The following is a 144,179-nucleotide window of genomic DNA, read 5'->3' as shown; positions in this document are numbered from 1 at the left end:
GATCAGGCACTGCTGGAGCTGAGCATGCTTTTGTTCAATTCACTGACCTGGCTTTTCCTAAATGTACTGTGATTGCTTTTATTAACAAGGATTGTATTCTCTCCACTTAACTTCAGACATAGAATTAAAACATCTAATTTAGCTGATTAGTCTCCTTAAACTCCCTGTGTAGACAGTGAAGGAAGAATCACAACCCAAGTGTGGTTCAGCCCACATGTGTCATGGACCAACTTCCTAAAGTGCCTGTCCATCTTCCTTTAGCTGCACAGGAGACCATATAGAGGCAGCCATACTGTTTAGCAGATATCAGAGCCAAAGTCTGGTGTCAGATCAGTTCTTCCTCTCATTCCTACAGCTTACAATGCTAAGACATTTAATCTGATTATCTCCAAACTGGTACTTGCATGTAGCCCACCCACAGTGATAAAGATACAATGCTCACAAGCTGCTGCATCTTCAGATCTATAAAAGTTTCTAATTGTTCAGGTGCATCTATATAGAAATGTCCTGTTATATGTAAAATCAGCTAACAATCATTTAGTGACATGTCTAGAACAAGAATATGCTGTAAAGAAGAAAGTGCTGAGGAGAAAGGCACAGCTGTGATGCATTCCCTGCCATTCAGAGGGACATTCCGCATGATAGCAATAGTCATTACTACACAACTCTAAAAATAAGGGACACCAATGTCAAAAAGAGAATAGTAATGAGAGAAGTGTTTTTCTTTCTTTCTTTCTTTCTTTCTTTTTCTTTTTTTTCTGCACATTTTAAAAAATATATATTTCCTACTTCTGCTTGAACATGTGGTCTGAGCATTATGTCCAGCATCAATTGCTGACACTGTTTTTACCCACAGCTACTATTTCCCCTTTTATTAATAAATATTAGTTTGGGACCGGAAGTTGAAAAGCAGCAACTAGAAGTTGGTTCAAGCTGTATAGAAAGCCAGAGCCAAAATCACTCTTCAGAAATAACATTCAAAGTAAGTTGTCAGTCGCCAGATTTCTGTGACATCACAATGGGGATTGTGCTTTTTTGAAATATATATGAATATTGCAGTACCATTTCTGTACTATTTTTTTTTCTTTAAACAAAACAAAACAAAAAATATGTCCAAGTCATTACTACAGCTATGCTGATACTGGTGGACAGTCCACTGAGCTTTTATACTTCTAATGAGCTATTAGGTTTCATTGAGGCATCTAAGGACAAAAATTCAGTGAAGCTTTATTTGGCTATCTCAACTAGCTGAAACTTATTGTGCAACTAAGGATTCAGGCAGAAACTTCATTAGAGCTTTCAAGTTCATGTTCAGAAGAATTTACAGAGCTATCTGTCACACACCCCAAGCCTATTAGTGATTAGGAATGAGGCATTCTTTACACCTAAATAGTTGAGAGAACCCATCTGCTAAACATGCCCACCTGTTTTACTCCTTTTGCATTCGGATGTGAAGAAAGGTGCTGGATCTCCATTCAACCCAGAAACAAGAAATCTAATATATGTTGTTACCTGCAGGTGCTGGCACCCCAAAAACCTCTGTTCTAGGAGACTTCCTAGCCACCATATGAGGACCCGAGGAGAGTTTGGATGAGATATTGAAACAAAGCCAGAGGCCATCCAAAAAGAAAATTCACAACAGAAGCCAAAGGGAAAGTGAGTATGTAACCTAGTATGAAAGGAACTGAGATCCAAGACCTTTTCAAAGAATTTTTTTTGTGTCCCATGCATTAGACAATCACTAAAATGAACCAAGATAGAAATGACTCAGAGCAGACTCAGAGCAAAACCACAGCACTCTTCCCTCTGAACTGTATACCAAACCATGCTCTGGACTTTAAGCACAAGGAGTTTTAACTTCTCTTTGAAGTCTGAATCCTGTTTTGACTGACTCTACGATGGTTCTTATCTTATTATTATTTTTTTAAATGGGTTAGTGCACATGTTAAAATCTCGCCAGTATTCAGAATAAAATGTACAGCCATGTATATAATTTAGACATGTGGTAATTTTATAAAATATTTGTATCCTTATGTCATAAACCATGTCAGTAGGGATGTTGCACATTAATTATTTCTGGCAGAAGCCATGAGGCTGGATGTCTGGGGGAAAATGTTTAAGTGATGAAAGATATCAAGGTAGCAAACATCTATTGTAAAAGGTATAATCTCACTGTAAACTTTCAGCTGACACCTCTCACACAGAAATTTCAAATGTGGTGATAGTTATGTTTAAGTAATGACTCCAAGTTGGCCAAGTTAGGTGTCTTCAGACCAGGACGACTACTTTGAGAATCTCACCCAGTCTGAGGCAAGAGAAGGGATGCAGTTTCTCAGTTTAGCTATGGTAGTGGTAACTAATAGCATGCCCATTATTAAATTTTTAGGTACTTAATATTTTAGCTGGTATACCAGATCTTTATAACTTTTCATGTAGCTAACTGGGTGAGACTAGCTCTTTGTGGGCTGTTGTGGTAGAACTTAGGAACTATTGTAATATTTCAAATCCTTCCTTCTTGTCTTGTGGTATTTTTGCTATTTGCTTTTGCTATATGACAAAATACATGGAAAGTCACTCAGGTATTTCATTATTTTTAATCCACTGAAAATTTTATCTGTTGTGGAGATATCTCCACAGAAGTGTATGTAATGAGTTATAAACATCTGAGTAAAAGTAAGAGCTGTATTCAAAACTTTTCAGAAAGCAGACAATTTCCTACATTTGGATAAAGCTTCAAATAGTAAATTTAATTCCCTTACAAGCTTTGCTACTATCTTATTATACCTTAATTTTACAAATTTATAATTCTTTAAAAAGACTATATGGTGTGTTCCCCAAAGGTATTGCATATACTTTATAAAAGTGGATACTTTTAAGTCTCTTATTTAATCAGATACCTGGATCCAATAATAATATAAATATTCACTGATAATAATAACAAAAATTACTATGAAGGAAAGGAGCAAAACAGAAACTGATATTTATGCAGTTGTAATGGTCAGTTTCAGAAGATAAATCCAACATAAAATTTGTACATAACCTTACAGTGACCTGCTTTTGCAGTCCCTTTATCCTTCAGGACCTTGGTAACAGATCTATCTATTTATTTATTGTACTTTTTTTTTTTTTTTTTTTGGTCATTATCTGTGGTTGATACTGTTCTTCTTAAAGTCTTTATACAAATTTTCTTTCCAAGTGATGTGTTTCTAAGGTTTTCTCAGTAATAAATGCTCTTTGGCTGCAAAGCGTTGGCTAGGACTTCCGTATCTCACTAACCTAGAAACTTGGAAACCATAGATTTCATAGCCTAAATTTGATATATCTAATACATATCAATACATAACTTTGATTCAGGATTCAATACAATTCTCCTAGTTCCCATCTGCAAGCACTTTCCCCTTGCAAACTCTTTGCACTAAAAATGTGTTCCATGTACATATATTGTATATATTGAGAAGACTGAAAGAAATTAAATAGACATGCTGATGTTGACAGGCAGTGCTAGAGAACCTCTGATTTCCATTGTTAAGTATAACTTTTCCAAACCCTAAAGCTGATCTAAAATTTATGAGAAAAAGAGACACGGGCAGGTTTCATGTGGAAAAAATGCAAACAATCATTATCTCGATAAAATACGCTCAGATACCTGTTCACAAGCCAATGAAGTCTGTGTGTATATACATACACATAGACTTTATTTTTGTCATATATATTTCATAAGAAAAAAACTTTCAGAGTGTCAGAAATATAAAAGAAGTCATGAACCCAAAATCACTCTCACCTAACATTATTAACTTAAATCTTCAGAGCTCAACCTGAGACAGGTACCTAGGGTTCATCTAAAGTTAGATGACCAAGATAGATATCCTGAAAAAATTATTCATCCGTGTCTTGAAGGGTGGTGTTGAGTTGCAACACCTAATTTTAACCAGACAGAATGAGTGAGAGGAATCCTTCCCTAGGTCTTTCATTTTGCTGGTTGAACATCTTGTGATGGATTACAGGACCCACTGGGTAATATTCTGGAAAGGACATGACTGACATCACTTTAGTTCAATTCTTTGAGATACATAGGGGCCTCACTCCTCTGAAATAAACAGGAGCAACTCACAGAACTCATTTGAAGTCCTAACACTGGTATGTCTCCTAGACACTCTGAAAATCAGTTGGACATATGAGCTTGGTAAGTTTGCTATTCTGTTATGAGTTTAAAAATGTGTTAGGAAAAGTTTGCACTTCTGTGAGTCTAAAAATCTGTTATACAGAATGACTTACGTTTGCATGTCTTCAATTTAAAATCTTAAAATTTAGTTAACAATGACAGAAAATGTTATTTCAGTCTTTCTCCATTATTTTGGAAAGCTAAATACATGATTCAGAGATCTCTAAAACAAAATGCAAATCAGATGCTAAAGAGTTACTACATAGCAGTTGGAGCAAATGAAGGCTTGCTATTTTTCTGGGTCTCTGTGGTATTGCTCATCATTTAAACTATGCATAATAAAAAACTGAACTATGACCTTGCATAAATACTGAATTTTTTACATAGAGCTACACATAGGGACAAGACTTTTGCATCTTTATAGTAACAGGATCATAGGGAGGAAAGTTGTAACAGTGATCCAGAAATCAAATGTATTGTGTTTAAAATATGAGTGACAGCAATAATGTTTAGTGTCTGAAAGATCACTTTAAACACTGGCATGCAAGTTTATAAAAGCTGCCTGATCTGTACAACACTGACCACTCTGAATTCCCCTTTGGGTTTTGGGAAATTATGAATGTTTGGGCTTCTTTTGGGTGGTACATGGTAAAAGGAATGTAAGCAAGGAAAGATTTTGGCTAAAGATCTGGGAAAAAAAGGGCTCTCACAGGGAGGTCCATTCATCTGGAAAGTAACATTCCTTCCAACTGCTATGATGGATGACCTCCACTTGAAGAATTTTAAGAAGGCTGGCTAAAAATCTCAGCAATGGGAGAAAACCCTCCTCTGGAAAAGAAATTTACAAGACAAAATAAATACTTTTGTTCTCTTGTTCCGATTCTGTATTTCCCTAAATAAAGCAACCTGAGATAGGACCTGATGTATCTTGTTGGGTGTAATATTGATCATCTTGAATTTCCTTTTCAGCTGGAAGAGAACCACAGAAAACTTGCCTTATCTCTATCCTTCTCTAAGAAACTTAGGCCATACCATCCCTCAAGAAACTTGGGCCATACCATCCCTCAGTGTCAGAATCTCACAGTGAGAGCGCAGGATAGTAACACCTAGCATTCAATATATTACTGAGAAATCCATAGGATAGGGTTAATTTTCAAGAGGAAAGAAAAGCATAGGAACTCTTACTTAATCACTGTCTCTAAAACAAAGAAAGCACAAGCATATATTGACTAAAGGTGAAATTTTCATTGAGGAAAGCCCAGATGCATTAATACGTTTGATTCTGCATGTCACTGGGAAGCAGACCAAAGGCAAAATCATTCCTCTAGGCTGGAGTTCTTCATAGTCTTTCTAAGATTAGAAAATGTATTTCCCCTGAACTGTGAGGTTCTGATCTTAATGCAGATTGTGAGATGATTTTTATCTTTCCACTTCTTTTGGGACATATTCATTCTCAAGCGCTCTCTTTGTACTTTGATTTCAAGGCTACTACACAATGTTGATCTCACCTTGATGAAACACTCACCTTGATGAATCACTCAGAGGAACACATTTTCACGAATTATGTACTGTTATGTGAGTGACTACTAAAATACCATTTGTAAAAACAAAACAAAACAAACAACCCCCCCATTTATTTTTATTATTAAAATGAAATATTTTTCACTCTGTTACGAACGTCCTTTTCCCACTCAGTCCTGAATCACACAGTGCATAAATCACTTTCTCAGATGTTTTGTGCATGTTTAAGAAGCAGAGTGAGATTGGTATTTATTAAGCTTTTTAATAATGTAGAGAAATACAAGAATCTGGGAGGGGAAAAGAGCGTTAAACTCAACAAATTGAGTGATTTCCTTGTAGAGGCTCCACTGTCTCAGAGTACAACAGAATTTCAATAGTTTTTCTTCAGTAATCTCTCTTCTTGTTTTTCAATTCAAGTTATTTCCCTTTTCCTTTCCTACTTTCTTTTGCCCACTTTCCTAATAGAAATAGAAATCACTGGTATTTATAGACTGAAATAAATATGTGTTTAATATATTTATTATTATGAGAAATAACCTCAGGAAACAGCATTTCACACCTCATTTCATGGGGATTCCTGGATGTCCTATGTCAGCTGCCTCACAGGGACAGTCTCAAACACAATTTGTGGCAAAACAAGGAGATCAGGGGGAAGCTTTTCCTGCTCTCTTAAAGGTTACCACACACACACACACACACACACAAACCAGAAAATAATTTGTTCACATTTGTAGGCTGGAGAAACTATGAATGGACTACAGTGTGTTATTTGTACAGAGAACTGTTGATTAACAAATGGCAATAGCAACCTCATGAGTAGATTTGTATGATCAATGTTTTCAAGGACAACAAAAGTCATCAGTAGCCACTGCATTTATGCACTTTGGAAGAATAGAAAAAAAAAATAGTTATGATTACCTCTAATTGGTCAGACTGCTCATTTTCAACATAGACAAATGGGTGAGGCAGCTCTCCAAGTGACACATCATAGAACTCAGAATCATAAATTATAGTGTCAGTGATAGGTGCAGCTCCAACTGCCTCAAAGATAAAAAATCCCAGAAAAATATTTACAAAGGTTTTCATTCTGCTTTCTTTTCTGAAAGAGAAGAAAATGGACAAAATGTGGGTAAAGTGGTAATTGCAAGGAATCCATGAAAATTTATTCTTACACTTGCAGTGCTTCTATGCATGCAACGATGATTTTGATGTTCGTATTTATTCATGATAACTCAAATGTTTATTCTAGTTTGTTTCATGAAGAGTCCCTGGATAAGAGAATTTCTGCATTTTGATAACTGAGGAAGGACCTGTAGAATTTTGCTATATCAGAACAGCATAAAAATAAACTGGTCTCCGTGAGAAAGGATCTGAAAAGTTAAAAGGGTTATATATTGATCTTTTTCCCCTTTTATCTATCTTCAACTATTTCATATGCATGACTAGAAAAGACCTTTTGATAACCTAGCCAAAGTTTAGCTAGACATACTTTTTTTCCTCCCTGTCGCAATAAACCATCCTTTGAAATGTCCAATGTAATTTTGTCTTTCTCCTCTACCAAAATGTTAGAAGACATTAGGACGTCTTTCCTTGCTGCCTCTGGATGAGCATAATCAAAGTACGTTTTCACCCAATAGCTGTTCTGCCAGAATATCATTTTATGTGTTGAAAAGATGTGGCATATTTGGAACATGACCTCTGAAAAGGTTTGGGAAACAAAATCAAAAGTAGTCTCTGTTCTTCCCAGCCCTATAATTGACAGTAGCCTTCCTTCTTTCATTGAATCAACATAGTACAGTCACCTGTTCTCCTTGGAGGATAGAACTACAAAAATTAATTGTCACCCATTAAGATGCTCTGTATTTTAGTAAAATAGCAAAAATAAATATATAAATAAATAAATCACACTAGGCTTGAATATTAGTGTTCATGCATTCCCTCTTCCATATAAGTGATGTATATCATCTAAGCTGCCTGACACAAGGGTCTATTCAACATTCTTTACTTACACCTTGATTTATCCATTGCTTCCACTGATTTCACCAAAAGTGCAGACAATGATAATAAGCAGTGCATGTCTCATAAACTGTAGTCCTGTTGTGATGCCATTATACACATACCTAAATATTTCATTTTAAAACTCTAGCAACTTAAAAGAGATTAAGAAATGCATGAGACTTTTTTTTTTTGGAATGCGTGCTGAGCAAGAACCTGAATTTTAGCTTTGAGAAAAGAGGTCTTTATGAATCTGGTTTAGGCATGAGGATATGAAATTCCTCTGGGGATGGTCAGCAACACAAGACGTTCATTTTTCCCTCGTTTGCTTTATTCCAAAAGACTTTTCAGTTGGTGCTGGGAGTAGCTAGAATCACATTGGCTTGTCTTTGAGTAGACTTAGTTGAATTGCACCTTTCAGTATTAGCTTCTAAGATTATTAAAGGTTTTCTGTTTCCTTACAATAAAATAAAATAAAATACACCCAATCTCTGAAACATACTGAAGTATATATATATATATACTTCTCTAACTTTATATTTTCTTCTGCCTATTTTTGACAGGAATGTCTTGTTTCTTTTTTACGTGTCATTTAACCCAAACGATCCAACTATAAATGATATTAATTCCAAAATATAACAATAACGTATTCAGTGTAATTTTTCTCTGAACAAACCCCGAGTATAAAATTATTCATTATTCAAAATTATTTACATTTTACATTTCCTTGGAATAAAAGATTTTAAAGGGCACAGGGCTTTATAAGTATATAATTTTATAAATATAGACAAAATCAGCAAACATAATATTAATCTCTGTGAAAAATATTGTTATGTATGTACACCTGTAGTATCTGCATTAGCTTGAACAGTTTTAGTATCTCTCTACTTACTTTATGTGTAATATATTGGAACATTCTGTAATGATATTGGCATCTGCAGTAGCTGTAAGATCAAATATTTTGATGAAGATTGTGTTTCTTCCTCACAGGAAGGAACTAAGACATATTCAGGAAAAAACAAATAGTCTCCTCAGTCTGCAGCATTTGAATCTGTATTTTACATGATAAAATCAAACAAATACTATAAAATTATTTCCAGACTTAAAAATCCAATTAACTGTTCTAAGAAAGAAGTACAAAAACTTACCTTTTGCTTCCAATCTCTCAAATGACATGGAATTACTCAGAATGCAGAGCCAGAGGTATTAGACCCTGACCAATGACAGTGGCATTCTGGGGTTGTGGGAGGTGGTATAGCTTCTACCCTCAAGTGGGGACCTCAGCCCAGATAGTTTGTCAGGCTTTAAACACCTTTCTATTTAATTCTGCAGAATTGAATTTTAGTGAGGTCAAACAAAGATTTATTGTATACAAATAACATTTATTTCACATCACAGATTTTTACCTCTTCCACTAAAATTTCTCACTGCTCCTACCAGTATCTTCATAAACCTGACTAAAAAGAAGAAATATTTTTTGTTTGTTTGTTTTTATTTCATCCATTTTCATCCGTTACAGATTCTGTAATAACAGGAAGGATGAAGAACATATGTGCAATGTATGATCAACACTCAGAATAGATGGATGTTTTAATACATTAACAAGTTTGCAATAAAATGCTTAGACAAAGAAGAACTGTAGATATTTACAGTTAGTTTCTTTATTGCAGTCTCAGTATGCAGAGGGAAACAATAAGCACAGGATAAAACTGGCAGTAAAAAGGAATGTAACCAAGTGGTAAGAAAATCAATACAGAACTTTGAGACTTTGAGACAATTCTCAATTTAACTTTCATGAATATATGGTAGTTTCATCAAGGCTGACATTTAGCCTTTTGTTAACTAGCAGAAAAACACACTGTTACTTAAAATAGTAAAAATAACACTCTTAATTGCATTCCAGAAACAATCTTTTGGGTGTCCTGATCATCTAAAAATATATATTTTCCAACTTCCAAAATTAAGACTTGAACAAACTGAATCAAGCATGAAATATATATATATTTTTTATGACAGTTTTTTAAATATGATAGTTTAATGTATTTCCATATGCTGTTGGTAATATGTATTTAGAGGTATTTTTTTCTTTCTTTTTTTTCTTTCTTTCTTTCTTTCTTTTTCTTTCATTTTTTTTTTCTTTCTTTCTTTTCTAAGTATTTCTGAGGCAATACTTACATGATCTACTCTTTCCAGTATGTTTTTTATTCTGAAGGGAAAATAACACTTCCTTAATTGGTATGAACAGCTATAATATACTGCAAATAATAAGTATGTGTTGTAGTAGCATGCACTTTATTACACCAGGGTAGGCCTTACAATGTTAGCAGAAGTCAAGCTATCTATATCTTTTCTATATTGCTTGTATTTTATATATTATCTCTTACTGCTTGATTCTGTGCTTTCTTTTGTATTACTGTTAATTTGTACAACATACAACCATTCATCTGAAGTTTTTCATCATTCCTCCGTTTCTTCTTTTAAATGTACCTCCTAATGCTATCAATATCCTATACTAGCAGTTCAGAAAAGCCAGAAGACATTGCTTATCTATGGAGGAATGTAATGGTAATGTAAAAGATTCCAATGTACTAAGGAAACCTGATTGCCTTTGCTTTATATAATTTCCACCATATATACATATATATTTTTCAAATAAGAAGACCAACCTGAAAGCCCAAATTTGTATGAGGCACAGAAAACATGATTAAAATTTTAAGCCATTTCTCAATAATTTGAATGTCCAACATCAAACTTCTAATGCTAGTCTAGGCAATCTGAGACATGTGAAGGGTTTAGCAGATAGGTCAAAAAATCTGTAGAAGAGTAACACCTCTGTCAGCAGATAATTACAGAGGCTGTGATATTTTAGGCCATGTGAAATGGCACTAGGTATCGTTGTTTTGTCAATTGAGCCAAGTCTGCAGTACCTTATAATACTATGATTACTCCTGGATGACAGAAAGATTCATCATTACATGATTCTATAAAAAGTTGGGCCTCAAGTCATTAGATCAGATATTTTTCATTTCCTTCTTCACAATCTTTCCTGTAAGTATTTATATCTTTCCTGTAAGTATTTAAGTATTGCAGGAGCATCACACTACTGTGTCCTGTTGTTATTTTTCTTCATGTCAATAGCCTTGAACTACAGGTACTGTAGTTTACTCCTGAAGTTAATGACCAAGTTGCTTTCAAAGCTGATGTATATTCCTTTCTGGCAACAAAGTAAATAGTTATACCTTCTGCAGTAAAATGCATCATTTCACCTTCTTATGACTGGTAATTTTTATGCTTCTGCACATAGACAGGATATATTTTGTAAATGAGAAAGACATATTGAGATCCAGCATTTAGAAAGTAAATCTTTTAAATGACGAAGTACAGCAACAAATAAAATGCTAAAAGTGTAAAAATTTACTTTTTAAATGCTCACTTTCAATTTGTCTTTTTCATTTGCAAAATATATTAACTATATAGGCTGAGTGTTTATTGATTGCTCTTGTACAAAAGACTCCAATCTTACATTTTTTGCTGAAGAAAAATTACATTACCTAAAGCAACTTCAGGTCTATATTAATGTTTTTTTCTCCAACCCTTACACAGCAAAGTAGATTTTGACATAGGTTTCAGACCTAGGGCCCAAAACTTTTGCATCTTTTGGTCTGTAGCTTTATTATTATTATTATTATTATTATTATTATTATTAAAAACAATAGAGTTCAAACCACTTTGGCTCTGGATCTTAACTTAATCTTGATTTTCATGTCTTACTGTATTCCTATCACACTTCAATATGCTTTGCTGGTCTTGTTTTTTCTAGAAACGAGGATTCAAATAAGGAAATAAAATGAATTAAAGGCAAATGTTAACTTATAAATACTGTTATTGCTATTATTTTTTGTTAGAGTAATAGAAACACTTGAAAATGGTGACATTTTATACAAACCATATGCAAAGTTCTGAGCATGATGTCTTATGTGGCTAACAAATGTTGTAAATTGATATTTTGCAAATTTTTGCTTTTTTTTTTTTCAAATTTGGCAAATTAAAATAAAAGGATCAAAGAAAAAAAAAGTTTTATTTTGTTTTTCAGGAGGAACACATTTTATGATTTAAAGAACCAATATTTGAAGACTGAGTGGCATATCTATTGATTCAGATCACTGCCTGGTGATTTCTGATTCCTGTTGTCACAGAAGATAATGAAATTCCTGAGTCTGACTAAAGGACATTTGGGAGTGATCTTCACATGTCCTTTAATTAGTCGCTTCAGAGACGTATGTTTTTTCTCCAGATACTCTGACCTCATTGTGCAGTTTAAGTTACTGTCTTGGAAACTTACCCAATTGTCTCTAAATCTTTCTGTCTGACTTAGTAACTTGGGCTTAATTAAAAGCTCACTAAAGTTAATGGAGAGTTCCATTGCATTCAGTGGTTTTTGAAGCATGACTTGAGCTAGAAGCATATCCAGCTGTGGTCATTGCCTAACACATTCCTAGCTAAAATACATTCCCATTGTATAATTGCTGGCAATGCTAAATGAATTAATTTATTCCCTTGTTTTTTTGAGACTGCTTTGTTTCCATTTCATTTCTCCCAGCTCTTAGAGGTGCAATGACTTCTAACTGTATTCTTGAACTCAGTGCCTCAGGGTTGTCCTACTCTTGTTTTTCCAAAACCTTGATTATAAAGCACTGAGCCTTTGATTCAGACTGTCAGCATCCATTTAATAGATATGCATTTTTTTTTCTTTGTTTTGCTTTGGGCGTCACAGATTCATCCCCAGAAACTTGTGATAATGAAGAATGTGTGGGAAAAAATAATAGCTTTTCCATGGAATGAAAAATCCTATCTGTCCCTCTGAAACAGAGTTTATCTATGGTACTAAGATTCCCTATCATCATGTTTTCAGTCAGCCAGCCTAGACAGAAGTACAGATCTTTAGTCTGTTACTTCAATTCTGACAAAATCTTTTGCTGATTTTAAACAAGGAGTGAAAGATATTGTCCAGCTTTGGAAAGAGAGACACAAGAGTCCCAAAATGAGTCATTCATTTGATTGCTCCTACTTAGTACCTGACTAAAAGATACTTCTGGTATGAAACAATAGAGTAAGAGCAGTCAATGAAGATGTTTATGTACCTTCATATAAAACAATTGTATTAAATTGAAAGGCCACCTTATTTTGGGCCAGAGACTAGTCTACATACAGGAGGGGAATTACATGAGTGCTCATAATGACAGTAACTTCAACAGCATAGGATACACAGTCTCTTGAAAAGACATATTGGCTTTCCCTCACCTCTTCCATGATCATCTTCTGTGATCAGAAGAGCATCAGCCACATGAACAAATCTGGGTCACTTGCATTATGTGGTAAGTACATGCTTGGTTATGTCAAGGGAGACATTTGTGTTTTACTCATGTGTGGAAGGTCCATAGACATTAATTTCACAGGATATGCTATGTCAAGTGACCAAAAGGCAGGTAACATTAGCATGTTAACATTAGCACTAGATTGCTAACATTAGTATAAGGAAGGGACCGTATGGCCCTTACAAAAGAAAGCAGACAAAAAAAGAAAAAAAAAAGAAAAAAAAATCAAATTGAATTGATGTTAAGCACTGGGTCTATGACAAAGTCTATAGGGTAGCCAAGCAAAGGCAAGAGCAGTCTTTTCTGAATAAAGTTACAATTATGTCACCTCAGTGGATATGGAAAACATTAGTCTTAAACTTTAAAATTGATCTCTGGCAGATTCTTTGTATATTTAAACCTATTCAGTTTCTTAAAAAAAAAAAAAAAAAAAAAAAAACACCACAAGTTTGCATTATTTCCCTAAAAGTTCTGTCTAATATGTAGCTTATTTTTCATATACTAGAAGTAATGATTGAAGTAATAAAATATTACACAGTGTATCAATTTAGTTACTGATTTATATATTAAATTTTACTTTTGAACTTCTCATTCTTTTTAAAATGGCTGTAAACTGTTACATATTTATGTCAGGTTTCAGATTATTTGGTAGCACATAAAGGGTACCCTTTATTAATAAAATGCCCCCAGTGATTGCTTGTTCTCTTTAATTTCTTTATAGAGAAGAGATCATAAAGTTGGTGTCATTCCTTCTACATGCACTCCAGATTATTTGGAAAGACAGCTATTATTGTGAACTTAAAAAAATATATTTTAAAATTTATAATATGATTTCTCAACCAACGCCCTCTAACCTGCTTATATATACCTCAACAAAATCCAATTGGACAGGTTTTAATTCTCTAAATGAAAGTAGTATTTGGCACTACATTTTGTTTCCACCGAATGTTCGTGAAGAACTTTACTAAGGTGCATACTGTACTAGACAGTCTGCTTCATGTCCAAACAAATGTTTTCCTCAGCTTGTTCTTGGTATATGACATTTTTATTTACTGAATATTTGTTTGTTGTTTATTTTCCAATTCTAAATATGTGGTCAGAATTATATATATGAAAGGGAGACCACAGCATGAAATCCTGGAATCATTGAAGCTACCTGCAATCAAAGGCAGAGCTAAAATTCAGCCCAGTTTCTTTTTGAGTGTTCACTTCTGACATTTTGAACACCCTGTCTGTCCTTTTTGTTTGTTTGTTCCAAAGGCATAGGGGGAGGATGGAGAGGTAGGAAGGTGTTTTGACACATCCTTTGCCTGTCTCAGTATCACTTGAATTTCATGAATTGCTGGATTGTGGAACCTCATTCACCCTAGGACCCTGGGAAAAGGAGTGCATCATATGAACCTCACTGGGACTAGGGAACAAAAGCTGGAGCACAGAAAAACAAATGTCTCAGAGAGAAGTAGAAAGGAAGGAAATCATGTGTCTGCAGAAGGAATTAGCATTTCCATTTTGCTCATCAAAGTTAAACAGAGTACAAAAGAAGGATTTAGAGTGCTCCAACTGTTTCATCCCTTGTGGAAATCACCATAAACATGAGGGAAAATAGAGTTAAACATAAAATGTAAGATAGCTACAATTGTTTTTGCTAGTAAAGTCCTGTTTAGTTTTAATTATTTCTGCATAAACAGTGAATGCAGGAAAGTAAATAGCTTTTTAATGAGTCATAGATACAACTAAATACACATTACATATGTATCAACTTAAATGCATTATTTCTCACTTCAGTATTCCTGATCTTTGGTCAAAATTTGATTCAAATTTTCTTTCAACTTACATGCTCTATGGAAGTTGCTATTCTCTTCCTTTGAAGTTACTTTTATTGTCATCTCTTAATTCTGTCGTTGATGTAGGCAGATTAAAGTGTCAGATCATGTAGTATAAGACCTTCTTTCTGTCATTCAAACATTAATTTTCACTATTTTGTACAGCCTGTCCTGTTGTTTTTTCTTTCTTTTATTTTTTTGTTTTTATTTTTATTTTTTTTATTTCCCCCTTTTTACATAACTTCCATAAAAATAAAAATATCATGTCTATATAAAAGTTGTCACATGTATACCAGATATGGCTAGCATTGATTGTTACTAGTTGGATCTCTGAACATTTTCATGCAGTCTAGTCTGCCAAACTATGATGCTTTTCTAAATGAGAACCCAGAATATTGTTTTATTGCACATGTAAAGATCATATCTATTCAGACCTAGAATTTCCTAGTTATAAACAGGCTTTAACAGGGACTATGCACATTTACTGTAAAATTAAACACTAAATCCATAGTTACAATGACAGGAATGAATGGTTCACACTTTTCTTTTGGAAAGGATGATTTAGAACCTGCAATATCTAATTCTGAAATCATTAAATGTTCTTGCAAACTGTAAGCATGATCTAAAACCTATTAGTTTTAATCATCTTTAACCTGGCTTGCTTGCATTACTCTCCTGTAAAATTCAAAGATTGTCCTTAATTCCATTTCCAATTTTACCCTTTTGACATGTTTGTATAATTAGCCCATAAATTAAATCCATCACAATGTGCTATTCCATCTTTCTGTATGCTATAATTTTTCAAGGAGATGAAAAGCTTGTCAGATTATTACTGTATATCATATATGAATAAACCATATGATTAGCTTAGAAAAGCACTTAGAAATCAGAGAACTCTGATTATTCAAACTCAGCCAAAGCAGGTCTGAAATAACCTTTATGATAAATTACGTACCTTGCACTTCTTCCACTTATTTGACTCACAAGTCTCAAGAGAATATATGTTTTTTCAGAATATTTAATAATTTCAGTTTGGACACAACTGGCTAGTAATGCTGAAATGTAACCTATATTGAGATTGGTGCTTAAGATAATTTTCTTCTGTGCACCATGGAAACTTTGAGAAGAGAGGTGGAGAGATGCATTTTCTGAAGAATGCTGGAGAAATCATAATGGGTCTTTTTTTTTTTTTTTCTTTTTTTTTTACCTGTTACTAATCTCTTTGTGCTTTTGAAATTAATTAGAGAAACTAAGCACAACAAGCACTTTTGTCGTCACCTATCAGTTACATGTAAGCACACAGACATATGCAGGGTATACCGTAGTTCACTAATGAAAACAGTCTCAGGAATGCCTGCTGAGCCCAAAGGCTGGAGTCAGAGCTTCAGACTGACATACTTGGGTTATATTCCATTCACATTAGATAGGCTGCCATTCTTCTAAAACCAAATTTACAGTTTGCTCTTTAAGAGGTATAATTTTCATCAGTTTTGAGGAGGGGTTGGGAAAGGAATCTCTGTTCTTTCTTTAATCATAGTTGAACATAAGATAGCACTGCTGAGTATGCAAGCATGTGGTGTAGCAGAATGGTTTTTATTAACATCCAAGCTATTGTCTGCTATTCCAGCCCAGCCTGTGGACTGGTGGTGTTAGACCCTTTCAGGAAAAGTCTGTTCCTGGCCACAGAGATGGAAAACTTTAGAATGTTTTTGCTTGGCTAAACAAGTACAGTTCAGAGTTGGGTTATCATATTTATCACTAAAAGATGCATAATGTTTTGCTTGGGATGGAAAAATAAACCAGAAACAAGGCTCAATAAGAGAAAGATTTGGATTTCAGTAGAGAAGAGGCTTTGTATTATGTATTTGTATTATGTATTATATGTTGATTTACCATTTATTCAAAAGAAATGGCAAAAACTACCATACTGTACTTAAGTCATGTATAAAGATTGTAAAAGATTTTATGTAGCAGAATGGGTGTCATATTGTCCTCAATATCCTGAGCAAATTTGAAATTGAGAACATTGAATTAAAGTGTTTTCCCCTGATTAGCATAAATTTAACCCCTTTTCCTATGACATTTGAATATGAAATTGTAAATGTGCTTTTAAAATATTCAAAAAATGCTTGAAAGTAGAATAGAATGATTGTTTGCATTTGAATGCTGTTATGTAACTCTATGTTTGTAACATGAAAATAATCTCTGCTTTCACTGAGTTTGCTGGAAAATGCATAAGTATTAATTACTTGTAGTATCTCAAATTTTGCATCAGAACAGTTCACTAGCAAGTAAGTCCTGTCTGTAGTCATATAATAAAATATAATTACTCCAACATGCAAAACATAACTTAGGGATTAAAAAAGCAATGTATAAACCAGTCATGACTGTACTATGCTCAGGCACCAGTGTGTCAGCCATGCAGATGACGTCCATGTTATCATAATCTCAGCTGCATACTTCAATGGCATTTTGGCATTTTGTTTCCTTTTAATTGCTTCTTCTAGTAGTCACCTAGCTAGAGGCTCTGATGTTATCAATCTCAGGGGAAGCTCTACTGACATTAACATCCATTGCTCCAGTCTAGTATTTGGGAAATATATTAATTCACTTATTCTCTTACGGAAACAAGGGCTGAACATAAAACTGTCTTCCCTTGGAAGAAGAAAATGGTGGGAAAAAAAAAAAAAATGTTTATTATAGAGCTGGCACACAAAAATTAACACAGCTCCCTTTTTCTCCCCCAACTATCAGATATACACAAAAAATAAACAACAACAACAACAAAGATTTTAGTTTTAAAAGTTATTTAACAGAAAAAAAAAAAGTTATTCTAAAAGCCAGAAATAATATATGGATAATATTTTAGTATTTTTCATAGGATTTCATAAAATGTTAAAATTATGACCTTACTTGTAGACTTTTTAAAAACATGCAGGCCAGAATGACAGATTTTCTTTCTAATTAATTTGATAATTTAATTGAAGTTTATCTACCTTGTAAACTACAGTTGCAAGTGATAGCTGAAAGTGACTGTAGAAAAACAGACTTGTCACTATTTCCAGAGCTGAGCTGATTTTCATCAGTTTTGATTACTGCCAGTTGACTAACTGTCTACAATTTATTTTCTTTCCATTATTCTAACATTAAGGAAAGGATTTTGTTTGGTTGGTTCATTTTGAAATTACGTGTTTCCATGCAGTAGGTTTTTCAACTTTTTAGCAGGTGTCTTTTTTTTTCTTCTTCTTTCTTTTTCCTAACATGCTCCATTGTATGAGAAGTTTTCTTTCTGTTAACTAGCACTTTCTGACTTTGAAACGTTTTACTTTTAAAACCATGCCATGGTTCCCACAGTGGCAGGAATAACATTAGGAGTTTTAGGCAGTCTGTAGAGAAAGGGAAGAGTTGTCCCATCCCATGGTCCCTGGGATGACCCACAGCACCAGGAAGAGGGAACAGGGGAAGCAAGGGGATACACCAGCTTTAGTAGCCCTCCTTGCAGCTCTCCCTAGCAAATGACAGTATTCACAGGTTGGTTTGTGGACAGAGACAAGACCATCCTGATTGACAGATGCGTGCAGGTGGCTTGAGTGACACAATGGATATATCCACACCTGCATTACATCATTTGATGGGGGACTGACCAGGCTGTAACCAAAGATGTATTTCCTCATAGAGCTTCAGAAAAACCATGGGTCCTGCTTGATGATCCACTCAGACTATAGCAAAGAGTTGCAGGTTCTCATCTGCTTTTGGGTGCCTGGTCCCAGCTGACAGCAGCTAGGCGGCTGGGTTGAGAGGTACAGGAGGAGGCATGGCGGTGGTCAGTGGGGAGCATGGGAGGCGGATGCTGTGGCTGGGAGCTCAGGTCAGAAGCAACTGAGCCGACTGTGCAAAATGAGACAGACACAGCCGGGCTGTGATGTGGCTAGCCACAGCCTGACTCCAGGACCTCTGGCACTGCAAATGAGAGACATACCACCCTTCAGCCAATATTTCTGTTTATTTGTTTTTTAATTTCTGTTTTAAACTGTTTGTTTTCTGAGCAGACTTGGGAACATGTCCTGTGAGACACTAATGCACAAAGAATGTGAGAATTTAGTGTGTCACACAAGATTTTTCTCATAGACTCTAAGGAAAATATTAATTTTCTTTAGCTGTTAGAATTAGCATGGTGATTTATCAATTATCTGCAAAATAATGTAGCTGTAAACAAGGAGAAATATGTTAGTCAGACCTCTGTTTCTATTAATTAAATATTTGGAAAACATCTTAAAAATATATTAGTTTGCAGAAATATCAGCCCAGATAACAGTTCAGCAAAAGTGCAGATTTCTATTAGCATGGCAGTAAAAGAAACTAATATTGGTTGAAGAGTGACTTTTGAATTTCTCTATCATTTTAAAGGTCAGGTATTAGTCATACGTTTAAAGGCAAATATTCCTTCCATCCGGCCCTGCCCCCCCCCCCCCCCCAAATAAAAAAAAAACACACACTACATTAATATTTTTGGTTATTTTTTGGTTGAACAGATGTATGAAAACATTGCTTTTCACTTTCTATTTGAAATGTATGTCGCATTTTCCAAAAGTCTATTTTAATTTATGCACCACACAGAGACTCTTGCAGACTTACACATGCACATATGGGATCCCAGTAGCTTGACAGAACTTCAAGTTTGTGCAATCAAAAGTCCTGTAGAAGTTTGATTTACAGGATTGTCTTTTTAGGGGCTTTTGTTTGTTTGTTTTGCTTCATTGCATGCACAACGTGTCATTGACTCTCATTGCTTAAAATTAAACTTCAGTCGGTAGTTGCTCAGCACACCATCTGCAACAAGTTACCATGTGGTCTTAGCTGCATGAGCTCTGTCATCTCTGTGTTACCATTAACAGAAGCAGGATCCAGATTAACTGATGAATGACCTTTTATCTAGCATAACCAACACAGCTAAAATTCAGGAATTTTAGTACTGTCTTTTGTCCAAAAGAGACAAACCTGAACTTAAGCAACACATCTAAGCAAGTGTGCCAAGAGTTGGGAAAATGCACAAACTCTGGATTAGACATGGAAGGGGAAAGAAATAATTTAGGGTTCAAAGTAACTGCAGAGGTAGTGGGTCTCAGTGCTGTTTCAAGATAGTAATGTTCTGTTTTCACAAAAAGCTGTGCTGATGAATGCGTAAAGGAATCATTCATGGGGAAGTTTCAGCTTGTGCAAGTTTCCTGAAGTCAGGAAACCCAGATTAATCCAGATTCATCCAGCTTTAGACCGAGGGAATTATTCCAACTCTGGTGCAGAGGAAAATTCTCCATGCAAGCACAAGGGAAACTGTTAAATTTCATTGTACAAATTGTGCTTTCTTTCTGTTTCTGTCCTTTGATGAGCAATGTGGTGATTACAGTGCTGTTTGCCCAGATGCCCACAGCTATTTTGCTGATTCTTTTTGGTAGTCAGAGGATTCACTGTAAATAACTATGGAAAAAAAAAAAAAAAAAAAAAAAAAAGCTAGCACCACAGCAAATGAGCCTACATAAGCCATGTTTAAATTCAGGTGGAAACATTAAAGTTTTCTAACTGTAAGAGAAACAGGTTATGAAGGAACTGTCCAGTGAAAAACAAGATAATAATCTTTCCTAGTTTTTAGCATAGAATCACAGAAATATATGAATTCGATCATGTGATAGCAAGTAGCTGTGGCTTTTGGTTCAAATAAATTAGCCCTACCTGAAGATCAGAATCTTGAATTTTATCAACTAGGGAAAGGGAGTCAGTAAAAATAATCAAATATAGTGTGATGTGTTCAAAATGATAGGCAAGGAAGGTGATTTGAAACTCTAGATTTTTAGTGTATGAGGACATGCAAATGACCATGTGTGTCAAGAGGTAGAAGGGAGAAAAAAAAAATCTGTCAGGGAGACCAGAAGGAAGATATTCCAATAAGGAGCTTTACAAAGATCCTTACACAAATTATGCATAAGAGTAATAGTTCAAGAAACATAGGAAATAATATGGCATGCCAGAGTTCAAGAAGCATTTGGACAACACTCTCAGACACATGATATGATTTTTTGGGTGGTCCTTTGGGGACCCAGGAGTTGGACTTGATGATCCTTGTGGGTCCGTTCCAACTTGGATATTCTATGATTCTATGATTCCATGATATAGTGACAAAACAGATCACAGCAGGAGAAAGGAGGGGCCCTAAAAAAGAACTGGGGAGAAGTGAACAGCAGGAAGGAGCAAGTTTATATAGCACAGTGGAGAATTACAAAAGGAATATAAAAATTTCCATATTTTTCCATTTCAAATTGAGATTTCTTTAATGTAGCTTTCAGTAGAAGGTTGGGGAATCCTCACCACAGAGGTTAAAGACTTCTGTGTGAACAAATTGATTTATTTAATGAAAAAGAGCAATGGGAGATTAGCAGGACATAGAAGTGACTGAAAGAAGCACTAAAACCTGCTGAAGAATTATATGAGATGTAAGAGGAGTCCCAGGAATGGATGGAGTTGCTAAAGACCAGAAATGAGATGATGAGCCACCAGTTGTTCATTTTCTGTGAGCAACTAGAATTTTAAGTTACTATCTGTTATGTAGATATGTACATCTCATCTGTAATCTATAACATTCATAGTTTATGGCTTCTCCTTAGTAAAACCTGAAGGACACAGCTTTAGCTGGTGAAAGTCAACAGATTATCACATCAGAGTGCAGATTAAATGAGATTTGAGACTTGAACATTTTATGGCAGTTCAGTTATAATACCTAATAGACAAGAATCTTATACCAAAACTAAATATAAATTAAAACACAATGCCATGAGACTTGTAACACTCCAGCACTAAACCAAAGACAGCTTTGAGGTAAATCATTTAAAGACAGTGGTGAGTTTGGTCTGTTGGAGAAAGTCTTTGTTTTCATTTACACCTCTGAAAGACCATTAACAAAGGCAGATTTTGGCCCACATGCTACTTTAAACAGACCGTGAGAGTAGTAAAAAATCCAGACATTTCTGTCATTAAAAAGAGTCCTGCTGAGGGGGCTGGTCTGTTTAGATTGCTACTGTGCAGTGCCAGTGACTGTCACTATACCAGCTGCTTGTGAGAAAAGTTTGTTCCTGTAGGACTTTCTGTGACAGAGTTTGAACTGTTTTCATTTAAATAACTTTGGGTACTATGTCTGCAACTTTGAATAAAGATAATAAAAGGGAACAGAGGAGAAATCCATAATATATTATCTGAAAAGAAAAATAACCAAAAGCAAATAAAACCCCTTTCCCTTTGGCAGTGTTTTTTTTTTTTTTTTTTCTCTTTTACTCCATGAAACATGAGAACTTTTATTATATAAAACTGCTTTCTTGTGCTTTTTCCTTTAGGCTTGCCAACAAGGGATGATGATTTAATTCTTTCCAGATATTCAGTTGATTTAATATAATTTCTTTCATGTGGAACAGAACAGGGTAAATGGGCATTGGTCCTAGAATATTTATTCTTCTTCACAAATCCATAGGGGTACATTTAATAGAATCACAACATATTTTTGGCATTCAATTATTACACTAATTACATGGTGTTTGATTATAAGACTGTCTAGTGAAGATCATATAGTGTTTGTACTGTGTGCCTAACCCTGGATTTTTTCTTTGTTTTAATGGAGAGTGATGTATGGTTGAATTGAAAATGCTATTTAAAACAGACATATTTGAATAACAAGCCCCTTTGCCCAGGTTCTCGAAACACAGCTGTTACTATTGCAAACCCAGAAGCTTTCATGTACCTCATTTTCATTTCATTTCTCTTGGATTATTCCGGGAATAGCTTGAAGCTCTGACTATAGTTTAAAGCTTCTTTTTTTTTTTTTTTTTTTTCTCTAAGTAGAACCAGTTTGATGAAAACCTCCATTTCATAATATCTTTTACTCATTTTTGTTCCTTTTCCTCTACAGTTTTTCTTATATGTATGCAGTTTGTGTACTAGACATATAGTTAATTAGATAACAACATACTGAAATGAGCATATGCATATCTCAATTATGTGCTATTGACACAAAGAACAATCCTACCACTGTAGGATTCTGGCAGTAAGATTTGTAGATGGTAAGAGAGAATGCATGATCCAGAACATTTTTTTTCCCCTTAACTAGATTAAGTATTGAAATAAAAATGCTGTTGCATTAAGGCAGAGCCAAAAAGTAATACCGTGGGTAGAGAGAGGTTTGATATGAGATCTGATGAGTCCATTCCTCTCAATTTTTCACTCCTGTTTGACACTGAAATTCAGTAAAGTTGTAGATATTGCTAAAGGAGAAAGGGACCTAGGGAAATTCACATAATTTTCCTTTTACCCCTTTATTTTCCCTTCATGCTTTAATAAGAGCCCATAAGGTCATGCTCACTGTCTGGGAATGACTCCTTCACTGACTTCATAGTCCAGGGTGACAGAACAGATGACTTTTGTTGCTATTGCTGTTTTGGCCATTTCACAGCAGTGCTGTTCTCACTGTACATTTGTTGACTGAAATCTATTTGAGACCAAACTCCGTCTATCCATGTAACAAACAATTCACTTTTAGATTCCTGAAACCCTAAAAGATGTAAGAACATATGTTTATTGACTGTTAAGAAATAAATAAATAAATAAAGCCTGAAAAATGTTTATCAGGAAAGCTAACCAGTCCTCTAGTGAAAATAAATAAATAAATAAATAAATAAATATACAAATAAATAAATCTGCAAGAGAGATTTCTGATATTCTGCAATCTAGATTTCATTTTGAATTTGATCCATATTAATCAAGCTTAACTACCCAATTATTTGCTTTTCATGAATAAGATAAATTTACAAAGCTAACCCATTTACAAGAGTAGAGATGCCCCAAATTTTATCATTAACTAATGTTGCGACTGTACCTAGAACTTCTTTAGACATTTTTTCTGTAGCCATCCAACGTTGACTTTTCCCCTTCAACATGAAACTTTTTTTTTTTTTTTTGATATTCCTAGAAAAAAAATGAGGAGTTTTCCACTTCATGTTGTTAAGCAGAGACCAGCAAGAAGCAAAATGTTGCTTTAGAGCTTGTAGTACATCTGAGCCTTGATTTAGCACCTGAAAGCATTTAAAGGGCCAAAGCACTCCTGTAAAAAACAACGTTAAAGGGCCACTGAAAATTAGTAGACCGTGAATCTTGTATCAGCCAGTGTCTGAAACATAAGCTGATAAGATGAAGCACATGGAGAAGCATATGGTTTACAGGATAAGGGTTAAGCCTGAGAGCACTGCAGAGTTGATTTGCCAGCTGACATTACTTCCTCCTGTGGTTTCCAACAAATCTTTAGCAACATTCATAGTTGTGGCATATTACCATATTCCTTCTGGAATTCATTCTAAAAGGCAATTCCACATCAGCATGAAACAATACACAGAATATAGTAATGCATGATCTGAAGAAAGCTCAGGGGTGTCATTTTCAAATCGGCACAGTTTCTTTGTGTTTGGACAGGGCTCGAATGTTGGATTACATATTAATCACAGAACTTTAGACATTATTGCAAGCATGAGACACTGTTACTGAATGCTATTGCTCTCTTGCCAATTCCTAAAAGAAGTAAAGATAGACTACACTGAGACATCGTGAATCTCAGGTTTTAGGAAAGACCACGGAACCACTACAGAAGTCCTTGTGGAGAAGGAGATTCCAAGCTTCCAGGCTCTTGGTTGTCATTCCAGAAAGCATCTGAGCTCTTTGTGCCTCCTTCCCCCTTTTTTATTTTTATTTTTATGCAGAGTGGATGCCCAAGGAGGCATCTCTCAAGCTTCTTTCTGTTCCAAATAATCTTATTTTCCTTCTCACTCTGTTGTTCTCCTTCTCTCAAACACCCTCTCTTCTTTTCCTTCCTTAGTCATTTCTCTCATCCACTCTCATCTAGTATTTGACGTCTTTTTTTTTCCTTTTCTTTCAAGTTGTGGTTATATTCTTACATACATAACAAATACATTCGGCCATAACAAAAGCCTTTTCATATAACTGGGAGTACTGGTTATACTGCTACCAACTATGGTTGAAGTAACTGCACAGATTTTAGAGATTTCTAAGAATTATCCATAAACAGACAGCTTTTTTTTCCACTACAAATCTTTTCTTCTACCAAAAGATTTTCTTTTTGTCATATTCTGCCATAAAGCCATCAAAAATAACTCACTTAAAATATTTGGTTTTAGTTCCTACTTTAGAGGAAGGCTGCCTGTACCTTAATTTATTTCTGTAATATACTAAATTCAGAGTTACCTTTACTTTCTTTTTGGGGAACTTTCCCAAAATCAGTGTAGGAATTCTGTAGAGCAAATGTATGCTATAGAAATCCATTTGAATGAGCTTCATCGTCCAACATCACATACATTTCTACTGTCAGTTTATGAACTTTTTGGGAAAGTGATATGTCACTTTGTATTTCCTCTTTAACTTATTTTCATTTCCGAAAATGGTTTCAGCTTGCAAAACAATTCTGCAGCTCTTTGCTCTGTTCTTACCACTGAAAGGGGACAGACAGAACTTTTCTTATAAGAGATTTTGTTCAGAGGGCTTACTCTTTTGAAAGGCTAGGAATTTCCATTCCCAGCAAGCAAATAGACTGAGGTCACTAGTTCAGGTGATTCCCAGTTCATCATACATTTTGTTGAATTTCAAACCAGTCTTAAAATTAAAATATGTCTCTCTACACATACACAAAGCAGGGACATAAATTTTATGTGTTTTCATTTTAATGGGATGAAAATATTGAATGTGAAATGTTGCTTCTAACATATTCACAGACAAGATTCATCTAAAACATTTCAAATTGTTTGTTAATGATAAGATACACTTGCTCAAAGTTTATTTTCTTTTAAATAAGGCACATGAATTAACGAAAACTATTTTGGAAATTCTTTCTGAAATGATGAAAAAAGATAATGAAAACTGTAAAACTGTAAGAGCATTTGACATATTTCCCTTGAAAACAGTAACAGCTTTCAAAGAAGAGAATTTTTTATTTTACTTATTATTTATTTATTTATTTATTTATTTATTAACAAAGGGTGTTTACTTGAGCTTTCAGTGAGACTTATAATTGCTGGTCTGTGTCTGAGCTGTTATGTTTAAACAATTTCTGTAGACTTGGAAGAGTTGACTGATGATTATTTAGACCTGATCATAATGGTCAGTATGAAAAAAAAATGCTACAAACTCACCCCTGGCCCATGACACTTCAGGCCATCAAGGAAGAGATGCAATATACAGATGGGCATATAGATGCATCATTGAGGGGTGGGTTTGACCATGGACACTATTGAACAGGTTATCCATGATTGTGAAACATGTTGCAATCAAGCAAGACAAGCAGGTAAAACCTTGCTGGTTTGGAAGAGGATGGCTGAAATATCAATATGGTGAGGCCTGGCAGATTGATTATATTACACCCCCATAAACATGCCAAAGCAAGTGCCTTGTTCTTACAATGGCGGAAGCAACTGCCAGATGGCTAGAAACATATCCTGTGTCCCAAGCCACCACCCCAAACACTATCTGGCTCTTGAAAAACAAGTCTTATAGTGACATGGCACCCCATCAAGAAATAAGTCAGGCAGGGGGACTCATTTCCAAAACAACCTCATAGACATTTGGACCAAAGATCATAGCATCGAGTGGGTATATCACATCCCCCATCATACATCAGCCTCTGTGAAAATCAAACAATACAATGAGCTGTTAAAGACTACAATGAGAGCAATGGGTTCTGGGACATTCCAGCATTGGGATACACATTTGGCAAAGACCACCTGGTTAGTCAACGCTAGGGAATCTGCCATTTGAGCTAGCCCCAACAAATCAAAAACCCTACATACAGTAAAAGGTGGTAAGCCTGCATAGTGCACAAAAAGAACATGCTAGGAGAGACAGACTGGGTTACTCCTGTCTTGGAATCTGTGGGATTGCTTTTGCTTAAGGATCTGGATACACTTGCTGAGTACTGTGGAAGGATGGGGAATTGTGACGTGTACCTCAAGAGGATTTGATTTACTGGGTTAAACTACAATCTGGTTCAATCTGTGTGGGCAGCTCCTTGAAGGAAATATGAAACAGTGTGAGGCAATTACCTTAGAAGTATATTTGCTCTCCAAAGTGCATACAGCTTCCACCTAAATGTGACTGTTTGCTGATATTCATGTAGATGAGGTAGTGGAGTTGTCTACTAATTTCCTCTTCTTAACACATTAACATCTATTGTAAAAGATAATGTATTTCCGGGAACAGTTCTGTATAACTGCTAACAGAAAGCACAACAGATATACCAGGCTTTATTTCATTTTATTTTATTTTATTTTATTTTATTTTATTTATTTTTTATTTTATTTTTTATTTGATAGAGTAGTTATAGAGGTATAACGTGCCAAGCAGAATGTATCAGGTTGGCTTTTTAACTTTAGTATTAGGATCCTCCAAGCTCCTAGAGCTTGAAATAAATTATTACTATTATTATTATTATTTTCATCAGTGTTGATTCTCTGCTAGACAGAGCTAATTGTTGTGTCTGCTTGTTTTTCACCTATACAAGTAATTACATGTACTTGTAAGTCTGACAGTTTGACCCAATTACATCTTTGTCTCTATTTGTCTTCCACTAGATTATTTTCTGCTCTGAGTGTGATAAAAGAGACTTCATTTAACAACAGAACTAATTTCTTGCCTTGATACCTACCACTTGATTCAACTTATTCATAACCCTGAGCTGCTAGTCACCTTGGGCTCTTCAGACACAAGGCCAATAGGCTGACATTCCTCCATGAGCCCAGCTTGCCCATGTTAGACACAGCCCGGTAGCAACGGGACTTATTGTGCTCCATCCTTCATAATACCAGCACTGAGAAAAGTCTCAGTATAGAGATAATATTAAACTTGGAATAAGAGGCTACCAAGGCTTCAGGAGATAGGTGGAGGATCTCTGCTAAAGACAGTTATTATTCTTATCCATCACCTATGAAAAGAGCAAAAGTTGTAAAGGAGATCTGCTTGGAGGAGGTAGCGGGCAACTAACTTGTATGCCTGAAGAACAGAAGCCCTTCTTGTGGGTACAACAACAATGTGACAGCTCGAGTAAGAAAGGTATAAGGTAATGTTAGGAAAACAAGGTCTCTTCACATTATTCTTTGTAATGTTTATAATGGACAGTCCACAGCAAGGAAGAGAGGGTATTTAACAGAAGAATGAAGCAAGATATAGATACAGAAAAAACAGGCACCACAGGCATCCTTGAATCCTGGAAATACTCAGTTTCCAACACAGACATCTTGCACAAACATTGACATCAATGAAAGTTGAAACAGCACACAAAGGGGGATATGTATGCAGAGCTCATAAAAGTAGGAAAATATGGGCACGATTCTTATTAACGCCTTGAGGAGAATAAGAAGCATGCATAATATTGCTGCTAGAAATCATTCTCAATGTTCTTTAACACCTGAAAAGTCTTTTATGGGATCTCAGACAAAAAGAAAATGTTAAAAATAACAATGGAAGAAAAAAAGAAAGCACAGAAATTCTGTCTAGAGAACAGATTTTTTTTTCTTTCATTTGATTTGTTTGATGGTCAGACCAATAAATAATGTTTATTTGACTAAGAATTAAACTTTTTCATCTTTTTTTTTTTTCCTTGTTGAACTAAAAAATAAACCTCGCACCATGTTTTTATGTTGTACTTTAAAATCAGTGTTTAGGAACTTGCGTCAAATCAGATCAAATACAAAAATTACTAGCTTTTTAAAGGATTAAAAACACTTTCATTCTCAGATAAAAGCTTCGCCAACAGCTTTTACTTTTGGCCAGTAAGTCAAAGACAGGGGTTGTAGGGGTCCTGTGCCTGGCCCCTTTCTCAGACAAGGAATTTTAGGTGTATTCGAGCAGAGTAGCTCCTGCTTTTCATGCTGCTGGGCTGTGTCTAGAAGGGTTGCTATCATTCCTTTTCCATTGGTGTAGTTCCAGCTGTTAAAAGAAGCAAATGTTCAGATTCACAAAATAGTGAACCTCCTGTCTGGTGATCAAAACAGCCTCCTCAGAGAAAAAAATCTATACTCCAGTTCACTTTCTCCTGGATTTGAGCCTAGATCCTATAATACCATGAAGGCTATCCTCATTGCCAGTGTAGAGTTTCAGTTGATTATTTCAAGTCCTGAAACAAAGCAGAGAATCACAAGGAGATCACCCTTCTTGAGAATAAGCTTCCTAGTAGTAGGAGTAGAATTTCAGACAAAGTCCAGGGTTTCATTACCTGGAGAAGGGCACTAATGTGCTATTTTAGTGTCTCAGTAGAGGATTACTGAGAAGCATGAGCACTGTTATATTTTTTCCCTGTGGTTGAAACTATTCGTGTATTTTTTATGAATTCACTAATAATTCAGAAAAACTGATAGAGCATTTTCATGAATAAATGCTTTATTGGAAAAGCCTGTTTTCACTGAGCATTGCTGATTCCACATATGACTTTTATTGCCCCAGTCCCTAATTAGGAACAGATTTGTTTGTGGAAGATGTGATTCCAGTTTCTTCACAATTTTTCTGATAAAAGAAAAAGACTGGGGGGAACAAAAGCCTTGGAAATGACATTTCCAGATATACTCTCTCTGCATGACAGCATCAGCCTGGGTCCATGCACGTGTGTAGGAGGAGGTGTGAGTACTGTGAGCAGTAGGGCATGCTGCTCTGCAGTGGAACGTGAGCAGCAGTCAAGAAAGTGCTTCCCCTAGAGAAAAACAGATGTGACTGAGCTGCCAGGAACCAGGCAAAATCAGAACAGCCACTACTGCAGCATGCATAAACTTGTTTAACCTAAAAAAAACACTGAGGAAACAATACTGTATCTAGCTGATCAAGAGGCAGATGGGCTGATCAAATGTATATGCTACAGAAAGCAACACAAAAACAGCAAGAATATCCATGCTATTGGCAACAGTGCAAGGATGTGAGAAACAACTGCATTGATAAACTCTTAAAATTCATTGCAGTATAGATTTGTTTGAACTAGCACTGACAGAGCAAGCATAGAATATGCTTGCTTAGGATAGTAATGCTAACTGTACTAATAAGGAAGAAAGTAAATTAGCTAAGGCAGAATATTATGCAGATGGGGTTATATTGCTTCAGATGCTTGACCTGAAATGGCTAGCAATGCTCCTGTGTATTATTACTCACACAGTGTGTTGCCATGTAGACTTACCCTTCCTGTTTAAAAGCGTAAGTGATTCTGGGGAAAGCAAAAAAAAAAAAAAAAAAACCAACAAACAAACAAACAAACAAAAACTTATAGAGGAGACTTTCAGAGAAGAGGAAAATATTTACTCACTGACTTCAACAATGCCAGAGATTCTTTGTCACACATTGCAGAAATGGGATATTAGTTCAACACCCAACATAGCAATTTATGTTAGAGTAATAGAATTCCAGATAGATAATGTAACTAACTACAGTATAATATTAGGAAATATACTTTCTAGGCTGAAAAAATGAGAGCAAATATATGTGGCAAAAATTGGAAACCATTTGGGTGCAGCAAGGCACCCTGAATGCAGGGGTAACACTGGATATGTCTTGGAATTTGTAATCACAAACATGCAAATTAACTTGCTAGTCATCTTCAAAAAATTTACCTCTTATTGCTTGTATTTCTTCCTTCAAGCTTCATACAAGCTTCTGTGGTCACTGGGATCTCTGCAGATGATTGTTGTGGTGTTTTTCATTAAAAATGAAGAAGAAAGTAGTAGCAAACTGCTTGGAATAGCGAGAAAGAAACAGAAAATGCTAGAGAAATTTATGGAGCTGGTCAACTCATAGCTGTTTTATTTCATTTTGTTTTGTTTCGTTTTTTAACTGTGCTGGCAGCGTCTATAAAGGATTTTTATTTCTGCAGAGCCAGCTACATTAAAAAAAAACATACAGGCTTTTGATAAATTCATCATGCAAACTTCAATTAAGTTGGCAGATATGTCAGAAATATCTGGGTACTTTTCACTTCTTGAGCCTCTCACTTTTCTTTTATGCTTTTCTTTACAGTGCAACCATGCATACCCTGAGCTGAGGTGTTAGCACATCTGTGTTAACTGTCATCATTTCAAAATTAACTCATACCTAATATGCATTTCTGGCAAAACACTGGGTATTTGTGGCTTGGTTAGCTATTGACCACAGTTGCAGTGTCATTAAGGTGACTTGACTTATTATACTTTACGTACCTCTTCTAAACATAGATGCTTCTTTACATGATAATCCATTCAAATCAGTTTGTAATGCACTCTGGTAATTAAGTGAAACAAACGTCAACTTTATGACGGTAGTTGTGGATTCATACTGGATAGATGAGTGGTCTGCTCCTCCCTCCTTGCAGTGGAAGAGGCTGCATTTTTTCTGAACCATAAAATATCAGTGGTGAGAGTTAGAGGAACCATGGATTAGGAAGAATTAACATCAGATTTGCAAGCACAATGATGCTTTTTACATTGTTTTAGAGATCCTCTTCATAGGGAAAAGGACAGTGTGTTTTACAGTTTCATTTATAGTCTTCTGGCATGACAAATGAATTAGATGAGGTGTGGCTGAAAGCCTACATCATTTAGTTCCCCATTTCCTTTATATTGTTTGATTCATCTGTGATAGTAGAAAGATTTGAGCATGAATACAGTCATGTGATTCAAAAATGATGTGATTTAGGCCTGTTATTGTAATCTGAGAGGGAATTTCTCCAACTTTCCCAGAATATTTAGAACATCAAGACCATTGCAATAGAGTTATGAATGCAATAAAACTTCTCAACCCCCAACCAGGGTTGATTTATCTTATGAAGATCAGTGCAGTAACAAAGCTATTTTTCATTTTACATGGAATTATTTAATTCTATAGATATTTTTCATTCTGTGGTGCAATCAAGATGGGACAAATTAGCCTAAATGAGGATACTTGGGGTTTTCTTTTTGTTACACAGTTCCCAGATGTGAAGTCAGCTGGTTGTATCAAAGGTGTAAGACATAAAGCAGTTGGTTACAACAGCTCTTCAACCTAATAAATTTGTCCAAGGAAGTATCATGAACTTTTGTCTTCATTGAGATTAATTGGGATTTGCCAATTACAAGTCCTTAAGATCAATCCGCATATGTACAAAGATTGTTCCAAAGACAGACAAAGACCTGTGAAGAATTCATAAGGCTATCCACCCTACAGTCACATATCATCAATTGGAAAAAAATCTGTTTATATCAACCGGCTGAGGGAAAGCAACCATTAACAGCAATTTTATTATAGAAAACATAATGTCCCTACCAAGAAAACTCAGTACCTTCACATTCCATTGTCCCTGAATGTTTTTAGTTCTAATAGATTAAATTATCTATCTAATAGATAATCTTGACATCTCTTTGGAGAAGGTTAGTCTTGTTTGTTTGTTGGTTGGTTTTAAAAACAAATAGTGCCTAAAGTGTCATAATCTTTGGCTGGAACTTTAGGATGCTTTTCAATATTGTCCATTAGGACTGCTAATAATGTGCATATATACCTGTAAATATCCACACTGTAATATGTATATTTGTTCTTTGTTGTAAGTAGGAGTTAATTTCCAAGTACAAGCAGATGATCGTTATTATAATTTAATTAGTAACACTGTCACACAAAATTGTTTCTTTTTTCAAAAAATAAATTACTATGTTATTACTAAATTAAAGAGCATAGGTAAACATGCATATATACTGTAGAGACTTTTTAAATCTTCTGTATTTTTTCATATAGGTTGAACATAGAGGAACAGAAAATATTTTGCTAAAAGGGCAGAAGTTTCCCAGAAATCACATAAAATGAACTGCAATAATAAAGGTTTTCACAATAGGATTTCTGAAAAAGGGGTTATTTCTATGCTGGGTTTCTATACTGGATTATATACAGAAGTGCACTGGAGAAGAATAAGGCCTGAGGCCTCTGAAAGGCCTTTGGAAAAAAAAAATAAAACAAAACAGACAAAAAAAAAACTCTGAAAGTTGCAATTCTCAACACTTTTAAAGACCTACTTTTAAGAAAATGTTTTATCTTCAAAGAAAAAATATACCACATGCATAGTTTAAAATGTCTGTTACAGAGGCCAGTCCTGAAATGTTATAAATAGATGCATGATGTTGAAGAGCAACTAATTGCTTCTATCTACAAATACAAGAAGACTGAAATAATATGACTGATGGATAGTCTATTATGTTGGCTATCAGAAATAACAAAAATGTCATACTGTCCCAGTGAGGAGTTGAGTCAAATATTTCAGATATGTATCGAAATCCCAGTATATTATCTTAGGAAAAAAAAAAAAAACTAACAGAGAAGGAAAAAAAATCAAAGATGTTTGCTTATATCTCTCTTGTTAGTGAGTTGTGAATTTCCTGTGATCTAAATACCTGGACTTCTCTAAAATCCAGTGTTGTTATGTGCGTATATATGATAATTAAGTACTGCTCTGAGTTTGTTGTATTTGCTTAAACTGATACACATCCTATACAAATATTTGGCTAGTTCAGAAAGTAAGTTGTGAGTAGTTGGGGAAGGGGAGGTTTTCTCTTAATTTCTTAATTTTATATTTATTACTGTTATATTAATTTGACATTTTAACTTCTGTGAAGCACCTACTCTGTGATAGGTAATAATTACTGTTCTTGGTTTTATCTCTATGGAAACGAAATATAAACCGAATACTCAATGACAATCCTAAAACTGAAGAAAGAAATGATGTCACCATTAGAAATGGAATACAGAAGAATGAAACAGCAGAAAATTGTCACTTTGATAGAGTAAGATTTCATGTCATATTCCCTTGTCATGGATCTGAGTTGGACAGGTGTATTTCAGTTTTGAAATCACACACTGAATAAGTCATATAGAAATATATATTTGGTATATTGCTTTGGGACCTGAATCTCACACATTTCATGTCTTAAAATACCAATATCAGTCTTCCCATCTTCAAGTGATGAAAACAATTTATGAATTATTTACATGATAAGTGGCTGTTCCTTGTTAGACAGTGACTATCTTAAAGACTGACAGTTTTGATAACTAGTGTTCATGTAAAACATGATTTTTTCTATCATATTTAGCCAAGTGTATCCACATTCTTTATGCTAGTTACTAGGTAACAACTACATGGAGATATAATTTGTCTATATCAATGATGTTAATAGGTTAGATGTTGTGGGTTTTGACAAGACAGATAGAGTAGGTAAGAATTCTCTTTGGAATATTTGGGATATTACAACAGATGTTTTTCAACATATTTGCATTAGGAATTCTTAGGTAAAGTATTAAGCATGTCTTATGTAGACCCAAAATCTCTTCGAAAAGAAGAACAATCTTTTCAGCTGTTGAAAAGATGCAAGCAAAGAACAAATTAAAGTCAAAATAAAACTGTTACTTCTTGATTTATGAGCTAGAACAAGTTCCATTCCCGTAAAACTTGTATCTTAGAATTCTCACAGCACAAGACTGACACTGCAATATGTTTATATGACAACAGCTTGCAGTAGTCGGAAACATATCATGATGTCCAATGGAATTGGAGGCTGAATTTCATTTCCATCCAAGCGTAGATAGCGGAGGCGAGGTATGTTACCATAAAAACCGTAGTCTTCTGCTACAGTAATTGAGACTGGGCATATCTGAGTACCATTGACACCTGAAAATATAGATTAAACATGTTAGGTAATTTCCATAGGAAGGGTTCATGAAGATAAAATGTGTTTAGAAGACAAACATAACAGCCTTGTACCAGTATTTTTATGGGAGTCACTTGTTGTCAGAGTTGGAAAAACACAGAATTAACAATTAACTACTTCATTGTTAATGTAAGAAAACATGGTAAATAATGTAATCTAGAACAGTGAATCGCATATTTAATGTTCTGTAATTATGACTGAAAGGTACTAGATGCATAATTTTTTTCTTGGACAGAGATGAAACTAGCTTAGACAAGTTTCTGTATTTATTGGGGCATAACTCTTTGACCTCAGAGAGAGCAAAACAAGGCTAATGCTGAGGAATTCTGAAGATCTTACTGCAATGATAGTGCACAATTTTTAGCAGATATACTTCATTGAAGATCTCATGTTCAAAATGATAACAATATTGAATAAGAGGACCTGTTCATATAATGTCTGAAACTTTTAATATCTGTATTTTCCTGTTCTTTCAAATTCTTCATTACAGTTCTCTTTAATTGCAGTAATAAAACTTGTGCAATGGAATATACTTTCTCCTAATTCTTTATGAATCATACATATGTTAACATTCAGAAAAAAAATAATGAAACAATAATTTGAATTTGCTTATTTTCATATGGGTTATATAGATTGGATTCTTTACATTGTCTCTCCTAAATTATTTCTGCACTGTCACTCGACAAAAATGTTTTTCACATCTTGTCTTCAGTTATTGAATAGCACAGCTGACCTATTTCAGCCTTATTCTAGAAAATACTGGTGGTGTTTACTTATCAAAGATGTCAAATTCCTTGGACCAAATTACAGTCTTTAGTGATTAGTCTGACTGCATGAAGATCTTGTTGGCCCCAGACCACCTGCAAAAACTACTTGAATAGAGAATGTAACAGATTTTTTTTTTCTCTGAGTAGCCTAGAAATAGCAAAAGAAAAGCTTTTTGCCATTTTTCTCCCTTTATATTTAGCAATAATAATATACACATATCTTCTGATTGCAAACCCCAAAATTCATTTAAAATAAAACATGATTTTAATATTATTTTTTTATCAAAAGAAAAATAATATTTCTGAATAACACTGTCCAGATGTTTGCAATATCTTGGAAACAAACTTGATCTTTGTCATGGAAACTAGATAAATACATCTATTCAGGCAAGGACTGAACATTTTATCAGAAACATTATACCAAATCCTCTTTGCCTATGTTGTGAAATTTTATTAATTCATCTGATATTTTGGGAAGGCATTTGATATTCTTGGAAGAAACAAGGTGCAACTTTTTTTCATATGTGAAAATGAAGCAGGAAGCTTGAGACTGAGGTATCATTATGGAAATGATATAGGAAGTTTTACAAATGAATCAACATTACGTAGCAGAAAATATCTTTTCAGGTCAAAATGCTGTCCTTAGGAGACAAGATGGTTTCAAATGAATTCTAAACCTCTGTGTTCTCTGATCTAGAAAATATCTCAGTATAATAGTCTTCACTGGGTTAATTACTCCAACCTTAATGTGAGGAAGAAATTATGTAATAACAAGCAACCTGTGAAGTGATTTCTTGATGATGTGTGGTATGAAGAGGTTTGGTCTTTTATTGTTTCCCTCCTGTAAGTAGCAAATCCTGCCAAATTATCAGAAAAGTAAAAGTCTGTCTCTGTTCTCTTTCAGACTTGGGGTTCGTGGGTATATTGATGAATTTTGCCAGCAGTAGCAAGAGGGACAGGGCAATCCAGTTATATGGGTTGCATCCACCTAAACTGATCTATGCAGACAATAGTGTCAGCCTAAGCAAATCATTTGACTCTGTTTATAAACTTTGGAGAGAGATGGATACATCCAAAAGGTGATTCAGATCTCCCTAAGATGGATTGAATTTCCCTCTGGAATTGTGTATCTCTTTCCATTTTCTAAGTTGGAGGACTGTATGACTAATTCAAAATAGATACTAGAACCTGGGATGATTTATTCAAATAACATGAATCTATATGTGGTCAACAGTATTGATAAGTAGAATAATATTTAAAAATGAGGCTCTGGAGCTGCTATAGGAGAAAACTTCCTCATTACTGACTAATACTGTGTATCTGCTGAAGAACCAGAAAAAAATCTTATTTTGTTTTTCAGTAAAACTCAAAGCCTCTCAACATTTAGAAAATGAGTTTATAAAGAAGATGAATCTGTTATGACATATATGATCATGAGGATGTTTCTGGTATAATCTTGTAACCTACAGCTGCACCCATTGTGGTCTAACTCAAATAGTTGGACTCCCTTTCTCCTTTTTACGTATTAATTAACTACAGCAGCCAAGGATAAACATGGCAAATTGTATGTTTCTGGGTTCTTTCTGCAAAGAAGCCAGTAGCAGTTATAGCTCAGGGGTCTGACAATAGGTCAGAATCTAGAACTTGAACCATTTTACCATTTTCTTCCAAAAATCCTATAATGGATTCTGATAGACCAATATTGTTGCTTGGCCCAAAGACTTCTTTTTTTTTAAAAAAAAAAAAAAAAAGTTTATTTGACTATTTTATACATAGCTACTAAGAATAAATCCTTATTGGAAAAAAAAATAATAAAAACGAGAGCAACCTTTCAAAGTGATTAAGCAGTTAATGAATGTCCCATTTTGAAAAGTGGTAAAGACATTTAGTAATGTAAATCTTGTGGAAAATTATTGTGACTTAGGCTCATTGGAAAATGAGACTTGAGTTTTTAGATACTAGATGGGCGACTTTTCCTGGTTTTCTCATATTTTTAATCTTATTAAAGAAAATAAAATAATTTGGTAGCAGTTCAAAGGGTCTGTGTTACCTAGACACAAAACACATCTTAACTGGGCAAGTTACATTCCATTGATTTTAATTTAGTGTCCATTTAAAGAGACAGGAGATAAAGTCTACTCTTGAGGCCCTGCAGTGAAACAATTAAAATAAAACCCTTTGTAGCCAGGGGGCAATGAAACATGTTCAGTGACAACATATGTCATAAGCCCTAACTTTAATTAACTGTTAGGCTTTTTGCAGGCCAGTTAAATACGTTTGGGTTGTGCAAAATTGATTTGTCTGTATGAGGTTTCATACATTTGATTTGCTGCATTCAATTAATTAAATTATTAATAGTTTTCTTCTTCTGGTATGTTTTTCTTTGATAGAGCAGCCAAATTGTTATTTTTAGTGTCTTTGTGAACTATTGTAACACAACACAGAAGTAAGGAACCATTTATTCAATTAAATCAGTGTAACAAGATGAAAAATTTGGAGCGGTGAATATATTCTGTGCAGTGATAATTAGAAAGTGATAACTCTGATTTTGGCTTTTGGCATGAAACAGCCTACTCTACTGTCTAGCAAAAGGCAACCACAGATTAGTAAACTAAATGATTTAAGAACTTGGATCTTAAAGGATCTGCAGAACTTGTGAGCAGATGCTCTCTCTACCCTATATACCTAAATACCATGTTCTTGCTGTACTGGGATGAATGCCAGAAGCATTGCTAGAAGAAAAATTATGACATGACAGGCTTCTATTGCCTTGAGAATAAAGTCTTGTGTCATTTATAGAAAGAAGACATTTGAGGAGATAAGCATTAGTAGAATGAAGTTTCTGTAGTTAGTTAAAAGAATTTTTGGGAAGAAAGATTAAGTATAAATACCAGCATTTTTTACATAAAAAATAAAATATGGGTAGGATATTCAAGCTTGAAATATTCAATAGCCACAATGTAATTTGTTCTATTCAAAAAAGACTGTTTTGACTGCAGATAATATTTTATTCTAAGAGTCTCTCACATTAGGCTCCTTTTTTTAGATAACTTAGGTAGAAGAGGGATGTCCAAATCAGCTGAACCAACACTGATTCTGTTAGTTTAGTGAAGTTTCTAAGATGCTCATGAGCTTTGGAAAACTAGCAGTCATACAGTTGTGAATATCCTAACATGCTGCTTTCATTGTTGTTCCATATTGTTGTTTCTTGCTAGCTTATTCCTATCCTATCTGTGGGAAAATTTAATTTCTCCCAGAATGGTTAGTTGTATGTATATATCAAAATGTGAAGGGAAAAATTTTCCTTAAGCCACCTATATTTCTGATCTTCTGATCTGCTTGTATTTTATTTTATTTATTTTCAATATCTGAATTAACAAATCAAATGCGGTATTACTTACATAAATATATTTGGATGTCATATTTTAGAACTGACTTGAAAATTGGCCCATGGGAGGTTTTTTGCTTATCTCCCTATAGCAAGTGGCACATTTTTACTCTTTACTTTCAAAGAGTAATTTTTGAAGTTAAACAGTCGTTTTCAAAAGAATTATTGTTAATTGACAATACACACTTACTTTTGATTCTGTTGTGATCAAGGTGAAGGTGCTCAAGACGAGCATTGATAGGTGGAATTTTAGTGAGCTGGTTATGAGACAGCTGTAAGTCTAGAATAGATGAAACATTAAACCCATTTGGGGGAATACCATCATCAGATAGTTTATTGTAGTTCAGCCTAAGGAAAGTCACTTTGGGTATTGCACTGAAGTAGTTTTCTGGTATCACTTCAATGGAGTTGTTGTCTAAAAACAGCTGCAGTGTGTTAGCTGGAATGCTTAAAGGCATCTTTTTGAGTGAATTTTTTGCTATGTTGAGTTGCATAAGACTATTGAGTCCTTGGAAGGTGTCACTTTGAAGAGCGCTGTCCAACAAATTGTTCTGGTGCAGATCTAACATAGTAAGGTTTTCCAAGTTGCTGAAGACTCCTTCTGGGATTCTGGAGATTTTGTTCCTAGCCAGCCTTAGCTGTTCCAAGCCCACTGGTAATGGAGCAGGCACCTCTTCCAATTCATTATCTTCAAGGAACAAGTAAAGCAGCCTTTTCAGCTTGCTCAGCACACCACTCTCAATTCCACTGTTGGTGATTTTATTCTTGTTCAGATTTATCCACCTGAGATGAGTGGCATTCACAAAAGGTTTATCTGAAATTGTTTCAATTAGGTTGTTTTGAAGATAGAGGTACCAAATTCTTGCTGGGATTGCAGGTATTTCTTTAAGACCTTTGTTATCACAGTATAATGCATTGGGGAAACTAGGAGGACAAAAACATTCTTGTGGACACTCAAAAGTGTAGTGAGACCAATGTTCAGGATCCAGGTCATCATAAACTTGTCTCACAGTTCGAGTCCACACAGAATGAGCTAAGAATAATAGCAAAAGGCTTGGACAGACTTTTAGAGTCATCATTTGCCTTGGAAGGGGAGAAAAACAATTAGTTGTTTTAACACAATTCTCTAACAATATACCAGATTAACAAAACTGGTTAATTAACATTAATTAACATTGTAAATAATATTTCCTTTATGAACAGCCAAATTCTGTTACCTATAGCATTAATATAGCATGTTTAGGACAAAGTTAACAGTAATACAAGGTATAAACAGTTTAGTGTTAAATGTTAAACATTTTCCTGATTCAACTTAGTTTTCACATTGACTACCAATTTAACGGATGTTCTTTCAGATATCATTTCAAAGAATCTGAAAACATGGACAATTTCTCTGACAATAAATCATTACTTCTTATAAATTTATGTAAGTTTTCTTATACAGAGCTGTTTTGCATAAGCTAGTTAAGGAACTGTATCATTTTCAATAATGCTATCAATACTATGGTGATCTTTATACCTTTGCAGTCAGTGTTACTCCATTTAAAACTAATCATAAAATCTTTTTCTGTTTTTCCTCTGTCCTAAGTTATAATGGCGTCTGGATCAAATTTTCCAGGTCTTCTGTCATCACAGAAAAGTGGAAGATCAAAGAGTGTTTTAACAGCTGTTTGTTGGGCATGTTCTTAAAGAGCTTGGACGGAATATGGAGTAATCCATTCCCCTCCCTCCCTCCCTCACTCTTTCAAATCCAAAGTTATTAATTTTTTTCTCTAAAGCAAACAGCCAAAATAAACGCCTGATCTAAATTACATAAAAAGTAAGTCCTAAACAAAGTATATCATATACATTCATGCTTCTTGTATCAGTTTTACCTACTTAATTACTTGCTTTGTTTATACTCTTCTATCATTAAACAGTGAACAACATTTTCAATGATAATTTGCTCCAACAGGACACATCTGTGCAGCACAAAAGCTACAAAAGCTTCACAAACTCTGTTATTTATTTTATTTATTTATTTATTTTTTTGCAATGAAGAGGTAAGAGAGAGCTGAGATTTCTAGTCAAAATAAAAAAAATAGTTTTAGCAAAAATAAAATTTAAATACAGAGGGAATTCTCTCATATGGTTAATGAACTAGTAAGGTTAATAGCTCAGTTAATCTCTGCATACCATATGTAGTCATTTAATAGTTTTCATTTTTGTTATTACTAGTAACAAGTGCAGTATCCTACAAATCTTTCAGCCCCACATTCTGCTATCTGGAAATATTCCAAGTATTTGAAGAATAGCATATTTAATTTACACAGTGAAGTAGTACCTTCTCACTGTTTAAATATTCATAACCTTAATAACATTTTCAAAAAGAAATATAAAGTAATTTACCTTGTTAGTCAAGTTCTTGGAGCTATCTGAAGCCAGTTAGAAATCAGTGCAAATACACAGCCTTTGGCTGCTAACCACTGTGTTTGCTTCCTGTTCTTCTATGAATTAATAGCATATAAAACTTGAAATGCATGCTAGCATTCCCAGCTGCATTACCATACACACCTTATTAGCTATTGTTTCTAATTTGACATTGCTTCAGAATTTGGGCTTACCTCAGCTTTCTTGGATCTTCTTTTCTTTCTATTGGTCACTGTTGTTAGACTGTAATAGCCTGAGTCAGGCTACAAGCTGTGTTCTATGAATACAGCCTAATATATACGCATCGGTGACTACAGCTTTTAACCCCTAAAATAGCTAAGGCACCTCAGCACCTACGCAAGAAAAGACAGGAAATACTGGTTTTAATATCAAACAACCACAGAGCTGAAGTAGTTTGATTTTTATAGTTTAGCAGATGAAAGGAACTGGTCTAGATGAAACAGGTAACACAAAATGTACCTTTATTCAACATTTTTGTCAATTGATACTTTACACGCAAAGCTTGCTTGCATCATAATTCATTCTCATGATACCTGAACTGGCCGCAATGAATTAAAAACAGTGCCATCTGTTCCTACGGAAATCTTTTATTTGATTTTGATCAAATGCAGATGCTGCCATGCCATTTAAAGACATAATTCTTGATTAAGAGAAGAAGATAGCAAAAGCATTCACTAAGAATTTTTTAATAACATCTATTTCCATTTCTCTAAGGATTAAAACATACTTTTTCCTTTTTTTTTTCTTTTTTTTTCTTTTTTTTTTTTTTTCTGAGATATTTTTGCATATATTTCTTCAAAGACTTCATGCTGTCCAGTGCCTCCTGCAGTAATCTCTGGTTTTAATTATCAAGGCACCAATTAATTACCTTGTTTTATCATTGATCTAAAGTAAACTCTTTCCAGCCAACTTGCTTTCCAAAGCATAGACACATATTTCTGATGTTAAGTACTTTGTTTTCTTTTCCGGTACAAACTTAAAGTAACAGATGAATATCAGGAAAACTAGACATTCAAAGACAGAGTCTAAGTATTTTAAGGGAAAAGCTAATGAAAATACTCTAAACACAAAATATATCCTCATAACTTTCATGTTTATATTAGTTATAAAATTTATATAATATATTACAGTTTAGTCTAATTCATTTTAATAATAAAATCTCTAACAACTTATATCATACTGTTTAATACTTTGATTCCTAAGAATGTCTAAAAAAAGGTTTAAGAGCAGAAAGAAATATCTAGTAATCTAGTCTTCATTTTAATCCTCAGTTTTCTGTGTTATCTTGCAAAACCAAAACAAAACAAAAAGATGGAAATCAACCCTTAAGTATGTGCTCAGTTTCCAGTGACTTCAGTAAGGTTAATGTTAAACACAAAAATTTGTTCATGAGTAAATATTTGTACTACCTTGCTTTTTGTATAGGAATAAAATACATCCTCATTACCTGTTATTTTACATAGTTTAAGTATGTGCTTAGGGTGAAACACATAAACACTAGTTTCATTTTTGTTAGAACTCCAGACTCTCCAGCATCTCATACAAATTATTAGGGCCTGTCAATCAGGATTCTTGTCAAAGCCAGACAGTACAATGCAAATCTGGTTTGTATTTGTGCTAAATCTTCATGGGGTGCATAGAGAAGATATGGACTTTCTGAGATCTGTTCACCATTAAAGAACAAGCCAAGACCTTCACAAATGTTATACTGAAAGGTTTTAAACAGTGAGTACTGGTGGCGGATATCTTCTGTGACACACTTAAATACAAGTTCCCAGATGTTGCACATTTAAAAAGAAAGAATTTATCTTATGCTTCAGGAGGGTCTGAATTTACCCTTTAACCTGCTAATCATGTACAGATGTTCATTATGTTATCACAGAAGTCATGGACAGAAGGACTTTTAGCTTACCTTGTGACAGGTGGTGGTACTATTTGAGTGAACTACTGTTTAGCAAAGGAGAAGCAGGTCACAATGTGACCTTTGTGGATCTGGAGACCACAAATTTGATCCTTATCAAACACACATGTTGCCATCCCTTTTAAAGATGCAGTTCTTCACTAGGAGAAGAAAAGAACAAAAACATTTGCTAAGAGATTCTTTATAAGATTTTTTTTTCTGATGCAAACTGTAGGAAAAAAAACTACAGAGAAAAGTCCTCAAAATCAAGAATATTTTCAAGAATATATCAAGACTGTGATGGCTACAATATGTATTCTCACATGCACTCCAAAGTTTTGGAAAGAGCTCTTCAGGAACATGTGACTGTTTGGGTGCCCGAGCAGATGCTGCAGAAAAGTCTACTTTCCATGAAACCATTAAGATTACCCACAAATTCTCCTTCATGCATTTGTTTTGTATGGTTCTCCATCATCTTTATTATTTAAAGGGTGAAATATATGGTGATAAAGTTTTACAGACTAATAAAAGACCGTGGCCAAGATTTCCAAAAATGACTAATGGTTTGGGAGGCTTTTCAATGTGAGTATCCAACCTGAGACACTTTCCAGAGCCTTATTTTCAGTAAGAGGGGACTGAGAGTTTTGTGTTAACAAGGTCACTTTTAAGTTGTAAAGCTGAGCAATCAAAGAAACACAAATGTTCCTGAGATCACGAACTATCTCTAAAACTGTATTTCAGAATCACAGAATTGTAGGGGTTGGAAGGGACCTCAAGAGATCATCGGGTCCAACCCCCTGTGTTTGCAATGTTATCTCAGGACAATAAAAGGAAGTGAAAATATGAATACAAAAATAAATAAATAAATAAATAAATAAATCCTGCAAATACCTATTCTGTGGATCCTAGATGTCTTTCAAGAAGATACTGCTGAGATTATTCTAGGTTAAGAACAATGTCTGAAACTATTACAGAATTTTTGCTCCATATTTCTCCCGGTGGTCCACATTGCTAATCAATGTCATAACAGACACTGTCAGAAAAAAATCAGAGATTGAGGGACACCAATAACCACAGAGGGCAATAAAATCTCCTTGAGCAGAGTGGTGTACTTGCTTGGGAATTGAACAGCCCATATGATTAAGAAAGACTGGAATGGCTAAAAAGACAAAGACTCTAAAGACCCACAGACAGGAGATATGGACAACTGAGACTGCTGTAAGAGCAATTGCTCTGTTTCAGTATCAACATTGCTGACAGGGAAGAAATGCATTTCTTGCTTTCAATAATGGCTGCCATATGATTCAGATTTAGTATGAAGCAAGGTCTGTTAAACATCAAGCATGAGCATACTTCATTACCGGCAAATCCAGGACTATACTGCAAGCAGAGCTAATTCACCAGCCCTGTGGACTGCTCCATTTAACAAAGGCTGCAATCCCGTGTGCCTAATTTGGGTACTACTTTACTAAAATGTTAGGTGTCTTGCCTAAAAGGAAATTCAGTTCGCCCCCCCCCTCCCCCCCCAAATTCTCTTAAACTCCCTTCAGGGTGCCTGGAGAAATGGTGATGATTCAAAATCTGCAGAAAAAAGGTCTGTGCACAGTTTAGGCACCTTTCACCATATACTCTGCAGTTCCAGACAGCCGTGTGATCCATTTAATCCAGGTGTTTATATTTATTCAGGGTTCACTCTGCCTCTTTCACTTCTGCAGATTGGCACCTAGTGGTGATATATTTCTCTTTTTGCATTGTTGCTTGAAATATAGAGTAAGAAGCTCTCATTTTCAGGCCCTACTCAGAGTCACAAGGACAAAAGCCTGATTACCCTGTGTGATATATCCCAATTAATAATAGCTTCTACTTATCTTAAAAGGTATGCAGTCAGGTTGGTAAGACCAAGGAGTCTAAAATAAAGAAGATGAGTGAGGGCATCAGTCTAGCTCAAAGGACAATGCAGTTAGCCCAAGAGGCCAGACCCAGCTCCTACAGACACGTTACTTCACATCATTCCTGGTGAAAACAACAAAAACAACAAAACAACAACAACAACAACAACAACAACAACAAATTTACCAACACCAAACATACATCAAAAACAGATTTAGGAGCAGGAACTCTGCCCCTCTCCTTCTCTTAAAATAATATCGAGATCATGCTTTCCTCTCTGCAACAGTCCTTTGAACAGCCTCCTTGAACAGTACAGAGGTTCAAGAGAAGTCTGGAGCACTGGTGCCTACATTTCCTAGCTACAGAGAAGGTAGGATCAAACTCCAAAGGCTAAATAGAACCTAGAACTGCCTGCCTATACCTTTCAGTTAGGAGATGTCTCCCGTTTAAACAGGCATTCTGAGCATATATGGTCAGATAAAGTATACCAAGTTTACCTGGTGAGCTCTCAGGTTCAAATAGGAGGCACTGGTTGAGGGAATCCTGGAAAACTGTTGAGCTGGCTTATTTTGTGAAACGCAAATATCACCTGACTCCTGGTTTATATGGGATTTAGGAAGATCTGGTCTTATCCTAAAAGTTTGGAAAAAAATATTTTGATGGTTTACTTTCTGCACACCCTCACTTCCTTATGAAATGAGTATTTCAGTTTAAAGAGATCCTTGCAGAGCAGCAAAATTCAGAACACAGTAACTAAAAGCTCAGCTTTTATTGGAAATATCAAACTCTCCTGAATATGCTTCATTAAGGAATGATTTTTCTGTCTGTTGCTTTTTTCTCTGTATTTTGAGCTCTTCACCACAGTCACACAACAAAAGTTCCACAACATAATGCCAAGATCTGGTATTTACCTTGGCTAGCTAGATTTAGATTACCTACCAAGTAAAAGTAGCTGTTAATCTCTTACCTTAATTTGTTTTCAAGTTTTCATCAATTTCATTACTGAAACAAATCTGTCCTATATTAATACCAGGGACCTGATTTTTAAAATGTTAGATGTACAACTGTATATGGTAAGTGTATCTTAAATTAAGTACCCAATTTATACATTTATCAATTAAATTCATACACTGAGTTCTTGGCCCTCCTTGTGACTATTTAGATGATTAATGTTTTCTAGGAAACTAATGGTAAAATAAAATATCAATTAGTCACTCAATGACTATTTTGTATATCTCCAATTTTGAAAAGTAAGCTATCATTGATTAAATATTTGAAGATAGCATAAAGGTAGTGAAAACAGGCTACTTTGTAGTAGTGTTTCTTTTGTTTTCTTATTTAATGTTATTGTTTAAGAAGTGCAAATTGTTTGAATTCTTCTTCATTTAGCTTCCCACAAGAGGGTGATGAATTCTGAGAAGCTTAGACCTATAGAAAGATTTGTCTTCTGAAAAGAATAACAAGGGTTTCAAAAAAAGAGCAATCCTAGAGCTTAATGAAATATATATATATATATATATATTAGTCCTCTTATAATAAAACTATACTATACTGATTTTGCCAGATGAGAAATTCAAGGGTCAGGTGATTTTTTAACATTTAAAAAGAAAATCCAAATGGTATAAGCTATATGAAAATCCAGCACATATTTTATTTTCCATTAATTGTAACATACTTTGGTCTAATTTTTAATGTAGATACTCTTTGGGAAATATTGAAATTAACTGTTATGTTGGTTGTAATTTTCCAGAACTAACATTTCCAAAGGCATTCATGATATCTTCCACAGTCCTAACTTGAAGTTAGAATCTCACTCACCATGAAGACTCCAGTTGGTAATCATCCTTTCAGACTGAATATGTTGAAACTATCTCTTTATACTGTAGATGAAATTCCACAACAAGCACTTTGGTGCCAATTGACAATATCTTTTTCTCTGAAGAAAGATGCAGAGCCCAGCTCCATGGCAGAATTCATGCATCCATCAGTATCCAAACATGCTGCAGCATACCAGAGAATGTAAAGGAGCATGGTCATGTTCCATCATTGCCTACTCTTTATCTTAGCTGATTTTCCACTCATCACATAGCTTCTATGAATCCCAGAGCTAAATGACTAGTTCCTTTCTGCACTATACAGGTATATACATCTCATGCCATGGTTTCGGATACCTGTCATCCTGAATCTAGAGTGGGACTGAAAAATCCTGCAGGGGATGAATTTTCTTTCCCACATTTAGGAACCTACACTTAAAAAAATCTTATTTTTATACACAAAATCACAATTTCTTTTCAGAATCAATATAGAGTTGCATATAATTTTGGCATTCTTTTGAGAACTTATTAGTTTTGATGTTTATTTCTTTGACAGTAAAATGATCCTCATGGTGAAAACCAAATGTGAAGTTCACAAAACATTTTTGTATCCAGTTTGGAAACCAGTCTATAAAGTAAGATGTACAGCAGATTCATGTGACGAAGTACTAGAAAGTTCATGAAAAAAAATAAATTTGAAAGACATTGCTTGGCCTTGTTTATCTTCTAGATATCTTAATCTTATTAATAAATTGTTTTACAGGGTATGAAATTTATAAAAACTTCCAGTGCTTCTGTTTGTAATCTTACATATGTTTCAATAGAAATATATTTTTACAGATATTATTCATTACATTCCAAAGTGTCTTTATAATTTTTTTGGAATGTATTCTCTTGTCAGGCTGATCAGATAACACTGCACTCTTGCACAATTTATCCCATGCTAGGAGACACCAAAAATGTTATTTTGCACAGCATAACTGTCCATACAGTTAAATCTAACAGCCATTTTCTTTGCATATCCAAAGGCTACCTGATAACTGTGTCATCTCTGTGGCTGTGCTACTAAGTGATACAAGAACTGTACATTTTAAGTCATTTGGGATTTTTTTTTTTCATTAACAGTTAAAAGTATTATTAGTCTTCTCTTAGTGATGAATTTAGACACTTGTTCAAAACATTGTTGACGTTTGTTTTCTTGGAAAGAATAAAAACTCTGTGATCCTGTATAATCTTCCTTGTGAAATGAGTATTATTTGCCTTCTTTTGCCAGAAGAACAGTATCACTTTTCTTAAAATAAAGCTTTTTTTCTTTTTTTTACAATTCAAGTTCACTTGAACTAACTCCTGTACTTCCATTCTGTCATCTGGACTCAAATTTTTACTTTAAATTATTTTCCTTATTTTTTCACTGCCTTCTTATTATGTTGTTTTTATCCTTTTCTTTCACAATTTCAAGATAGAAAGGTATGCTCTTCCGCAGAGGAACTCTGTAAGGATAATACTTAAATACATAGTGATTGCTTTAGTAATCAAGACTTGTTATAAATGTGTTTTCTGATCTGCAGATGATGATTTCAAATTCTGAAAAGAGAGATTAAAAAAAAAATAGAATTTCACCTGTAAATAATCATACTTTTTAACACCAAAGAGTAGCAGCATATAATTTTTCAGATACACTGCTTCCTTCTGAAATCCTCCTCTCTTGTTTATATATCTACACCTTTCTATACATTGGTCAAAGGCATGTAAATACCAGGCAAAATAAATAAATAAATAAACCAAACAAAAAAAACAACAGTTTGATCCTTAGGGTTCCACAAAAGCTATCAAAGTAAGATTAAATTAAAGAATGTAAAGAATGCAAACTGAAATATTCAGAGCAAAGTGTTTACGTGATTCCCGGAGAAAAACCTTGAACTTGCTCAAGTTGGGCACTTTTGGAAGGTCCTTTTCCCTCAGAGAGAAATCTTTCTTTTGGTTACAGCATGTGGACATACGGGCAAAATTGTTTCCTGTCATAGCCCATAACAGCAAACTGTTTTCCTTTGCATAATAAAATGCCCCGGGCATCCAACCTGACATTCCTTCGTTCAAGGTGAATGCCCTGAAGCACAGATTTAGCTCATCTTGTCTTCCTCTGTGTCAGCTAGTATTCAACTATTCACATTAAGTAGAAAATCTTTAAGAAAGATTTATCCATGAAATTTATATAGCTTCTTGATTAAGTTCTTTTCTTACAAATAGAGAGTCTTTTTATCCAAAATCTAAATCTGCAAAAAAAGTGAGAACCAAAATGTCACAGAATCACAGAATCATGGAATGATTGAGGTTGGACAGGACCTCTGGAGATCATCTAGTCCAACCTCCCTTCTCAAGAGGGGTTCCCTAGAGCACATTGCCCAGGATTTTGTCTAGATGACTTTTGAGTATCTCCAGAGAAGGAGACTCCACAACCTCTCTGGGCAACTTGTGCCAGTGCTCTGTCACCCTCACAGTAAAGAGGTTTTTCCTCTTGTTCAGATGGAATGTCCCCCATGAGCATTTTGCCCATTGGGGTGGTAGCTCTTAAGACTGACTGCATTATTTTGTGTAGACATCTAAGCATCTTTGACAGTGCTGTCACACATGTAAGAGTTAGATTGTCAGGATCTCTGACTTCACTGCTAGTACTCAGTAGTTCACAAGTGTCGGAATGGGAACAGATTTGCACAAGCCAGATGTAGACATCTGTGTATCAAATAAAAGTTTCCGCAGTTCTTACCTATGGAATCTATATCCAAATGTTAGCTGAATTATGATTTTGCAAGTATCAGGGGAGTCTGAATTATAGACTGGAATGTGAAATGATAAATTTTCCATGTGAATTTAAAGAAAACTCTTCAACTGTAGTGATGGTTCTTAAAATTGATATTTTTTTCTCTATTGCTTACCATCATTCTTGGAATCACACATTCATATAAATTATGAATATGTTTGAAGGAAACTCTGGAGGTCATTTAGTTCAACTTCATCTTCAAAGCTCAGGGCAATGCCAACACAGGTTATAAAAACCTCCAAGGACAGAGAGTCCACATCCTCCCTGGGCAACCCATGTCAGTGTTTACACTCTCATTTTGAAGCATTTGTTCATCTGTCCAGCCTGAATTTCTCTTTTTACAATCTTTCCTTTGCATTCTTGTCCCTTCATTGTGCACCCCTGAATCTGGTCCATTGTTCTACAGTGCTCTTTTGCCAGTGGAAGACTGAAATAAATTCTTGGTCTGAGGTGTATAGTTTATTCATAGATACAAAGGGAAGTGACCTCACATAGCTTAGAAAAAAAGTAGACTGAAGGACATTCTTACAGGGACTTTCTTTCTTAGTGGCTCTCTACTGGAATTCATTCTTTTTTTTTACAACCTTACAGCTCCTACCCTCTTCACTGTATGTTTATTGCAGCTGTAGGTACAAAAATTCAAGCTGCCTTTCTTAAAGATGTCTTTCTTTCTGGTCCCCAGTTTTCAAAATAATTTAGTTTATGCTGAACAGACACTTATTTATTCCCCTTTTGGTAAAACTGAGGGTTTTCTGGTAGATCATATACCTGTAGAAATGTACACAAAGTTATAACACCTTGAGAAAATGTAAAGAAGTCACAATAACCACAAGTAGTCAGACAGATTTGATTCCTTCTATCAAGTGTATTTCCAACTAAAATTACATTTATTGTCAAACTACTGTACTACCTAGAATAAATGGTTCCAATTGACTTTTGCAACCATTTTGTTCCCTAGCCTAAAATTTGTCCCTTCACTCTATCTCTTTGTGACAGACAACTCTCACCTCTCCTGGATTCAACATGGGAACCAAATTCACAGCCTAGGTCTAAAGACAACTTTTGCGCTTGGACACCTGTTTTTTCTGACCTATGATTCTTCTTTTTAGATCGCTTTTTTTTTTTTTTTTTTTTAATAAAGGCAAATATATGAAAGAAAATGTTAGTATCATTTTTATGAGTTTCTCAGTCACTAAATTCATACTTGAATTGAGTTGAGGCCAGCAGTAGTAAAATTCAATTACAAAGATGTTATTATATCATAACTATAAAACTGTAAAAGTAACAACTTATAATGGAAATATTACCACCATCTCAGTTATTGTCATTATTGGTATTATAAATAATGTTGCTTCTTTTTCTTTTCTTTTATTTATTTATTTATTTATTTATTTTCTGTAAAACAACTTTTATCTGCTCTTTCTAATTTAGAAATACCTGGATAGCTACAGGAATTCATGTGCACTGTGGTCATTAAGGCAGTTATTTTCAGTAAGCATGATAGGCCCTTTAGGGTAATTTACATATAGAAGGTCTGTACAATTATGAAGTTTCTGATTATCTTATATTGAAGATAACAGGGAGGCTCCACTAGTTTTCATGATTTCATAGAATCATAGAATATCCCAAATTGGAAGAGATCCACAAGGATCATTGAGTCCAACTCCTGGCTCCGCAAAGGACCACCTAAAAATCAAACCATATATCTGAGAACATTGTCCAATGTGTATTTGTAGTCCTAAAAAGAGTTTAGTTGAGGCTAATTTACAGACTCCATTATCTCCATACTACTGCAGCTGTGTTATTATCCATTAAAGCCTGCTTACTTTTAAGTTATATTTGCTCCTGTACACACGTATTTCATAATATGACCAAGGTTAGGAGGGAACAAGGGTGTATGCAACACGTTTTTCTGTATCCAGGGTGCTGAAGCTTTTATAACCAAGCTCCATCAACTTACCTTCCAGGAAGAGCAGAAACTGCAAGTTATAGTGACTCAGTTTCCAAGGCTCTAGCTCTATTAAGGATTACTGAACACCTATGTTTCTATCTAGTGCCTGCAAAACTATTTATGTAATTTTCATAAGCTGATAACTAAGGTATATTAATGTACCTTAGTATAAGGTGTATAATATATATCATTGTACATCTGCTTCTGCTAGATGAAGGGAATTTAAACAATCTTTAGTGTGATTAAAATGACCAATTAATGCAAAAGTGTGCTATTGTGGCTTACAATCTAAGAGCAAAGAGATACAGGATACAGTGTCCCCTTTCTCCTTTAGCAGAGGGACATCATGTTCTGTATTTTTGTTATTTTTTTAGGGAATTTCTGAATCATAGGAAAGAGCTATTCAACACAAAACAGTGCTGCCAAATACTATTTTCTCTCAATTGTCCAAGTGCTTATTGCAAGATAAAGGTTCCCCAGTTTCTGAGGGAACTCACTGGTATCATTTGATAACTTGATATTTTGTCAATGAGCTTCATTCTCCTATGTCCCTTGAATAAAAGACCTTGTGAAGATCTGTGGATGCTTTATATGTAACAACTGGCTATGCAGAAAGTACCCTCAGCAACAGGTTTTAATCTATCTTGAGGTGAACTGTTTTCAGTCCCACAGTTCACATTGTTTCATTTTGCACAAGGAAAAATTACTCACTGAAACAAACTGAAAAGAATTTTTTCTGTCCTGTTTGCTAGATCACAGCTGAGTGGCAATGTATTTCAGTATTGGTTTGTGCTGCAGAAGTCCTAGTGTTCAGTGTTTTCTGTGAACAAGGCGTCTGGGTTAAAAAGTCTATGGAAGTGGTTGAATAATTTTCCCATAACTTTCTCTACTCGTTAATTCTTTAATATTTTTTGGCACTCCTTTCCTCTTCTCATTTTACAATGCCTAGGTTCTATTCCATAATGATCCCCATTCTGATATATTCCAAAACTCCCAGCTTTAAACTTCATTCTTCATTCAGCTTTAGACTGCTATGAAAATTCTAGCTTACTTGCAGCAAAGGTTATTTTCAATCCTTCCTGTATGTGGACAAAAAAGTAATAACACTTATGAATTCCAAATGACAAAAATAAGTAGGGAAATATCTCCTGCATCTCACTTTTTTTATTAATCTTAGGGTTCCTTGGGATTACATATTGATTCTGAACACTTGCAACTGGCAAGGTGCCAACTAAGGTGTCTTGTGGTTTGGGATTTTTTGTGTTGTTTTCTTTATTTTATTTGATTTCATTTTTCCAGAGGTGATACTTTCTCTTTTTGCTATGGAAACAATTAGAGTTTCTGTTTGAGTGTTTAGTAGCCTAGTAGTTGGAGGGGAAAGAGTACCCATGGGATTATCTGTGTTTGCAAGCAAGCTATTTATAATTCTCAGCTACATTTATTTTAGTGTGTGTTCCAGAATGCTGACAATATTTGGACTATGCATTCCCAGGTAGAATATAGTACTATTTCTCTATCATGAATAGCTATGGTTACCTTTTACTTATTGTCTGTGGTTTCTGAGAGATTCTGTTGTTCTTTTGACAACGCTGATGAATTAATTCACACTGCTTCATAGTTCTGTGACTCCCATACTGCAAACTCCATAAGACATCGACTTAATGACCAACAGAAGTACAACGTTAAAGTATATCTTTACAAACATATTGAAACTTGGAAGTAGAGAAAACAGTTTATTTAATCTTACAATAAATTTTGCAAAACAGAATAGCTTAGATTATCATACTTTAACCTTTTTTTTTTTTTTCCAATTTATAAAAGACTGAAACATAGCTGACAATGATATGGACACAGAAATACTATTTGCTATGTTTTATTTTCTACAATTTGGATAAAAGTAGCATGCAAGTAATTGAATAAAAATACTTGTATATATGACTTATTTTGAAATAAGAATTATACCAGCAATAGAAAAAAAATCTTGCCATGAAAACTTAGATGGAAGCATGACAAACAAACAAACAAACAAAAAAGTAAACAATTTTTAACCTGAAAAAATGTTCATTTCCCTGTTATCTTTCACATATTCCATTAATTGTATATTGTTGTATATTGTAATGGTCTCTGAAATATATTTTCATATATTTTAAACTGTTTTTATATTGTTAAATAATTTGTTTTCCTTTGAGATTGGTAATATGAGCAAGGCATGAATAATTAAGAATGCTGGATTGCTTGCAGGAGAATCGTCTATTTACACAGGCTAGCCCATACTGCTCAACACTCTGATGAAACCCATCTGACTTATGTAGATAAGTCTGATACCAGATGGCACATGCTGCATGCATGGACGTAGATTTCTATGAGGCCAAATGTTTTCCTTCAATTTAACTAACCAGATGAAGGCATATTTTCCACCACATCTGGTCAGTCTTCTGCTTCCTAAATACAACCATTTGTAAAAATATGCACACATTTCCATAGTGTTGCATGCTAAATATTAACAAAGAGAATGGTTAATATATAGACTGACATTTCTAAAAACATATTTTAATTTTAAAGATCTATCTTGATGTAATTCATGTAATAATGACCCCAAGAAGGGAATCTGAGACTCTGAGGCATCTCACTCCAGTGAGATCTCGGCAGCCACCCGAAGGCAGTTGTACATCTCCTGCGGCAGGTCAGCCCGAGTGAGATTGTTTCCATCCAGGCGCAAATGTGTGATCTTGGAATAGGTCAATGGTCCAACAACCTTACAGAAACTGCTCAATGGGAACTCTGAAACAAAGGGGACACGAGTAAGAGAAAGCACAAATAATTAAGACAAATAAGACAAAAACATTATTTTTCTGCTTTTTTTTTTTTTTGCTTGGAAACAGTGACTTTCTATTTATTTTATTTTATTTTATTTTATTTATTATATTATATTATATTATATTAATATTATTTTATTTTTATTTTAATTTTTTCAATATTTTGTGTGAGCTTACTGGGACTTCAGGGGGTTTTGTTAGAGAGCTTCACATTAATTGTGAGAAGTTCAGAATTTCCAGATTGGGCTTTTCAAGTGTTGTGTGATTCCAGCACCTATTTAATTTTTAAGTCTTCAGATTTTATTTAGAGGCTTAACTTGGTATTTAGGAGAAAAAAAAAAAAAAAGAAACATCAAGGCAAGGAGGAAGGAAGGAAGGAAGGAAGGAAGGAAGGAAGGAAGGAAGGAAGGGAGGGAGGGAGGGAGGGAGGGAGGAAGGAAGGAAGGAAGGAAGGTAGGAAGGGAAGGAAGGGAGGAAGAAAAAGAAAGGAAGGAAGGGCAGAAGGGAGAAAGAAAAAGGAAGGAAGGAAGGAAGGAAGGAAGGAAGGAAGGAAGGAAGGAAGGAAGGAAGGAAGAAAAAGAAAAAAAGAAAAAGAAAGAAAGAGAGAGAAAGAAAGAAAGAAAGAAAAAGAAAGAAAAAGAAAGAAAGAAAGAAAGAAAGAAAGAAAGAAAGAAAGAAAGAAGGAAAGAAGGAAAGAAAGAAAAAGAAAGAAAGAAAGAAAGAAAGAAAGAAAGAAAGAAAGAAAGAAAGAAAAAGAAAAAGAAAGAAAAGAAGTAATCAGTTTCTGGAAAAGCTGTACATGTCTTATCCATAAGGAGAGGCAGTCCCCTGTGTATGTTCGTAAAATATTATTTTTTGAATGTTTCATTTTGATTTACTAGTTTTAAAATGAAATTTGGGCTGGGGACAGGGATTAAATTTGTACATTTAAATTGTATAACTGAACCTTTCCAAAAAAGCAGGACTGCAAGTTAAGTTTAAAAGTAAAAAATGAATTGTAAAAATATTTATATTTATTGCAGTTCACATATCATGCTATATAAAGCCTCCATCCAATTGAAATATGGCAGGTTTTGAATGGAAATTGCATCTTATGAGCAGTATTAACTGTAGGCAGAAAAAAAGTACATGAAACAGAGAAATTCTGTGCTCAGTATACATAAGCACACATATGTATGCATTGTATACCTCAGTCATTCAGAAAAGATTTATCCTCAGGAGAGAATCTATGTAAATAAACCTAATGTCCACTGTATACCACATTGTGTAACTCTGCAAAGACAGTTCTTCATTCTCTCTATTCCCTTTGATTCAGACACTGTCACCACTCAAGAACCAATCTGAGAGACTTGATCTTCTTAAGGTTTTTGTCATTGATCAAATGTTATAAAATGCTTTTGTGGTACAGAGGACCAACTCTCATAATTTCTGAGAAATCAAGGTAGGGTTCTCAAAACCAAAAGCACTTTTGACTACAGGTCATAGGTCATTAATGGGTTTTTGAAAACACCACATTATATATCCTTTCTGCATGACTATTTATCTCATTTAAGAAAACAAGATGACCTACATTCAGTTGTAGTACTAAAGGAAGTAGAAGAAGTATCTTTCATATCTCTGCTTTAACCTCAATTGTATTCTTCCAGAACTGACATTACAATAATCTTCTATCATTGATGAAATATTTCTTGTGTAAACTAAGTATAAGTGTACACCCATCTCTAAAGGCAGATCTTTAAAGAATGACAGTGTAGTTAATTTGTTAGAGACAGAGAGATGATGTTGAAGAAAGGGTAAATATTTGCATATATTTCACAAAATAAGGAATCTTACATGGAGACTGAGGAAATGTATTTCAAATGTTAGATCTTGATCACCAAGACTTTTTAGACTAAACAACAACAACAACAAAAATCCTAGGTTTTAAATATTTTGCAACCTTGTTCTGGAAGGGTGAAATAAAAGGCATGCTTAATGGAACAAGTATCGAGCAGTCCAAATTGAAATATTGTACAATATTGAACTTGTAAACCAATTCTACTACTTTACCAGTTCAAAATGTACCCACTGAAGTGCACTGATGATTTTCATGAGATAGGATCACGCAATCTAAGAAAAAGTTATAAGATTGGATCTGTGTGGATTTTGTTGCATGAAAACAAGTTTGCTTGGCCTACAGACTCTACCATTTATTATTTAGGCCAAGGTCTCTGGAGATTGTTTGGGTATAATTTGTAAAGAGGTAAATAAATATGAATTTTAATATATATGTTTTTCGTTTTCTAGTCTTTCATGGAAAATGAAATGACACAGTAAGTATAATTTTATTGAAGACTATATATATAAAAGTTTTCAAAATTTACTTGTTTGTTTACCATACCGTTACTTCTGAGCACAAGTTCATACGTAAATTTAATGTGCATAAGCGACAAAGTTTATTAATGTTACCAAAATACCCAGCTGTGCAGATTGTTTATGAGATTGAGACAACTTTGCAAGTAGATTCAGATTTAGTCTTCACAGAAGTCAAAGGAACTCTGTCATGGGCTTCAGTGATATTTGGTTCAATTTCTTGGTGCAAAGTGTATGTATTTGGGTATTAATTTATTATACAGTTCATATAATTGTCATTTGTAAGAAACATATTAAAATTTTTGTTTTCTAATTGCATATATATTAGCAGAAAATTAGATAAGTGTTTCTTGGAAGTGCATTCAATGTGCAATTTCCTATATGTTCTGTATGGAAACTGCAATCAGTGAAACTGAAGCACAGTTGCACATAAAACATTACTAGTTTACTTCCTCCTTTATTGAAATGATTCATGTTCCAGATGTTCCTGCTAAAATATCTTTCTGAATAAACAGTATTAAGGTTTAGAGGTAAAGAACATTGAATTTTGCTATTAGTATGACATTCATATTTTCCCTACTCAGAATTTCTGCATGAGTCAGACACAGAAATAGTTACAAGGATTGGATGAAAATTGGATTTTCACCTGAACAGTTATTTTCTCACTAAATGTGTCTGTTCCCATAAGAAATTCTGTTGTTTTAACAATATTTATACAAGAAATATCTTAAAAAAAAAAAAAAGAGAGAAAAAAAGTAAAAAAGTCAGGAGAAGGTTTGCCCTCTGCTCTCATATACCCATAGAGAAAAGAGCATAGAAACATTTAATTTTTTTAGACAGAATTTATTTTTGACTATATGCTAGGCAAGAGTATATCCCTTGCACATCAGGACTACAAGCAGCCTTAAGCTGAGGAAGATTAATTGTGTTAAGATTTCTTGTTCAGGTGTGCAATACAGCAGAAAAACTTAATGGGATCAGCACTTCTAGTCATCTTTGCTGGTCTGTGGTCCCATAGCAATTGTATCTGAGTCATTGCTGTACTTTGGGATTGCTGGAGTACTTCAGATAAAAGACCACAAAGCATCTCTACAACTAACTGTGTTTAGAGTAATTAAAATTATGGTACAGCTACAGATCTAGCCAATGGACTGCAGCAGAATATGTTGTCCCTTGACTGTCCCCTTGAACATTTTCAAGTTTCCTCTTGTAATACTCCATTCATATGATATCTTCTTGCTAGGAGTTCATGTGAAAGCAACTGTTTCCTTAATACTTCACAAATGAAATATGGAGAAGTCCATCTGTGGACCCTCTTCACTGATCCTCATTGATTTCTGTAACTGCAGAGTGTATTTTTGCCTTGAGCAATCTATAATAATAAATATTACAAATACGTATTTAATCCCAATGCAATCCTAAGGCATGGGAGTAAACCAATGTTATTATTAATTGGGAAACTCCACCCTGAAATTATTAAAAAAGACATACTAAAAGAAAGGAAGATTCAATCTTATCCATTCTGGATTTGAAGTATGAAGAGAGCAAAGACATTTATAAACCCACTGTGGTCCTATGCTAGCTCGGAGGTCCAACTAGCATCAAGTACAGTTGATGGAGTATGCTGTTGATACCTAACTTGCACGCAATACTGTGCACGTGCTTCTATTTCTTAGTTAGAGATCAGAGGATTTATTCTGAATTTGTCTTTATTTCTTTTTGTCTACCGCTCCTCACATTGCAGTGGAATTAAGACAGAACACTGAAGTGAACTTGATTCTGTTACAAATCTTTCAATATATATTTACATCAACTTTTGTTCAACAATCTTGAAGTCACTCAAATTCTCAAAAATTTTTTTTTTTATTTTTTTTTAGAGTGATTTTATGGCAATGCAGAATGATTGTATCAGACCTGAGAGACAAAACTCTTGGACAATAACTTAGAGAAATACGTCCTTTCTTTTTGGTAATGTCAAAACAGGTGGGACTCTTCCTCAAATACTAAGGTTAATCAATAACCCTAAAGATACATGAGAGAACGGGAGACAACAGCAAATGAAAAACTCTGCAGAAATATATTTATGCTAGCATTCAGTATAAGTGAAAACTTTAAGCTATGTAAGCACTTATACCTTTTAGGACAGATTATCATGAGACCTAAAACAGCAGTCTCCCTTTCAGAGTATATGAGTACCATGAGCCATAGTATGGAAGGGAAGCTGACTTTGTTTACAGCCATCCTTACACAAACCTCTGGAAAATGAGAATATTTTATTAATAAGCAACATGTTATTTGTTTGGGGTTCAAAGGGCAATCAAGTGAATTTTTGGAAAGACTAAACACTCAAAACTGTCGTTTAAGTGTAATGAATAAAGAACTGCAAAGGTTTTGCTCAGCACATAAATAGTATCTCCTTAAAAGGAAATGCTTATTGCTTGTCCCACATTGATTATTAGTATATTAGGGAACACAATATTGTGCCTGTCAAATTAGATAGCCAAGGAAATCTATTAAGAAAATCTGCTACATTTCTTTTTCAGGCAAAAGAGTAAATCAGAGCTCTCTTGCATCAGTCCATATGGTAGCAATGAAAGTGCAGCAGTAGCCAGTCCTACTCTTTACACTGTCACCCTCTCCTGCTGACCAGTATTTTGGAAATACAGCTTTCATTGAAAAGTGTATTGCTGTCATGGTTGTTCAGAAGTCCTTGGAAACATGAATAGAAAGCAAAGTTGGTACCTGGGTATCTTGAAGAAGGCTCAGAACAGCCATTCTAATCAGTTAAAATTGCCTCATTTATCTCAGGAGAAATTAAATATCAACAGCTCTTTTAGGAAAGAGAGAGTATCTGAAAGAGTTCTACAGGTTGCTGTATGTAGTACCTCATATGGAAAGCATTAATTCATTTTTTTTTCCCTCTTCAAAATAAGGAAATGAGATATAGGGAAAAAATCATAATATTGAGGAACATGCGAAAGAGTAAATAACAAACAAAAGGTCTTGCCTTCTCCCTAGTAAGATAACAATTAAAATATTTTGCTGCAAAGGCCAAGTCTGTATTGAGTAAGGAAAAAAATGTTTCTTAGCTAACACTGATATCCTAGACCCCCGATGGATACAGACAAGCAGATGAGGATTTTATGGTTTATAGTTTATGTTAGCTAGCAGGATGATGTAAGTCTTCCAGCAGAAATGCTGTATTTGACCATACTACCTCTCCATGAGAGGCCACTGCTGACAGAGATCCAGCTGGAGAGCTTCTGACATGAAGATGGGGTCTGCCCAGCTCTACAGTATCTCCCTCCCATCCCAGGATTAGGACAGCCTTCTAAAAGCTCTGTCTCAGTAGAAACCTCCATTATCTCGTACAAGGTGTGGCTGTTATTGATTTTAGAAGGAACTGTTTTAAAATTGTTCTTGCATGGAGACAAACTTGACAACTAATCATATGATGTGGAAAATGGGAATGAAAATAGAAAGCAACAGGATCAGGATTTCAAGATGGGTTTGGAAAAATACTGTCTGTAAGGGGGAAGGGGAGGAAAAGGGAGAAAAAATAATATGTATATATATATATATATATATATATAAGCTGCTTCATTGTCTCTTTTTCATTGTGCCTTGTGCCTAGTACCTTATGAATTTATTGTCCTCTCCTTCTCTCCTCCCCTCCAGCACTTTCACTGACACTCTTCTGAAAGGTTGCACATACTGTAGTTTGACTCTCAGCTATCTTTTTGTTGACTTACAAATTATGACTATCCTCCACACTGATTAAACTTTTCCCAGAGTTTTGTTTGTTTGTTTGTTTGTTTTCTAAATTGTATATGTGCAATCCATTGACTTTGATGGAGGTACTTCAGTGTACCTGAGATGAGTATTTGGCAAATAATAACCATATATATATGAAAACAGAATATTGTGTCTTTAAGATTAATTTGCATAGCTAAATGTCTGTCTTTTAATATCAATATGAGCAACAGTAAGAGAAATGCTAGCCAGTAACATTTATTTAAACTGGTTGAACTACTCTTCCAGATACTTGCATCAACCATTAGTGTCTAGATAGTGGTAAGTGGTAAAGAAAATATGCAAATTTAACTCACTGTTAATTTTGTTGACTTGGAGGTAGAAGTTTTCAAGATTCTCACTGACAGTTGGAATGCTCTTCAGTTGATTGAAGGAGAGATCCAACTCAACCAGTGATGTGATATTGAAGACATTGCCTGGTATTCCAGAATCTGTTAATTTATTGTGGGATAAACGTAAATATTGCAGGGTTTTAAAACCTTGGAAATACTCATCAGGAATGTTGGAGATCTGGTTATTGTCAAAATACAGCATAAGCAAGGAGTGAGGCAGTCCTGTTGGTAGCTTTGTGAGTCGATTGAAGCTTAAGTCAAGATACAAAAGTGAATTCAGGCCTTTAAAAGCCCCAGAAATAGAATCTGCTTTCAGCTGGTTGTTCTGGAGGTGAATGACAGTCAGATTTGCCAGCCCCTCAAGTGCACCGGGATTAACTTTTGTGATCTTGTTGTGACTTAATTGCAGGTCATCCAGAGTTTTGGGGAGTGGTCCAACAGCTTCAGTCAAATTGTTGTAATTAATGTGAAGTTTCTTCAAATGCTTTAGTTTAGAGAAGACTCTTCCCTTAATTTTTGAATTTTCCAAATGGTTGTGATCTAGGATCAGCCACTGTAGGTCTGTTACATTATCAAATGTGTTTTCTTCAATGCCCTCAATCATATTGTTTCGAAGATAAAGGTATTTTATTCCACTTGGTACAATTGGAATGGTTTTCAGTTTAAGATTGTCACAATACATTGCAGTAGGGTAGCTTAAAGGACAATTACATTCTGGGGCACACACTGCTGAGGATGGCCCAAAAGGATCATAACCATAATCATCTGCAGGACCATAGTCATATTGGCAAAAAATGCCACTTATCAACACCAGAAAAATGGGCAGTGAGTTTAAAGTCATCTTTGAAATGTATCTTGTCCCTGTATAGCGGAGGGGGATAAAAAAGTTACAATTCTGATTTTTTTTTTTCAACAATATTTGAAATTTTAGCACACAAAGAATATGATTCAAAACTAATCAATTCAGGCTTCCCATATAAAGCTATTAAATAATAAAAATATATTACTTTGTTAGTAATGCACAGTTGCTATTACGAACTTACAGTCCCTGTTTTGTTATAAACTGCCTTTATAGTGTGAAACTGAAGGTTATTCTGCTGTTGCAAATAACACATTTTTAAAGTCATACTGCAGCCATTCATCAAGTTACAATAAGGATGATAATGTCCAAGTTTTCTAAACTTGGCACAGAAGAGTTTCCAATTTTGCTGAAAGCCATATTCAGAGATAGTTTTGCCATTTAAATTCTATCAAGCTTTCATTGCTATTACTAATATGTTAGAATTCCTCATTTTTAAATAACATGTGGTGTTTTCAATTAAGTTCAAAAAGGTCAGGAAAGTTACAAACTGAGAGGGACGGTCTGCTATATAGTTTGTTGTTAAATTCCAGTAGCTTGAAATATTTTATTCTCCCATTTCCTCTAAAGAAAGGTGGGAAGTTCCACCATGTTTCATATTCAGATAAACAAACTCATAGAAACATAGTGCATGTTCTCTTGGATCTGTCAACCAGTACTACATATAGTACTACATATGGTGCATGAGTATAATCTCTATCTAATAGGGGTCTACAGTGGATCTGATATGACTGCACTTCAGATACTGCAAGTATTCTTGCAAAGTCGATGTATAACAATGAATATGATAATTACATTGTGTCACCATTCTAAATAAATAGATCAATAACATACTTGCTTTGCATAGGTGGCCTTCTAGATCACATATAGCTAAAGGATGTTTTAGTGTCTTTGGGTATGTTTTATTGTGGTACAATATGAGTGATCTCACCTTACTTTTTAAAGGCATACTTCATAAGATATTAATCTATTAGTATATCACAATCTTCATAGATTAATATCTTGATAATATTTCTTACTACCTACATAGATTCTGTGTTATAAAGTCTGTGAACTAACTTTGATTTTCACTGGTGAAAGTGTACTCAACTACTGTTTAAAGAGTGAGACAATTAAGAAAATCCTTAGAACAATCATGTTCTCAAGTAATTTCAGACAGCATGTGCAGCCTTTAAACAGACCACCAGGCATTGATCTCAGATCTAGGTAGTCTTCCAGCAAAGTCAGCCTTGTTATTGGCATTGTTTCATGGAACACAGAATAATACCTAACGTTGAAATGCAGGATCATTGCTAGAAAGTCTTCTTTAACTAAATTGCCTTGCTTTTATTGACTTGATAAAAGCCACATAACAGCTCAACTAAAGTAACTCTAAGCAGGGCCTATTGATCTAGTGCAGAAAAAGGATTTTTTTTTTTTTTTTTAATTTGGTCAATCACCCCAAAAGCCCCGCTGCTAGATATTAAGCTTTTGTCTTCTGGATGAATAGGAAGATTGCATATCTTTTTCCATGGTGTTGGTTTCATCACATTTACCTAATTACAAACTATTGGATAGAGAATCAATCAAATGTGAGTTGTCAGTGTAATTTTCTTTGTTCTTTATTACTGTATGGGAACATGAAAACTCGATCTTCAGTCCCCTGCTGGTATAAGTAAGCACATCTTCTCTGAAAGAAAAGTTACATTGACAAAATTCACCTCAAAATCTGGTCATATTTAAGTATTAAACATTAAGGACAGAAGACTAACTGCTTCAGTATTCAAAATATAGAACACTGTAGAGCACTTCTTGGACTACGTTCTTTGGCCTTACAATGACATTTTTACACATCCTCATTAATTTATAGTCTTTCTGATAAAGTAGGGTAAACTTCCTATTTTAAATTCAAATTCTATTGCTCTTGTATTTTCAAATTATATTCATAATTCTTGATTTATTACTGAGGCTGACATAGTATTATATATAGTCATTGTATAGGCTGACATAGTTATTTTAAAGAGTATAAAATGTTTAACTACTCTGCAAAATCCTGGAAGTAATTTGGAGTTAGACAGCGATTTTTTTGAATGATTTTATCAAAAATTTTAAAATTTAGATGCCAATTCCTTAGTGCAAAGCCATAAGTGTATGTGTCTGACATAAAATAGCACAGTAAAGTAAATAGTGTAGTTAATTTATTATATTTATTTTCATTCACACTTCTAAATGTTTGTCAGAAATGTAAGATGTCTGTACATGACTGATCATGTACACATGCTTGGTTGTTACACTGAACTATATGAATTCAAAAGATAACATCAGAATATGTTCTTAGATGTTTATCTTATAAATATAAGCATTCTTGAATGGATTGCTTGTGTTTGTTCTACTCAGTTATGTTGTAAAATACCTGTGAAAACATTTATGAAGTTGCTCAGGCGACATGCCAAAACATACTAAATGACAAATCCACAAATCCACAAATTTGGAAAAATGCTTACTACAGTAGAATAGACAAACTATTCAAATTATTTTGGAACATATACTGCCTTAGTTCTAAAATTGTTGTGAAATAAAATAAATATAAATTTATGGTCCCACTATAATTAATATAAATATACCTTAATTCTGCAGCTTAATGTTTTACACAATTTGCATAAGTTATCATTAAGAAGTTTCAATAGGATATTTCAAATGTGCCTTAAAATTAACTAAATTATTCAAAGTATCTATAATTTTCCTCTTGTTGTTTACTTGATTAAATATTTAAGTGTCTGGATGCCTTGTCTTTTTGTGAAATGAAGCAAAATGATTTAACAAACAGAGTGCTATGGAGCTATTACTAATAGACTATGAATGAATAAGTAAGGAATGAATAGTCTTAAAAATATATTTGTACTGTACATCAATTCTTCTTTTGAAGTAGAACAAAACAGACTTGAAACGAGTGCAAGATTTATGCACAAAACGTGAGGTCATTTTAGGGAAACTAGAAAAGTAAATGTACGAAACAACTGTTGATTTGTGTTCAATTTACAAATTGGCAAACTTATCCTGACATGTTTTCACATTCATATTACAGATACATTTAAATAGCTTAACATTACAGTTAAAACATGCAGAAACACTTACCTTACTGCCTTGAAGCTGCTTTCGTTAATTCCCAGAGCAGATGCAATAAGGGACTGTATCGACCAATATATGCTGTAAACAGTGTCAGGAGGTAAAAGTCTGCCAGATCCTCTGTGTTACAAGAGGAGAAAAAAAAAAAAAAAAAAAAAAAAAAGCCCTAGTCACGCTGTTCTCTGAAGCTGCTATGTCATCATGGTGATCTTGTGGTGTGGCATGTACAAAAATGCAGCTCTCTAATGAAGTGCAGGTGGATACCATATTTTGTACAAGGACAACCCATCTGCTCTTCCTGTGGGATGAGAGAATGATAAGTGTTCAGAAACCTGAAAAAGTTTAGACCACTAGCCACAGACTTATCCAAAGATTTTTTGTATTTTAGAGGGAAAATATTTTCCTTTATAAAACAAATTATAAACAGACTTTTGCTTCCCAACTTATTTTATACTGCTAGACATGAGTTAACAAATAGCACTAAGACCTCAGTGCTGCTGTATTTCTTTAGCCAAGTGACTCATTCATTTTTTTTTTATTTTTTTATTTTTAATATCTTATGTGTACAATAAAACATCCTTAATAAAACGTTTAGTTTAAGGACCAGATTAACAGATGTAAAATTATCTTTAAATTACAACCTTTTGCTCAGCATTAAATAATGAGTTCAAAGTTTGTTCTACAAAGCTTAGGAATTTACATGGTCTGTAACATTTCTTTGGTGATTAAATGCATGTCTGTTTAGAACAAACACATCCGAGGAACATTTTTTTTTCAGCAGTTACTGTAAACTCACTTTATATGTTTGTTCATTTTTGCACTTACGACTTTCTTCTGCTTTTCAGAATCTGGAACTACTCAGCTTTACATTGTCTGTTTCTTATTCCATGGATGTAGTTCAAGAATGCATCTTACAGCTTGGAAGAGAATGTTATTTTCACTGGGAAATGCCAAAAAAATAATGCACTAAGACAGTAACTGTTTAAAGTGGGTCCTAATGTTTCTGTGAGAACCTTCCCTTATCTCTAATTGGTGGATATTTTCCCTTTTTATGGGATGCAAGCTCTCTGTTCTAAAGTTGGATGGAGACAAATGTGCATACAGAAAGCATATACATTTTAAAGAACCTTGGGTGTTTAATTACATATAACTGTAATTATCAAGTTTCTTGGTGGTGGTGGTGGTTTGTTTGTTTGCTGTCTGTTATCACCTGTATGGGGTAAATTGCTTTTTCCATAACTTTTTGTAATCCATTCCTTTGCTAAATTTAGTTTTGTCTTAATTCACATGATAATGCAGGAAATGAGACCAGCTACTTCTGTGGAAAGTCATGGTACAGGATTTAGTTAGGCTGGAGAACCCTAGCAGTGTCTTGCAGCAGAGAAGCCTGGATGGGGGCTTCCACCGAGATCTGATGATGATGCATCTGGGCCATCATGCCTGTGGGGGTCACGGGGAGCAGGGAAAGGTTGGACATAATTCAGTGCCCTTCACAGAGAATCGGAAAGACACAACATCGTTACAGCCCCCTGGGCTACAATTCCTGTTTCTGCCATAACAAAATTAGCATACAAATTTACGCAAGACGGAGTACCAAGTACCAGTTCAGCTCTGAGGGAGTAAATTTTACTCTTTTGATGTTCTGACATCATGCTGGTCACTGTGGCATGGGAGAGCCATTTACATATTAAGAAACAGAGGCTGAAGACTGACCATAGCTACACTGTTTGAATGATGTAAATCAGCTAAATGGTTAAGAGAATGTGAAAACTCCTCCCATTTAAAGCCATGGGATTGCCATAGTAAACTAAACTAAGTAGGTGAAATGTGCATGGGATCAGGACTGGAAATGTAAAAGTGGACAAAGCTGTTGTTGTCCTGTGCATGGACAAATGGAGACCAGATGGAGTTTCTCATACACAGTATGATACTTATCTGAAAATAACTTCTTTAGTTTCAGTTGACCATGGAAAACCTAAACTGTAGCCTTGACTGCAAATGGAACAATAAACAGGAGTATTGAGCAAATGATCTATCTGGAATAAAGAAAACATTCTGAATACAAAAAGGGATGCCTTGGAGTGTCTGGGGAATTGCTCTGGGGAAGAAGGTACAGCAAACTGAGCAATGGTGAATAACATTTGTAAAGACAATTTAAAAATCCACAGGAAAAGTACTGGATGTATTTTCTTTGATCAAAAAAAAATATTTTGAAAGAAAAGCTCATTATAAAAAGTTAACAGATATTTTGATCTTTCAGTAATAGATATGGTTTTACTTCTGCAGTACAAACAGAATTGTACATTGGGTGGACATGACATTGCACATTACATGTTAGTGCAGGCTCAACATGTTTTTGGCAAAGTTATATTTATGTACCAGTTGTTTATTACACTGATTTATGTAGGTCCAGTCTAAATCTTTGGTCTCATACTATAAACAGAAACACAAAACACACATATCTTTCATATCTGGTAGAAAAATCTTATTAAACAAATGTGATGATATTTTACAGTTAACATGGTAAAATCTTAGGTCACATAAAGTTCAGATAAGATTTTTTATTCCTATAGTTCTCTTCTAGTTGATTGATTTAAATTAGCTATGTAAATTGCACAGTCAAAATGAAGAATCACATGCCTTCCAAGACTAAAGTATAAAATAATAGAATTTTCCTTCAATAAGATTTTTGCCTTCTCTCTATTCTGTGATTTAATGCTGTTCCTTCAACATCATTTTATATGCTTTCTTAATCCTACTGTTCTAACTCAGGAAGCACACACCTCATAAACTTATGCTTAGGGAGCAGGTAGGGACTAAAGTACAGCTGGTAGAGGTATGGTTTCTTCTGCAACAAAGAGTGGGAAAATGGGTGGGTCATTTCTTCTTTCTGGGCCTATTTTTTTTCCCACAGCTTTCAGAAGTTGTTAAACTGAATGTGACCATAGTCTAGCTAATTTCCAATGAATTCACAAAATAACACATAAATTCACCTATGACATATAATTTAAAAAGCAATTATGAATATGCTTTATGCCTGATAATGTCAGAACATGCAGATATTTTATCTTACAGTAGCTGTACTTCTAATTAATCCATCTTTTTTTTTTTTTTTCTTTCCACATTTAATTGTCTGCTTTATTTCCTATTTATTTTTCATTAACGGGAAATGTGATCAAAACCTACTGTCATCTGGTTCTCTTCAGCTTGTGATACATTAACAGAAATGCTCCTTTTACTAGATTCAGGGCTTCTTGTCCAGACATGTAGAGGGCTGGAGAGGGCCAAGAGGTCTGGTAGATCTTAATAAAAGGATCTGAAAGCAAACCTCACTGCAAGCATATCACTTTTCTGTAAGTCAGATCTAGCTTTCAAGAATTGTGAGTTACGATACCACTATTTTCTGTCTTCACTCATTAGTGATATCCCTTCTGCCTTTTCTCTCTTGTAAAAAATACCTTCTTAATAACCCCTCCTAATCTTTTTTTTTTTGTTGTTCATTTGTTTGTTTCTGTCCTAATTTTCTAAAAATATTCTAGTTGCTGAAACTTAATAGATATTACCTATGACAACTGCTTCTTTCTAGTCTTAAAACTGTACATATCTGGTACTGAGTAGAGTACATCAGTGCTTAATTGTGACTAAACTTCAACACTATGAGTACTTATTCAGAAGCAAGTACCATTTCCCTAAGAGCCAAGAGATTTGAGTGATTTAAGAATATGATATCTGGGTTCTAGAACCATACAGCCCCAGACAGTGTTTGTGGAACTTTTCAAATTGCCACATAAATGGAGTTGTAATTTTTTTCACTGTTCTCTTTTAATTTAAATATTTCTCTCAAAATGAAATGAAGACCAGTTCATTTTAAATGGCTATTTTTACTGCAGCAGAAGGTAAAGAAATATCGATTAAGGAAAAAGTTCATTCCATGGGCACCATAACATAACCCACAAATTAGAAATAAATAGTACGGTGTTTGTTGTGAGTTACTGCAAATGTGTGATGTTTTCCACATCTCTACATAGTAATTGTATAGCCGGTGAGCCTATATACAGATAATAAACAAAAATATGATGTTGGCTCAAACCACCAGTAATAATTAGTTAAATGTTTTTGTGAAATTCTGCAGCACTTCGAAAATATTGCTTAAGGCTGACTCATATCAAATGAGTTCCACTAAAAACAATTCAGTTCCAGATTCTGAAGGCTGTAGGTGTTTATTATTTCTTCATCTGAAAACTTCCTTTCCTCCAAATTGAAATTTTATTTATTCAGCCTCTACAGTGCACTTACACGTTAAATGGAAATTTTTAGAGCACATATTATAAGCATTACAAAATTTGTGGTGATCCAAATCCTTTTTTCCCTTTCTCCTAAAAAGGAAATAACAGCTTTGGAAATTTACAAAAATGGTAGTAGTGGTACAACCTATTAGCAGACCACAACAGATATTTTAGTTGAATATGGATCTTTGTTTTTGTGGTTCTGAGGAATTACTGTTTTACTTCAGACTTGACTGTGTCTATATTTGAGTACTCTCCATTGCTTTTCAGACTGTTTTTTGTACTAATCTGCACTTAATTCGACTCAAATCGTCAATGACAAAATTCCTTTTAGTTGATTCAAAACTTGACCAGATCTCTTGTATGTTAAGAGAGACTAAGGTTATGTTAGCCATCTATGTTAGTAGAGACTAAGGTTAGTAACTTTTTTATGAACATATATAAAGTCATGTAGCCCTGGAACATGAACCAACTCAGATAATTCTAAAATAAAGAGCATGAGAAGATAACAAGGAATTTTGGTGAATTTCTGGGAAAGTTGTGGTTACAGTTAAAAGTTACAAAGTATTAAACAGCACAGATAACTTTTTACAGAATCACAGAATCACAGAATTGTAGGGGTTGGAAGGGACCTCAAGAGATCATTGAGTCCAACCCCTCTGCCAAAGCAGGTTCCTTAGAGCAGGCTGCCCAGGTAGGCATCCAGACGGGCCCTGAATATCTCCAGAGAAGGAGACTCCACAACCTCCCTGGGCAGCCTGTTCCAGTGCTCCGTCACCCTCACTGTGAAGAAGTTCTTTTGCATGTTGGCACAGAACTTCCTGTGCTCTATCTTATGGCCATTACCCCTTGTTCTATCCCCACAAACCACTGAAAAGAGGTTGGCCAAATCCCTCTGTCTCCCACACCTCAGGTATTTATACACACTGATGAGATCCCCTCTCAGTCTTTCCTTCTCCAGGCTGAACAGACCCAGGTCTCTCAGCCTTTCCCCATAGGGAAGATGCTCCAGGCCCCATATCATCTTTGTGGCCCTCCACTGGGCTATTTCCAGGAGATCCCTGTCTTTTTTGTACCAGGGAGCCCAGAACTAGACACAGTACTCCAGGTGAGACCTGACCAGGGCAGAGTAGAGGGGGAGGATCACCTCCCTTGACCTGCTGTCCACGCTCCTTTTAATGCATGCCAGGATCCCATTGGCCCCCTTGGCCACCAGGGCACACTGCTGGCTCGTGGTCAACCTGTCATCCACCAAGACCCACACTTATAGGGAAAGAAAGATCTAGACATGGCAAACTTGGTTAGCTCACTGACTAACATTCATATATAACAATGCTCTACCTTCATAGACCTCCTTTGAAAATCATTAGCTTCTTACATCTTCTTTTAATTTAGACATTACCAATGTCTTTCTTCATTCAAATCACTATTGTTTAAGGCCAGGAAGGTTGTTGCATCCCAATTTGTCACACATCGCAAAACATTAAACTTTATTCTGTTTCTGCTGTATTAAATCCAATAAAATGTCTTTGCCTTCATATGATCCAGATAGCATATAGCCATGATCTAAGACCAAAAAAATTTGAGAGTTTTTTAGTTTGATGCAAAAACCTTTCACTTGTTAAAATAAATAAATAAATAAATCTTTGGCTCTGGTAACTCTTTTTCCTAACAGATGAAAGAAGCTGTAAGGCTTGCCACCATTAAAGAATACCCTCTAGCACATGGTCATTTCTTAATCTTCCGTTAGATCATCAAGAAAATAAACTAAAACAAACAAACAAAAAACAGACTAAACTCTTGATCTTCTGCCTTCCATTTTAGCTATCCTTTCCATGAAGTTTTTTTTTTTTTTCCTTTTGCTACAGCTATATGTGTCACTATTTTACACAAAGATGAAAATGCCTTTAATTCCTGCTTATTCTTTGTTATACAGCCAACATTTGCATAAGTGGTTTTTGTGACATAATGGTCTTATTAGTTCATTTCTGAGCCTTTTTTTTCCATTACAATTTCCCTACTGGAAACTGAAAATTTCCTTACTGAAAAATAAGAGTTCCTTACTGGAATTGGTTTCACAAGCTGGCAGGTTATGATGGGATACTCAGCACTGTCCCATCTGTGGGCAGAGAGTTGCATTCTGAGAAAAAGTTGGACATTGAGACTGCCAGTTATGTAAGTTTTATTTATCAGAGATTTCACAGTTTTCTTCCTTGTGTCTGCTGGTATGTACTTCCAGGTATCACTCAGTAAAGGAAGGCTGATTCCCAGGCTGGTAGAAAAGAGGACCTGCCCAAGTTGTGCAGACCCAAGGCATCCCCAGTCTAAATATTAGTTTTACTCTGTTTCTCCTTCAAGCATAAACATCAAGCAACTTCAGGTTTATGAACTTAACAGAGTTGCCATGTTATCCAGGAACAGTAGCTCCCAGCTCATAGAGCATACAGGGTGGTCCTGGGGATCTGGCTCCTTATGTTTGTGCATGCACCTGCAGCACGCAGCACATGCTGGCACATCCTGCTCTACAAGACCTCAGTGGGAGTGGGAACTGCTTCCTCCTGCAAAGCTGGCTAGCTGTATCATGCTTCTCCATGACACACTGTCTACAACTAAGTTCCAACAGGGATTTGAAAGAGACAGGTGAATCTGGTGAATAAAAAATAAATAAATAAAAAATGCAGGGCTGGTGCTGCAGTCAGGGATTTGGCTACTTAGACCATTGGACTTGCTTTGAGAAACCTGGTCTACTGGGATTAGATGGGGTCCATCTGTATGAGGAGGGAAAGAACATCTTTAGTTACAGACTTGCCAAGCTGGTGAAGAACGCTTTAAACTAAAGCTACCAGGGGAGGAGAATGTTGATGCTGACATTAACTATTGTTGCCCATAGATGCAGCACAAAAGTATGCCAGCCAGTAAGTCAGTTTCATTAGAGGTCCAACTCAAATGCCTCTATGCAAACTCACACAGCATAGGAAATAAGCAGGGTAAACTGTAATTTTTATCCCAGTCTCAGGGCTGTGATATTACAGTCCTCAGTGAGATGTGGTGGGACGGCTCACATGACTGGAGTGCTTGAATGGATGGCTACAGGCTATTCGGGAGAGATAGGGAGGGAAGAAGAGGAGATGGGGGTAGCCCTCTACATTAGGGAAGGTCTGGAGTGTATGTAGCTTAGTTATGGCGATGAAAGGGTTTAATGTCTCTGTGTAATGATCAGAAGAAAGGCCAACAAGGAAGATATTAAGGTAGGAGTATGTTATAGACCAACCAACCGAGCTGAAGAAGCAGGCAAAATATTCTGTAAGCATATAGAAGTGTAAATCACTAGCACTCATTCTCATGGGAGACTTCAACTTCCCAGGTGTCTACTGGAAATAGGGGAGAAGGAGCAAACTAGGAGATTCGTGGAATTTGTGGAGGATTACTTCCTGTCTCAGGTGATGAGGGAACTTACTAGGGAAGGTGCTCCACTGGACCTCGTGCTTGTTAACAGAAAAGGTCTCAAGGCTGATGTGATGTTTGGAGACTGTTTCAAGCACAGTGACAATGAGATGATAGAGTTCTCGGTCCTTGGGGAAGCAAGGATGGCAGTCAGCAGAACTGCTACTTTGAATTGTCATAGGGCTGATTTTATCCTATTTAAGGACCTGGTTAACAGGTCCCTTAGGAGAGAGTTTTAAAGAATGAAAGAGTCCAGGAAGGCTTAATATTCCTCAAGAAGGAAATCCTGAAGGCACAAGAGCAGGCTGGCAGGCTGTCCCTATGTGCTTAAAGATGAGCTTGTGGGGTAGAATACTAGCCTAGCTAAATAGACAGCTTCTTCTGGAACTTGGGGGGAAAAAAAAAAAAAAAAAAGAAAAAAAAAAAAAAAAAGGACCTTTGGAAGAATGGAAGAAGGGGCCAGTAACTGAAGAGGACTACAAAGGTGTTGTGAGGTTATACAGGGAAGAAGTTAGAAGTGCCAGAGCCCAGATAGAGCTTAACTTTGCAAAAATGTTTTTATAATTGCACAAACAAGAAACGGAATATTAAGGAGAATCCCCATTCTTAATTGGCTGAAGGGGGGAAACATAATGACAAGAGATGAGGAAAAGGCTGAGGTTCTTACTGCCTTATTTGCCTCTGTCTTTACTAGTAAAACTAATTCTACTCAAGGTACCCATCCCATTGAGCTAGAAGACAGAGACAAGGAGCAGACTGAAGCACTTTCAATCCAAGATGAATTGGTTAGCAACCTAATATACCACTCAAATACCCACAAATCTATGGGCTCAGATAGTATCCACCATAGGGTACTGAAGGAGTGACTTGCCAAGGTCCCAGTTGACTGGGCGTTGGTGAATGTGACACCCACCTGCAAGAAGGGCAAGAAGGACGATCCAGGGAATTACAGGCCTGTCAGTCTGACCTCAGTAAAAGGGAAGGTCACAGAGGACATCCTGAGTGCCATCACACACCATGCACAGGAGAATCCAGCCAGCATGGGTTTATGAAAAGATGGTCCTGCCTGACTAGCTTGATCTCTTTCTATGAAAAGATGACCCCCTTAGCGGACAAGGGAAGGGCTGTGGATGTTTCTTACTTGGACAGTAGCAAGGCATTTGATACTATTTCCAACAGCCTTCTGCTGGAACAACTGGCTGCTCATGGCTTGGATGAATGTACTGTTTGCTTGGTGAAGAACTGTCTGGCTGACTGTGCTCAAAGAGTCATAGTGAATGGAGTTAAATCCATTTGGCAGCCAGTTACAAGTTGCATTCCTCATGGCTCAGTTCTGGAGTCAGTTTTGTTTTACATTTTTATCATTGATCTGGATAAGGGGATTGAGTGCACCCTCAGTAAGTTTTCAGATCACACTAAGTTTGGTGAAATTGTGGATCTGTTTGAGGGCAGGACGGCTTTTCAGAGGTATCTGGATAGACTGGATTTATGCCCTGAGTCCAATCCCATGACTTTCAACAAGGCTAAGTGCTGGGTGCTGCACGTGGGTCATAACAACCCCATGCAGCAATATAGGCTTGGGGAAGAGTATCTGGAAGGTTGCCTGGCAGGAAAGAACCTGGGGCTGCTGGTTAACAGCCAGCTGAGCATAAGCCAGCAGTGTGCCCAGGTGGCCAAGAAGGCCAATGGCATCCTGGCTTTTATCAGAAATAGTGTGGCCAGCAGGACGAGGGAAGTGATCCTCCCTCTGTGCTTCTGTACTGGTGAAACAACACCTTGAATACCGTGTTCAGTTTTGGGCCCCTCACTACAAGAAGTATTCTGAGTTGCTTGAGAGTGTGCAGAAAAGAGCAGCAAGGCTGATTAAGGGACTAGAAAGCAAGACTTATGAGGAGCAGCTGACAGAACTGGGGATGTTTAGTCTAGAGAAGAGGAGACTGAGCAGAGATCTCACTTATCACTCTCTAAAACTACCTGAAGGAAGGTTGCAGTGAGGTGGGTGTTGGTCTCTTCTCAGATAACAATTGATAGGATGCAATGGAATGACCTCAAGCTGCACCAGGGGAGGTTTAGTTCAGATATTAGGAAGAATTTCTGCATGGGAAGGGTGGTTAGGCATTGGAATGGGCTGCCCAGGGAGGTTGTTGGAGTCACCACCCCTGGAGGTATTTAAGAGATGTGTGTCTCTGGCTTTTAGGGACATGGTTTAGTGATAGACTTGTAGTGTTAAGTGGGTTTTTAGGCTTGATCTTAAAGGTTTTCTCCAACCTAAATGATTCTGTGATCCTATGATTACTTATCTATTATTATCTATTATAACATTAGTTGTTACTTTATTCATTAATTCATTCATTATAACATTATTTTTCCTGGGACTGATGGTAGATTAGCAAGCTTGTAGCTTTAGTATTTACCTATCTGTAGTCCTCAAATACTGCACTAATGGTCTGGTAGTCCCAGGCTCATGAAATTAGACTTTGAATGAACCAAAGATCTCTTACACAGCTTCGTAAAACATTTAGGTACAAATTACTGTCATATCCCAATTTAAAAATGTTTATCACTAACAAATATTATTTATTTATTTCCCCTTAAGAGTTAACATCGTCATTCTCATATGATGAAAGTACTTCAGCCTGATGAAAGTATGTCAGTATACTCCTCTCCAAATGCAGAGGAAGAATTTTTACTGACTTTATTTACGTATTTAATTACTATGAATATTTTTGTGTCTGTTTAGCTGTGGCTTTATAAAATTAATAGAATTTACTTGTCATAAACTTCAGCTTCTCCTAACTATCTTCAGCCTTGCTATCTATGGATCTTACACTGACATCTTCAGTGCAACTCAGATTTATTTCTGTCTTATTGCTGGTATGAGCAAAGACACTATTGTATGTGTACAACGTGTGTTTCCAGCTCAGAAAGCCAAATATATCCTGGGCTTCATCAAAAGGTGTAGCTGACCGGTCGAGGGAGGTGATTCTTCCCCTTTGCTCCGTTCTCATGAGACCCCACTTGGAGTGCTGCATTCATCTCTATGGCCCCCAGCAAAAGAAGGATGTGGACCTGTTAGAGCAGGGCCAGAGCAGGGTCATGAGGATGATAAATTGACTGGAGAACCTCTCCTGTGAAGAAAGACTGAGGGAGTTGTGGTTGCTTAGCCTAGAGAAGTCTATGGGGAGATCCTTTCAGTAGCCTTTCAGTACCTAAAGGGGGCCTACAGGAAAGATGGGGAGGGACTCTATTGTAGTGACAGGTCAGGGGGCAATGGCTTTAAACTATGAGTGTAGATTTAGATTAGATATAAGCAAGACATTCTTCACTATGAGAGTGGTGAGGCATTGGAACAGGTTGCCCAGAGAAGTTGTGGATGCCCTCTCCCTGGAAGTGTTGAAGACCAGGCTGGACGGAGCTTTGGGACACCTGATCTAGTGGAAGGTGTCCCTGCCCATATCAGTGCCATTGAAACTAGGTGATCCTTAAGGGTCCCTTCCAACCCAAAATATTCTATGATTTTATGATTCTCAATATACTTTATATTTCCTCATTTTTCATGTCTCATACTTTTTTATATTCTTTCACTTCCAATTGCATTTCACTTTTCTACTGAAACAAACATGCTTAATGGCTAAAATTGGCCTTTTCTGGTTGTAAAATCATGGCAGTATTTAAAGACAATCTCTTAAATTCTTTTTAAGTATAGGTATTCTTATTTTTCTTCTAATTTTTTCCTTCCATACAAATTTGTTAATCCTTTTCCTCTTTGGGGATGTTTAGCTCTTCTGAAGTAGTGGCTAGAAACATGCTTTTGACCATATTAAATGGTCAACTTTGGCAACCACCAGGTTCCAATCCAGTGATTAACTTGTCTTTATTCATCATAAGGAAGTTCAAAATGTATTTACCTCATGTTGTATGCAATACTTTGTGTCTTAGAAATTGTACAGTGTTGAGAAGCTCTACTAATGTTTTATTATGGGTTGCATGACATTGCTGCCAACATTTCAGAAAATAAAATTTCCTGTTAGAAAAGATATTTGTTTTAAAAATTTCTTCATCTTGTACCTCACCAAGATTACCTCCATCTCTCTGTAAAATGTGGACCATCTCTTTTATAAATTGTCTCACATGCTGTATCTCACACTTTTGCTTCTGAGAGACAGCTAATGTAGGTGTCTACATGTATGCTAAGATTCCAAGCATTCTTTATAGTCAAAGAGAATCTAGAAAATAGAGTTATGAAGCCTAGACTTAGCTCTCCTTAACACAAACACCATGACAGGATTTAATTACATAAATTCTAGTATTATTTGAGATACTATAAGATATCCAGGTCATCTGTATAGGTTATGAGAAATGGCTTAAAGATCTGTTCTATTTTCAAATGGCAACTGATGACAAAACATAGTAATTCATATTACATAATAACAAAATATCTGTGTTCAGGCAATTGCCATTTATCAAGGTGCTTCATTTAGCTGGTGATATGAAAACATCTACTACTGTCAGATATGTCCTGGACTGTCCAGCACATCCACATCTCCACATCACTGGCAGTTATGACTTAAGATCATGAGATCTTTTGTTGTTTGGAAACAGTGGCAGGAAATCAGGTATGTCTAAGTAATCTAAAATTACTTTAGATATGTTTGGGGACCTGATACTTCACTTGGAGCTCCAGTCCAGGAGACAGCCAATCTCTTAAAATAAGGTAATATGCCCACTTCGTGGAAATTGTTTGAATGGTATTCTCTCCAACAGTTTTCATTGCCAATTTATATTAGCTGAGTATTCAGAACAATATCTGCATTCATATATGATAGAAATAGTGTCAGGCAAAATGAGATGTACAAGGTACAAACCTGGAGACAGTCAGGATCTGTTGTCCCAAAGGTATCTTCCTTTTTTATGTTTTATTTTTTGTTTTTTTTTTTTTTACTACCTAAAAGTATAGTTTTAAAACGGGCAGAAGGGGTCAAAGGTCAAACAAAAATTTAGAAGACAGTCTAATATTTCCATTAAGTCATTACTTGATTCCTCAGTGAGCTGTTTTCTTTTATTTTATTAAACTCTTTTAAATCGCTTTCTTATATAACTGTATAAGTTAGAAAGGACAGAAACAGCTTACAGCTTTGAGATTTGCATCATAGGCTTTCACAGGCTTATTTTGAATTTAAACTAGACTGCTTAAGGTCTAATTTGCTCTTCATCCAACCCAGGAAGAGACAAGATAGACCAATATTTCCTTCATCCCATGTTGATGGAGGAGAATATATCACTTTCTAGGTAAAGGTTTCTTCCTCAGCTCCCATAGATCTTAGAGCTTTCTCTACTCAGTCTGACATATTTTTCCTTACCTCTTCATATATTTCAAATTTCAGGAAACACTTCACAATCATTTTGGTATAATTATGCATCTGTATATTTCTATACATGTATGTCTGTTTGCTAAATGGTAAACAGATTTGGCCTCACAAATGGACATAACAGATATCTCTTTGACTTCCTAGTAGACTCTTTCATGATTCCTTAATATTTATAGTTACTTTTTCATATATAAATATATATTATGAAACAAAATGTAATTACATTTTCAGACACCACATTTTTGGAATAGTGGTATGTATTTAACCTAGAGGGAGTTTCTTCTTTCTCTCTTCAAAAGCTGGGTTGTAATTTCTCTTGGATCATAAGTATGGAAAGTAAAATATTGCATTCAAATACTGTAACTCCTCCAAGCTTTCAGTCAGATCAGAACTCCATGTTATTAGCTGTTGGTCAAAGACAAACAAAGACAGATGTAAACTTTGCCATGAAGGACTGAAGAAGGCATTACAACTGACTGAGAAGAAAAAATAATAATAAAGGAAAGCCTTCATAGAGCAAGTAGGTAACAAATTTGTCAATATCTGGATAGGCCAATGCAAAATATGAATAGAACCATATTACTGAATATGAGCATGACACATTTCCCATTTAGTCTCTACTTACAATAGTAAATCAGATAGTTCCTCTGGCATTGACAAATAATTTATTACAGTATTAATTTATTTAATTTTAGAATTTATCTAGCCTGAACTGAACAATTCATAGCCATGGTCTGTGACTTACTATTTTCAGCATGTTTAAAGGAAGCCATATAGTTTTGTGGAGTGAGATAGCCTTAGAATAGAGATCGGGCTAAGCTATACTAGCTAGTAGATTCCAGAGCTGGAAAATGGCATGATTTCACTTAATAGTAAAGACACATCTTTAAACTCTGAGCTATAATCTGGGCTTTCAATATAAAAATTAACATTCGGGTCCTAAAGTGTGTTGACATTAGCTGATCCACAATTTGACTTTTATCAAATTATTATTTCATTATTTTCATCATTTTCTCAAAATTTCTGTGTTTTCACGTGTGTGTGTGCATATGTCACTCTTGCTTTACACTGAAATTCTGAAGGAGATACATGGATTATTTGCAAAAAAGGGAAAAAAATCTACAGAAATAAGATCTGACTCCAAGTCTTAAAAGAGTAATAATTTTTAAATGGAAAAGCTGGTTTCATAGAGGACTGTAGACACAGACTTAGAGACAGCAGTACCAATAAGACACACTACAATTTAGGTTATATTCATATCTCATATATAACTTCGATAATGGCTAGCCAGTTGCTGTATAGCAAAATCCATTGCTTCTATTCCAATATCCTGAAAGCAGAATGAGATCTTGTTACCATAATCATACATATTCATAATAGTTTTGCTGGTAAACAGAAGGGTTTTACATGTGTTAAAGTGGTTAAATCTTTGCAACTGCTACAAAATTTTGATCACAACAGAAATGAAATAACCCTGAGAGTAGCCAATAGCAGAAAACAGTATAAACAAAGCAATACATTAGAAAGTCCCACACCATATTTAAAAGAATACTTGATGAGGCCTTCCTCCATTTTTTTTGTTTTGTTTTGTTTTTTATCCCACTGAGGTTTAGTCTCCCCTCTTTCTGTGTCTTAGTAAAGAGGTTTCCTGAAGCATGCAAGTGATGAAGAATGACTAAGACTAGTACTGAGCACAAGTGAGAGACTGCATCATGTCCTGTATATCCAGGCCCATCAGAGAAGACTTGTGTTGTCTCAAATTGTTAACTTACCTAGGGAAATCAGAGGAGGAGCATTCTTTACAGCCAGTGGGGAATAGATGGTAGGTAATGGCCTGAGATATTCTGACTCAGGGCATGGTGATGTAAAAAAGGTGTTTGCTTTACCAATAAGAGTAAAAGCTCCTTGAAAGCCCCCACTAATGTCTTGTCCCACATTCACATCCCAAAACATTTTCAGAAAAGGTATGTGCTTTTCCAAGTCTTGGAAAACAGGGTTTGGGCTACTAATTCTCTCAGGTGATGTTGAAAACTTGAATCTGTGCCTATGTGCCTCTAAGCCAAATAAAGATCATCTTGTCTATGTCTGAACTTCCTGCTAAACGTGGAGCTAAGAATGTGCTTGGAGAAGACCTCATTGATTTTCCATATTTCAAGGCTTCAAAACAGGCTGTTGGGAGTGAATGGGGGCTTTTCCAGGGTCATATATGCCAACATATATGATTGGTCATAGATGCCATGGATCTAGGCCCTGAGCACACCAGCAGGCTCTGATAACACTGACAATCCCAATTCATATTCTCTGGCCATGTTGCCTCTATCCATTGACCCAGCAGCTGTATTTAAACTCAGTCTCAAAACCTAGCTGTGGACATGCTTTAGATGGTTTTCTACCTTGCCAGTCTTGATATAGACTTGTCATTTGAGTGTGATCAGGGATGTGCCTCCTATTTGCAGATCTGTCTCTGGACGGTTGGCCAGCCCTCTTTACAGTCACTGAACCACTCTGCTTTTCTTGATCAGGTGCTATGGGACTGCGCACCTTGCTGAGGAGGATGTTGTCCTGCCTTGTGTGACCACTGGTGGAAACAGAGACCTGCTGCTCCACCTGGACTGTCACAAGTCCATGGGGCCAGATGGGATCTGCCCGAGGGTGTGAGGGACTTGGTGGATGTGATTGCTGGGCTGCTTTCCGTCATCTATCATCAGTCATGATCATCCAGACAGGTCCCGGATGACTGGAGACTTGCTAATGTGACACCCATCTGTATGAAGGATTGTAAGGAGGACCCAGGGAACTCCAGACCTGTCAGCCTGACCTTGGTGCCAGGAAAGGTAATGGAGCAGGTCATCTTGAATGCAATCACACAGCATGTGTGGGACAGTCAGGGGATCAAGCCCAGTCAGCATGGGTTCATGAAAGGCAAGTTCTGCCTGACCAACTTCATCTCCTTCTATGACCAGGTAACCCATCTGGTGGATGCAGGAAAGGCTGTTGACATAGTCTACCTAGACTTCAGCAAGGCCTTTTACATGGTCTCCCACAGTATTCTCCTGGGGAAGCTGGCAGCCCATGGCTTAGACAAGTATTCCCTTCGCTGGGTTAAAAACAGGCTGGACAGCAGGGCCCAGAGAGTGGTGGTGAATGGAGTGAAATCCTGCTGGTGACTGGTCACCAGTGGTCTCCAGGGGTCAAGCTGGGGCCTATCCTCTTTAATATCTTTATTGATGATTTGGATGAGGGAATTAAGTGCACCTCCAGTAAGTTTGTAGACGACACCAACTGGGGGGGGCAGTGTTGACCTGCTGAGAGGGTAGGAATGCCCTGCAGAGGGACCTGGACAGTTTGGATCGATGGGCAGAGGCCAATGGGATGAGGTTCAACATGGCTAAGTGCTGGGTCTTGTACTTTGGCCACAACAACCCCATGCAACATTACAGGCTTAGAGCAGAGTGGCTGGAAAGCTGTGCAGAGGAAAAGGATCTGGGGGTGTTGGTTGACACTCTCCTGAACATGAGCTGGCAGTGTGCCCAGTTGGTGAAGAAGGCCAACGGCATCCTGGTTTGTATCAGGAATAGTGCAGCCAGCAGGACCAGGGAGGTGATTGTCCCCCTGTACTCAGCTCTGGTGAGGCCGCACCTCGAGTGCTGTGTTCAGTTTTGGGTCCCTCACTACAAGAAGGACATCAAGGCCCTAGAGTGTGTCCAGAGAAAGGCTACAAAGCTGGTGAAGAGTCTGGAACAAGAGTCTTATGAGAAGCCACTGAGGGAATGGGGGTTGTTTAGTCTGGAGAAGAGGAGGCTCAGGGGAGACCATATTGCTCTCTACAGCTACCTGAAAGGAAGTTGTAGGGAGCTGGGGGTCAGCCTCTTCTTGCAGATAACTAGTGATAGAAGAGGGAATGGTCTCAAGTTGTGCCAGGGGAGGTTCAGGTTGGAAGTTAGGAGAAATTTCCTCTCAAAAGGAGTAGTTAGGCATGGGAACGGGTTGCCCAGGGAGGTGGTGTAGTCACTGTCCCTGGGAGTGTTTAAGGAAAGGCTGGATGTGGTGCTTAGGGACATGGTTTAGTGGGTGACATTGGTGGTAGGGGGAGTGGTTGGACCAGATGATCTTGGAGGTTATTTCCAATCTTAATGATTCTATGATTATATTCAGTTGAGTATTGTAGCTGAAAATGAATAATAGGTTCAAGTATGGTGTATCTTATATGATACACTTTAATATTATTGAATCCGTAACAAAAAGAGCTGGGAAAAGTACTGGACATTTTCTTGTTTTAATGTTGAATACGAAAATATAAAGTTTTCTGAATTGTAGCCATTTATGCAGAGAAAGCCATACATCTTCTATTGTCCATTTTGCCAATTGCTAGAAGCAACAAAACACACTAATTCCAAAATATATTTGTGGATATAAGCACAATATCATATCATGTATCAGAAATGATAATTTGCAAGTCTCTTCATCCAGGCTTGGGCCAAATACACTACTTGGGACAAATCTTTGTGTCAGATTGTTCTGACATGTTCTGGAGGTGGTTTAGGTAGTTTTTTGTTTGTTTATTTCGTTTGATAGTTTAAAAGCAGCTTAGGCCATGGGTGGCATCCTTCCTTCCTTCCTTCCTTCCTTCCTTCCTTCCTTCCTTCCTTCCTTCCTTCCTTCCTTCCTTCTCTCTCTGTCTCTCTCTCTTTCCTTCTCTCTTTCTCTCTTCCTCTCTTTACCTCTCTTTTTCTATTTCTCTCTCTCTCTCTTTTTTTTTTTTTTTTTTTTTTCTGCAAAAGTAAATTCCCATTTGTAGCTTTCTGGTCCTCTAACTGAAAACATAGGAAATATTCGTGTCAGTAAATGTTAGTAGACTCAAGGCCCACATTGCTTGTTATTTCCCAAAAACTTCTTCAATGTGTTGCTTGCTGCTCTCCTACATGTGGATTCAGAAACATGGCATCATTGCTTTTCTTTACACTGTAGATACTCTGATTTTGTGATTAGTTCCCTTTATTTCTTAATTTTATTTTTCAATATTATGATATAATCCAAAACAGTATGTCCATATATATATATGTATAAAATATGATTAAAAAAATAGCAGTTGTCATAGTTTTGTCCAAATCTATTCTTTGCTCCAGCGATTTAAATAAGTTCCGGTTTAAGGAGGCAGTAACAGAGCATTAACATTCTTTTTGTATGCTGGTTTAAGACACCCACATAGAGGTAATCTCCAAAATTTTTAAGTGTCACAATGTATACACCAAGTAAGGGAACTTCCTGACAAAACAGTTTTGAAGGAAATCATACCACATCTTCCATGTATCTGAGAAAGTAAAGTGTGGTGTTTAACAGGCAGGGTCATCAGCCTTCTGTAGTGCCTGTGTCCAGACTGATCCTCAGGCTCTTAGGGTACGTTAACAGTGCTTAACAACCAGAGCAGGAAGCAGGGCAGGAGACTAAAGGCTGGTTTATGTCACCTTATATGTATCCATTGGTGAGTTTGGCTGTTAGAGTGTTTGTGTTGAGTTTAATTCAAACACTAAAGCAGTTTCTGTGCCTTTTCAGGGAGTGCACAGAAACTTTATTCTCATACAGCTGGAACAGCTGGAGCATTAGGATCTGCTGCCTCTGCACAACAAGGGTGATATTTTATTTTAAAATTTATCAACTACTTTTAGTTTTACTATTACATTTTGACGATGATATACTTAGTATTTGATATCTCACAGTCTGCGTTTTTCCTTTCACAGTGTTTTCTGAAGTTGTCACAAGTACATTCCCAAATTATTTTTCTCATTATTGAATAAATTACTTCCAAGTAAAACAATACCAACTACAACACTTTGGTGGTTTAAAATTTATGAAGAAAAAAAAACAAGCAAACAACAACAACAAAACACCAACACCTTGAAATAGTTTGATGATGATGGTGGAAAATAAGATCCCTTCTTTAAAAAGACACAGAGATGTAAGCCAAGCCCTGCAGAAAAACTGACTTCAGAGCAATGTGTACTTTCAGAGAGGATGAGAAAAAATAAATTCACAAGCAAAACAAAAAGAATATTTGACTGTGGACATGCAAAAAGGTTATTGATTCCACAGCTAAACACTCTGATTTGCATGCTCTCCCCCTGCCCCCCAACAACAAAAGTACCAAAGAAAACAACATCAACAAAACAAACAAACAAAACCACCACCAAGAACAGCAAAACACAGCAGCATAAGCATGAGAATTCATGTAACCTCTTTTCATAAATCCTCAAGACTCTCTTTCCTCCTGGTTTCCACAATTCATGAACAGCAACTTTGTTACTGTGCCTCAGTGACACTAGGTGGCACTTCAGAGTAGAGCTAGGATCAGAAAGACTTTTGTAATCTTTTCTGGGTATTATGTGTATGAAATTAAAGATGCATAAAAGTAATGTTAGCCTCAAACAGAAACTTAATAAATCAGATTTTGGGGTATTTTTCATATAAGACTAAGAAATATCCAATACTATCTGTCTGAGAAAAATAAAATAAAATAAAAAATAAAAATAAACAGAAAAGGATTTTAACAGATTTATTCACTGTTTTAGGTTGAAAAAGCGAGGCTATGGAACAAATATCTATTGCCAGACACTGTATTTAGAGGATTTGAGAAGCAGTCCAGGGAGGGAACTGAAGAAAAACTATAGGCCTGGAAATCAGAGCAATGTGGTCTGTGAAGTATTTGATCTGATACTAAGGATTTAAAAGTTAATCCTTTCCTGGAAATTAAATTAGATTTAATGTCATTTATATATCAGTAATCAAGTACGTGGTCACTGTCCATAACCAGGTGGACTTTAGAAGAGACAAATCAGCTTTATTGTGGCCTATAAAGCAAGCATATATGAAGGGTTTAATTTGGAGGTTTTCTTGTTAAGTTTTGAAAAATAAAATTATTTACCTTTATTTGGTTTTGCTAACATAAAAATGTATATATATCTTAGGAAAATCCTAAGGCTGTGGGATATCATTAATTATAATAATAATAATAATAATAAAAAGGGGGGGGCGGTGACAAAGGGAAGGTTTCTACAAAAGCAAATAACAACTTCAAACATTATCATCAAGCTAAAGTAAGGCATTAAAAAGGTGAAGCATTGCTTCTTCAAGATATTGTCTTTGTTTCCAACTTATTTAGTCAATTAAGTGAGAAATTAGAGATTTTTTTTTCAGTTAAAAACCTCCTGCAAGGATTTTAATGAGCGTTCTAATAAGATTAATCTAATAAGATTAATGAATGAGGGAAAAATGATTCATTCAAATCTCATAAAACAGTAGAAAATATTGGCCATAACTCTGAAAAGGCCTTTGAATGAGAGGAGATGAAATTGAAGCTTTTATTCAGGTTTGTTCCTAAGTGCTGTGACAAATTATTGGCATCATTAATTAAAGATGACAAAAACACATTGTTGTCTAATTTTATTACTCCGTCTTCATCATAAAAATACAGTTATGACAAAATATGTCTTTAAAAGCAAAAACAGGCAAGGTGGGGTTTTGTGTGTGTATGTGTGTATCTTTTTATTATTTTGTATTCAGAGGAAGCAATAAAAAGTTGCTGTACAGCAGTTAAATCCTTACATCATTCTTGCAGCTGAGGATCTGTCACTACACCTTCTTATTCTCATATCTCTTGTTTTCACCATCTTGAATTTTCAGATTATGAGGATATGTTTTTGGATAGGTTTCCTAGAAGAATCTATCCTAAAATCTGAGAGGTGGTCATATGTTTTGCCTGTAGTGATCCTTCTGTGGTCCAGGGTTGTAGGAGGGGCTAGGATACCTCAGCATGCCCCAGAAAACAAGTATTTTATTCCTTTATGGGAACAAAATGAGAGTAATCCCATGTTCGATGTGGTTGATTACTATCTTCATTATTTATGAAGGGACTGGAGATGGACTGTTTAGACTAAAGTTTTTCTATTTTATATCTCATTTTTTTCTACCTGACTGTTTATACCTTATTGTAAGCCCTTCCCTTCCCTTCCCTTCCCTTCCCTTCCCTTCCCTTCCCTTCCCTTCCCTTCCCTTCCCTTCCCTTCCCTTCCCTTCCCTTCCCTTCCCTTCCCTTCCCTTCCCTTCCCTTCCCTTCCCTTCCCTTCCCTTCCCTTCATCTGTTCTGTATTTAAAAAAAAAAAAAAAGTTTTAAAAGTATTGGTCTTCCCACTGCTTTGAAGTCTTTGCAGATGCTGCATGTAGGTTGGACCCAGTATAGGGTTCTGTCAGTTACATATTGCAGAGTTGGCTGCATTATTTCTGGAAAATTAAGAGCGTGTTTGCCTTCGGAATTGATCAACTATGATGATCTTGCTTGAGTCTCATGCTATAGGAATTACTTACTGTCTGTTATTATGGAGAACTGGGAATAACGAAAATCCCATTATACTTCCAGTCCTTTATTGATGGCAGAGAATGTGCTATATGAGGAATACCTAGTGCTTAAGAATAGAAGGCAAGTAAGTTTGGTTTATTGGTATTGTATAGCTATTACACAGGCAGAGGAGGACCATTTTCAGATATTTACCTTTGGACTTAAAGTTGCTTCTAGTTTGAAAGAAGAGCCTTAGTCTGTAGAGATTTTTAAAACTATGGAGAAAAAAAAGGGAAGGTTGTATATATGTTTACATGAAGCTTTATGTAATAGGTTATTTGTATTGTTTTTAATAAATATCTTCTTGTAAGTTGTATCTGTTAATTCGAATCATGTGCATATTAACTGTGAAATTCAAGCTAAAAAAGGCCTATGTCCTCTATTGAAATGCCAATGCTTAGCTTTCTACATGAAGTCTCTCTCAGTAACATCAGAAATACAACTAAGAATCAAAGGGTAAAACAAGCAAACAAACAAACTAAAACCTGCTGATTTTCTGTAGGGTTTTCCCTCTGGTGACAGAAGGATATCATATACTGTCAGTTTTATAGATAATAACACTCAGAAAATGTGAAACCCAGAAGAAAATCAGATGCAAATGTTGGAAATCATTAGTTTCCTCTTTAAAACAAAGGTGCCAACATGCCAACACACTGTTTCTGTGTAATGGCTTTAGTAATTCATTATAATTTCCATTTATTTATTACTTAAATAAACTACAACTATAAACTATATTGACATTCTAAAAAAAAAAAAAAAAGAAGAAGAAAAGAAAGGAGCTTTCACATAACCTGTTCTTACTATAGCTAGCACTGCATCAAAGAGGTTCATTTTTTCTGGACTTAAAATCATAATTAAAGTTATGATACATTATGTCATGCTGTCAAAACAGAAAATAAAGACAAACACTTTGGAGTTTGCCTGTATTACATTATTCTTTAATATAAATGACATATATGTTTTACAAATTAGAGAGATTGGCTTTGGAGAATTAAGAGGCTGCAGAAGATTCTTTTAAGGTGACATTTTGATTGAGTATATGTTTAGCTTTGTAGATTGACAGTAGAAATGTGCAGCCTACCTTTGATGTGCTTGCTACCCATTAGAATGTGTTGAAGAATCTCAATTTGCAGAGAGCTTCAAATCATTCTCAGAAGATACTTCTACAAATGGTGTCCCAGCAATGTCCAGATAGGCCTTGCAGTTATTACACTTTGTTTTTATTTTTATTTTTGCTATTCTTATGTTTTTGCTCATAATTTAAATTCCACAAATCCATCAGATGGGGAGCCTGCATATCTCTACTCGACAGTTAAAAACAGTGTTGAAGAACCCAAATCAGTAAATGATGATGACGAATGTACAATGTAGACCAAGTTAACAGGGAATTGTTACTATTTTTGCTTTAGATATATACACGGATTTCTATCAATGGCCAAACCCTAATACCTTTGTCTGCAAAGCAACCTTACTGAAGTCAGTGAAACTGTGACTAAGATAAGAGGGATTATCCCTAAGGAAATTTAGTAATTGAGCTCCAGACATAGGTTATAGGTTTTATACTGCAGACTACTCATTATTTTGTTCACTAGGATTACGTTAGACTAATCCTGAACAGCAATGCTCTAAAAGAATGGCAAACTTAAAAGAACTATGTGTACAATATGAATTTATTTTTTTTTTCCCAAAATAATGACATTAGCAACAATTTTATTTGCCTTTGCTAAATAGATACATTCAGAATTAGCTTAGTATTATAGTGATACTTTTAAACCTCCAGGGCTTGAAATAAATTTAAAGGAGGTAACTCTCACCTTCTCAAGTCTCAAAATGACTTGAGAGCCCTTTTTTCCTCTATTTGTCTTGTGTGGCTATAAAAATATGCTCAATCACTATCTTTTTTTTTCTTTTTTATATATCATAACTTGACAAATATTTACTCCGAATCTCATATACAGTGGAATCTGAAAAACTGTAGCATTCAGCAAACCAAAAATTACCACAGAAAGCATGCTGGAAAAGAAGGCTGAAATAAGTCAGTTTAAAGCACAGTCAGTAATTCTTTTTTGATGGCATGTTTTATCTTGTAGATCTGCAATGATTAATTTATTTTACATCAATGGATCATCTCCACTTTGCAGTAAAGTTTCTGGTATTTGGCATTGTTAGCAACAATTTTTTGAACAGGCCTATTACAACAAGTACTTTAGCTGAAATACAACTGAACCCTATCTTTAGAAATCTATTTGTAATTTCCAATCTGTATTGCAGAGCGTTCATGGATACACCGGAAAGCAGAGGGCTGGATTTCCCAGTATTGCACAGGGTTGCTGAAGAGACTCACACCAGAATAGGTAGCCTTTTTGGTGTTGTATCCAAGAGGGCAAAAGTCGTTGATACCAACGGAAGCAATTTTGTTGTTATGAAGATAGACCACCTAAAAAGTATAGAAATGCAGAAGTGAGAAATAAAGCTTCTGTGGCAAATAACATAAATCATTTGATGTCAAATACTTGGTTAGCATTGTGCAATACTGTACAGACTGACAAAATATCCACTTTTCCAAACAAACATTTGATTCTTCTTACTTTTTGAAATACCTAGATTATACCAAATTAGAAATAATTTCTAGAGAAAAAGCAGAAATCCTGCAAGGAAGTCCAGTAGTAATACTATAATTTGATTGTACTGTAACTGAAAGGGGAGTCAAATGTGATATTATTAATATAGTGCTGTGGTTCAGAAGCATGTGCTGTATATAAAAATGTATTTGGTGTTGATTGGTTTCTCTCCAACTTTCACTCTCATGACTCCAAAAGTAATTACTAATGATGATTAAAAGGGCTGATGGTTACTTTGCTCCAGAGAAACTATTTCTGATGGGGTTTCCCAAGGTAAATTCAGGCAGCGTTTTCCATTTGGGAGTCTTCATTCTTGTGGAGTTTTCTTTACTGTAAAACCTTAGTTTAAGTGAAGACAGATTTTAACTGGTTCCATAAGGTTATATTTCTTGCTGTTCAGTTACACAGACCTTAAGAATACTACTGGTTTGAAATGTATATTTCTTCTCTCTGCCTTCCTGAAGGCATAGTTTTGTAGGATACCAAAGGGGTGGTTCTTGGGAAAAGTTGAAAAATGTCACTGAGTTGAATCAAAAAACAAAACAAAATAAAACAAACAAACGAACAAAAAACAATGGAAGAATGTTCTCAGAAAGCAGGTTTTCTGAGCAAAGAAGAAATAAGAGTACACAAATAATTCTATATTTGTTTTTTTACCCTTAGAGTTACAAATTAATGCCTACAGGTCTACACCCCTCCATAGCTACACCCCCACAAAAAACAGAACGAATATTCCCGTATTTTGCAACTTTTCTATGACAGTTCAATGGTTTATAAAACTTGAATCAAGTTACCTCTTGCACAAATACTTTTCTGTTCAAAACTAAATAACCATATATATATCATACAGTCTTCCAAATATTGTTCTCTGAGGCAGTATAATAAACAATACCTGTATATATTTGTGTTCACCCAGCCCACTAGGTACTCTGACAAGTTCATTGTTATTCAGATGAAGCTCTCTCAGATGAGGTACATTGTTAAGAGATCCATTTTCAACTGAAGAAATACTGTTGAAGCTGAGACCCAATCTGCAGAAAATAAATAAAAATAAAATTTAAAAATAAAAATAAAAATAAAATAAAAATAAAAATAAAAATAGATGTCAAACTTGCCCGCATTATCATCTTTCTTGGAGTGTTTACATCTATACACTACTGCAGTAGGAATGACCAGGCTAATTATGCATGAAGTTTAGACTCACCACAGAGAACTAGTTTAGAAAAGTATATTTAAATGTCTGACATCTGATACGAACTATCATAATTATCATGACTTCATTCAACCTTTGTCCATGGTACTGCATACCTTCATAACTTATATTACTGATGCCACTGTATGGCATCATACTGTAGCATTAGTAATATACATCGTACTGTGTAACCCCATAAGCACTGGCCTTTCTTTAAAAGTTGAATAAAAGTTTCTTGTGGGACTTTAGGAGCACTGGCTTTAACTTTCTTTTCAAAATACATAACCCACGGTGACCAGAACTGTTAATTTTAAATCTTCACCACATCCTAAAATACACATGTAGTTAAGAGCCATGTTGCAAACTGGAAACTGGAGCTGAGTCATATGTAATGATCTGCTCATCAGGACACAGAAGTGGGACATTACACATTTTTCCTAGGTTCCAGACCAGAGCTTTAACCACAGAATCATCCCTCCCAATTTATACTTCCTTATATTCATAGTTTATTAACACAGTTTATGTCCAGTTTGGAAAACCTAGTTCTATCTGCATGTCTCTGTGATAACAGTATTTAAATTTGCAATCATCAGACTATGTATTTATTTTTGTTTGTTTGTTTGTTTTGTTTTCAAGACACTCATAAGTTACAATGTTCTGTGTTGCAGTAAGGAATTCAGTGGTAATTCTTCAGTTGTTGCCAGTAAGTGTGTTGTCCTTTGAGAAAATTATCTCTGTAAAAGCTAGATATACATCATCTCATTTGGGTTATTTGTTTATTATTTTTATTTAGGCAATCCTTTTATAATTTTGAGAAAAAATTATGTGGTCTACTAATAACTGGAACAATTAAAGAATTTAATATAGGTGATCGGAATCCCTATGATAAAATAATTTGCTATGGATGAATGCCTTTAAAGAAAGTCTGATTCACAGCAATCTACTGTAATTCTTTGTAGCTTGTGCCTGTTTCAGAAGTCAGAATCTGGATCTAGTACAAAATCATAGAACTAAAAATTCTTTCTTTATATTTATAGCAGAGATGTTTCTAGAAATAGGGCTGTACAAGAACAGAAGCACATTTCAGAAATTTTCTTTTAAGAATAAACAGTCAAAGAAAGATCTTGCTAGCTAATATTATACATAAACAATCATAATAATGCTCATTTAAATATTGCAAAATTATCATACTATTAAAAGACAAAGGAAAGCTTAATGAGATCTCCCATTCATATCAATGGAGATTTCATTTACTCAGAAATCAATTCACAGCACCCTATATTTTTACTAGAATTTGTTAGGGAATTCTTTTTATTAATCTAATTTTAAAGTTATTAGAACAAAATTCCTGTAGAGAAGAGTACATCAAATTTTAATAAAGCTTGGGAGATTTGATTCTACAGAGCAATTTGGCCTGGAGATCCACAGAATTACAAAGGCTTTCAGGAACAGATATTGACAGTGAATGTTTTTGAAAGAATCAAAAAAAAAAAAGACAAACAAAAAAAATTAGGCAGAAGACTATAAATTTTTAGTGAACACACATCTGAATTCTCACTTTGTAAGCAGAAGTTTCATACCTAGGGAGAACAGCTTGAGAAAAGCAGGCCTGACTCTCATATTGGTCTGTTGAATCAAAAGTAACCCATTTACAGATATTAAATATGGAAAAGATCCAGCTCTGGATTAGCTCATGCAGGGAAAAGCTTTTGGGGAAGAGTAAAACTGAAGGAGTCTATACAAAAAACTAACTAACTAAATAAATAAATAAAAATAATTTAAAAAATCAGTCTAACTCATAAGCAGTGAAATTACATCTCATCTAAATGTGAATGAACTCTCAGTCACTTAGGGCTTTGTTTACAAATGAAATAAGACGATTCCTATGTAAAGTACAGGGTGACTAAGAGTAAATAATTAAGAGGAAATAATATGATCTTCATTCCTCCTCTCCCCCAACACTTTTTTCCCACACAGAAACAAATGGGAGGAAGTTGGAAAGTGACTCTTGCTTACTATGTTGCCAAATTTTATTTCCTTTAATATTTATGAATTGTTAACATAGTGTTTTGGCTGATTTAATTACAGCATTCTACATCAACAAAATCACATCTAAACACGGAAGTAATTCTCAGATCTTTTTCACATTCTTTTTTCTCCAACAGTCAACTTTTTGTTATATGTACTTTAAGAAACTGCATTATTCAAGGCTTGAAGTGTATGCAGCTAGATCTTTTCAGTAAACTTCAATAGGATCTAGATTTTAATAACAATAGTTGTATAATGTGTGTACTCCCCTGTGGAGCTCCTTCCTGAATGAAACCAGGAAAGTCTTTGTTCAGTTTACATTCTTGATATATATATATATTTTTTTCCACTTCAGCACTATATGAAAACTTTTGAAAGACATAAGAGTATTTTTACAAGGAAAACAAACAAACAAAAGGAGAAATATTGGTGGTCTGTTAGAATGTAAGAATTCAAGAGAGAATAAATGGTAGATCTACACCAAGCTCATGCATGGAACAGTTTATGATTTAAAACACACACACACACAAAAAAAAAAAAAAATGTTTCTCATAGGCTGACTGTATTTTAGGTCAGCTATTAGACTCTTGAGCAGTGTTGATACAATCCAGGAGAGTGGTCTCATGCATGTTTCTGAAGTCTTAAACATATAAATAAAAATTATTTGTGGGTAACTTATTTTTGTTGAACTGGAAGGAGAAGCATATTTTCCCTTAGATTTATCCCAGATGCTGTTCTGTAGCTCTCCCTTTGCTCCCTTCTTTCTACGTGTCTGCTGTGTTATGTCCAATGCCCTCCTTTTTCACCAGGTCTGTACTTTGCCTCACTTTTCAGCTTTGCAAAAGAAGAATTTCTTTTTTGCAAAAGAAATTTCTGACAATGCTTAGATTTCTTGCTTGACTGCAGGCCAGAGAACAGTTTAAAAACTGGTGCCAATTCAGAGCAGCTCCATATTTCCACACCACAATCAACAGAGTATCTTGTTTCTCAATACAGCACAACCACAATGGAAGCAGCACAGGGACAGATATTTTTAGTAGTCCATTAGCACTTCTACATGCTGCTTTACGCCTAAGGAAGGAACTCCAATAATATTACCCGTGTAACATCTATAGTCTTTTCCAAAGATTAATGTCAAAAAGCAGAAAAACAGCATCATCTGAAGGACAACACACCTCCCCACAGTAAAATAAATTACCCTCTACCTGAGAAATTAAGATCTTGGTGGTTTATTTATTTATTTATTCAAAGTTAATGATTTGTCTGAAGGATTGGATCCAATAATTTGAGTAATAGTCTTGTAGATCAAATACACTTCCATTTTCATAGAAGTGTTTTAAAGTATCATGGTATTAAAAGACCATGTATTACAGGCTCATTTTCATATTTTAGCACGTTATTTAATGTGAATGAATTCACAGATAATTCAGTATGTCTACAAATGTTCTTCAGGAATTCTCCTTATACTTTTTACCAGCTAGAGAAATTTATTCAACAACAGATTCAGATTACCAAGGTATAATCACCATGAAAAATGGCACCTTTTCACTTACATTGTATGTTTTTGTTTGTTTGTTTGTTTGTTTTTATCATATTCTTGGATTCATTACAAACTTGTCTTTTTTGAGAAACAGTGGAAATATTGTTGCAAGGTCTGTTAGTTCTCCTGTGGTTTTTCCTCAGTTTCCAGAGGAATTTGCATAAGCTGTGTCCCACATAAACTGCTTAAATTATCAATGGAAATACAATGAAAGAAGTATGACATAATTAAAAACTCTAATTGCTTTCTTTATCTTTTTTTTTTTTTTTTTTAATCAAAGAAATAGTTGTCCCTGGCATACATCATTCATAACTGAAGATAATTGGAAAGTGTAGTTAGAAAAAGTGTTTTGATCTGTTATTTCAGTGCACAAGTCCTTAGGAGATTTTTTGTGCTAAGCTATTTACTGCTCCAGTGATAATAATGCTGATGAAGCCCAGAATTATGTTTTCTAAATGTATCTGTGATGGTTACAATTTCAACTAATATTTATATGTGAGAAGAAAAAATGAATTCTTACTTAGCCAAGTTGGTGAGTCCAGACAGGCCTTCAGCATCAATTTTGCTGATTTTGTTGCCATCAAGATGAAGTTCCGTAAGGGATGGAGGAAGTCCTGAGATAGAGAACATCATAAAATTACTTTTGATAAAACTGGATTTTATTTATCTATTTATTTTAATGGACTTCTGCTATGCTGAGGCTCCTTTTACAGTTACAAAAATGATTTTTGGCTGACATGGCCAAGAACAATGAATGAAACAAAACACTTTCACAATCAGGGGATCTGGACACTGCTAGTAACAATTTATTTGGCATGAAATAAGACCAAGCTCCTAAGGTCATCAAAGAGCATTTAATTCTTAAGAAATAGTTAAACAAAATTTTTCATAGATATGAATTCTAGCCTTCATGATAATATAAATAAGACATATACAATAGTGTAAGAGAAAGAGTCTTTGTTTTAGCCAGACTGCACGTATAAAAATATATAAACACTTGTTGCCTAGATACTTAATAAATAATAGCAGCAGAAAATTAAATTATAAAGATGAGGAAAAACAATGTTAATGTTATTTTTAGTGGGGTACATATTAGTTTGCAAATTCTGTTTTTCAGGGGAAAAAAAACAACTACCAAATATTTTAACTATCTGAGTTTCCCCAAAGGAACAGCCAAAACAGGAAATGTGGCAAGAAAGAAACAACTAGTATTAACTTTCAAAACAGTAGAGCTACTTCAAAACATTCCGCTGGCTGAAGTACGAATAAATTAAATATAATTTCCTCTGTATTGGAACCTACCTACCTTCCTTCCTTCCTTCCTTCCTTCCTTCCTTCCTTCCTTCCTTTCTCTCTCTCTCTCACTCTCTCTCTTTCTTTCTCTCTCTTTCTCTCTCTTTCTCTCTTCCTTCCTTCCTTTCTCTTTCTTTCCTTCCTTCCTTTCTTTCCTTCCTTCTTTCTTTCTTTCTCTTTCCTTTCTTTCCTTTTTCTTTCTTTTTTTCTCTCTCTCTCTCTTTCTCTCTCTCTCTCTTTCTCCCTCTCTCTCTCTTTCTTTCTTTCTTTCTCTTTCTTTCCTTTTTAAATGTGTTATACTAAAGTTGTTTTTATTTTGTAGCAATTTACAATAAAATGCTTTTAAAAATTGCAAATGTTTCTGTTTTACATTTGTTTCTGTTTTACATGTCTTTTGGCTTCAACTCCTCAGACTCATGGAAGGATGATTTTATGCTTGTAGAGCTTTAGTTAATTCTATACGGGTTTACATCTGTATAATGTTGATCAGGTTTACAAACCAGAGTTGGAGGGTGAAAACATTCTTCCACTTTATATTTCAAACATGAGACAAGGAAAGCAAAATAAAATAAAATGGCTTACTTTTGACAGTATACCTCTTGTAGAGCTTCTCACAAGGGTAAAACAATTTATTTTTTTCAAAAAAATAAAAGCCAACTGACCAAAAAATGAGTTTTTATTTTATTTTATTATTTTATTTTATAGCACTCAAGTAATGTATACTCTAAAGACTCAAAAGACTTCCATAATTTATTGATTTTAAAGTTTCATGAGCTGACTAAAAGTCACCATGTTACACCTGTGTAGATCTCTCAAATTTTCATTGAAGTCCTTACCTTTTGGGATGCTAGTAATGTTGGTGTCTGCGATACGGATATAGGAAAGCCTCTTCATCCCCTGAAAAGCTCCATTTTCAATGCCTGAGCTCTTGAGTGGATTTGTGCCTAGTTCTGCCAACAAAACATGTTATTGAGCTGTGCTTCAGTTTATGTATCAATGTCCATTAAACTTCAGATCTCTAATAGATCTAAGCTAATTTGGAGGTAAAATTCATTTCCACATTTCTTGGCTTTCTCTCTATATATAGATTTTATATATAAAATTACTGAGTGAACTAAGAACAACATCTTAATACACTGTGTTGATTTTGTTACAATTTATTATGCTCTTACCTAAGACAATCACTTGATTCAGTCCATTAAAGACAGCTTTCCTCAACTTGGAGATCTCATTTTCGTGAGCCCGTATCTCCTGAAGAGACTTTGGCATGTTTTCTGGAAGTTCCTTCAGGTTATTCTTGGACAGGTAAAGCCTTTCCAGTTTCTTCAGAGGAGCAAAAGCTGCTGGGCTTATTTTGCTGATTTTGTTGTTAACAAGGATTAATGCCTGTGTAATAATAACGAGGAGATCTTACATGGTTACTGGAGAAATTATCTTAAGAATGAAATATTAAAAAAAAAAAAAATACTTATTATTTTCTAGTGTCTTTTGATCATTTTTTAGCCAGTCTAGTGAACTGAAGAAAATACAATGCAGTACTAAAATAAATAGATTAAGGACTACTGAAACAGTAAAAGATAAACAAGGTTTAAAAAATAACTACAAAAGGTACTTCATTGCTGAGGTATATGCATCTTCTGTTAAAATCCAGAGAAATCATAATTTATATCCACATTCATATAAAATTAAAATGTTCTATTTACCTTAACACCTCACCCACCCCCCACCCGCACCCTCACCCCTCCAGGCAGATAAGTGGGGAAATAGTGTTGTTTTTTTTCTGAGGATAGAGTTACACCTTGTCCATCATCATACAATTATACTATCTTTTTGTTTGTTTGTTTGTTTGTTTATTAGAGCAATTTGAACACTTATACTCTAAGTCATGTAGTGAAGTATCATGGACTTTATTTGTTTTGCCTTTTGTGTAGGAATCTAATTTATCTCTACCCTAACTGTGATATCTAGACTCTGGGTAACTGTAAGAAAATTAGATCCCTGCACAGACAGGGAAGAGAGGCCTCCATGAAAACTCTGTTAACTATAATAGGTGGTCTCCATTTTGAAATAGATGATCTCAATTTTTTTAAATTTTACTTTATTGCTGACTTATGTTGATTAATCAACCATGACATAAAAAAGGCAAAGTACCATTACTGCCAGAAAAGTAATTCAGGTTAATGGAAAGGATTTCAGATATGACAAATATGAGAATGAATCTTATAACATCTGTTTACTATCTACTTATAAGACGTACAGCTTTACATATTTGTGCAGTGAATTAGGTACAATGGACTATATAGATATGGATAGCATTATCTGTTTACATTTATTACTGGAGAAAAACTATAGTGAACTTTTGTTCACTAACTCCATCATGCCATTTTTCAGAAACAGAAGAAAATAGTTGTTAATACACTCCTCCCAAATGATATTGCATATATTATAGTTAACATTCAGTGTATTTTAATACATTTTTAATATTTTCAGAATTAAATGTTTACATGTTTCTTGGAGAAAAATAGATCATTTAGCTCTTTCCACAATCAGTTAAGTATTAAAACAGTGTCAAGAAGTGTATCGGTATCTGTGTCAGCACCTACCTATCAAGAAAATTGAAAGAGGGGTAAGAAGATGGTATAAAATTGTATTTGATGCATGTTTGTCCCCTAATGGACTCCTCTTGCAGTTCATCCTGAGCAAAGCAAGCAGTGTGTTCTGTACATGGTTTCTCTCAGTATGCATAAAGTTGAGCAGATCTGTTTTTAATTTTGAATGCTAGCTAGCAATGCCACATTTGCAAGAGGAGGTAGAAAAGGTCATTCACAGTTCAGCAGAGTATTTCACTAACAATAAACCACTCCCAAAATAAATAGATTGGTCAGAGGAAGCTACAGCCACAGCTCTCTTGTATTTCAGACTGTTATAAGAACATCCATAAGAACACATCAGTTTTGGTTTCCTTAGAGAAAATTGCAAGAATTTGGAGACAGATGTAGCTTCTCCTCTTAATGTACTAAAGCTACCTGCACGTATTAGGACACAGGAGACATATAGTTATTGTGAAGAGCACAGCTTGAATTATACAGATTAATCTTATTAGCTCTTATTATTAGCTCTTATTATAATAACGGAATAAATGAATGAGCTATTGCTAAATACATTCTTTTTTTGTTGTTGTTGTTTTTGATTTTACCATAATTTTATTTTCCATAGATATTTAAACCAATATTCAATGAGTTTAGACCGGTGAGCACTTGTAATTTTTATCCTACATCCTGCTTTGTAGTGTTTGGTCATTTATTTCAGCTAAATATTTCCTTGTCTTATTATTATTATTTCTTATCTGCTTTAACTTGTTTTCTTTTTAGATAAAAATGCTTTTGGTTTGATTATCACAGCTGATGTTCTGATACAAAATACTTCTCACTGGAAACAGGCAGGTATATATTCAGATAAGCCCTGTAAGGTAAATATTCTGTGAGTAGCTGCTGTTCAGAGAATAGCTAAAGCTTTTCCAAGAACTGTTAGTCCTGACCAAAACCAGAAATTGTCCATGTATTTAGGATTAATCTGTTCTGCTTTGCCAATGTTTTCCTGAATATGATCATGTTATCTTGGAGAAACACACAAAACAATTATTTTATTCAAACATTCAGCAAACCTATCTCACTTAGAAATGATGATATCTATCAAAGGTATACTTAAAAATACTTTCACTGTGGGAACATATCTATGGTGGTATAAGCTGGAAAAGTATCACAAGCCTGTAGTTTTCAATTTCTTTGTACCAGAACATCAGTTCTCTCTTGCATCATGCTGCGTAAGACCCTGTTCCTCCTATTTTAAACCTACATTATTTTTCACACCACTGTGCTGTTTTAAAGAAGAAAAAACAAGCCCACACATCAGAATTTGCAAGACAAGTTTTACTGTCTCCCAGAGCAACAGCAAATGATGAGGATAACACACCAGCAGAGCACCTGGCCATCCATACCCATGGGTTTCTTTCCTACTTCACAATAACTCTATTATATGCAAGACTTAAAGAAAGAAGTTATTAGCTTTGGAGTGCTGCTGTTTATTTTCCTCAGAATGTGCCCCGTATGGTTTGCATGTAACAAAAGTTAAAACAAAATACAATAAAATTAAATGAAAAACTCAGGGGAATTTAGAGGTCAGTGAAAACAGGAACTAGAGAAGAAAATCTGAGGGAAAACATCTGCAGGCAATGTTATTGAGGAAGGGATGTTAGACAAAAAAAAATGCCACATGGACTAAGTTTCCTGAATATAGCCCAGATGGCATGATGGGACATTATTATATTCATCTTGCTAAAGGACAGCTCCATATACTAATTTTGTGCAGGGCAAGCAATTCTCAGAGGTTCAAATGAGAGTCAATCTGAAAGTTCTGAAAGTGCTTGAACCATAGCTAGCACTTGCAATGCTGCTAGTATGGAACAATTTGGTAGACCTAAGAAATGTGACAGCTTAGGGTAATACTTGAATAGAGCCACAGGAATTGATTTTTTTTTTTTTTTTAATCTATCTTCTTCCATGCTTCCTTTTCTTAGTGGAGGGAATAAAGATGATTCTTTAAAAAAAAATAAATAAAGGGGGGGGGTGGGGGGGTGGGGGGTGGGGGACATGACACCAACAACACTGAAGAATATCACTAAAATCCAAAAATACAAGACTTTCAGCATGCACAGCTTTCATCGTGACTTGATATGGGTTTTGAGATACTTAGCCATAGGCAAGAAAAGAGGCAAGAAAATAAAGAGGCACAAATACACGAAGTATTAAAGACACCATATAGTTGGGCTCAGACAGCTCATACTCTTATCCTATGGATAGGAAAATGGATATATAGCATGATACGTATAACATAGCTTTTGCAGCTCTTATTCAGCTCTTACAGTATAAACATTGACTCTGTTATGTTCATTACTATATATTGCAATGTAGTAATACCTATAGACTACTTCATCCTGATCTGCAATATACACAGTGCTCAGAGAAGTAAAAAAGCTTTGTTCCAAAGATACTTTAATTTTTACTGAACTACTTCTAGTAGTAACTATTGTAGTAACAATAACAACTACAACAAAATAGAAAAAAATAGCAAAAAAAAAAAAAAAGAAAAAAAGACTCTATGAATACTGCTCATTTAAAGTCCATAGGAGCATGGCTATTTATCTCCCTTTGGTCTGGTTTCTGCTTCAAATACTTACTCCCTAAACAAAACGGAGAACTCACAGTTCACAAAGATTTTGGAACACTTGTTAGCATGCTCTTGTCAAAATACACCCTGACAAACTGCAGAGTGTGCGTGTGGCAGTCATGTAGCATTGTTCTTCTGGTGTTATCAAAATGTGCAATTTTTGCCCTGGCTGGGGGTGGGAAGAGGGATACTGTATCTTTTGGTACAACTTTATTATGTGAGAATCTCAGGGAACTGTTCTGTGCCTTTTGCACCCTTACATCTGCCCTTCTTGGTTTAGAACAGTTTGAAGTGAAAGCCTTGTCAAAAGCTGAAATGAACTGTAAAACAATCAGCAAATTATTATCAAGCGTAATACATGCTGATACATCTGTTTTGCCAGCTGGAGATGGTACTCTTACCTAACATCAAATCTTTAATGATGCATGTGGCCTTCAGGGTTTAAACTGAAAAATCAATCTGCTGACCCAATGGAATTTTTTTTAATTTCCTGGGTTATGTATTATATTATTAACCTGTTGTTTTATTATAGTGCTGCTATGTACAGTAATGCCTTAAGAATTGTAAGCTGAGGAATCAGGTGTCCAAATAAAAATAATAATGAATTTGGTCTTTTTTTTTTTTTCTTATGGTTTCAGTTATTAAGACATATTCATATCCTGGACATATAGTCAAGTTTTGCCGAATTATTAGGAATGAATGTGCACATGTAGGGGAAACAAAAACAAGCAGACAAAAAACAACCAACCAACCAAACCAAACCAAATCAAACAGACTGAAATAAAATAAAATAAAATAAAAATAAAATAAAATAAAAACAACAGGCCCAAAAGAACTTTACATCCTTCTCTAATTATGTTTTACCAGAAGATAGAATTTTACAAAATAAGCATTCGTTTTTGAATTCATTTTATCAATAGTAAAGATCAGTAAACTTGAAACAACCAAGAGGCCCTGAATCGAAGGAGGTCTCTGAATGGAATTCCAGATGTCTTATCTTCTGAATGGCCCAAGATGTACAGAGTTAAGACAGAAGAAGGCTAAATGTATCAAAAAAAAAAAATGATGGTGCAATGATTCTTTTTATGTTGTTACTTAAGCTCTTTTGTAGGCTTTAGTAAAGTGGATCAAGTGGACATAACTAGGAAAGGCAAGGAAAAATGGATGACAGAAAGCAGATGGAAGAGATGGAAGAACTGTGAAGAAGGAGACAGCAAGGCATTGAAACAAGCCTGCCACTTGAGGAAAGAAGGCTTTCCTAGAGGAAAGAAGGCTGGGGAAAACAGTTTGATCGCATCCACAGAAGCTTGTTGAGTAATCTCAGCAAGCTGAGGAGCCTGGTGTAGATCTAGTTTGCACTGAGTTTGAGCCGTCACTAGTAAGTGTTGTGTAATGTGACTTGCACAGATGACCAGAGAACTGCTGGCTCTACATTTTACTGCTCCAATAAAAATAATCCTTATGCTCTAGCATTCTAGAGCCAGAAAACACTGCCCTTGTCAGCCTGGGCAAACATTTAGGTCATTCATTATATCATAAATTACTTGTTTATTTTACTGCTTTATTCTATTTTTTTTTCCTTTAGTTTAACATTCTGAATCTCTCTAAAATTTTGAGGATGTCAAACTATTTTTTCCTGCTATTTTGCTCACACAAAAAGTTCTTTGTCCTCTGCAGATGAAAAAAAAATAAGGTTTTACATGCATGTTATGTGTTGCACATTGCTGTTTTAGTGGAAAATCTCATCGTGTGTTCAGCATAATGTAAAGGAGAGTCTGAGGAAATAGGACATCTAAAGGAGTGTTGCATTTCAAAAAGATCAACATCCTTAATTATTATTATTATTATTATCATCATCATTATTGTTGTTATTATTATTATTATTATTTTATTTCCTCAGAATAATTGTCAGAGGCCTACAGATTCTCTGAGCTGGAAAGAGGAGAAGTGTCTCAGTTCTGTTAAAAATACCTGCTATAGATGATAGTGGGAATCGAGTTCACAGGAAGAACCTGGGCAGATATTTCTGACTGTTTTTTACAGTAAGCTGGTGGCTACTGAATCTTCATTCTGTGATTTGTAGAGCAGTAAGTTTACTTAACTTCTCATTTGATTATGACTGGGAATGGGAACTGAAGCTGTAATGAATCGTCAGAAAACTGTGTTTTTTCATTAATATTTTTTGATCTATTAGGAATTTTTCTATATTTCTGGAAGATGTTCTTAGACTTTTCCTCAGTTAATCTAGATGGTTGTCCTTCCATAGGGAGTTTTCTTTTGGTTAAAAACAGAGCAAAACAAAACAAAAAAAAAAAAAAGAAAGAAAAAAAAGAAATGAGGGCATGAAACATTTTGTCCACTATTTTTTCCACTAGATATTGCTACAAATATGTCTATGGGGTTAAAGTACTGTATTTTATCCAGAAGTCTCAGCTTGGCTGGAAAATTCCGACAGTTGTATAAAAAGGTATCTTCTGCCTTTTCCAATAGCATCTCTGTAACTCTTTTGCCACAAGTCTAAATAGGCAAATCTTTTACACAGTATCAGACAATTTTCTGAAACTGTAAAACTCTGTCCTTGGCTCTAAAATGGGCTGTCTTCTATTTTTTTATTTTTTTATTTTTTTAGTTTTCACTTTTCCCCTGAGTCCTCTGATTAAAAGTATATTTCATGTTTCATTTTTTAATAGTATGAAGTCTCATTCAGTTTTTGTAGTACAACTTTAATAGTTTAGTCACATTTTCCTGGATTAATTGAAAACTACAAAAATATCAGGTACACCACAACTGTTGACTAATGATTTCTGGTTGTCTTCCTTTGCAGGTATTTATTGCTTGCAGTTAAATATTCCCTTAGTTGCATACTTTTCTACCTGTTTGCCATATTCGATAGCTGCAAATTTTAACTGCTCTTTGACCTTCTTAAATTTTTTATTATTATTATTTACATAGAATATCTTTGTAGGTGTTAAGTCCTCTTGTTCTTCCATTTATGAATTTAATCACTTTTGTATTGAAAGAGAAGCCACAGACAAGGTATAGGTAGATCCTTTCCTTTCTGCTAACTTTAGCTTTTGGTACAAATTGAACTTCAGGTTCAAACTAACTTGTTCATGGAAATCTTTTTTAAAACTATTAGTCCTATGGTGGGTGATGTCTGCAGGATTATTTATTTATTTATTTATTTATTTCCAATACCAGTATGAGTTGGGATTTAGGGAATTCTTCCCTAAATGGACATACAAGTAGTCACTTTATACAAGAGATTGACTGCAGTTTCTGATTATTTCAGACTTTGGAACAATAATAGCTATAATATATGTAAATCTTTCTGCTTTAGTAGAGTTTAAGAAGGTTTCAAAATTTAGAAGGAGTCTAGAAACTTTTTAACATTACACGGTCAAACACAAGCCATGTGTATTTGGGACTATGATTTTAAAAAGTATATATGTGATATATGTACATTTACATTACACACACATATCCTTAAAACAAAAAATGACAATGGACCTCTATCAACAGTAAAGTTTCTCAAATTTATTTATTATATTGATTAAAAGCAATATGGCTCTGAATAATATTACGAGGGAGGAAAATGGGAAATATTCCCAGATCTTACACAAGGAGAATGATGCCTGCCTAGAATAAAGATGGTGCCCAGTTACTTAAATGTACTGCATGGGTAAATTATTATGTTGGGGAGGAGACAAGAGGATTCTTTTTCTGTCTTGAATATATCCAAGCAAACCACATTGCTCTGAAGGTCATTTTTTAAAATTTACATTACTATTGTAACAATTTCCACTAGTCCCTAAATATGCCCTAGGTAGTTTGGGGATTAAGATGAACAAATGACTTCTTCCCTGAAGAGTTACCTATTTCATTCAGTATTAAATTATATCTGCTGTAATAAGGAAAAGAACATCTATAGAATTAACTCAATGAGTTATCATTCACAAGTGCTCAACTCACAGCACAAGGTATAATAAAGACCAGAGCTGAGTGACAAGTAGGGAGAAGTTATTGGTGCCAGTACTTTTCATCTGCAATACTATGCTCTGATTTATTTAATGCAGTGTCATGAGGAAGGATTTCAAAAGATTCATTCCACTGACAAGATTTTCTCATTGAAAATACAGGATGTCTCTTTGAGGTGGATGAAAACCAAAACAAGTGGGAAGGAATTAGCGTGTCAAATCTGTTTAGTAGTGAAGCACAGAAACTGAAAACTCAGATTTGCAGCATAAATAATCTCATTCTAATACAAACTTCAAAATAAGTCAGGTGAAATAGGGTATAGATACATCGGTTTCTCTTTGCTGACTCTATAGGCTATGTACACAACTAGATCAGATGTAGATATCTATACAGTAGTCGCTAAAATTATGTGACAAGAACCTCATCATGATTTGCTCATGCAGCTCCCTCCATTTTGGACAGAATGTCATTGCATCCCTAGTGATTGCTCAAATCTTTTTTGAGTTGGCTACTTGGTAGCAAATGGGAACAATAGAATTGAAAGAGGTTGTGAAGTGCCAAGAAAGTGAAGTCAAGTAATTCATAACGCTTATAATCAAAAAGGATCAAATGAAACTACGCACAGAATAAAGTGACTTGGTGACAGGCTAGAAAAATAATTTCTGCTGCAGCATTTTGAAATATATGTGAGTTAGGGTATTACTTTCCAAGGCAGAAAAGTATTATTATTATTATTATTATTATTATTATTATTATTATTATTATTATTATTATTTCTTAAATCTGGAAAGACAGATATTTTGACACAATTAAAACAAGTCTATGAGGTATGAAATTTTAAGATGTTGATAATAAGCAAAGAAATAAAAGAGGAGGACCTCTGATAGAAGAACAAAAATTTGGAAGCAGAGGAAGGTTTCTGATGGAAACTTGGAAAATAAGAGAACCAGAAAAAAAGGGTATGTAGAAACCAGGGAAGGAAAATATTTTAACAAAGAGAAGGAAGTCAGTAGTGTTGGAAGAGACTGGAAGGTAAAGAAGGATGAGGATGGAATTTTGGTAAGAGGAGATTATTGGCAAAAACATAATTTTATTGTAGTGAAGTGGGCAGGAGGTTGGTTTGAAAGGGGGGTTGAGATAAAATTATTAAAGAAAACTGATGACAAACAGAATATATACAGCACTCCTTGAGCTCCAAGGTGGGACAGGAAGGCATACAGTAATGAATGACTGACGCAGCAAGATTGAGAACGATTTTCTTTTTTACTAGAAATAACCAAACCACCGTGCCAAAGGGAGTGAAAACATAAGTAAAGAGTTGAGAAAAGTTACAGTGGGGATGAGGAGACTGAATGGAAGGGAGAGAGGTACAAAGAGATTAAATCAGACAAGGAACTTCCATGGCAGGAGAAGAAAGTTTACAGGAGAGAAATAGGAAAGAAAATTAATAGGCAGGGCTGGTGGAGGAAGATCACAGAGCATTTCATCAGTTTTCCTTAAAAACATGGGTACCAGGCCAAAATCACCTTTTCTATCCTTTTTTTTTTTATTTGTTTTTTCAAGTAATAGTTCAGCTATACACTTACATGAAGATTCTTCAAGTTTTTGAAATCTCCTTCTTTAATTTCAGTTATTTTGTTGTTCTGTAAGTCCAGCAGAGTTGTATCAGGGGGAAGATCTTTTGGCACTCTTTCCAGACCTAGGAACAGTGAAAAGAATAAACAATCGACTTTGAAAGAAACTTCAAACAGGGGTCAGTACTTTCCTTAGTACTATTTACCTTCCAGTAAACATTTCTAGAACTCATTTCCTGAAGTATGTTATGAAGTCTTATTTGACAACATTTCTGTCTCCAAAGTGTCAAAGGGAGTTTTATTTTGCTATGTCAAATTAAAATGTATTTATTCACATTTCCATTCTGCCTTTTTCCAAGTTATAGAAAAGACTGAGTTTGTCAAAATTACTTCTAACACATTTAACCCTGCTGAACTGTGTGGATAAAAATTGCTTTCAGAAGGAGGTATGGCATTTATTAATTTCACTGTGTGCTAAATTTTTTGGACAGAGAGCATTTCCTGCTATTCAAGTCAATAAACTTTTCTTTAAAGAAGTATGATGGCTAATTACATTCATTTCCAGAAAAATATTATTTATTTGACAATAACTGAATAACTTGCAGTGAAGTCCACCTTAAATGAAAAAAAAAAAAAAAAAAAAAAACCTTTTCTTTCAGTTGAAACTATGTGAAACTATGTCCAAGTTTTCTGGAGAACAAATCTCTTGGTTTAACTATAACTGCCAAAAGAACATCAGACAGTTTAAATTAAAGACTCTCTTTGGGACTATTTTCTGAATAGCTGATATGTAAGTCCAATGAAGTAATGGAAATGAAATTATTTAGTGTTAAATAACACTCACTTTACCCAGCTTTGCTTTCGTACTGTGACTTGGAATAGAGCAAATCTTTTATAGTCATTCTGATTTACCACAAAATTAAAATGTTCTTTCCTAACTAGTCTTTTATTTTTATTTTTATTTATTTATTTATTTTTTATTTTTACAGAATATGAAATGCTAAATGAATGGCTAGTAGGAATAATTTATAGTCATTAATAAAGTCTCAATATGGGCATCTAACAGATTTTTTTTTCAGGAAGAATAGACTTTTTAACAATAAAGGTTTAAATAAATATTTCTGAATGTATACTCAAACTCTCTTGAAAAGATTTATCTGTAAGTATCACCAGTGTCTCCCCAACAAATCCTGAAAACAAGACTTCTTAAGTTATCTTAATATGGGTGTAGCAGACCTAAACTTTTGAAAAGTGCTTCTTTTACACTTAGCTTTAACTGATGATAGTACTCTGTGTAGAACACATTCTGTTGTTCTGACATTGTAAAAAGTTGGTTTCTGAATTTAAAAACATCCTAGCCACTCTTCCAAATTTATCTCCCCCCCAGCCCTGAAGTTCTCAAACATTAGCTAAACAAGTATTAAAATATATGAGTCTGATATTTATTAAAACTGAGTACAATATAGATTAACCTGGCTAATTTTTAATCCCATCAGAACCCAAAAGTTTTAAAATGCAGAATCTTCCAGTTCCAGATGAATAAGTAAAAGTATGTACTGTACATAAAATGACAAGAGCCAAACCTCGTATCTCATCCTATTCACCTTACTGATTTTCAGAGCATGAATAGATGATACAGATTAAGGTTCTTCATATTATTAAAATATTTTTTTTTTCATTTAGGCATGAAGTTCATTTTTACTAAAGGCAGTTGCAAAACCCTAATTATTTTCAGAAATGTGGGGCTAGAGCTCCACATATATAAAAAAACATAATACCATATAATCTGCATGTTGTGTTTGGAAAATTTCTGTACTCTGCAGACAGCAGTGATGTCAGCAACTAAAAATTCTCTCCCAAAAGCACTGTTTGTTTAAGGTCATAATTTTGTTATGAGAAGTTTTCAGAGTCCAGCAACTTTTATAGTATTTTTCACATATAAATGCAAAAATTAGTTGAATTATTTGGATACAAATTAATATTACTATGTTGTGGTTGTTAGTACATTTATATTAAAAAGACTAGTATTAGTAATTTAAGTTCTTGTGACAGAAACCGGTGTACATGAGAGCTATACAGCTGTACGTTACAGAATGCCCTTGAAACATGCTTTGTAAGAATACTTGGATTGCCATTGAAGGGATAATTTGCTAGAGACTAAACTAAACTTCAAATTAAATTTCCAGCTGTACTCTTCAAGCTTCACATGTCAGATTCTACAAGCTCAAGCATTTTCTGTGAATGAGGTAGAACTGATAATTTCACAGAGCAATGAAGTTAAATGGTGGTTCATATTATAGTAAGACAACTATAATCAGATAACCCTTTGTGAACAGTGATTTATAAAAGCTTATTGTACTAAAATCTAGGAGGTACAATGCAATTATTAGCTCTGCATACAAGGAATATAATTGCCATCCCTTAAAATACTGAACTTGTTTTATTACCTATCTCATGTGTATTCTGTTATGTGTTTCCTGAAGCCATTTCTAAAAATGGTTTAGAAAACAGCTGAACTGAAACCATGGTATATGATTTTTCCTTGGCTTGTCTGAGTTTTGAACATATGGAGAGCAAAGTATCATGCATTGTATATAGGAGTACAGGATGCACCTCAGGTGCCATAGAGATGTTACATTAATATTAAGCAGTATAGTACACCCACCAACTGACAGCTATATCAAATAGAGCTCTCCAGTGACACAACAGTTTGTAAATGGGTGGATCTGGACACTGTCTTATAAAATCATCAACTAATAATTCAGGATTAAACTGTGTTTAACTTGTCGACTGGATCCAAGTGTTTCACCGCTTGTCCCATCTACATTGGTTTGCACTACAACAGCACTTCTACTTGTATTCTACATTTATCCTGGACCTGCAAGCTCATGAAGCCAGTCTCTTCTCTGGAGTTTTGTTGTCTGAGGAGCAATCCTTCAAGTCTTTCTAGTCATAACAGGTCAGTATATAAGCAGTGCACATGAATGGGGGAGTCTAACATGACAGCATGACAGAATTTGAAATGAATCTAGAAAACTGCAATCCCACTAGAAGCTAAAATGGCTCTTGAATCTTAAATTAGAATTACCATTGCCCAGGATGATTCTTGGATTCTTCTGGCTGGAAGAACGAAGAATTTAGAGGGGAATTGTGGGCTGTACTTATTACTTATTTCCCATGACTTAATACCCATATACTTCTGAAAACCTGTTGTAGTGTGACTCTATGTCCACCTACTAATGCCTTCCTGCGAAATTTATGTAATGTCAACTGACAGAGGAACTGGTACAGGAAAATACCAATTGAGTCACTTCTTAAACATTTTAAAAACAGTTTACACAACTATTTCAGCTTGTTTTTTTTTTTTTTTTTTTTTTTTTTAATATACATTTAAGCTTGCGAATACAAAAAAAGAAAGCTATATGGCAATCTTTCATAGCAGTCTGACTTTTTATGTGAATACTCAGTGATATAGAGTTTGGTATTCAGTTCTCTGGAAATATTTCAGGCCTCTGGTTTCTAAGATTAACATAGAACTGACTAAAGATTTAGATATTTCTGCCTTTCTATCTGTTAAATTGAAAAATGCATATTGTTTTATTAATTTTGATTGGATAAAACTAGATCAGTTATTATTTAAGTTGTTAAATGCATTAAAAAATTCATGAATGAGCAGAAAAGGTATAGCCCCACCCTTACAAAATGCTTGCTTACACTGAAATTAAAAGCCTAAATATTCTGGAAACATACGGGACTTAATGGAAGAGTTCTTATCTTTAGTGAGAAAACTATTGCCATTTGCACTAAAATAGTTCTCCAAGAGAAATCATGTCTTACTTACAGAAGCTAAACAAATATCCATTCCTGCAATATGTGCCAGATCAGTGTCATTCTCTGCAGATTACAACAAATAGAAATTTTCTTCTGTCCTACATCATCAACCCCTAGCACTTAGCGATTCCCACCAGCATACATGTATGTGTGTAAACATGCATGGATGTGACAATACATAAAGAGTAGAATATAGTAGACGACAATAATAAGAAACAAGTAAATGAGCTTGAAACACTTCCCTTGTTGCTCAGGATCAGTTGTACTTTTATTTTCCCAGCAGAAGGTTTCCTATTCTTTCCTATTCTTAACTTATTCTTACACTAGTAACTACATCACAGATTTCTGGAATAGCTAATATAATAATATGATCAAACGTATTAGAGGGATGCCTAGCAAAGCTGGATCATCAATGGATTTCTTTCACATAGACAACAAGAACCCACACTCACTTTTGGAAGTACTGTGATGGAAAGGCTCATCTAGAGTCAACTAGAAGACATTCAGTAGAGAGAGGTTATCACGACCAGGAATCCCTCCATAGTGGGAGGACGGAAATGAAGGTAACCTTGCAGAAATCAGGCTTGTCTAAGTGGGATCCTACCTATGTGATGTGTAGTATTTTCTCATTATTTTCTCATTATTTCTTAAATAAATTAGATTAACGCTATTGCAATGTCTGGCTGCTTATCTGTGATTGCCTCTCCACTTGGAAAGGACAGAAGTCTGATGGGTCTGGAGATTTTATGAGACCAGAAACTAAGCACAAATGAGCCAAACTAATGATATAGTGAAGCTGGTATAATTCAGCCCTTATTGAGTCCCTGAGAGAGCAGCAATCTGTGGCTAGTCATCTCCTGTGTAGTGATACACCAGCCCAACTCACATATGCTGCCATTTAGCCAGCCAAACAGGTGTAGGAGATGTAGCAAGGATTTGGGAATATTATGAGGACTAAGGGGGATTAGGGATTTTGGTATACAAGGCAAGCTTCATAACTTTTGCAGCTTAGGGAATTACCTGCTCAGCTGCAGGAGCTGTGATCAAGTGGCTGTGGAATTTTTTAACCCCCAAAATGTGAAGGGTGGCATTTGAAACCTCCTGTCTATGAAGGGGCTTCAGTTCACTGCTCCAGTTTCTCAGAACTGAGAGTCTACAACGTGGCATGAAGCCACATTTCTGCTGAAGCCATACAACTATGCAGAAAAGGAATGCAAGATTTATGGGGCTAGTGAGAGAGATGAAGCAAAGGGAGTCTGAGTCTGTAGCCCAGAGATGAGGACACTTCCCTGGGAACTGTATCCTTGCAACGCTGAGACCACATAGTCAAAATAAGAAATATGTGACTGGTGCCAATTACAAAGAACTTAAAGCAGCAGAGCCTGGTCTATTAAATAAATAAATAAACAAATATAGATAGATAGATAGGTAGATAGATATTTTCCCTCCTGTCCAGTTTACAACAAACAGGGATGGGGCTTATTCCCCTGAATAAACATTCCCTTTCCCAGCTGAGGAGAAGGGGTCAAAAGGCAGAGGGAGATCTGAATGCTGTAGCTTAGATACATGTGTTATTGCATTGCAACACTCACGATTATTATCATAGGGGCCATAAAATGGGGCTCTTTTCAAGTCTCCTTTAGTTTTCACTAACAGCTGCTGCCAGCTGAAGAATTTGGGCTGAGTTACATGTAATTCCCAGACGTGGTCATCAGCGGCTGCTCTCCCGGTGCGGGCAGCCTCTCCAGCAGCTGCCTGTGCTTCCTCTGCTATGTGTTCCCCCCTGCTCAAAGCCCAGCTCTGCCTCGTCTCAACAGTGGGCTGTGTGGACTCTGGGATGAATGGGGTGAATGGCAAACTCACGGGTTCAGGAGACTTAGTCAGGGAAAATAACAGGACTCAAGGACAGCTTTCTGGAAGGATGGCAGGGAACTTAGCATAGTGTTGAATGCTTCAAATTAGAAGAGTTCACTGAAACTTTCCCAGTCTGTGTACTTCAGTATTTACTGGAATTTGTTCTCTGTTGTGTGGGATTTGAAAATAGGAGTGGTTTCACAATTTGCATCCTACCAACTATAAAAATAAGAAACAATTGTCTTTCTTTACAGAGGAGTACCCACAACCTCCTTCTCCCTCCCACTTTCAAATGAAAAGTCTGTTCTTTACCTTTCCTTTTCTTATTATGAAATCATCAGTACTAATGGGAATATTTTAATTAAAAAAAAAGCCTGAAGAATTGGAGAATTGTTTTTTTCTCAGGTGATTATTCTTAAAGATTTAAGAAACAACAACAAAAAAGAGCAACACAGTTTCCATTGGAATCCATGAAACTCTTAAAATACATCTTAAAGGTGACAACCATTCTTCAGATATTCTTCCTGCTCTTCAGTCTATAAGATTCATGTTCCATTAAGATCCATTTGGGACTTTTCATCATTTTCATCACATATTATTTTTGTATACCTCTGACCCTTCCCATTGGAAAGAATGAGAAAATGAACTCCATTCCCTGCTGAGATGGCTTTTCACAAAAGTAGACCAACTGGTATACTACTACACTGTTTTTTTGTTTGTTTGTTTTCCCAAACTTTCACAACATTGTTTTCCAGAACAGAGTGAGGAACACAGGAAAAAAAAAAAAAAAAAAAAAGACATTATGATCAACTGTGCAATTCCATTATGAGAGTGTTAATAATTGTAAAAACCCAAGGAAAGGTTTTAAAATGAATGCATAACTTATCTGCTCACTTCCATTTCCACTCAGTCTGTGTAGTGACCACATATTTCAAAATATAACAGATATTGTAAGCTATAAATTTGATGAATTATTTTTCTGTGATAGTCACATTTCTGGTACTAGATTCAGCCTCCTGTCTCAAAAAAAAAAAATTTAAAAAAAAGTAACGATATTCTTAAATCTTAAAATCAAGCAAATACCATTTCTGTGTTCTTTCTAACTGACTTAATTTCAAAGGTCTGGAAGATATATACTTTATCAGGAAGGACAGATTTATTTTAGAAAGGAAGAAAAATATTTTTGAATATTTTTGAAACAATCATGAGTCTTCAGGGATGAAGACCTTATATAAAGAATCAAATATCGTGAGATTTCTGAAGTAACTGCTAGAATTGCCAACATTACAATTCCCACTGTCATGGTTACTGACATAAAACATTCTATCAGAGAACAGCAACAGTCCTGTGTGATTCATGCAATCTGTCAGTATGGTATGCATCATGGCTTTAATCAATGTGGATGCTATGCAGATGTACTATCTATGACTATTCGTGCATTGAGGTGAAACATATATTTCTTATGAATATTCACAGTATTCAGAAGAGAGTATTCCAATGACTGGGGAAATTTCTAACATTAAATTTTGAATGAACCTTTGGATATTTGATATTTGCCTGTTTCACGGTTTAAGCAGCAGGCAATAGATACAAATCTAAGTCTACCACTCTAAATCTTTACTTTGTGATTTACCAGAAATAGCACTAACTCAAAGGTGTAGCCATAAAGAGTGGTTTGGTGGGATCTCCTGTGCTTTCCAGTAAACTTACACTTTCCTTTTCTCACCACATAGTCATTGCACAGCTCTAGTTTTATTATGATCTGAGGGCAGAGGTTTGTTACTGGTATTTTAGGGATGTGAGCATTTTTCATAAATGTTTTAGGATTGCTTTCAACTTCCTTTCATGCAAGCAAAGGAAGAGAGCGACCATGAATATGTCTGAACATAGTGAGTAACATTTAAATAAATGTTGAGAGAATTTCCTGAAAGAATTAGGGAGCCTGCAGAGCTGTTAGTTCCCCCTTTCTACCAGATTATGTTATATATTCTAGTGACTCTTTGACATTTTGCTTATGTTACTCGTTTATTTTATTGGTTATTTAGTGATAGACTTCCTCCAGGTCATCTGAAACAGTAATCTCTTCCAGTCCATATGATATAAGATCTCCACCATAGAGTGAGAAAATAAAGAAGAGAAATTTTAGCCCCTGACCCTGAAAGCTGCAAGATTTTCATTAGATTCCTATCTTAAGTTCCTTTTTCGTTTTTCCTCACCTGTATCTGAAACTTACTATAGGTCTCCTTTTTTAGACATTTCTTTTATGGCTTCCCTTGAAAAAGTGAGATTTTCCCTTTCATGTTCATACCCTCCTCCTTAAATCTTTCCTATTTTGTCTGCCTTCCTGTTTTTCTTCCATTGGTTTTCTTCTCTTTCATTTTATTATTGTATTTAGCACACTGTATTTTTTAAATTTTCTCTGCTGCTGCCACTATACAAACATTATTAGCACTGTTACCCCTCTTCCCCCCCCCCCCCCCGACCTTTTTATTTTTATTTTTTCCATTTTTATTTCCAGTGGTGAGGAATTAATATGATCTCCTCAGTTTGAAGGTGTGGAAGTCCTAATTGAATTTATGGAAAGAAAAGGCATTATAGCTGAATGATAACAGTCCTTTAGTCTTGTTTGGCTAACTCACTTATGTCTTTGCTCCTACATTTCTTGGACAGAGGTGTTTTTTTGTTTGTTCGTTTGTTTTGTTTTGAGAGAGTGTCTATTGCACCAGTACAAACACTCTTCTTCCATGTTACCCTAAAATATGAATTCATTGAGAGCCAATTTAGTGTCTGAGGCCCACATTGGAGCAGTAGAAAGGAAAATATTTATTGGAAAATGAGCTTCTAGACTTAGCGTTTAACTTGAATGTTTGTAGTGATTAGCTTGAATGCTATGTCCAAAGTGAAAATGCTCTAGCATGGAAACTGAGGCTATGCTGGGCTTTCATATTTTAGGTGATGCAGATGATGCAGCAGAAGCTGTTTCTAGGATGACCTATTGCACATGTCAATTGTGATGACATATTACAGAACCAGGCTGTAAATTCATTTATATTTGCATGTCTGTAATGCTGTAACATCTCTAGAAATAATCTGTCCATTTGTTTTACCATTAAATCCCTAAAGTTACCATGAAATTAGGTGGGCTTCTAGTTTTCACTGCTTTTATATTATTTCATATTTATTACGTTACTTTTCATATTGAAATAAAAACTGCCAACATCCTCTCCTTAACAGATTTTTGTAGCACTCCAAATAGTTTCCAGGAAATGAACAGCAGGCTAGTATGGGATATCCTCCTAGGTGTCTTCTCACCTAAGAGCATGCACAGAGAGTACACACAGAATCTTTAAATGTTGTTTTTCACTTTTTTCATTCTTTATAGAATGCCTGAGAAGTCTACCGTACCGTATGATTGCATGTATAGCAAATGTAACCCTGTTGACAATGGTGTACAGACCTGTTCAAGGCCATCAATCCCATGAGCTGAAAACTACTACACAAAAACAAACAAACAAACAAAAACCCTACAACAACAAAAAAGCCACCCAGAAAACAAACCATCCAACCAAACAAACACATACAAAACAAAAGAACAAAACCCACAACACCTCCCCCACACACACACATTTGTGGGAATGGTCCTTGGTTTTAAAGGCCCCTGTGTGACTGTTCACTGTTTCCATCACTTTCCTGGCTGAGAAGCCAAGAAGAAATTTTTGTTCTGTTTTCTTTTCCTAGTATTTTCCTTTCCTTTTCTAGACAATAATGCTCTGCATGAACGAACCTTTAAACATAATACAACAGAATTCTAGCATTTGCTATTACTGTTAGTCAGGACAAGTATGTAAAACAGAAGTAAGTTTCAAAAGAATGTACAATGCATTGTAAAGCACATATTATTTGACCTGAACTTTATGAAAAGACAAAAATATATTCAGAAAAAAAAAAAAAAAATTTCCCTGTAACCACATGGTAGATCCAGGACATGGATAAAGTAAAACACAGACCAGTGAATCCAAAGTTGATAAAGAAGGGTTAGAAATGATACTCTCAAACCTGGGTTAGGAAGATGTTTTAAAGATACACTTAAAAATAGAAACTTTTCTAAATACCATGATAACTGAACTCTGTAAAAACATTTTTCCTGAGTAGCTGGAGGCTGGTATTGGTGGTTTCTTGCTATTATCATTGGTGGCTTCAGGTAGGACTCAAATTCCTAGGTCACATCCCTACTGGCTGAGGGTTCTCAGTGAACTCTGGGAAGGAGCCTTTGGACTCCCTAGCTCTTTCTAAGACTTAGCAGGGAGTCTTTAGCAGGTGAATAGCACAGGTTTTGTGTTTTGAAAATATAAACATTTTCTAAACAATAATATCTGTTACCAAATACTACAACATATAAAGATGTTGAGAATGTAATACAAATATTGTAGATGTCCATAACATTAGTAGATGTCAGTAGTGATTATTTAGTATGATTGAAGTGCTTCAGTTACCCGCCATGTTCTGTAATGACTTAACAGTTGACTCACTTTTTTTTAGCTATTAGTTACTTATTTGTACTGTGGGATATTTTAGAAATGAAACCTTGTTCTATTATGAACCAGAAAACAGTCACTTCTTGTACCACTTGCATTTGGCACTCAGGATTTTCATTCCTGCCACTATGCTTTCTTAAATGTTATTTTCTAGTCTAAAACAAGTGAATAAATCTAGAAACGAAACAAAAACAGCAAACAAACACACAGAGGTGGTAACAGTTACCTTGGAGCAGGCAACAAATAAAGAGAGGATGTATTTGGAATGAACTAACTTTCACCCAGAATCATGTCTATCAATGGGAACTGGAACATCCAGAATTCAGGTAGTAAAACTGGTGGTTTATAACAAGGCTTGTCTTTTGTTCTTACAGTGGAGAAAGCTAATATTTTATAAGTATAGATCAGTCTACATCTAGCCAATATTTTTCTTCTTGACAACTTTTCAAGAGTGTTTTCTAATTATTTTCTTCTTAATTTAATAATTGTTTCCAGATTTACTGAGCATAGGGCTTTCTTTCATGGTTTCTTTAACTTCCAACGCAGACCCAGAACAGTATGTAAACTGAATAGATAGTAAAATTGTTATAACCATGGCAAATTTATTGAAATGTTCCTATCGTCAGTTGACTTTTTCATCCTTTAGTTTTATCACACATAGCTTAATAACTTAACCTAAAAGCTCAACAAGTGAAACGTAAGTTAACAAAAACGTTTACTTTAAAATTATATTTTTAATATCTGGTCATTTAAGATAATCTGGTCATTCATGTTTTTTTCTAATTGCACTTTTAGAAACCCATCAGATTTTGAACTAAACACTTAGCTATAAAAATTATGGTTTAGAGAGGATTGTAATGGTAGAGATTTAAAAGCTGAAGTACTCAACAGTTTCTGTTTTTCCATCTATTTTCTTGGACTCATAAAATGACTGATACTGATCACCAATAAGGTAAGTATTATTTTTCTTTAAGAATATTTTGTGTTGACAATGGAAGTTCAAATCAAGGTATGTCCCAAAGGAGCTAATTTCCTTTAAAAGGAGAGAAGAGGTTCCCTATCAGAGATATGATCAGAAAATGGGTGTTCAGTTATTTTTGGAAGAATTTATGCAAGGTAAATCGTCTTTTGTCAACTAATAAATTAGCTGTTTTCATGTTAGCATTATCCAGGTGTTGAAGGGCTATTAGTTAGTATAACTTAGACATTTTATGTATTCAGATAAACTGTCTCATGTTACTGGATCCCTGGAATAATGTTTTACACACCTGTGAGCTTTTCACCTGCTGATCTCAAAGTACTTTTCAAATACACACTCCAGCATCCATGCTGAGCTTCAATACATGCTTCTTTACAGCTGGAGAAACCCTGCAATTCTGAGCTGTGAGCAAAGCTCCAATTTAAGATGTAATACTGCTTGAACTTTAATTACTGACATTCGTCTCTCCTGCACTTTTTGGAGACCACAAAGCCTCCATGGATGCTCATGGCAAGATGGCTGAAGGAACCTTCACCTTCTGTGAAGTCTCTAAGGAAGGCAATTTCACGGCATCCCACAGAACACAAACACTGCTCAATTCATAAGGGGCTGCTAGACTCACCTGAAGGTGAAATAAAGCTCTGTCCACCGTCACTGAACGTACATAAGGAGCATTCTACATCTGCCACAGGGCTGAATAATTACATGTTCTTTCTCTTGTCTACCAGGGCACTCTGAGAGGAACCTTTTCTTGAGACTCCCTTTGGGAGGCTGAGACTTTAAATTGAACTGTCAACTCTTCCTAGGGCTTTCACAAGGCATGTTTGCCTGGGCAGATGACTTCATGTCTTTCCTATATTTGATATTTTGATACATGAAGAGCTGCCTCTGACCAGCTATATCAGCCACTCTGCAGTACATGCTAATAAGGAAGATTACTATCTCTACAAAAAGCACAACTTTAGCGTAGTAATGCCTTTATTGAAGCATGATCAAAAAGTGAACCTATGGTTCTCTTTTGGCAACAGGAGGAAAATTCAGAAAAGGCAGGGCTTTCATAAAAATGCCACAGTGGTCTTCTTTGATGAGATCCCTGAGCCTGTTGCACAAAGGTAATAAATCTCATATGAGGTAGGCACACTGGGCCTTGTTCTCAATATGTCAGTAACTGCACCTCTGAGAGAATTCTTCTTTGGGGTGTGAGAAGACAGTGTTCTCTTTCCTGCTAGTTCAGCTTTTGGCTCGAAGGCAAAATAAATTAATTTGAAGGTACGTGTTTAGGAAGATGTGACTGAAGCTTAAAAGTACAAGAATGCAAAAATTCAGCTGACACTAGTGTAACTAGACCACCAAGCATTTTTTTTCACTGTTTTTATAAAATTTAGATACATATATTTTTTTAATATTCCCATCGAGTACTCTTGAGACATGAAAACTAGGAAAAAAAAAAAATAACAATAAAAGGGCCAAACCTCACCTCCAGGACCTCCTGGATGTTATAGTTCTGTTGTTTTTAATTTTCCACAGAAGTTTGTGTCAGATAGTAGACTCTTCCTTACACAGCAAGAATTTACAAATAGTAAATACCCCTTCAGGCACAAAATGAAGCACGCAGAAGAAGAAGAGAAATTTCCATAAATAGCCCAAGTCAGGTCCACCAGCTTCCTTGTTATAACCTGCCCCCTGCACCCAGCTGTAAGGAGGCCTCCTTCCATGCCACAGAGTAGAAGACAGGATCTAGATTACAGCTTTCCTTTGTGGACAAGGATTTAATTTAGTAAGTTCTTAATATATCCTTGGGAGGAGTCTTGTTATTGCCTGAAGCTTTTCTTCAATTAGTGCCCATGGGACTACATGAATCAATTTGATAATTCTGGGTGAGGGAGGTAGCTAATTTGATTGGGTAGGAAACGCCTGGAGCTGCAAGGGAAAGGCACACCAGGAACAGTGGTTTGCAGGGAGTTACAACTCTCATTGCTGGTGTTACAGCTCCAGCATACACGTTGTCTCCCTGATCACCGTGCCCTGTGCCCTTCATCTGACAGCCAAGGAGCATGCTTGGTCAACTTGGCAGAACCTCCACTGCTCCCAAGGATATTTTGAGCTCTTAGAGTCAGCTTCTGGCTTTCCTCAAGTCTTTGGGTAAATCTGACCTCAACAGAGCCTGAGTCACACAGAAACAGACTTAAGGCAGGAGGAGTGTAGGACAGAGGCACACTCAGCTGTCCTGTCCCCGCTCTCAGGGGTGTCCATTGGACCTGTGTCCTGGTGAGCCTCCCATTTGGGCCAGGCCCAGAAGTGGCTGTCATAGCTACACGTGACAGGGATAGACAAAACTTCGTGCCAAGGCTGGATAATGCTGAATGGTTATAACTTCCCTGAGCTCTGCCAGGGAAATATTACTTATTTTGCTGGACTGCATTTCTGAACCCCAGGGAGATCTCACTTCCGTTGTGCCCAGAGGCTGGATGTTATCAGCCCAGCTGCTTCAAAAGCACTGGCTTCTCATTCCAGTATCTGCACTATGGGGGCTTAAACCAAGCTGAAAATGTATTTCTTATCATCCCTCTCAAAATTATCTGAAAAACATAGACCTGGGGCTTTAATCACTTTATTTCTAAGTCTCCTTGACATTATGGGACTTTATTAATCCAGAAGCAATTGCAGGCAGTGGACTGTAGTGAACCCCCTTGGAAACCACATGAATATGAAGGGGAACTGAATGAATGTGGGAGCAAGTATAGCAACAAAGGGTTCCTGTGTGAGTATCTCTACTTTTTAACTGAGTGAAAGCTCCTTACATTCTGCAGAATTGAAACAGACTGGGGAAAAGTTCCTAAAATAACTTAAATTCCAACAGCATTATCCAGTGTAACAATGATAAAACCTAAGGTCTTCATGGTATGCGGGGCAACCTCCTCCCCGCTCCATGTTTGCTACTATCTGGTATCTAAACAGTGAAAAAGAAAAATCTTGCAACAGGGCCAGTACCGTGAAAGTTTTATGAATGCATGGGTAGGTTAGTCTGCGCTCATTTGTGCAACTTGGCTTGCATTGTTCACTGGGTCCTTGCCAAACATATCTGTTGCATAATTATGTGGCTTGCTTTAAAAAAATCGCAGAAGTTTCTAGGGATGTAACTAATGTTTCCCCCTCGTTTCTGTACTTATACAACACCCACCACAGTGAGACCCAAGCCTTTTTTGTTAGAATTGTGCCATGACCTACAGTAATTATCAAAGGTAATGTTATAACATAGGAAAATAGAAACACCAGAAATACATTCAAACATCTGAGAGAAGACAAAAAAAAATAAAATCTATAAAATTATGACAAGATATTTGTCTGTCCACTGAATAAACTGTCTAATTTCCTTGTGAGGAAGTACAAAAACAAACAGAAAAATATATATATTTTTTTTTTGCAATGACTGACTAAAACTGGCATAAACCAGAAGCAGTTACACTAAAGTCAACTTCATTACTTGTGATTTCTGCATGGTAAAGTCAGAACACAGTGACGGCAGGCATGGCTTCATATCCTGCTGGCCTGATGATATAGACAAGCCCTTGTACTTGTGGGAGTATGGGGGTTTTGTAAGAAAAGTTCTCACAGCTTGAACAGTGTCTAGGACAGATATTTAATTAGGAACTCCAAAATGTGTTCATTGTTTTGGAGTGTTTCCAAGTTCTTTCCTCCAAAGAGCTGGTTCTATGGTTGATTGTTCCATGATTCAGTGTTGGTTGTTCCATGCTCATGTAATCCTATGGAAATAGGATGATTTTTATGTTGAGGTATTTGTCAGTATGATTAAGGGTGTTGGAGTCTGGACCGTGCAATTTAAGACCTTTTAAAATGTTTCCATACCCACATCTAACCTCACTGAATTTATTTAATACAGTTTTGAAGGAATAGCCTTGAAAAGTGATTTTCCCTGCAACAGAAATCCATGGTGTTTCAAAGAACAAATGAAATGTGCATACATAAAATATACATAAAAGATCAAACATATTTTGTGGTCATGACTGGACCCTTTGTACACACTCCAGGGCTTACCTAGGTCAGAGCACTGTACCACGCGGAGATGGCACTGGCAGCGGAAGGGGCACACTGGCCCAAATCCAGATATGACAGGATCATCTGTTGGAGCCATATCAGCCGACCCCTCATCCTCCAGCATAAAGTCAAAGAGGCCCATCTGGTGGAATGGCTTGGCCAAGCATACTGGCAGCAGTAGGATGAAGAGGAGAGCCAGCCTCATGGCTTAGTTCATCAACTCCAGGCAGAACCTAGGATCCAAAGCAGGGAATTTAAAACAGAAGTAGCAATTTTTCCATAGCTGCACAGTTCCTGCTGAAGGAGGTCCAGCATATCCACCAGTTGCATAACTGTTCTTTTCAATAAATGAAATCTGAATTTTGAAAATAAAACAGTTATGCGAGAGGAGTCTGGTAACTACTTGCCAATAGCCTATTTTTACAGAGAGATTTAAAGGCAACTCTAAACACATCTGCTTGCACATTTAGAGTAATATTTATTAGGAACAGGCAGCACTGTCAACTTTGTTATGCAAAACAGTCAACACAATAAGCCACATTTTCCATGTGTCTGTTTTCTGCCAACGTAACAGTCTATTTGATTTCATTAGCATTTGTTTCATAGCAATGGGTTTGTTCCCTGGGGATGAACCTCAGGTTCCCAAACTCACTGTAATGCAGTGTGTCATGTCTTGAGAAACCCGTTTTTTTGTTTTTTTTTTTAAAGTGCCAGCTTGCTGTGTGTTTTAAATTATAGTAAAGCTGACTGAGAAAAAGTAAGATCTAGTGATGGGGTGGAGATAGAGGGGGTAAAATCTTTAGCTATTTAAGTAAGCTATACTTCATTCTCAGTTTAAACAGCACAATAAAATGGAATACAATGTTGTGTTATATTAGATATTCTTGGCTTTCTTTCCAGACTTTTGGCTAGGGGATTTTACATTACAACAATGCACCCTGAAAATCCTCTGCTTTGTAATGTGTAAGCATTTGAACTGATGCTTGTAGTGTTGTCATCACACTTTCTAACTGGACTTCAGGGCCTCATCCTGCAGTCTTTCATGCTCAGAAGCAACTTTACAGAATTGTGAATTACTACTGATTGCTACACTGCCAGATAAGCAAAACTGCTTTAATATGTGTTTTCAGGACTTCGGCCTAAATGCATTTCTACACACTACACATTGTGCTACCTATGTTGTTGTCACTAAGAAAAAAATATGAAACAGCTGTTTCTAAGTTTTGTATCAGGTCTGTAGAAATCAGCTAATCTTCTGAAAATTACTTTCTTTTACTTTTTACTTTACATAAGGAAGCTTATGTTTTGTAACCTTTCATAGGTCTAAAAACAACACAAATACACTCACAAAAAGAAAATTGCCTTCAAGTCATCAAATGATAGAAAGGCAAACTTGTATTTTATTTAGGAAACTTAACATATTCCTGAATACAGATACTGATCTATGTAAGGAAAGCAAAAATATTCAATGGCTTCTTCAAGTCAATAACTAGATCATTGAAATTTGCTGATGAAATGCCTTGTCTGTGTGCTAGTTGGGATTTATATTATATAGAAGTTATCCAACAGTTAGGGGTGTGCTATATCATTTCCCAGCTCCATATTGACTACTGAAGATTGAAAAAAAAAAAATGGGAGGGAGGAAAAGGAGAATTAATGTCTCCCTTTCTCTATTGACATAAGGAACCTACTAGGTAGGACTAGATGACAAACATGGACAGCTGATATTAGGTGAGCATTCCATACTGAGGCTTCTCTAGAATACCACATCCAGGTACTCTAACAGAAATAGTCAGTATGAAAAAAAAAAAAAAAAAAAAAAGTAAAAATATAAAAATCACAGTCCTGGAATTAGATACAATCTGTATTGTGCCTGAGTTCACTTTCCTACAGATGTCAAAAATGCAGTCCTGCAGAAACCTCTGAGGTTCAGTCTTAAGAGGATGATAAGGTTACCTTATCGACTATGATAATGTTTTAAAATCAGTTTATAGTTCTGTCATCTACCTGACAAGAAAACAAGTATTTAACATATTCAGATGTCCCAAAGACTCCAAAGTGAGTTCATGTGGAGAAAAACATTGTTTCTGTTATCTCTATAAGAAACATAGTTGGTTTCTTAGTTAGACCTGAAAGTATTTTCTATTCCTGGAGTAGACCATCATATTACCCACTATATGCACTGAGGAACTTGGCAGACCCTAACGTCAGCTAGAGAGTCAAAGCCTTTTAGCCCATCTGGTAGCAAAGCCCCATGCCGTACAAACTCGTGTCATGTAGCTGGGACAGGCCGTGTTCCTGGGTGGAGCATCCTCCTGCACTCCCTCCTACTCTGGCCCCTGCTGACTTCAGGGCGGTGTCCCATGCCCAGCCTATACCCCTATAGTTCAGTATCGATGGGCAAGCAAGGTTGTCACAACAACGTCATGTTAATACATTGTGGTAAGTTACGGTTTAAATTCATGCAAGATTTGGCATACTTATTATTATGTACAGATGATTATAGAATAACAATGCAACTTATTAATAGTTTGAAATGGGAATGCAAACCTGCTAAGTCATCACTATTCATTTTAATAAGCTGCTTTGTGAAAATTATCAATAAAGTGCTACCTGAGTACAGAGTATTTTTCAAAATGCTTGTTAACATCAACAAACATTGGGAAAGATGTGCACCATCCCCGGCATGGCAATGTCAGTCAGTAATTAAAAATAAAAATAAAAATAAATCTCAGCTCTTTCTTGCATATTATTATATTTTTAAAAAACTGTTGCTATTTCCCCCAATGTCACTGCCTAAGCACCATCCTCCCCCAACCCCCACCCCCTTCCCAAGAATGCACAATCAGGATCTTACCCTGGAGTTAAATTACTAACACCCTCCCCTCACAAGGGGGAGGGGGAGAGGGAGTTAAAAAAAAAAAAAAAAAAAAAAGCACTGGCACTCTGGAAGTGTCTTCACACTTTAGTACTTGATCATATTAATATTGTGATGAACTTCACTTATCTCAGTGAAAGCCTGTAGCAGGCCTTTCCCTTTGGTCCCCGTTTTGCCAAAACTATAATAAATTCAGAAAGAATTGTGTATAAAGGAGGACTGTAAGACAACAAAGGATATCAAGGATCTAATCTGATCACAGCAGAGAAAATAGCAAACACAATTACATATTAATCAAGAAATAAAAATAGATATGTGTATGCATATATTTATGTATTTTCCTACTGCAGGCACACATATCTGTTCATATCGTTTGCATGTGTAAATGAATATAAACAGATACAAAATATATACAAAAATGTACTAGTAAGAAATGTTTACATTTCACTTATAAAAAAAATAAGGAAGGAAAATAAACTCTGAATTCTTAAAGGTCTGTGACACAATATTTATGTCTGCAGGACAGAACTGTTTAAATTTGCTTTAATTATGTGTTTACAATGAGTAAGACTTTTCCACAAACAGAGGAAACTATAGCATAGACTTGGCCACATTTCAGTTCAAAATAGCACTGGAAATATGCTTCATCAGTTCACGTCACCACGGTATTGGTGGTCTTCTTGTCAGTTTGCCTTAATATTATATTTTAAATATTAATTCTTCCACCATCATACATCTCTCAAAATGCCACAAATGGCAAGTTAAACAATACATGCAGTTTCAAAGAAATCTCCTTCATTATGTTTTTTTTTTTTTTTTTTTTTTTTTAAGTAAAGTCTAGATTTGGGAAAAAAATGTTGGGAGTCTAAAAGAGACTAAAATTCTTTTAACAGGAATTTCAACTCCAGGAATTTTCTTTTCTACTATTTCATTCACAGGCAGCTTCTTTAAATATAAGTCCTTCATTTGTACACTGTAACATAATACTTTCTAACATTACAAAGACATACACCGATCCTGTTTAACTATCTACTACACATCTTTTTCTCTCAAATCAAAAATTACACTCATTAAAGTTTGGAATATATATGAAGAAATCTGAATAAAAAAATATATATCTTAGAGTGCCATTTAAACAAGAAATACAAGAACTCAACACTTTTTTTTTTTACACTCGCTACATCACAGATTCTAAACACTGAATTGCAAACAGAGAATATACTACTGCAAAAGTTTACAGTACGGAAAAAGAAAGGACTATAGCAGTGGTTATACAAATCAAAACAAGAGACAGAGCAGTCAAATAAACAGTAGGAAATGTGCACAGTCCTTAAGAATGCATTTTCATGTTTTCAAGAAACAAAAGTGCTGGATACAACATTTAACATTGCTAAACATTTAGTAGGATTTTTCCTTGCTTCTATTAAAATTCAACTACTTGCCGTAGACTTGCCTGAAGTTTTATTAGTGCAACATAGTTCAGAAGAATTACTGAAAACCATACCTTTTAATCCAGGGATTTGCAACAGGAGCTCTCAAAGCTGAGATGTAATTAAACTAAATATTCAACCCAGGCAAAAGGCTTTGCAGGTGTGGAAAGGAGGAGGGGGTAAGTTCAGCTCAGCGACTGTCACTTGGTGGAAAACCCTCCTGCTTCTATTCCATAGCACAGTTAAAAAATAAGGTTTCTCTCAATGAACACAATCCAGGCTGACACCCACATTAGATCATATGGTAATGATATGTCTCCTGTATTGTAGCCAGAAACTTTATCAGCTCTTTTGCTTTCTTTTCCTTCTTTTTTTTTCCATTTGCTTTATTCCTTTTTCATCTGTTTAGATTCCCAAACTGCCTGAACACTATAAGACAGATGTGTAGCTGTAAATCATCTCACTTATTTTATTTCAGTCTCTAAAACATATATTTAGTGAAGTTTTCTTGGGTTTAACTGTTTTTTTTCTTTTTCTTTTTCTTTTTTTTTTTTCTGACTCATTGCTGAGAAAGTTTGGCTGTTCCTCTTGTTTATAATACTTGTAATTCAAGGAAAGGATATAAAATTAATCCTAGAGCTAGCCAAAGTGGAGATTAACATCAGAAAAAAAGGGGTAGCTTTAGGTAGAACTGTTTATACAGATATCAACCTGCCTCTGCTTATGCTATAATCATTGTGTAAAGCAAGTAATATATAGTGTAATATACTACTATTATCCTGTTTAATAATAGACTTTTACGTATTTCTTCATACTACAGCATGTTTTTGATATATATGAAAATCATGTTTTCATTAGTTGAATTATTGTAGCATTTGTGGTTAAAACTGTTTTATATAAACTTTGCTTTTTTTTTTACTGCTTTTTTTACCAGGACAGCAAAGGAAAGGGAAAATTAGATTCAACTTTTTTTTTTTTTGTAATATACATTAGGTTTTTTTAAAACATGAATGAAGCAATGTCTTTTACTAATTGTTCAGATTTATATTTTAATTAAGTAATCTCTCTTTTGATGCAAATTTCAATACAATCTAAAATGCAATTTCTCTGTTCCTGCACAATTTAAAAAATCTAGAAACCAGAAAGGACAATAAATAAAATAATTGTTATTTAGTTAGTTATCCAAACACATTGTGAACATGTGTAGCTTCCTTGTGCTGTTAACTGTCCCGTCTAAATACTGAAGGCTTATGTCTCTGTGTTTTGACTTGTATCCTTTTATTTCTACCCCTAGGCTAGGACCAGGTGCAAATCTGAAATTAAAGCCTGTAAAATGTGAAAGTATGTTTAAAAGAAGTCTGATTTTTTAGAAACACAATAAAATCTTGAAATTTTTCTTTTAATTTGATTTTAAGATGAGCCAAGAAAACAGCTCTTAAAATTTTTCTTTGGTGGAAGAAAACATGGTGGAATAATTGACTGTTAGTTTTGGTCAGTGTAGCACAAAGATGTAATCAGAGACCTTATATTACAGCTTCTTTATATATTTAATTCTAAAAGTAAGGATCATTTATTCCTTCCCAGTCCTCAAGCCTTCCTGTGCCTTCTTTCTCCGCCTCACCAATGGATTCAAGACTGCTAATGATTTTTGTTGTGACTTTTTTTTCTACATACGATTAGTAGTGTTCCAAGCTTTCATGCTTACAACAAAGCCTTATCTTTGTCCAGAAGTGTCTCCATGAGGCTTGCTGAAATCTTGGCTGCATCTTAGTAATGTCAGTTATTTGAACCTTGGTCACTAGCTGCATCTGGTTGTTTAAAAAAAAAAACATTTCAAAGCAAGATTTTGATGAGGAACAGGTCAGGATAAACTTGTTGTCAATTTGCTTCATAAAATCCATTTATATTTCCCAGCAAAACTGTAATATATTTGTTCTGATATCTGTTATGGGGTTGAAAGGTGTTACAAGTTAATAACTTAGTCATCTCCTTGAAGGCATGGGAGAAGATGGAGAGCCACCTCTCTTTCTTTTCTGTCTTTGGCAGGAGGTATAGTTGAACAAAAATACAAAGATCAAGGTGAGAACAGGTGGAGCACTTGGTGCACATCTTCATCAACTGGAGGATTTTCTTTCTTTTTCTGTAATGAAGTCCATCCCAAGAACCTCAGAAGGGTACAGATGTCACATCCTTTAGGAATTATGAAAAACCCTAATTCTGACTGTTGATACCCAGAGGTAGAGCAGGTATGTTTTGTGTGTCCAACCCCTCCTGAAATGCAAAGTGGGGGGACAAACCTGGGGGACTGAGGAACTGAGGTGGTGGGGACTTAAGAGACCAAATATTAGCACAGTACCCTATAAAGTGTTAATGCACACTATTTTCTAGGTATTTTGTGTGCTTATAAGGGGATGTGGGATCCTTTCTTACAGAATTATTCTTTTATTCCCTTTCTTTGCATTCTGCTATGTCACTCAGAAGAAAAACGACATTGAAACAAACAAACACAGTACAAAACAATACTAAGTCAGTATGTTATTTAAAGGAACATGACTATGTACAGGGTGTAGCATCTATAAGCTCTTCTTGTCTGTCTGACCTACTTTGACAACAGCTTAGTCAACATTAAAAAAAAAAAAAAAAAGATTAGAAAAATTGGTTTCTATAAGATCTTAGTCCGAGTTAACCAACCTATAGGGCTACATGCTGCTCCAAATACCTATTCCCAGGAAGTTACAGGCAACTGCATATTAATGATATTTATATAACAGTATTTTTATTAAATTTTGATGGATAACATCTGCTTTGTTTGCTCATGGCTTATTTTGTGGACCTTTCATAGGTCAGTGACAGGAGACCAGAGAGCAAGCCAGACTGTCTACTATTGATGACTATGCCCAGGTCCAGTGGAAGTCTCTGCAGGAAGGGTATGAGCAGCTGCCAGGTGAGGAGCAGAAGTACCCTGGGGGAAGAGCTCCTGGAGTGTGGGGCTGGCCTGGAAGAAAGACATGTCCTGCAAGCATCAGGAGCTGTCAGTACAGGTTGCACGCCTCCTCAGAAGAAGAGGGAGCCGACACAATTGGCTCTCAAAAACAAACAAACAAAAAAAAAACCCTGATTTTAGGGAGCCTGGGAAAGAAGAGTAGCATTTATTGCAATCCAGAAAGCTACTGGAATGAAAGCAAAGAAGGACAGGATCTGCCCTTCAGGGACATGATAGCTCAGAGATTCAGGTTCTTCCTCATTCTAAGCTTCCCCTTCTGAAAAAGGCATTTTCCTTGGGCTGCCTTCTAATAGATGCCAGCTTTGATGATCAGCACCTGGTTAGAGTTGTTGTGGTTGCTGTGGTAAGGAAGTGGGGCAGGCAAATCTGCTTCAAAGTCCTCATGAAACAGCTAGTCAAGTGCCTGTCCCCAGCAGGGGATGGGATGAAACAGGATCTCTTGTTTGGCTGCCTCTTAGGGGCTCTTGCCACCTCTCCTATGTCTCACACCTGGGCTTTACTAGCTCCCTAGCATGTCATCCACTGTTCTCTGTAATATACTACTGGCTGTCTCTTCTCTTTTCTGTTCAGTGCATAATTTCTTCCAAGCACCCGTAGAAAGATGTTCTTTACCATAGCAATGTAGTTCTTCTACTAAAAATGCAAGTAAATATTGACTCAACCTTAATAAACATTGATCCAGGTAAATATTGACCCAGGCACAGCCTGAGAGAGTAGTTAGAGAGACAGAACTGCCACTTCTGAGTATTTTGAATACCTATTTTCCTTCAGTGTTCTCTGACCTCATAAATGATAGTCATGTACTTCTTGATATTTCTACAAATCAAAAAGACCAAAATATCAGACTTTGGACAAGTACTACCCCCATACAAAAAAAGACAGGGGTCTCCTGGAAAGAGTCCAGTGGAGGGCCACAAAGATGATACGGGGCCTAGAGCATCTCCCCTGTGAGGAAAGGCTGAGGGACCTGGGTCTGTTCAGCCTTGAGAAAAGAAGACTGCAAGGGGATCTTTTTAATGTTTATAAATACCTTAAGTGTGGAAGACAGAGGGATTTGGCCAACCTCTCTTCAGTGGTTTGTGGGGACAGGACAAGGGGCAATGGCCAAAAAATGGATCACAGGAAGTTCGACATCAACATGCGAAAGAACTTCTTCATGGTAAGGGTGACAGAGCACTGGAACAGGCTGCCCAGAGAGGTTGTGGAGTCTCCTTCTCTGGAGATATTGAAAACCTGTCTGGATGCCTACCCGGGTAACCTTCTCTAGGGAATCTTCTTTGGCAGGGGGGTTGGACTCAACGATCTCTTGAGGTCCCTTCCAACCCCTACAATTCTGTGATTCTGTGATACTATCAGTAACATTATTTTTTCTGTACCAGTGAAAATACCTCCTGTACAACTGTTTGAACAAAAAGCAACTAAACTTCAAAATAGAGATCCTTCTTTTTGGAGGAAGTCTCTTCTGTCAGTCTGTTTTCTTTTCTCTCCCTTTCCCACTCACAAGATCATGTACTGTGTAAACCACCTCTCTTTGTCATCTCTCTGGTCTTCTGAATGGAGACTATGGAGTTTGCAGCTCTCTTAATGAAACAAACTCAAATTGCCTACAATTGAAGTATTCAACACGTGATCATGTCCTTTACCTTGGTCTCTTTTCTACGGAAAGGGTAATCTGTTCCTGTTTTTCCTGACACTGTTTTTGCTTTCCTCTGGTCTGTCTATTCTCTCTTGAATCAAATTGTTCTGTTTATGTACATCCAAAAGATGCAGCAGCTAACTCATACCAATATAGTTTTACTACTTACTGTGATTTCCAGTGTTCTGAATTTAACTTTAATCCTTGAGGACAAAGCCTGTCCTAACTCTTCCTCACAATTCTGTGGTGTAGATGCACATTTTGTGATCACTCTTAACCTGTTTTCCTCAAAAACACAGTGAACATATAAAATCAGATTTGTACCCGTACTCGAGCTGCTATCCATTCTAGGAGCAAAGAATGAGAGGAAAGTAAAAGTGATCATGGGACCAAAGACCCTAGAATCTCTAATTAGTGTGACTAATTAATAATAAAGAAAACATATGCAAAACCTTTTCTTATTGTACACACTGATATGCTTTTGTAATGGTACTGAGGTACCCCATTTACTTTTTTTCAGTGATAGACAACATCACATTTTTTTCCTGCCTGACTTCTGTGTGAACGTTAAGTCTTCCGCCCTCCAGAAAATCCCTTACATGAAGAAAATAAAGTGCAAGTGTATCCCCCTCACCAAAGGGCCCAGGAAGATACAACTCCTTATGGGAATAAACCTCACTGTAGGAGTGAAGGCCACAAATGACGGAGTGATGACTCGAGAAGAGAGATGACTAGCTTAGGTAAGAGAAGAAGAAATTTAAAGTGCACTGTTTCATCAGATTTTGACTTTTCTTTTTATTTTTCAGTATCCTGAGTTGAAGTCCAACAATTTTCAAGGTTCTAATGAAAAATCCAAACCTTTATTCTCATTTCGATGGACCTTAGATCATGCTCTGGACAACTTTCATCATCCCATCTGGATTACACAATGCCCTAGAAAAGGATGACAATAATTCATGCAATTGTTGGAACTATATGCCTTGCGTGTCCTTTGTTAGTCAGGGGTTATGAACCAGCATTCAAAATGAGACACATCCTGTGCAGCTCTGAACAGCCTATTCCCAGATTATGAAAAACATATGAATGGCCAGGTCATCCTTGTTTTCCAATTTAGTCATCACAGAGAGCAAACTGTTTTAGAGGAAGCTAGTGACTTTATTACTGAGGAAAGTCCTGAAATAAGGAGTGTAATAACAAAAGGAGGACATTTATAGTAGCATTTGTGTTTGTCTCTCTCTATATTAAAATGGTAATTTTTTAAATGTTGGCAATCTGCTGAGGAAATAATTTATAACTTCAACTAAACATATAAAATAGTGACGTTGAAGATATAAGCAATGACATCATAAGTTACTGTTTTTGTTTGGATTGTATTACCACACTACAGAGAACTGTTGAGAATCTCAAGGTGGATGGTGATGAGTTAGTTATGAAGGAGCCAACTCTGTCTAAACAGAGTATACCACATGGGGTTCTAATGAAAAAGATGTGTACTTCATAATTATTGAACCTTTCAAGTAATTGACTGCATCTGAGAAAATTTGAAAACATAATAAGGAAAAATAATGACATGGGAGCAGAGTTCAAATAACACAGTTGATATCTAGCATTCAAGGGGAAGAAGTGATTGTGAGAATATTCTATGTTTTACACAAATTTTATCTGTTTTTTAAGACTCAGAAAGTAAGAATACAAGTATCTTCAAGAAAAGCAAAATGGAAATTGATACAAAAGGAAAATTTTAATTGTAACATGTCTCAGAATTTAATGAAAGTCATGAATAACTTCTAAATCTTTTTTTATAATCAATGCAGAATTAGATTTCTTCCAAGATCAGTTGAAATTAAGGTCATCAAGCATTTAAGAATTCATTTTTAAATCCAGAGAGTTATACTATAGCCCAGGTAACAGTCTTCAAAATATCCATTGCATTTCATTAAGTATTTGAAGAATCATTCTATTTATCTTGCTGTTAACTAGTGCCTCGAACACATGAATGGATAGACCAGGTATGTTTTTTGTTTGTTTGTTTGGCAGATTTTAAGCAGATTCTACTTTTATTCTTATAAATAAGCACTTATTTATATAAATAAGCTCTAACTATATACAAAAAAGATTACTCAGACCAACTGTGGTGATGTTCCTCAACAGCAATTTTCCATAGTGAAGCTGAAAATAAATAAATAAATAAACAAAAAAGTGAAGTAATAGCAGTAATAGGGAAACACTGTTTTTTTTTGTTGTTTTGGCTTGGTTTGTTGTTGTTTCTTTTCTTGTTTATAAGTATGCTTGGTTCGTATTTATTTAGCTCATTGTTTTTATTATTATTATTGTTTTTAGGCCTGCATGTGTAATAGATGAATTTATTAACATGATGTGACAGACCCTCAGTGGACATGAATCATAATTTTATTGAGATAGCACATCTTGTGATTTACCCAATTTCAAAATCTGGCCACTGAATATTTTGACTCATCTTGATCTCTCGTAATATACCAGGAACCCTATCCCTTAGAGATCTAAATCAAGGTTTGGAAAAGTGACAAACAGTTTTCCTCAATACATCTAATAGTTTTGATTTTCAGAGAGACATTAGAAGAGCAGTTTTTGAAAATCAAGTATTTTATAAGGCACTGGAAAAAAAAAAAAAAAAAAAGCAGGACTCAGAGAAAAACAAAACAGAACAAAACAAACAATAAACAACAACAACAAAACCCCAGGCACCTAAACTAACTAATCACCTTTGAAAACCACAGTGTATTGAATTAGTTTGGATCTACCAACTACATTAAAGATGGAGTTGTTTTGCCTTATATATAAAAATGAAACGGGATGTTTCAAAATAAATGTATCACATTTTTATAACAAGATGGAAAGCTTACATCTGAAGAAGCCACACATTTGCAAGCAAAAATCTGTTCAGAGCCTGCCCTTCATTTATAAAACCAAAACCACTGTAAGTTGGATCTTGAGACTTGGACAGGTTGGAACAGTCATTTGTCTTGTTGTTAAAGGTCTTCCACTGTGTTTGTGCATCCTGTCTATCCTCCAAATTGTTTGAATCACCTCTGTAGGAGGATGTACCTTTCTTTCAGTCACAGAAAATTCAGCTCTCTGAGGAGGAGTTCACACTACATGCAACCCATTCGCAGCCTGCAATGCAGTTACAGCCATTTTTGTGTCAGTTTAAAATGAGAAATATTTGGAAAAGAGGATATGGAATGGAGTCACAAAAATAAATAACTATTTGGTTTTAAATTATAGGATATAAGATAGAAAAATAGACTTTAAAAATACATTCAAGAAAATTTTAATATTTAGAGGATTTTGTAGAATCTTTCAAGGACCACAAAAGCTTTAAATTTGTGGCTTTATTATTTTCTAGTTTATCCAGCTATGGCTATAGGTTACATTGTACTTCATCCTAAAGGATACTTACTGTTTAGCCTAAAGTGTCTAGTTAATATTCATAATCTATTTGTCAAGTGTACATCCAAGATGAAAAATTATATGGTTTACAAAGAGTCCATTTTGCAAATTTACTTCTCATTCCAGGCAGCAGTCATTGCATTCTCTCAGCTCCAACTTAATAAACCTCTGGATTATAGCATCCATGTGGGCCAAATTCCAATTTATGGTTAAAATTACATTAATATAGTTTTATTTTCTTCTGTGGCCCTTGAAATACTAAACATGAAGTTACCTGAAGTGTCTAGGATTAATTATAGCCTTCCTTATAAGCTTTGCCAAGACTTGAAGGAGCGGGCACTGCCAGGCTGAGAGGCTTGATGGTCTGATCTGTCTGACTATATTTAACTATAATGATGACATAAAGTGTTGCTCTGGTGGTAGATCTGTATTTCATACCTTGCCACCACTTTACTTAGCCTCGTTTCTCAAGTATTTACTGACTCTTCTCCACAAACTTCACATACTAGATATTTTATCTTAATTTAATAAAGAGTTACAGTGCTCCCACCATCTACTGAAATTCACCTTCCTTTTCTGTAATTCTCCCCATGACCTCTCAGATTTTCTGTTCATTGAGATAGTTTGGTTGTATTTTCTACAGCAAGCAGCTGCTTTGTATAGTTTCTGTTCCAAATAGTAAATTGAAAATTCCTTATTGTATGTTTCAGATCAAAGAAGGACAAAATCAGCGGAACTAGAAAAGTACAAAATGTATGAAATGTTACTGCCATTTACACTGCAGACAGAAAAATATTTTTGTAGTTTTTACAAGTATTCTTTAAACCTCAAAAGAAGGTTCAGCCTGTCTGAGATTGTTATTTTTATATGGCTTCTCTTATGAGATTACATCTCAGGATATTTTATTAAAAAATAATAATAATAATAATATGACCTTCTGTTTATAATAAAAGGTTGGGGGTTGTAAAAGACAAAAATTCACATTCTTATATTTCAGGTCTGAATCTTTTAAAAATAATGTCAGATATCTTTCATCAAGGAAAAACAGAGTCAAATTACTGCTTTGTAATGAAAATTTGTACAATATTTATGACAGCTTGAATTTAGTTTCCTTACCAGTCTTAGAATTAGTCAGCCTGTTCTGAAAAAAAAAAAAAAAAAGGCTGTGAATTTTCTCTTTTAAATATTCTCTATTTTTCACCGAAAAAAGTGTGTATTTGCATATTGTCCAGTGAAGTGCTCAAAGAGATTTAACTTTTTAAATTATAAATAAAGGAGTTGCTGTTTGATAACAAGGAGAGACAAGCCATGTGCTAAGGGGGACTATATGAAATACTGTAGTAGCATTACGATTCCTATGACTATAAACTCTTGAGTCAGGGCAGTTTATAATTATACAGCAAACTTGTGCAAAATATGACATAATAAAATATGACTTTTCTAGACATCCAGAGTGCTTTACCCTTTTTTTTTTTTTTTTCCCCGATTACATTTTGTTTGTGTAAGTCCAATGGCATCCTAGCTTTTATCAGGAGGAATAGTGTAGCCAGCAGGACCAGGGAGGTGATCATTTCCCTGTACTCTGCTCTGGTGAGGACGCACCTCAAGTGCTGTGTTCAGTTTTGGGCCCCTCAGTACAAGGCCCTGGAACCTATCCAGAGAAGGGCTACAAAGCTGGTGAAAGGCCTGGAACACAAGTCCTGTGAGGAGCGGCTGAGGGAACTGGGGTTGTCTAGAAGAGGAGGTTCAGGGAAGACTTTATTGCTCTCTACAACTTCGGGAAAGGAAGTTGTGGGGAGTTGGGGGTCAGCCTCTTCTCACAGGTAACTAGTGATAGGGCTAGAGTGACTGGCCTTAATGATTGACAGGGGAGGTTTAGGTTAGAAATTAAGAGACATTTCCTCTCAGAAAGAGTAGTCAGGCATTGGAACGGGTTGCCCAGGGAAGTGGTGGAGTCACCTTCCCTGGGAGTGTTCAAGGAAAGGTTGTACTTGGCACTTAGAGACATTGGTAGTAGGGTCATGGCTAGACCAGATGATCTGAAGGTCTTTTCCAACCTTAATGATTTTATGATTTTATGAAAGAAATGACTGTTGCTTTACTAATCTCTGACCTATATACTCTGACCTTACCCAGACTTTCCAGGCTTATCATAAGTGTAAATTTTGTAGTTGTTGTTGTTGTGTTGTGTTGTACTGTTTGTTTTCTTTTGTTTAGATCTACTGTTTACTGAATTTTGGTTTAGCTTTTCTAAGTCCTGGAGGTAGTTCAAGACCAGTCAATTAATGATTACATAGGACACAGAAAACTGTGCATCAGTTTCTAATTCTTCCAGTCTCTTTGCTTTTGGAGAACAGTATGCCCAACAGAGACTTTAAATTGACACAAAGATATTCTCTGTTACCACGTGTGATGAGTTTGTATCCATATGTATTTTTATTTAGAAGTTTATGAAGGAAATTATTTTGCACAGAATATTCTTTTGCTTGTCTTCATAATCACTGGGCTCTTTCAAGAGAAGAAGACCCCAAATCATCAGATAGGAAATCTGATTGTGTGACTTGTACATATGTTTTTACGGAAAGTTCCAAAAACATTTAACAAGAAACAAAATTGTTTTTGTATAATATTTTAAAACAGACAACACAATCAAATGGAAAAAATAATGGAAAATTATGACAGCTATAGAGGTCAGTTCTCCATCCTGTTCTATGTAAAAGTTCTGTTGAAAGAATCTCATTTATTATTTGGTTCTCTTGGGTTTTGAGTAATTTCTATAAAAGAACATTTATTATATTCCTTTTTAACTCAATAAGATTTTTCCATAAATGTGGCTGTAACTGGTGTCCCATCTCTCTTGTATTTAAATGTACATCACCTACTAACTAGTTACATAATATAATAAATATGAGATAGTGTTTGCAGGACCGCCAAGTAAAATGTAATGGTTTCCTTCAGTCTTCATTAATTAAATATATATATATATATATATATATATGCTATCACAAACTAATATAATTAATTTGAAATGTGTATCATGGGTGAGGACACTGACATGCTTTAGAGTTAATGAAACAGCGCCTTTTTTATTATTTTATTTTTAAAAAACAAAACAAAACAAAACTGCATGTTATGTCTATGAGGCAGAAGTTCTAACACACTCAGTAGAGGTATGCTACTGCAAGCTTCTGATGAAATGCAGGATGAAATCTTCATAACTAATAGCAAAGTAGGAGATACATCAAAAAAGACCATCTAGTTCATCTTTCTTCTGTGAGGTGACATCAAGCAAAATACCTCTGAGAGACATTGATTACTACTACTTCCCTTGAAGAATTGTAGACTTGGACTTCTTCAGTTTCTTTGGTGTAAATATTACAGATTGTAATTTAATATAAACCTATGTTCAACTTGCTATGACTAAGTTTACAGTAGTCATTTAAATTGTCTTGATTTAGTTCTTTTTACCCTTAGAGATTTCATTTATAAATATTTAGTGGGAAGTGCATATTATTTCAGAGAAATATTGTAGCTTGTTTAATTTGACCCTCCCCTTAACAAATCTTATCCTTTCATATGTGTCTGAAGTCAGAAATTATGGATTAAAATGACAATGGAGTTAAGCTTGTGTTTTTCTCTTCATTAGTACAATAAAAATGTGGACTCAAATTTTATAGCCATACACTTCACATGAACCACTAAACATCCAGAAATGTTGAACAAAGAAAGACATGTTGTCATCTTTCTGGATTTCAGCAAAGCTTTTGATACTGTCTCTCACAGTATCCTTCTGGACAAAATGACCAGAACACAGTTAGATAAAAGCATAATAAGATGGGTGAACAATTGGCTGATGGGTTGGGCCCAAAAGACTCTTATAAATGGGGTTACATCAGGATGGCAACCTGTCACTACTGGGGTTCCCCAGGGCTCCATTTTAGGACCAGTCCTCTACAATGCTTTCATAAATGGTTTGGATGAAGGACTTGAAGGTTTTTTGAGGAAGTTCATGGAAGATAACAAATTTGGTGGAGCTATTGACTCCATTGAGGATGGTGAGGCCTCACAGGGAGATCTAGACAGGTTGGAGAGTTGGGCAATTACCAATATGAAGTTTAACAAGAACAAGTGCTGGATTCTGCACCTGGGAAGGGGCAACATGTAGAAGCTGGGGGACAAGTTGCTGGAGAGCAGCCCTGCAGAAAAGGATGGGGGGGGGGGGGGTGCGTGTTGTTGACCTCAAGCTGAACATGAGCCAGCAGTGTGCCCTGGCAGCCAGGAGGGCCATATCCTGAAGAGTATCAAGAACAACATTGCTAGCCAGTCAAGGGAAGGGATTGTCCCACTCTACTCTGCACTGGTGCAGCCTCACCTTGAATACAGTGTGCAGTTTTGGGTGCCACAGTATAAGAAAGATATAAAATTGTTAGAGAGTGTCCAAAGGAGGGTTACAAAGATGGTGAAAGGTCTGGATGGGAAGATGTATGAAGAGCAGCTGAAGTCAGTTGGCTTGTTCAGCCTGGAGAAGACTGAGGCGAGACCTCATCACGGTCTACAGCTTCCTCACAAGGGGGAATGGAGGGACAGGAACTGATCTCTTGTCTCTGATAACCGGTGATAGAACCCAAGGAAAAGGCTTGAAGCTGCAACAGGGGCAGTTCAGGTGTATCAGGAAAAGGTTCTACACTGAAAGGGTGTTCATGCACTGGCACAGGCTCCCCAGGGAAGTGGTCACAGCACCGAGCCTGCTGGAGTATAGGAAGCATTTGGATAATGCTCTCAGAAACATGGTCTTATTTTTTGGGTGGTCCTTTGGGGACCCAGGAGTTGGACTCAATGATCCTTGTGGGTCCCTTCCAACTAGGGATATTCTATGATTTTCTGATTCTATGAAATGTTATTGAGGGAATTTTTAACTTTGAGACACGCAATGATGTGATTTGTAGGCATGAAAGTATAGTAAAGCAACTTTAAAACTGCAGATCAACAGGACTGCAGAGTTCCATAGACAAAGCAGAGTTTTTTCTGGCACTGAAGGTAGTGTTTGCAATCCAGATATTTTCTTGTGAAAGATATTCTTGGAGGGTGGATATGTAAAAGGCAGAATAGTTATATTCATTATTTTCTGTACTAAATGCTACTAAATTAAAGAAATTCCTATATGCAAAAACTGTACCCCTTGAATATATGAAAAGCTTAAGTTCTAGCACATCGTTCTATAAATAACGAGTGATGTCTCAGAATAAAAATTTTTGTGGAAAAAAAATAAAAAATTATCACTTACAACACCCATATAAGCTTGGCTGTATATAATTAGAAGTAATTAAATAAATTAAAGGGGAAAACAGGAAAAAATCAGGCAGAAAAAGAGGGCAGGAGAGTGCTAGATGGAGAAAAGTTAAAATTCAAGCTACTCCTGCTGCTTGCCAGACTGAATCACTTAAAGTTTTCCTCCCCTCACACATATTTTTCTGACATTTTTTCCCATTTTTCAGCAATAAGACCTAAGAAATATGTGCACTTGAACACTCCCAGAGGGTTATACATCTTTTTACTTTCTCTCATGCTGAGAAGTTTCTTCAATTTCTTTTAGAAAAAGGACTTTGCTAGAAGTCTCTTCTAGTGAATTCTGTGTTCAAGGTTTCCTAATTCAAAAAGTGTTTATTATTATTATTTATTATTATTATTTTATTTATTTATTTATTTCTGAATTGTAGGTAGAGTGTATTGAACACTGGAATAATATAATTCATAACTACACTTATTTCAATTTACTTGTTGCATAGAGGGCACTGAAAGCCTTTCAGCTCTGGAACAAGCAATCTAGCTGCTTATTGGCCGCTGCAGGACCTATATATTTCAGCTGGGTTACTCTGGTGCAGTTCCAGGGTTACACAGAGTACGACAAGGGCAGAAGAGTAAAGGCTGTCACAGGCATGTCAGAAAGCTGGTGCAGCTTATCTAGGATGATCCCAGGGAGAAGGCCTATGGGTATTTATAAAGTAGTTGCCAGAAGCGAATAATTAGTGAGGAAATCTGCATACTACATATGCATTTTTTTCATAAGATTGTTATTCAGATATTTATTTGTTTTATTTAACAATTTTTCTTTGCTTTATTTAATGAATAATTCTTCTCTTTGGAGCAAGTTATTCAATACTTTTATTTTTTTTTTCCAGATTCATTCATCTTTACACATAATTGAAGAGACTGAAGAGAAAACTTTTTTTTTTTGGCAAGAAGTTCTAAAGTCTTTGTCAAGGAAGTTCTAAATGCTTATTTAAAAGAGGTCAATGAACACTTCCTGGTATGATGCAAAAGTAAAATAAATATCATTCTATCTATCATTCTCAGTCACATATTTTTAAGGCAGACACGATATAAATAGATTATATGAGAGGCCATGAGAAAACATTCTGAATTAATAGGCTGAGATATGAAAATTTTTTGAATATCATTATTATAGTGCATTTACTTGAGGGTACTTGAATTAGTCTTCAGATATACCTCTTTTGCCTTATGACAGCTTGTGTTACTCTCCAGATATACTTCTTTTGTCTTATGACAGAACACTGAAAAATAAGAATTACTTTCTCCCAAATAGTTCAGAAGGAAAATTTTGTGTGATATTTTGAGTAAAAAATATGGTAATATGAAGGTTTCTTTGCCACTGTCCTTTATCAACAGTTATTACAGTACTTAGAAACACATTTTCCAAAATAAGTGTTAATGTTCAGAAACATAAAAATTCCTCCAAAACCATTTTTTTTTTTTATCAAATTCTGCTTGGACATTTTTAAGGTTCTTTTGACGAACTTGTTTGACTGGGTGCCTAAAGTTAAAGGACTAAACAAGCTCTTTAATATTACTTCATGAAAGATTTTTTTTCCTTTAACTCCAGTGGATGATAGATATGACCATAAATAAATAGGTTACTTTCATGTATCAACACAGTTGTGTTTGCTCAGTGGAAATTGTGGGAATTCAGCATTTCTAAAATGAGACCACATATCTGGATACAAGTATATAATTTTGAATTTGTATTAGAAATTTTAAGCTACATTGAAATCACAAATTAGTAAAATATTAAGGGAAGAGATATTTCATTTACTGAAAAAAAAAAAGAAGTGTTGGCTCACTTACACTTTAATAAAACTTTTTATTTTACTTCTGTAGAACATATTTAGATAGACCACTAATTTCACTAACATGGACTTTGTCCAAAGTGCATAGAAGAAACCCTAATGATATGAAACCTTTTAGCATTTCCCAACTCCACTATTTAATACTTCGTCTTTCCATTGCATGGGGTTGGTCTGATATTCTTCAAGTAGGAATATTTGGGAAATAACATGTAATATTATACATGTGATATACTGCTGCACATTAATTACTCCACAGTTTTAGTAATTACCATACATGTGCAGAATGTTGGACTATCTAGAGTACTACGAATGGCTAGTGAGTTAATGTGCAGTACATTAGCCTAACAGGATGCACAGGCTTCTTGGCAACATTCCTCTTTGCTAATATCATAGAATCATACAATGTTTTTTGTTGGAAGAGACCTTAAAGACCATCTAGTTTGAACTCCCCTGCCATGGGCAGGGATGCCACCCACTAGATCAGGTTGCTCAAAGCCATTTCCAAACTGGCCATGAACACTTCTAGGGATAGGGCATCCACAACTTTTCTGGGTAACCTGTTCCAGTGCCTCACCACGCTCTAAGAACGTCATAATATCTAATCTAAATCTACCCTTTTTACTTTAAAACCGCTACTCTTTGTCCTAACACTACACTCCCTGACAAAGAGTCCCTCTCCAGCTTTCTTGTAGGCCCTTGTTAGATACTGGAATGCTGCAATGATGTCTCTCCAGAGCCTTCTCTTCTCCAGGATGAACAACCCCATCTCTCTCAGCCTGTTTCCATAGGAGAGGTGCTCCGGCCCTCTGATCAACCTCGTGGTCCTCCTCTGGACTCATTCTGATAATTTCATGTCCTTCTTATGCTGGGGGCCCCAGAGCTGAATGCAATATTCCAGGTGGGGTTCTCACAAGAGCAGAGTAGAGAGGCAGAACCACCTCCCTTGACCTGCTGGCCATGCTTATTTTGATGCAGTTACTTTAAAATATACTGATGTTTGTTATAATTTCTGGTGAAAAAAGGGCTGAGAAATTACTGGAGGCAACATTAAGATACTAATTTGAAACAACCTCCACATAAGTGGATGTACACAAGTAAATATACATAAGTGAAGTTAAAATGAATACAGAAATGAAAAAGAAGATAATTTATAGCTTGCTTGAATGCTTGAAAATATTTTGTCCTCATAAGCACGTAAATGTAACAACTCAGGAATCATTCTAGTTTAAATACTTTTTAACCTACAGTAGGCGTGTGAAATTTCCAACTCACACATTTCCATACAGAAATTATCATAGACAGGTGCCAACCTTTTGCTTAGAAACAGCTCTACATTTTCTCAATATTCTTGCAGCTGTTTGAGATTTTGGATATGATTCATGACAAGAAGTCTCTAGGATCCTACAGAAAACTTATTGCTTCCATTATTCTGGGTTAAAATTATACACTATAAGATGGTTAAAAATATTAGCAAACTTGCTAACTGTAAATGTTAATAACATGCAGGTCATGACATGCACTTTCATGTTCCTTGATACACCTTGTAGATACATCTAAGAAATGTGGATGTAATATGGAATTGAAATTGTTAGGAGGGAATAATTTTCTTCTCCAATAAAAGAAATAGTTTAAAAAAAAAAAAAAAAGTAGAACACATTTTCTCAAATACATTGTCTGAACTCTTAACTGGGTACTTTTTTGCTCATTGATAAACAAACCAGTGAACCAAACTCTTGAAGTCTGCTTCTTGAGCACAACAGCCAACAGCAAATACTGAGAAGAGGCCAAGAAGTTATGGGGCCTTAAAAAAAACCTCAGGAAACCTTTCTGCTTCAGGCATCAAAAAGTGTCCCAGAACTCCAGGTTATGAAATATATATCCATATCTCTTTATAACTCTTTGGTATTATTTCCTAAACAAACAAATACCATCGCTTACGAATGATCTGTCTTTTGTGCAATGATTCCTGGCTCATGCACCTGGCAGGAATGGCAAAGACACCCATTGCCACGTGAAGCCAAAGAACAGAGTGAGTAGTAGCCAGTTCACGCATAAGACGCCCTCACCTAGCCCAGGGCACTTAGGGCCATCTGCATTGGAGGTCCTACAGCTCTCCAGGCAGATGCCCTCAGCAGCAGTGAGGTGACCTTTCCCAGCAGTTGGATATTTTTCCCACAGTCTACCCTGAAGCTTTCTTACTGCAGCAAAACCCTTTGTTTCCTCTGCTACCACCACTGAGAAGGGGAGGAGATTGCCCATGCTGTAATGTCAGTAGTTTTGTAGACCTTTAACTGTGCGCTCTTTGTTTTCTAGCACCCAGTTCTGGCAGTTTCCTAATACACCATGATTTCTTGTTTTCTAATCATAGACTAATAGAGAATCTCAGAATGGCTTAGGTTGGAAGGGACCCTAAAGACCCTGCCAACCCTCCTGCCATGGGCAGGGATGCGACCCACTAGACCAGGTTGCCCAAGGCCCCATCCGACCTGGCCTTAAACACTTCCAGGGATGGAGCATCGACAGCTTCTCTGGGCAACCTGTTCCAATGCCTCATCACCCTCTGAGTGAAGAATTTCCTCCTAACATCTCATCTAATCTCCCCTCTTTAGAATCATAGAATCATCATAGAATCATAGAATGGCTCGAGTTGAAAGGGACCTTAAAGATCATCTAATTCCAACCCCCTGCCATAGACAGGGATGCCACCCAGTAAATCAGATTGGCTAAGGCCCCATCCAGCCTGGCCTTGAACACCTTCAGGGATGGGGCATCCACTACTTTTCTGGGCAACTTGTTCCAGTGCCTTAGTGAGGCACTTCCCTTACAGTGAAGAATTTCCTCCTAATGTGTAGTATAAATCTATCCTCATTTAGTTTAAGACCATTCCCCATTATCCTATAATTGTCTACCCAAGTAAAGAGTCCTTCTCCATCTTTTTTATATGACCCCTTTAAGTATCGAAAGGTCACAATGAGATCTCCCCAAAGCCTTCTCTTCTCCAGGTTGAACATCCCCAGTTCTCTCAGCCTTTCTTGATAGGAGAGTTCTCCAGCACTCTGATCATCTTTTTAGTCCTCCTCTGGACTCGCTCTAGCAGGTCTACATCTTTCATGGGCTGAGGGCCCCAAACCTGAATGCAAAATTCCAGGTGGGGCCTCACAAGGGCAGAGCAGAGGGGGACAATGACCTTCCTCACCCTGCTGGCCACTCCTCTGTTGATGCAACCCAGGATGCAGTTGGCCTTCTGGGATGTAAGCGTGCACTGCTGGCTCATAAGCCCCCTTTAAGCACTGAAAAGCTGTAATGAGTTTTCTCTGGAGCCTTCTCTTCAGGCTGAACATTCCCAGTTCTCCTAGCCTTTCTTTGTACGAGAGAACAAAACAAAACCCTGTTTGAATGTGATAATTAGGGCACTTTCCTGGGGCTTACTGATGATTTCCTAACAAAACACCATCTACAAAACATGCTGGCTTCTCTTTATTTTACCCAAGAATTGATGAATTATTCCTTAGGCTACTGTGAGCACCTAAGTGCTGATTTAAAACAAAGGTGCTCTGAGGAAAGAATTGAATTTATATACAGGTCTTT

The 144,179-nt window shown here is 35.6% G+C and overlaps 4 protein-coding genes and 1 long non-coding RNA gene across 6 annotated transcripts in view; 1 reads left to right on the top strand and 4 right to left on the bottom strand.

The window, feature by feature from the left end:
- The window catches only part of EPYC (epiphycan), a 22,028-nt gene extending 15,259 nt beyond the window's left edge, over nucleotides 1-6,769 (bottom strand). Inside the window, exon 1 of one of the 2 annotated variants that reach the window (XM_035551841.2) lies at nucleotides 6,602-6,769. In XM_035551841.2, coding sequence (XP_035407734.1) covers nucleotides 6,602-6,769 — 168 coding nt within the window. Of the gene's footprint in view, nucleotides 1-1,424; nucleotides 1,510-6,601 lie in introns of those variants that run through there. The other variant, XM_050713148.1, reaches the window with a different exon arrangement.
- A 27,657-nt stretch (nucleotides 6,770-34,426) lies between these two features.
- Nucleotides 34,427-39,873, bottom strand: KERA (keratocan). The gene is made up of 2 exons (XM_035551809.1): nucleotides 38,985-39,873; nucleotides 34,427-34,599 (listed from the first exon to the last, which is right to left on the bottom strand). Exons 1-2 carry the CDS (start codon nucleotides 39,871-39,873, stop codon nucleotides 34,427-34,429), a joined length of 1,062 nt encoding a protein of 353 aa, XP_035407702.1.
- Nucleotides 39,874-53,316: 13,443 nt separating this feature from the next.
- LUM (lumican) lies at nucleotides 53,317-65,105 on the bottom strand. Its single transcript, XM_035551810.2, has 3 exons — nucleotides 64,884-65,105; nucleotides 60,875-61,771; nucleotides 53,317-54,378 (listed from the first exon to the last, which is right to left on the bottom strand). The coding sequence occupies exons 2-3, from the start codon at nucleotides 61,749-61,751 to the stop codon at nucleotides 54,224-54,226; spliced, it is 1,032 nt and encodes a 343-aa protein (XP_035407703.1). The 5' UTR covers nucleotides 61,752-61,771; nucleotides 64,884-65,105; the 3' UTR covers nucleotides 53,317-54,223.
- Nucleotides 65,106-88,014: 22,909 nt separating this feature from the next.
- Nucleotides 88,015-125,907, bottom strand: DCN (decorin). Its single transcript, XM_035551889.2, has 8 exons — nucleotides 125,452-125,907; nucleotides 121,070-121,302; nucleotides 105,827-105,939; nucleotides 96,209-96,422; nucleotides 95,873-95,986; nucleotides 94,264-94,357; nucleotides 89,876-90,014; nucleotides 88,015-88,799 (listed from the first exon to the last, which is right to left on the bottom strand). The coding sequence occupies exons 2-8, from the start codon at nucleotides 121,272-121,274 to the stop codon at nucleotides 88,605-88,607; spliced, it is 1,074 nt and encodes a 357-aa protein (XP_035407782.1). The 5' UTR covers nucleotides 121,275-121,302; nucleotides 125,452-125,907; the 3' UTR covers nucleotides 88,015-88,604.
- Nucleotides 123,161-136,953, top strand: LOC118250633 (uncharacterized). Its single transcript, XR_004779506.2, has 5 exons — nucleotides 123,161-123,511; nucleotides 127,424-127,623; nucleotides 128,220-128,321; nucleotides 130,538-130,757; nucleotides 130,824-136,953. It is a non-coding gene; the product is annotated as an uncharacterized LOC118250633 (long non-coding RNA).
- Nucleotides 136,954-144,179: the final 7,226 nt, after the last annotated feature.

Source organism: Cygnus atratus, chromosome 1, assembly GCF_013377495.2.
Source record: "Cygnus atratus isolate AKBS03 ecotype Queensland, Australia chromosome 1, CAtr_DNAZoo_HiC_assembly, whole genome shotgun sequence".
NCBI classification, from domain to species: Eukaryota; Metazoa; Chordata; class Aves; order Anseriformes; family Anatidae; genus Cygnus; species Cygnus atratus.
Note: the sequence above shows the minus strand (reverse complement) of the source record. Positions and strands in the feature narration are given on the sequence as shown.

Excerpts from the sequence above, each read along its gene's own strand:
- KERA (XM_035551809.1), bottom strand. The coding sequence starts at position 39,873 with ATGATGACTCTAAAAGTCTGTCCAAGCCTTTTGCTATTATTCTTAGCT. Across the intron at positions 34,600-38,984 it reads TGATCACAACAGAATCAAAA|GTGTCAATGGTACTCAGATA; the intron begins GTAAGTGTGTAT and ends CTATATTTTCAG.
- LUM (XM_035551810.2), bottom strand. The coding sequence starts at position 61,751 with ATGACTTTAAACTCACTGCCCATTTTTCTGGTGTTGATAAGTGGCATT. Across the intron at positions 54,379-60,874 it reads CCAAGTCAACAAAATTAACA|AGTTCCCATTGAGCAGTTTC; the intron begins GTGAGTTAAATT and ends CCTTTGTTTCAG.
- DCN (XM_035551889.2), bottom strand. The coding sequence starts at position 121,274 with ATGAGGCTGGCTCTCCTCTTCATCCTACTGCTGCCAGTATGCTTGGCC. Across the intron at positions 105,940-121,069 it reads GGTACAGTGCTCTGACCTAG|GTCTGGAAAGAGTGCCAAAA; the intron begins GTAAGCCCTGGA and ends CACTGTTCCTAG. Across the intron at positions 94,358-95,872 it reads CATTACTAGCATCCCAAAAG|GACTTCCTCCATCCCTTACG; the intron begins GTAAGGACTTCA and ends TCTCTATCTCAG.